The 140,981-nt window shown below is 41.1% G+C and overlaps 13 protein-coding genes and 1 non-coding gene across 16 annotated transcripts in view; 6 read left to right on the top strand and 8 right to left on the bottom strand.

Moving 5' to 3' along the window:
* The window catches only part of gpa33a (glycoprotein A33 (transmembrane), paralog a), a 3,165-nt gene extending 2,531 nt beyond the window's left edge, over positions 1 to 634 (top strand). The window contains exons 7-8 of the mRNA XM_030778984.1: positions 1 to 77; positions 172 to 634. The exon at positions 1 to 77 is cut by the window's left edge and continues 56 nt beyond it. Of these exons, the coding sequence (XP_030634844.1) occupies positions 1 to 77; positions 172 to 634 (540 nt within the window). The remainder of the gene's footprint in view (positions 78 to 171) is intronic.
* A 4,448-nt stretch (positions 635 to 5,082) lies between these two features.
* ildr2 (immunoglobulin like domain containing receptor 2) lies at positions 5,083 to 20,215 on the top strand. Its single transcript, XM_030778983.1, has 9 exons — positions 5,083 to 5,422; positions 8,048 to 8,167; positions 12,396 to 12,452; positions 14,613 to 14,759; positions 15,475 to 15,639; positions 16,470 to 16,586; positions 17,567 to 17,774; positions 17,961 to 18,699; positions 20,180 to 20,215. Exons 1-9 carry the CDS (start codon positions 5,083 to 5,085, stop codon positions 20,213 to 20,215), a joined length of 1,929 nt encoding a protein of 642 aa, XP_030634843.1.
* A 5,512-nt stretch (positions 20,216 to 25,727) lies between these two features.
* Positions 25,728 to 31,753, top strand: ildr1a (immunoglobulin-like domain containing receptor 1a). The gene is made up of 8 exons (XM_030778981.1): positions 25,728 to 25,795; positions 27,147 to 27,322; positions 28,245 to 28,394; positions 28,716 to 28,835; positions 29,540 to 29,686; positions 29,942 to 30,070; positions 30,590 to 31,293; positions 31,715 to 31,753. Exons 1-8 carry the CDS (start codon positions 25,728 to 25,730, stop codon positions 31,751 to 31,753), a joined length of 1,533 nt encoding a protein of 510 aa, XP_030634841.1.
* Positions 31,754 to 33,830: 2,077 nt separating this feature from the next.
* tmem39a (transmembrane protein 39A) lies at positions 33,831 to 42,061 on the top strand. The gene is made up of 9 exons (XM_030779906.1): positions 33,831 to 34,093; positions 35,711 to 35,903; positions 37,798 to 38,020; positions 38,279 to 38,362; positions 39,087 to 39,241; positions 39,719 to 40,046; positions 40,473 to 40,660; positions 41,158 to 41,278; positions 41,610 to 42,061. The coding sequence occupies exons 2-9, from the start codon at positions 35,791 to 35,793 to the stop codon at positions 41,847 to 41,849; spliced, it is 1,452 nt and encodes a 483-aa protein (XP_030635766.1). The 5' UTR covers positions 33,831 to 34,093; positions 35,711 to 35,790; the 3' UTR covers positions 41,850 to 42,061.
* Positions 42,062 to 43,044: 983 nt separating this feature from the next.
* LOC115816831 (serine protease 23-like) lies at positions 43,045 to 47,274 on the bottom strand. Its single transcript, XM_030779975.1, has 2 exons — positions 46,900 to 47,274; positions 43,045 to 45,453 (listed from the first exon to the last, which is right to left on the bottom strand). The coding sequence occupies exon 2, from the start codon at positions 45,438 to 45,440 to the stop codon at positions 44,304 to 44,306; it is 1,137 nt and encodes a 378-aa protein (XP_030635835.1). The 5' UTR covers positions 45,441 to 45,453; positions 46,900 to 47,274; the 3' UTR covers positions 43,045 to 44,303.
* An 18,360-nt stretch (positions 47,275 to 65,634) lies between these two features.
* LOC115816010 (coiled-coil domain-containing protein 81-like) lies at positions 65,635 to 73,219 on the bottom strand. Its single transcript, XM_030778980.1, is given in 14 exon segments — positions 65,635 to 65,773; positions 66,106 to 66,231; positions 67,129 to 67,355; positions 68,114 to 68,192; positions 68,402 to 68,571; positions 68,755 to 68,862; positions 69,109 to 69,255; positions 69,642 to 69,744; positions 71,042 to 71,180; positions 71,503 to 71,677; positions 71,790 to 72,049; positions 72,491 to 72,694; positions 72,864 to 72,950; positions 73,141 to 73,219. Coding segments are annotated over 14 exon segments (2,043 nt in total).
* Positions 73,220 to 74,554: 1,335 nt separating this feature from the next.
* hikeshi (heat shock protein nuclear import factor hikeshi) lies at positions 74,555 to 77,344 on the bottom strand. Of its 2 annotated transcripts, none has more exons than XM_030780519.1 (5): positions 77,129 to 77,344; positions 76,377 to 76,614; positions 76,118 to 76,269; positions 75,902 to 76,020; positions 74,555 to 74,764 (listed from the first exon to the last, which is right to left on the bottom strand). In XM_030780519.1, the coding sequence occupies exons 1-5, from the start codon at positions 77,156 to 77,158 to the stop codon at positions 74,710 to 74,712; spliced, it is 594 nt and encodes a 197-aa protein (XP_030636379.1). In that variant the 5' UTR covers positions 77,159 to 77,344; the 3' UTR covers positions 74,555 to 74,709. The 2 variants fall into 2 exon arrangements, with proteins under 2 accessions (XP_030636379.1, XP_030636381.1); XM_030780521.1 differs by having other exon boundaries at positions 75,902 to 75,960.
* Positions 77,345 to 78,016: 672 nt separating this feature from the next.
* Positions 78,017 to 82,742, bottom strand: eed (embryonic ectoderm development). Of its 2 annotated transcripts, XM_030780217.1 has the most exons (12): positions 82,629 to 82,742; positions 81,682 to 81,834; positions 81,437 to 81,529; positions 81,272 to 81,337; positions 80,919 to 81,044; positions 80,504 to 80,585; positions 80,323 to 80,414; positions 79,781 to 79,914; positions 79,313 to 79,418; positions 79,022 to 79,180; positions 78,800 to 78,873; positions 78,017 to 78,276 (listed from the first exon to the last, which is right to left on the bottom strand). In XM_030780217.1, the coding sequence occupies exons 1-12, from the start codon at positions 82,740 to 82,742 to the stop codon at positions 78,150 to 78,152; spliced, it is 1,326 nt and encodes a 441-aa protein (XP_030636077.1). In that variant the 3' UTR covers positions 78,017 to 78,149. The 2 variants fall into 2 exon arrangements, with proteins under 2 accessions (XP_030636077.1, XP_030636078.1); XM_030780218.1 differs by lacking the exons at positions 79,313 to 79,418; positions 79,781 to 79,914 and having other exon boundaries at positions 82,629 to 82,730.
* Positions 82,743 to 96,176: 13,434 nt separating this feature from the next.
* nfkbiz (nuclear factor of kappa light polypeptide gene enhancer in B-cells inhibitor, zeta) lies at positions 96,177 to 103,303 on the bottom strand. Its single transcript, XM_030780018.1, has 12 exons — positions 103,009 to 103,303; positions 102,592 to 102,704; positions 102,235 to 102,268; positions 101,994 to 102,091; positions 101,441 to 101,844; positions 100,978 to 101,083; positions 100,369 to 100,515; positions 98,275 to 98,338; positions 97,763 to 97,932; positions 97,536 to 97,646; positions 97,056 to 97,223; positions 96,177 to 96,868 (listed from the first exon to the last, which is right to left on the bottom strand). Exons 1-12 carry the CDS (start codon positions 103,238 to 103,240, stop codon positions 96,815 to 96,817), a joined length of 1,701 nt encoding a protein of 566 aa, XP_030635878.1. The 5' UTR covers positions 103,241 to 103,303; the 3' UTR covers positions 96,177 to 96,814.
* A 2,044-nt stretch (positions 103,304 to 105,347) lies between these two features.
* On the bottom strand, positions 105,348 to 111,656 carry cep97 (centrosomal protein 97). The gene is made up of 12 exons (XM_030778979.1): positions 111,596 to 111,656; positions 110,848 to 110,990; positions 110,429 to 110,587; positions 109,973 to 110,074; positions 109,608 to 109,721; positions 109,319 to 109,485; positions 107,816 to 107,980; positions 107,454 to 107,602; positions 106,847 to 107,184; positions 106,488 to 106,792; positions 106,212 to 106,287; positions 105,348 to 105,854 (listed from the first exon to the last, which is right to left on the bottom strand). Exons 1-12 carry the CDS (start codon positions 111,654 to 111,656, stop codon positions 105,348 to 105,350), a joined length of 2,286 nt encoding a protein of 761 aa, XP_030634839.1.
* A 189-nt stretch (positions 111,657 to 111,845) lies between these two features.
* rpl24 (ribosomal protein L24) lies at positions 111,846 to 114,714 on the top strand. The gene is made up of 6 exons (XM_030779611.1): positions 111,846 to 111,883; positions 112,010 to 112,085; positions 112,611 to 112,721; positions 113,095 to 113,231; positions 114,075 to 114,138; positions 114,591 to 114,714. Exons 1-6 carry the CDS (start codon positions 111,879 to 111,881, stop codon positions 114,669 to 114,671), a joined length of 474 nt encoding a protein of 157 aa, XP_030635471.1. The 5' UTR covers positions 111,846 to 111,878; the 3' UTR covers positions 114,672 to 114,714.
* Positions 114,294 to 114,428, top strand: LOC115817696 (small nucleolar RNA SNORA17). The gene has a single exon (XR_004025487.1). It is a non-coding gene; the product is annotated as a small nucleolar RNA SNORA17 (small nucleolar RNA).
* A 4,098-nt stretch (positions 114,715 to 118,812) lies between the features above and the next one.
* LOC115816007 (interferon-induced GTP-binding protein Mx2-like) lies at positions 118,813 to 127,341 on the bottom strand. Its single transcript, XM_030778978.1, has 15 exons — positions 127,264 to 127,341; positions 126,920 to 127,154; positions 126,235 to 126,295; positions 123,779 to 123,972; positions 123,258 to 123,395; positions 122,285 to 122,439; positions 122,009 to 122,147; positions 121,557 to 121,755; positions 121,364 to 121,442; positions 120,762 to 120,884; positions 120,418 to 120,550; positions 120,110 to 120,268; positions 119,821 to 119,897; positions 119,481 to 119,711; positions 118,813 to 119,037 (listed from the first exon to the last, which is right to left on the bottom strand). Exons 1-15 carry the CDS (start codon positions 127,339 to 127,341, stop codon positions 118,813 to 118,815), a joined length of 2,226 nt encoding a protein of 741 aa, XP_030634838.1.
* A 6,468-nt stretch (positions 127,342 to 133,809) lies between these two features.
* On the bottom strand, positions 133,810 to 138,450 carry LOC115817494 (interferon-induced GTP-binding protein Mx2-like). Its single transcript, XM_030780805.1, has 12 exons — positions 138,261 to 138,450; positions 137,664 to 137,801; positions 137,115 to 137,269; positions 136,822 to 136,960; positions 136,391 to 136,589; positions 136,211 to 136,289; positions 135,814 to 135,936; positions 135,479 to 135,611; positions 135,214 to 135,372; positions 135,014 to 135,090; positions 134,679 to 134,900; positions 133,810 to 134,034 (listed from the first exon to the last, which is right to left on the bottom strand). Exons 1-12 carry the CDS (start codon positions 138,448 to 138,450, stop codon positions 133,810 to 133,812), a joined length of 1,839 nt encoding a protein of 612 aa, XP_030636665.1.
* Positions 138,451 to 140,981: the final 2,531 nt, after the last annotated feature.

Here is a 140,981-nt window from a genome sequence, read left to right as displayed (position 1 = left end):
GTTTTGATTCTTGCCGTCATTATTTACTGCTGCTGCTGCAGGAAAAAGAAGAATAAGGGCGAGGAGTATGCTATGGGGTATGCAAATTCAGAAGTTTCAAATTCAAAATGCTCAAAGTTACATTTACAGTTTGAAGGTTATACATAATTTCATTTCTCTCTGTTGCTCCAGAGAACAAGAGGATGTTGAGTACACTGATAAAGAACACCACGAGAATGGTGACGGTTATGTCGACAGGCACGACCGCCAAGATGAGCGCAGTGAGAAAGAGAGAGACTACAGTGACCGCCGCAGTGACTACCATGATCAGCGAAGCGATTATGATGATCGACGCAGTGACTACAACGATCGGCGAAGTGATTACGATGACAGACGCAGTGACCATGATGACCGGCGGGATCGCTACCCTGATCGACGGGACGATTATGACGACAGGCGAGAGAGGTACGACGACCGCCGAGATCACTATGATGATCGCTACGATGACCGCCGCGACAGATACGATGACCGTCGCGACAACCGCCGTGATCGCCATGACAACCGTCGCGATCGCTATGATGATCGCTATGACGATCCTGACAGGCCGCCAAGTGTTCCACCCAACAAACCCTCTCCAGGAGAGTACAGAGACTAGAGGCGCTAGTAGCTAGTTAGAGTACTACTACTAAGGTCTGCACAAATCTTTGGTTCAAAACCTACAGTTACTTGGATATAGCAGCCAGCTGTTTTAGAGAGGACAACAGTGTCTTAGATTACCTGGTCCATTTAGTTACTAACACTTTGTGTGCTTTCTGGAATCCCTGAATCACTGTAAAGGTTGTGTTACTGAGGGAGGACAGAATACGTTTGCTGAGATAGCATTGTCGATAATTATAGTTATATTGTCCGGATGTTCCTGTTTTAACTGAGTCAGAAAGTGAATCATGACTCTGTTTCTTAAACTTCCCCATCTGATGGTTAAATTCAATCTCAGCATAAATTATCTGTAACTCACCACACCGTTTTGAAAAACATATTAAATCCATACAAAACACGATACGATTCAAAGATTGCTTTTCTTAGATTAGTCCCACCACTAACCTGAACCTCAGGGGTTTGTTATGTAGAAACAAATTATCTTTTTTTTAAAATCTCCATTTCATTTCCTTTTTAAAATGTATATAACTGTGGTTATGGGTGACCTGCTTTAGATTTTAAACATCTTATGTATATGCACTATGATTATGTATGGTGTTCAAGATATCAGTTGCTGTTGTTTTCCATGTTGCTTAGATTTAGAAACCACTGATATATTTGGTTTTATGAACTATGGTTTTTATGATGTTTTTATGGGGTTTTTTTGTATGATAAACTATGATTTAACTAAATTCATTTTATTGAACAGCATTTTAAATGTTTGCGATAAACTATGATTTTAACTAAATTCATTTTAATGAACAATATTTTAAATGTTATAACGGCTAAAAAGTAGAATATGAAATGCTAAGTTGTTAATTTTTTTCCTGCTGTTGTCAGTGAGATAATGGGAATTGCTGTTAGAAATAGGGGTTTTGTTGTTGAGTAGTTCAGTTGAATGGCTTTACAGTAGAGGTATAGTAGAGTAACTTGCTAGACTGTAACTCAGGTGTTTCAGTTAGTCATGGCTGAGAACACAGTGTTTCAGCTTCCAATGTCAGGGATTAATCAGTGCTTCAATTTTACATTGGGCAGGTTGGGATTCAGAGTCTTAATTTAATATGTAAATGGAGAAATTTAATGTGTTTTTAAGATTCTGTTGGCCTGGCAGATTTAATTAGCTAATTTAATCAGATTAATTAGCAGATTTTGAAAGGATATGGGAAAAAGCAGATATTCATTAACCTATTTTTGTATTTAAAATTTAGTTTTGAACATTGACAATGATAAACTAAAGTCATATAAACTGTGACCTTCTACTGCCTTTTCTGTTGCTGAATATGTAAGTATGACCATAAAACTGTAGAAGCTGAGACATCACTTGAGCCAGCATTACATTTTTTTTTGGAAAATTGGTGAATTCTACACTTATACACTTTTTACGTAACGACTGTAAAATTCACGAAATTAGGCTACTGTTTTGCTCTAGCCTCTTTTACATTGTTCATGTGATAGAGCTGAAAAACTGTAAATAAAGCAACGTCTGGTATAAAACAATTTCATTCTATTTGTCTTGAGCAAAATCTTCGAATAATTAAACACTAGGGGGACCACGCTGGTCAGTATAAACTGGAATAGCCTATTTACCAACGGGAATGTCGTGGAGAAGCACTGCTGATCTGTTATCACTAACGATTTTTTCTTGCATTCGTACCATTACGATTCAGGTGGCGTTTTATCACAAGACGTGCTGTTTTATCGAAGGGTATTTCATCTGAACGACGTAAGACTCAATTCCACAAATAATGAAGAAGTGTTTAACATAAGATGAGAAGAAGAAAAAAAAGACCCCACCGAACTTTTTGTTTACTGAACATTAGATTAAGGATGATAAATTCCATAAATAGAAATATTTAGTTCCCTTACAAAATAAAAACTACAAAAGTTTATTTGAAAATAGCCTTATGTGCGGAAACTGAAGAGCTTACTCTCCTTACAAATGTGTCATGTGTAGGCTTTCACTATTTTAAAACATTCCAGCAATTTTACATTTTTTTAACTATTTGGTTTTGGGAGCGTTTTTGGATCACTCACTTTTAAGACTATTACAGATTAGTTACTCTGAGTAATACGTGTCATCCTCTTGTGAATACACTATTGTTTACAATGAGAGAGAGGGCAACTCACACCCCTTCCTGAGGTGGTACGGTCCCGTTACTCACAGCCTCCTCGATGGTATTCATAAGTAGCGGTCCGAAGAATGTATCGAAAAATGAAAGGAAAATGCACGCCTTCTTAACTTGGATTCGAAGTTTCTAAGTGGTTTTAAAATGACTTCTCTTCAAAAATTGTGGATTTCTTTGATATGTTTTTCAGGTAAGACACTTTTTGATAGGAGTAAAATAAAGACTCAGCCCAACTTTTATGTAAATGTAACAGGTTGCTGCGCGCCGAAGGCTACCTATCTGGTTAGACTTGTTATTGTTCGTCATTTATAGATTTTGCGTTAAAGTATAAAATGTCTCTATTGGATGTCAAGATGCTTGAAATACAGTTCACGCTACTTTCTACACCGATTTATTTTAAAACTGATTTGGAAGCGTTTTTTCGTAACTTTGAATTCAGAAGTTACGTTTTTCAAGACTCCCTACACGAGCATTTTTGGTCAATGTTTTGTTCAAAGAATTTTGTCCCACGAAGGTGTCAAAATGATTTGCCGACGACTACCATTCTACTGCAACAGTAGACTTGTGTAAATTATATTTAAGCAAATACCTGTTCAAGAAAACAGTTTGGAGGAGCGGAGATGATTTTCTTTCATTTAAGCTCCTGTAGCCGAGAAGAATTGGAAATATGCTTTCGGCCAGTCTTTTCTGATGATCGTACGCTACAGTGTTACATTCAGTTGAGACTATTCCTATTTGGGACAGATCCATGGGCACATGAAGAATAATACATTTTATGTCAAAAAGTTAACACCTGCCTGACCTGTCACAAAAAAAAATACTGTCAAATGCCAGTAGGGCACCATGACAACTGAGTATATATCCTTCCCTTCCACAGTGGGCAGACATAGCTGACCGAGCTAGCCTGGTCAGGTCTGATATGTAACAATGTCCTCAGACAAGACCTATTTAATTTATTTTTGCTGTATTTAACAAAATATAATATCGTAGACACAGGATAATGCCTTACCAAGGCCCAAAAAATAGTAGCGGGGCACATTAAGCCCTCCAGTCATGTGAGGAATGTGGAGCTCGAGTCTAGTGCCTGTCCTACCTATTTCAGCCTCCCATGAAGTGTGCTTGCTACCTACACCCTTTCAAAACTAATGAAAACCCCTGTACCCAGCTCGTGAACACGACTCACGTTGTGTTCACAGAACTTTAATGAAAACCTTTCCATTGGCTTCCCTGAAAAAGCAATAAAACATGGATCAGCCGCTCAGGCAGGTTCAGCTCCGTAAGCTCGCTGACTGTTTTTCCTAAAAATTGGTAGCAGAGTGTTTTCAAGGAAAGATTCTCCTGACACAGCCCTAAGTAGGAGGCCCCACATGATGCTCTCTCTCTTGCTCTCTCTCTATGTCTTTCTCTCTCTCTCTCTCTCTCTCTCTCTCTCTCGCTCTCTCCATTTCTCTGTCTGCCTCTTTCTTTCCAGGAATAGAGTTCAGACTAGATCAGACTTGCCTTTCTTCCTTTGATCTGATGGCATACTGATTCCCTCTGTATCTTATATCCCATAGAAGAAAGACAGTCATGTTAGTCCTATCACCACATACTATATATACTATGAGTTTTGTTCACTAGAGTGGTTTACGGATTCCTCCTGACATATGTTCAGTCACATGCGTGCACACACACACACACACATGCTCTCTCTCTCCCTGACACACACGCAGGGATAGAAAGAGTGTTTTCAGGAAAGACACAGATGTTTTAAGGCGTGTATGTTTTCACGAATCTCCAGCTACAATAATAACAGATCCTCTGTTTGCCGCTAGGATTCTCAGCAGTTCAACAGAAGTTCAAAAGCCTCTGCTTGTCTGTGTTTCAGAGATAGAGAGAGGTTAGAAGGGGTCACTCACTCATGTTATTCATTGGTATGACTTAATGATCAGAGACTAGCTATTGTGTCAATCCAAGACTGTCCTGACTGTTTTGGTAATGATTACTTCTTCACAGAGAGCAATTTTCAGCTCCACCATCTCTAGTTATAATGACACAGGGGAGGCCGTTTTCTTAATAGAATTTTGAAATAGGTGCTTTTTAATGAACGGTTCTAAGAGAATTTTCTAGAAAGTGGGAGAGAGAGGAGGGTTTTTAAGGGAAAAAAAGGAACTTGAATCATTCATACTGTAATGTTTTCCTCTCATTGCTCAACTCTCTCTCTTTCTCTCTCTCTGTCTCTCTCTCTTTCTCTCTCTCTTTCTCTCTCTCTCTCTCTCTCTCTCTCTCTCTCTCTCTCTCCATGTTAGGTGTGTCGTGGTGTGAAGGGGTGCAGGTGACGGTGAGAGATGACAGGCGGTTTGCCATGCTTTTCCAGTCTGTGATATTACCGTGTCAGTACTCCAGTGTGTCCACTCAGACCCCTGTGGTTCAGTGGTGGTACAAGTCTTACTGTCGGGACCGTACGCGAGATGCCTTCAGCTTCCCAGAGACACTGGGCGTCCGGGGCTCCGAGCTGGGCGCCTCGTCCCACCTGGACTGCGGAGACAGCAGCCGGACAGTTCGCATCGTGGCCTCCGGACACGGATCCTCCATCACCCTACCTGAATACTACAAGGGCCGAGACATCTCTATCATTAATAGTAATGCCCACTTACTCACATTTTCATTACTTCTGACTTAAGTCACACTCATAGCACTCGTAACACTCATCGCTGTAACAATGTGTAGTTTTAGATGTGATATAATAGTTACAGCAATGAGAGATGTTAATTTGAACAATACAGAAGAAAAGCTGTAGCTATAATGTAAGTGTTTTAGTAACTGCAAGTCTGTTGTAGAATGACAAAGGACACAATAATGTAATCATAGCACTGTAGTTATAGCATTACTACCAATAGTTAACTCATACTGCTCTAGTGTTAAATAGTGCAAAAGTGAACACTGTAAAAGAATGTAGGATGGTGTAATTTACAGTGCAGTTACAATGATTTTTATGTCACTTTTGGTAAGGTTTAGTTGTATATATATATGTGTGTGTGTGTGTGTATACTGGTAGGCTTTCTTGAGACATCATAAGGAATAAAGGGATAAAAGCTGTTGTAAGGGTAGCTAATTAGGTTTTCATTAACATAAGTATTAACACAAGAAAGAGACACGTGCCTGAAGTTCACTTTGTGCTTGGAGTTTTAGTTACACCCTGTGAAACACACACACACACACACACTCATGCATGCACACGCACATGCACATGCACATGCACACACACAGACACGCGCATGCGTGCGCACACACACACACACATTTTAAACTGTGAGAAAGAGGCACTCAGGACAGCCTTGTGAAGTGAGGCATGATGGAGAGGTAGTCTAGTAAATGGATTTGACTGCGACGGGTCTGTGACCTGAATAGGAACGACACTGTAAAAATGTGCTCTGGATTTAGAGCCGTCTTTCAGATTAACCAAACAGTAAATTCATGGCATAACATGAGTGTGTGAGTGGCAAAGGGATTTTTTTTTTCTCCTCTTTGCTGTTAGTTGTTTATTAACGTGGCACCCAGTTCCATCCTTCTTTCTCTAGCTCTTTTTTCTGAGACCACTCAGAGCTCCCCTCTCTCTCTTTCTCTCTCTTTCTATCTTTCTCTCTCTCTCTCTCTCTCTCTTTCTCTCTTTCTCTCTTTCTCTTTTTCTCTCTCTCCCGCTCTCTCTCTATCACTCTCTCACCCTCTCTCTTCCGCTCTCTATCACTCTGTCTCTCTCTCTCTCTCTCTCTCTCTTTCACTCTCTCTCTTACTCCCACTCTCTCTCTCCCTCTCCCCTCTCTTTCTCTCTTTCTCTGTCTTTATCCACTTTTCTCTGGAATGCAGCCACTAAAAGAGAGTGCAGTATTTTTTTTGTGTGTTGGCTACATTAACGGATGTTGGCTCCTTTGATAAAAAATGTGTGCTAAACTCAAACACTTAGAGACAAATTCCTCCTGTCTCAAACACCCAAATACCACCAATGTCGTAACCAGCCAGGACTTCACTGGGGATGAGTGTAAATCTTTCATAGACCTGGAGTGTCTGCCAGTCTGTCAGTCTTAAAAGGGCACGGTTTCCCATGTTGTACAAGAAGATGCTCAAAGGGTCTGTTTTACTGAGATCTTTTGTAATAGATGCCAAGTTTTTTAGCTTAGGAATAATCAGTTGCACTGCTAAAGAAAATCAGGGTATTTGCTCTTTGAGTCTAGTGGTCTACACTATAAAAACAAATTCCAGGCATTACCAATAAGTCACTTTTGGTTCAGCTGGTCAAAATCAGTTGCCGTATATGCACAAATTTGCTAATTGTTGAGTAGTGGCTCTAAAAGACATTTGCCCTTGATTTTTCTTTCTTTTTTTTTTACAAAAAGTTTGCAGCTAGGTCATTACTTTCAGTTCTAAAGTGTTGTGGTCCTTAACTGTTTGATGCACTCTGAGCCCTGTGGTCATAGCAAGGTCTCTCTCCTTACAGGAAACGCTATCCATTGTTTGGGGCTTTTCCTGTTCCTGAAATAAGCCTGTTTATGCTTTAGTGGTCCGTGGGCTGGAGGGAGGATCTGGTCCCTCCTCCACAGACCTTGTTACATTTGAAACTTGCTCACGTCAACTCCCACTCTCAGTCCTGTTTCCAAACCTCTCCGTCATCATGCTGTGAAACACACCTCCTTCACGTTCCCTGGCCTGTCCCCTCCGCCTGACTAGAATATTTCAGAGATTTTTAAAGATTGTGACTCCTCGACGTCCTGCCATACCCTCTTCTTTGCTCAAGGAGAGCAGTTAGAAGGCAATGATATCTGTGTATTCCATGGAGTGTGTCTGAACAGTTGAGTATTTCAGCGTAGGTGTACAGTACTTCAAAGAGATAATTATTTTTCCAGATGTCCCATTTCATTGGTTGCAAAGATGGAATAGGCATAAAATTAGAAAAAAACATTTGTCATCTGCAGCTCAGTGAAAAAGGGAGAAGCCGCTATCTGGAGAACTTGGAATTACAAGCTTCTGCCACTAAAGGAAATTATGCTCTTCCACTGTTAGCGCCTTATAGAGCTCAAACACGAAATTATTTAAATTCTCTACGCAAATTTTAGAAACTCCCTCCTTTAATTTCCAGTATATGCATTCTCTAGTTTCTACTGTGTACGTTCCCACGTTCTGCAGCCCAGACAAACAGAGTGTGTATTGTATAAGTTGTTTTAAATCATGTTAATAAAATGTATGCCGTTATCTCCCCCCCCTCCCCCTAGAAGCTGACCTGCGCATTGGAGAGCTTCAGTGGGGAGACAGCGGGGTGTACTACTGTAAAGTGGTGATCTCAGACGACCTGGAGGGACAGAATGAGGCCAAAGTGGAGCTACTCGTACTGGGTGAGCAAGCACAGGAAAAAAAGAGTCACCGTCCATAACTGATGTGCGGCAAACATCCAGGCAAGACAGGAAACGAGCACTCTTACACACAGGAAGACGGTCCATTCCAAACATTTGGTAAGGATATGAGACTGGGTAGAATCAGCAGGATCTTACCGGCCGTCTTTCACTGAAAGGATGGAAAGGTTTCAGCGAAAACAGTTGCGCTCAGGACAGTAACAATATTTTGCCGGGGAAGTGCGGAGATTCTTGTACGATCTCGGCCCTTTATGTTAGTTCCAAGAGACATAAATAACGGTGAATGAACACATTCTAAAGGGACTGTATTGAAACCCACTCAGATGGCGGTAGCTTAGGGCCACATGTGTTTTAATAAAAATCTTAAAACCTGAGCTTGTATTTGGACAGCCAAGCATCAGAAATCGACATTTAATCCTCCACAGGCTGTAAGAAACGATAAGCAGCCGTGTGAGCAGTACTAGTAAATGAAGCTGCCAATTTTTTGCAAATTCTTAGTTTGTGCCACTCCCATTTAACACGCACAACCTTTCAGTCACACCATAATATGTCCATTTCAGCAGATAAAAGATAGATCTGAAGAGCTTTCAAAAAGCCGTCACAAACTCTGTCCAATTTGTTCTCCCTCAGATGTCCTGGCTAAACAAAGCTTCTATTATCAGGTTGTAGGCCTCAGACGCACCCATGTTCTGGCCTGTTACACAATGTCTGGGGGGGAGGGGGGTGTTATTTGGCACCCCTTTCTTTTATAAAGGGACTCTTGAATTATGATTCTGGCTCAACAAAGATCTCACAGGGAAACCACAGAGCTACTGATCATCTGGACAATGGGCCCCACGCTTGAATGGGGTGATTTATACCTGCTGTGGTTATGGCCGACTCTGTGGCTACGTGTTCTCAGACATTCGATTGGACGACTACTATAATATTGCCTCCTTGAGATATATTGTGTGTTACTCTGCAGAGCGTAAGTAGAGTATAATGTCTTGGCACACCGATCTGAACTACTGTAGACTAACATGAGGATATGTGAAACTCTTGCAAGTAAAATGTTCACCAGGGAGCCTTGTGCTCTTGACAGGCCTTAGAGTGTTTCTTACAAGATAGTTTATCTGCAGCGTTGTATCTCTTATTGAAGTCGAGTTACTCATGCCAGCATAATGCTAGTAGAAAGGTTTTCTTCAGATGTTTCTCCAGTAATGATAGACCTTTTTTTCTTTGACTGTTCTTCAGACGATGATGTCCCATGTCTGTGTGACCTGTGTGTAATTTGACTCCAAGCTCAATGTACATATTTGATGAACACGCCAGAGACGACACATACAGAAGGACTGGGAAAATGGCGAGGACATTTTAAAGATTCGCTGTGTGAAAATAACATTGCCAAGTGTTGTCTTACAAAGCTTTGTTAAACCGTTTTAGACAACACACAAACTTTGTCAAAAACACACAGCAAAACCTTTGCCCATAGGATATTTTCATTATCCAAGTTAGACTGAAGTTTTAAGAGGATGTTAGTAAAACTAAAAGTGTGTACAAATATCCATATATGAAATGTTGTCTCAGTAATTATTCCCATAAGGTGACATAGCATAGACTTCACTGCAGCTGTGTATTCAGAGAGGTGTCAGAGAAGCTTATACAGACAGAGGTGAATACATTAGCATTTAGAGTTTGATATCTTTAGAAAAGTGTTGTTTTCCACTATCAGGCCTGTGGTCCCAGACATATCAGAGTGTTGTTTTTGAGAACTGATGAGGGGAAATCAGAGACACAACAAAGCCAAAGCTTCTTCCATAACAACGTTGTAGTATTTCAGCTGTCTTATCCCCCACAGGCTGAGAGATGGGAGTGTGTTGGGTTGGGTTTATAATGAGTAAGAAAGCAAACGCTGTTTTTAACCTGCTGATGATGAGAAATCTCTCCTCCCATCTGAGTAATCTTTGGATGATTAAGCATTGGAGAGATGACAGGTGGACAGATACACAGGCTCTTTATTACTCAGTAATTATCGGAGTTGTGTTCATGTACAGTGAGCAGTGTGGAATGCTAGGAGAGTGTAGGCTTTGATTGGGACAAAAGGTTTGAAGTAATGGCATCTTTGAGTTTATTAGTATTAATACTACTACATGTAAAATTGTAACCTTGCAGTAGCACTGTCATGTTCCCATTCAGAGCCACTTATGATAAAGATCTACCATTACAAGTTATTAGTCTCTACTTAGCATTTGTTAGTATTTCAAAGACAATCAACAATCAAGCAATTAATTATGACTCAAAGCCGGAGAGAAGATCTTGTTAAAGCTCAGTGGTTTGGCTTCTACACTTCTTGCCAGACTCACCATGGTGCCTTGAGAGAGAGAAGGAATTCTCAGACCAGACTGAGCCAGGACCCTCTGGCTCCAGGCATAAGACACATCACCTCAGGAGGTGTACCTCTAAGCCTGTCTTTCCTGTCTGTCCGTTACAGCTTTGTTAAGAGATGTTTTATTTGGAACTGCCAGACTGTCTGTTCTGAACAATACCTATCCATGTTTAAGATCAAAGATTTGACATTTTAAAGCAATGAAAGCGTTTGTAGCGCTTCAAATGCGTGTGTGGACAAGACAGTTTTTTTTTTCTATCCTAAAAAAGCATCTCATAGAATGTGGGTTTTTTTTAGTTTTGTCTTTGGCCAGTCTGTCACAATGCCAGTGGAACCTTGGTGGATGTGTTTAAGCATTTTCTGCATTCAAAGACTTCAGTGTAGAACTTGTAGCACATTACTGGAGATAATATTTGCCAAACCAGCCGTTAGACTTCCTGCTCCTGTCTCTGTATCAATCAGATCAGTATCAAATAGCCCGTCTGATCATGTACCTTGGTTACGTCTGCGATAAATACTTGTTTGTCTATTTAAGGCATATTGTCTAGTCTCTTGCTCATTTTACCTAACTACTCTTTATGTTTAGGTGATTCTGTCACAACACCAGTGGAATCTTAGTAGATGTGTTTAAGCGTTTTCTTCAGTATAGAACCTGTAGCACATTACTGGAGAAAATATTTGCCGAACCAGCCGTCAGACTTCCTGCCCCTGTCTCTGGCACACTTCGGCAATGATAACGCCAGAACGAGATCAGTATCAAATAGCCCGTTTGATCATGTACCTTGGTTATGTCTGCGATAAATACTTGTTTGTTTATTTAAGGCATATTGTCTAGTCTCTTGCTCATTTTACCTAACTACTCTTTAGGTTTAGGTGATTCAGAGAAAAGAATGCTCTCACATCCTTGCTCTTTACCTCCTCCTGCTGTTTTTGTTGAGGGAATGTTTGCTGCTCTGTGGACATCATTGATCAAAAAGAGAGGGAGACACCTATTGATAGACACAAAGTGAAATTTCAGAGACAGACTATATCAAGCGAGAAAGCAAAACAACTTCTACTTGAAGCTATGATGCAACTCACTGCGTAACCTTTTCGGAGATTTACATGAATACTCAAATTTTATCCCTCTTAACTGGGTGGGCAGGATTCCATTTTTAAAAACTTCTTTGACTTACAAGTTGTGGAAACTGAAACGGATCTGGAAAGGGTTGTCTCACAAGTTTAAATTGAAGTTTCCTGTTCACTAATTATTGTTAGACTGGTTAAGTCTGTCCCTCAGCGAAGCATGTTTATCAGGAGTTTATGCTGTGACTTGTTCGAGTTCTGTGCACCGCGAGTCTGCAATGACCGTGTGAGATCACTGCTGGATATGCTTTTTACCGCTTGGCTCATGTTCAGCCACAAGCAGACAAACAGAGCACTGAAAGAAGTCTTCTTTCTTTTCTTTTTTGACTTGATTTTGACTTTATTTAACTTTATCTGAATGTTAGGTACATATATAACATGCTTCAGGGATCAGCAGAAGTCATTTGGAATCTGTGTTCCTTATAATCACACTTTGAACGATTTATAGAAACAGGGTACGCAGTTTAGAGATGTGGCTATACGAACCTGAAATAACCTCACTCATGCAGTTAATAAATCTGTTATAACATATGCCTGCTCTACCTTCCAAGGCGATGTCCATCTGATTCCTTCTCTCTTTTCTCTTCCTTTTACTGCATGCAACTTGTCACTTCTCTCTGTCCTGAACAAATACTCCTTTTTTTTCTGTACATCTGTCTCCTCTTCGTCTGTCCTTCACACCTGTTCTTTTTTCTTCTGTCTCCCTCTCTCTTTCTCCAGGTAAGACAGGTGTGACTGATGATCTCCTGCCTGAGTTTGAGGTGCAGTTTATGCCAGGTAGGGTTGTGCCCTCACCTGTCTGTATTTGCTCACTGAAATTTCCTCTCTTCTAACACTTCCTGCCACGCTCTTGCCGGCTGGTCATTTCCGGTATAATTTATCTTTGTCCAATAATCAAAGGCAGCTCCACTGTCTTCTAAGGAGCCATCTTCATGTTGAAAATTTCTTGGTTTATCATTAAGGCATAAACTAAACAGTATCATATACCGTCATAAGGGAGTCAGAGTTTTCCAAAGTTAGTTTTTAAAGATTTTTTAAATTTTTTTATTTTTACATGAACTTTTTGGTGTTAGCTCAGAACTTGCGTCATAATTCAGTTATTCAAAGATTTCAAATTCAGCCCCGGGGAGTTACTGATAAAAAAAAAAAAAAAAAAAAAAAAATGACTTGCTCTAGCTCATTGAATCTGGTATGACTTCTCAATCAACATGCTCAGGATAAATGTAACGAGATTTGCCAGCACAGGGCTGGTTTGACAGTATGCTGTCCAAATGGTTTTCGAGTTTTTGGGAATGAAACAGTGTTCTAAATTAAACCAGTATCTTACTGGGTCAGTCTGTGGCAGAAACCATGACACTATTAACGTAATCTGATCTTCGTTTGGTTTAATGTCTGAGAACGTGTTTACAGTTCAAACGGAATCAGATTATTTGTATTATGGGTTTGTTTCCACCCGAAGGAAGTCCATAATTAGGGTTGCCATGTGGACTAATGAGGAAATGAATGTTTAAGATTAAGCCTTGTAAGTGAAGGGACTGTTAACCGACTATAGACTGCATCTCCTTTGTGTTTTTGAACAGTGACAGTGTGAAAGTTATCTCTAATACACAATGTGTTAGAGCTCAGTCTATGAGTCAGTGCAGGTTTGAAAAGCTTAGTTATTTAATAGGACTTTTATTAAGGATCAGTCACTTGAGAAGAAAAGTAACTGAGATATGTAGCTCCCACTGCGTCAGAATCACACGGACGCACAAGTTGTGTGTTATCTCCGGTGACTGTACTGTGGGTTGTGAACTCCTGCACATTCTCTGCATGTTTTCCTCTGTGCTGCTTGTCTTGCTGATATGAAAGTGCTGATCAGCAAGTCAAACCTTTTTCAGTAAGGGCTGAATAGTTTATTCATTATGTAAAAACACAATCTATCAGAGAACAAGCCCCAGTCTCCTTAACATTGTGTTTAAATGCTAATGCATGCGAAATCTTGTTTTTGATGCCTCCTAACTGGCTTGTTCCAAGGATAACTGGACAATTAAGGAAACTTTCTGTCTCTCATATGTGGGTCACTAAATCTTTGAAAGTGCTGACTTTAATATTTTCGCTGATTTTGTCATTTGGTCATGTTGAAGTGAGGCCCCCCCTTGACCTCTTTGTGTAAACTCCAGAACAGAACACACCCAGTCAGAATGCGCACAGAGGTCAAATCAGTAGATTCTGTGACCCTGATACTACATGGTCTCTGTCTTAATGAGTTTGTTTGTGCATGTATGTGTGTGAATGCATGTTTTTGTGTGTGGAGAGCTAGGGTGTGCTGCCCAGACAAACATAAATAATTACTCTGCTTCCGGAGCTATTTGACTGTCTCCCCCCCATCTTCCTCTCCTAAACGTCTGTCCTCAGTGGATGGGATGTGGGACAACTATAAAAGTTTTCAAGGCTGTCATCCCTAATTTATAACCTTTGGCAGGGTGCTTCATTTTTTTTCACTCTCTCATTGTCAGAATGAATACTTGCTGAAGACTGCGGATTGAATTGGTGGCATCTTGCCCTTATTCTTTAAATGATATTTGTTAAGAGTAATTAAGATTAGATATTGAGGGTATGGTAGATTTTTTTTTTTTTTTTTTAATATCTGGCTCCACAGTGGCTGTTTGTGTTAAATGTCGTTTAGCGAAATTGCAATTCATTCCTGATTGGCTTGGCAAAACAATTCTGTTCAGGAATGTTTATGAGAGATGCGGTTCTTGGGTTCCTGGTAACGTTAAACCAGAAGTTTGTTGATGAGACGTTTCGCTGGAAGGCTGACAAAATACATTTTTTTCTCTTTGATTGATGGTTATCTGTGGAGCTTGTTTTCTTCCTTTATTCATAGGTGTTTACGGAGGAGGTGATTGCTTACGAAATAATCCATACATTGCTCCATTATTTTTGTGTTTTTAGAGTGGGTGTTTGTGGGAGCTGTAGTCCTTGGTAGCATCCTGTTTATCCTGTTGGTGGGTATCTGCTGGTGCCAGTGTTGCCCTCACTCCTGCTGTTGCTACGTGCGATGCTGTTGTTGCCCGGATACGTGCTGTTGTCCACGTCACTGTGAGTACCACATATTTACGTAGTACTGCAAAATCTATAAACACCTGAAGGGTGTTGCCTGAGAGAAGTCTGCCAAATTGTTTTTATATGTTATTTATTCATTAGCTGGGTGGCTATGACGTTTCTAGATGCCAGGCCTTGATACATAGTGCATTAAAGTAACACTGAATAATTTGTTGTCCTGTTTGAAGCACTTATGAGGACAGTGTAACTCGTGAATAAATTAACAACTCCAAAACCAACTTTTATTTCTTGAGTGCATAGCCACAAGTTTTCAAACAACTGCTTGTCGCTGATTAATTCAGTCGCTGATTAATTATGTTCTTGGGTTAAAAGGATGGGCCACAAGATTTAGATTTACATGATTATTTCACATACTTCAAATGCAATAGATCAATCCTGATTGTTTTAAAGGGCAGGGGTTAAATTTTAAGATATTTTCACTTGCTGAAAAATGAATAGAATGTCCATATACATAACGGAGATGACACACTCTACATATTAATCTCAAAATCTCAATCTATCTATATTTCAGTTTTTAAGAACAGCACTTTTAAACACCCAAGGAAATCATTGACAAAAAGAATTCAATGCACTGAAATATTATCTAAATTTTTTTTTGGTGGGAGATATGAAGCAGTGCCATTTTGCTGTCCTCAATAAAGTGACCCACTTCTTGTTCTAATCCACTTATCCACTTACCTTCTCCCTCCAGTGTATGAGGCAGGGAAGGGGATTAAGACCACCCCGTCCACATCTATAGCCATGTACCCTCCTTTCTATGTCCCCGGAGTGCCCACCATGGTGCCCATCGCCCCGCCCTCGCTCATCGACTCCAAAATGTCCGCAGCTCCTTCTCTGGAGAGCAACGCTGCCGCAGGTGAGTGCGCGGAGTCATAGGATGAAGGCAAACCGAGATGCAAAAACGCTGCCCTGAGCCGTAGAATTACGTATCGGTTAAGAACCCCACAGAATATGAACCTGTCTGATTCAGGGGTAAACTGAAAAAAAAGTCAGAGTGGGAAGTTAATGTGCAATAGTAATGTAGTAGTCAGTGTAAAAAAGGTAAATACAAGAAACATGTTATTATGCATTATAATATAGTAACTACATGGTTTTCCTACAGATGTATCAAATGAATTTTTTTGAGTGAAATGTGTGAATTCTCAGGTTTCATGGCTCTTATAAATATTCCGTGGTGCTGATATTGAGCAGCTCTCATGTGGAGACTGAAAGCTGTTGTGTGTTTTTTCATGTTGTATGTTATCTGTGGAGCTTATCAGTTCATTTGTGTATAAAAGCTGATAATGGAAAGATTACACCAGATTGGAGAGTAAAGACATTGTTACCAAAATTGACTTGATATAAAGTCCTCTTGATATCTGATGTTTACCTTTTCACAGTTTAAACGCTCAAATAGCTTTTTTTAATAGATTACGCTGTTTAAATGTTGTTGGATCATAAACATATAAGGCACACAGATCAGAACGACCAAAGGCAAACACCATGCCAAGTCAGTTTAATCCTTATGTGTTTTCATAGAAGACTGATTTAGCTATCTTTCATATAGAAATAAATCATTTTTAGCAAATCCACGATAGAATTTTTAGACTTTATTGATTTTGTCTGTACGCAAAAGCTTAAACTCATCGTAGAACCATACACACACACACACACACACACACACAAACACACAATCTGTCCCCATAGTGCATAGTGCGTATCGTGTCCAGACCACGCCGGATCAGAACTCCCTGAAGATGCTCCAGTATGTGGAGAGGGAGCTGGCTCAGTTCAACCCCTCCAAGACCCTCAGCAGCCACAACTGTAAGCCCTGGCATGGCACCTGTGTACTGACTGCATGTTCCACACTAGTCTTCAATCTACAGGGATCTATTCACTATTTGCCCTCTCTCTCCTTCTCTCTCTCTCTCTGTCTCTCCTTTTCATCTCTCTCTGAGTGCTCCTGCTCTCTACGGTTTAGTGCTTCAACTAGCTGACACCATCAATGCCTCTTTGTGTCTCCCAACGCGGCGATTCTGCCTCATTGCTATCAAATGAAAGTGTTGTGATTGGGCAAAAAAGGGGACGAGGTTCCAGATGAGCTGTAGATGGTGTTACGCCAATGGAAGTAGAAAAGCACCACTTTTCCCCGACAACTGAAAATGTCTTGAGTTATTTTCGACTCTGCGTAAATGGTACAAGTAGTTTTTATCCTATCAAAAGGTTACTTTTAAAAGTTTTTCCTTCCACTGTTTGCTTATAAGTTTCCACTTTCTTTTGCCATTTCTAAAGTTGATGCTACCCAGTCATTTTTTCAGAAAGTGGAAACTACTTTTTAGAAATTATTTACTGCCAAACTCCTTATCCGCGGGGCTACAGACAATCCTCGGACAGGCCTTTGCACTGAACAGACATTCAGTTATTATATGTAATTGCGGACATCTTTTTAACAGCTGTCTTTTTCTCTTCGTCATATGGAGAATGTTAATGGATATTTAACAACAGGCGTCAATCACCGCATACTGCAGAGTAGCCTGTGTGAACCAGCGTATACTGCAGCGCTGAGACGAGGAGACACAATCACGTTTCACCCATTGATTTTCTTTTCACTTTTCCATTACTGGTTTGCTTAATGCTTTACATGTGTACAGCTGTATTTGTGGTCACATTTGGACCCACCTATGAGACTAAGATAATCTACTGTCAAAGGAATTGTTTATCGATTGTTAAGTGAAGAAAGTCAAAACGTTCAAGGTGATCCTACCCAATCTCCATGGAACATCCATTTTTTTTTGTTTTGGCAGCCTGCAGCCAATCAGAACTCAGTTCCCTCCACGAGGCAGACACAGACTTCCGCCAGACCTACCGGCAGGTCCAGAGAAAGGCGCTTCCTGCCATTCCTGACCATGACGATCCACCAGATCTCCAAAGAGATCTGTCCCCTGTCCATGGGAGAAGTGCCGCTCGGCACCATCACCGAGGTAACCGGTTAGAGGAGGACCAGCCTGGCAGGTAAGGAAGGAGGATTCTCTTTTGGAAGGTGTAATTTGTTTGAGTATGTATATTTTAGGCTCTGTTGATCACTGAAAAACAACAGAACTAATTTTGAGGATGCCACCATTAGTTACGTGTACGGTCTGAACCTCTTTTGGTGAAGATGTGCGTATAATTTTTCTCCACCTTTGGGATGTATTTCAGGTGGAACCCTCGTTCAGAGCATTTGCAAAGGAAGGCGTTTCTTATGGGCGGACGCACAGGCTCCCTGGACGAGCTGGAGGAGTTTGCCATGACTTATATGCAACGGGGTCGCCATGGTGAATTTGACCGGGAAGAGGACTACAGGGCAAAGGACCGTGAGCGAGATCGAGATCGAGATCGAGATCAGGATCACGATCGTTACCCACAGTACAGGGAAAGGACCCAGCGTTATCGTGCCAAGGACAGCCCAGCTGAGATCAAAAGGGGTCGCCCACTCCCCCCGAGCCCCCCTCCCTTACCTGGGAAGCGACGGGGCACATGGGACAGTGACCGGTTGTTCTCGCGCCGTGACGGAAGTGACCGGAGCCATAGCGGAGGGGACTCGAGCGGTCGGGAGAACGGGAGTGGGCGGGACTATGACGACTCTCTCCTTAACAGACTACTGGAGCGCAAAGCCAGGTCAGGAGGGAGCAGCAACAGGAGCAGGAGGCGCGAGGACGGTTCGGACACGCCCTCCAAGAGCAGTTCGAAAAAAAGCAGCGAACGGCTTCGTAGCCGGTCGCCTAGCAACCGCCCCAGGGAGGAGGATGACTCTCTGCCACCATACTCGGAGAGGGAGTTGGAGCGTTACCGTGACAACGAGTCACCCCAACGACCTCTCGCCTACACGCGGTCTGCTCAGGGCTCCTCGCAGACAGGACAAGAGGGCAGAGAGGAGCAGAGCAAACCTCGTAAAGTGGTGAGTTACCTGTAGAGCCATGAATATCATGACCTCTTCATATGGGCAGGTAGAGGCACCTAAAGGAAATGCTAACATTTTTCTTAATCTGAGAGAATAATCATCTTTGCCTAGACTCTTTTAAGGTGGGACAGAAGGTCTATGATCACTATTATCACTGTACGCTATTTTCTCATTATGGCATTCTTGAAGAATACAATATGTTCTTCACAAAGGACATTTTCTGTCACAGATGCACTCTGTAAGATTTTCTAATACTAGCAATCATCACTGTAGTTCACAACTATATCTATCTTTTTATCTTATATCTATCTTGTAGGGATTTATTGATGAACTCCCTCCACAGTTTGATTCAAACCTAGGTTTTACAGTCACGGTTCGCTTTGTACCTCGGTTCAACAACAGAAAATAACCTGTACACAGGTAACAAGAGAGCCTCAAAAAATATTGTGCAAAAAAGACAAAAAAAAAACAAAACAAAAACAAATTTGCTGGCATCTCTATTTTATTTTCAAATATCTTTAGCACACAGCGCAAATTCTAACGAGACTAACAGAAGCTGAACGTCTTTTAATGGAGGGGAATCAGACATATTCTTATTTGGGAGATTTAAAAGGTAACACAGAGTCTTTGATCAGGACTTTACGCAACAGGCGTTGAACTGCCTGGTCTGTGGGGGCCATTTTAATCAAACGCTTAAGCTCTCACAGTCCAAAGCACTTCTTTTAATCTTACCTCATATAGATCAGTCTAAAGAACGTCAAAGGACCCCCCCCCCCCCCCCCCCAAGACCGGTGTGTACTGCCTGGGATTTTCTAATATACAGACAGAACCACTTTTTTTTCTTAATGTGTTTATCACAACACATGAAATCAGACGCATTTCTGAGAGTGTTTGGCAAGGATTACAGCCAGCTGAAGCACACTGTATAAGCTTTAGTTGCAGTGAGTTTCATGGGAAACCAAAAAACAGCAAAAACAACCAGCAATGCAAGATGCCTCACTGATTAGGCCTGATATTAAAGAATCCTATACTACGAAATGATAAACTTAGAAAATCTTATGGAGTGCACCTTTAAAGGTTTGTTGAGCAGGTGAGAGGGATAATCTGAGACAAGGGTCTGCCAAGCTAACTGACCTATCTCATCTTCACGATTATTTGTAAGTTTCTACTAAACTAATGCTTTTGGTTGCTATTGGCAACTTCATTACGTTCATTAGGATTCAGTTCAAGCTTTTTTTTTCTCCTATTTTGTTGTTTTAACCAGTTTGTTTGAGTTGCATTTCTTATATAAACTAGATTGTGTGACATGGCATTAAGAGACTTAATGTAAAGAGCATGACTTCCCTGTTCTCTGAAGCTCCTCCCCATTCTCACCGCCAGACTTGACTAATCAAGCATGAGCTGAATTGTTCTCCCTGCGGCACTGCTTTTGGGCAGGTCATTCACGCTTCACTCTCAATCTTTTCTGTCTTAACAGAACACTCTTCTAAGCAGAGATTCACTTATAGTCTGACGCCTTGTGACACGTCGAGATCCATCAAAGTGCTCACAAGCAGGCTTTGCAGAACATCAAGCGTCTCATGCCTACCAGTCTCATCTGGCGTCGGCTTAAGGGACTTAAAAACATGCTGATGTGAAAATCAGTGGGACAAACCTTAGGAAGACAGAGCAAGTGGAATAATAAGTGGAGAACTCTAACAAAGAAGAAATGGTTGGTGATTTAAAAAAAAAAAAAAGCGTTATCTACTTCACAGCTGCATTGAAAAGTTGTATTTGCACTGCTTATGGATCACAAAGCACTTAACAGTCAAAGTCCAGAGAGCAAATTTAGAGAGAGCAGACAAGAAATATTAATTGGACCAAACAGAATTGTTAAGCAAGGATTTTGTCTTCTTCTTTTTTTTTTTTTTTTTAAACAATTACACAAACATCATCTCAAAGCGAGAACAAGCTCGCGTGATTGTGTCAGTATCGGCACGTGGGTGAAGTCCTTGCTATAACGTATAACTGCCTCCATTACAAGCAGACATGTCAATGTACTGACATCCCACACACCATATCCCTCAAGCTAGGCAACTAATGTAGCAAGAGCAAGCGAAACAAAACTCGATGTGACATCACCGGGGGATGATGTCACCCGATGTTACTCGGAGTCAAACATCTGTCCCTGTGGAGTCACATTTGTGTTTCTGTGTCGTCTGGTTCCATTGGAGAGCAGGATGGGAATGACATCACTTCAGAATCCATCTATCCTCCAACCTCAGAATTACTTTGTGCCATGTTTTGGTGCCTTACATTGACCTTGACACCACGTGGCACTTAAAAAGGGTCACGTTCAAAACAGTATGTGTGTGTCCTTACATTCTGTGTCGTTGGTTATGTTTAAATATGTTTCAACTCCAGAGCTATGAGCTCAGAGTGTTTGTAAAACTTGACAATGATATTTGATATTTTGCCTATGAAGAGATGAGTTATTTTGTAATTTTTTTTTTTTAAGATTTTTGCTTCATACAACAATTTTGTGTGTCAGGAGACAATGTTCAGTATTACAGACCTGTTTTTTTTTCCCTTTCTTTTTTACTTTTATTGTATTGACTTTTTCTAACATATAATATTTTGTACATGATTTTTTAAAAAATTTTATACAAAAACCAAAACATCTACCAGAATCTATTGTGCGTTTGTATACATCTGCATTAATGGCCAAATGACTAACTCAAAAACACCAACACACTCATGTAAATGCAAGCTTGCTGACATTAATAATATGTTGTGTTTTTGGATGTGTCACAGTTGCACCATGATGTGTAAGTTGTCCTGTGGTATTTCTGTGTGATATGTGTGTCAGGGTGAAAGTTGTTCAGTTCTCTCTGAATGACAGAGTATCATCACTGAGGATGAGTCATTGGCTCTTTGTCTATTGTAAACCCATAATAACACTGTTTCTCCAATAGGCCTGCCTATCAAACCACACTCAAATACAGCAATGGGGTCACTCATAGTTTCTCTATGCACTACTCATTCTCTCTCTCTCTCTGTCTCTCTCTCTCTCTCCGTCCCTCCCTCTCTCTCCTTCTCTTTTTCTCTCTCTCTCTCTCACACACTCACACACGCATTTCCATGTACACAAATGCTCACAGTAATAGATGTATAGAAGCATATAGATAGTGACACATGTGGACATTAAAATCCATGTACATGAGTCAGACACTTACATAAATTTGTGATAAATGTGATTGTACAATCACTGCTTACATGAATTACCGACATGATGGTGCCTTCACTCTACGACATCTGTTCTGTTATTTTTTAAGCTGTTGTTCGCATTTCTTATTGTAAAATAGCTACACAGCGTGACTAAAATGATCCTCTCTAAGAACTCACAGGCAGCCCTATTAAGAACTGCCTCCTTGCCAAATTGAGCTATTTATTGCCTCAGGTACATTCAGTCTTAATGCGTTTATTTGCAGGTACCCTGCACTTTACCAGAGCATCCAATGGAGTGGACTCAGTCCATTCATTTAACATGTGCTTGCGGCAGCGCTGATGGGCTTTGTAGTTCAGCTTGTCTTTCACCATTGTTTATGGGTTTGCCATGTTTAGATTGAAAGATTAATTTTAGATGATAAAAAAAAACTATCCACACATCCCTTATTCCAACACTGAATAGTAGTGTAATTATACTTCTTTGAAAGTGTTTTTCTAGTTGGAATTATGTGAAACATGTTATGCACCCCTGAGATTGTTGTTTTGTCTAGTTTGATCATCCATGGACTCCCATATTATCAGAGAAATTAAAAAAAAAGAAAAAACATCTGACTCTTACAAAACGAGAAAACATTACAAACAACTTGATACACTTCCAGCAGAAATTTTCAATGGCCAGACACATTGTCAAGAAACAGAACTTAGGGTAAAGTCTGTAAATAAAATATCTTTAACACACTTGTCTTAAAATTGGTCTGATCTGCAAAACAAATCTCGTTGGCTCATTGGACTCTGCACAACATGTACAGAACAGGTAAAGTAACACTGAGGTTCTTTCATTCATTGGTCTACAATATGTGCCCAACAATGATCAACATGTCCTAGTTGCCTAAAGTTTCTGGAAGAAAACTTTGATAAGGGTGATGTTTTTCAGAACGAACCGCTTTGAAATAAAGCAACAAAAACTATACTGTTTGGCCGCAATCACAGCAGATAGTGTTTGGGAAAGAAACTTTCCCAGCTGTCATCGCACAAGACCTTAGGCTCGTGAAGGTTAAAGAGGCTCGGATATTTCAGAAAGACAATAATCAAAAATGTATTTCAAAGCATGAAGTACAGAAAAGAAAAATAGTCATCTCAGTTGAGATACAGGGAAAAGAGGGAAAAACTCCTGGTTACACAAAGGACATAGATACTCTTATAACTGCCAAAGGAGGTATTGATCATTGGTATTTTATTTAGCACTAACTGACAAGTTGCCCAAATCTTTGTATGTACCATACACGTTTTTTTATTTTTAATATTATTTAATATTATTATTCTCAAACAAACCTTTAAAAAATATTAATTACATTCTGACACATTCAGGAAGTTGTTTCAGTTTGAACCGCAAAGAGATAGAGTCAGCTCCTGCTCATAAAGACATTTTTTTTTAAACATACGGTTTGACCAGGGGAACCTCAGCTTTTACACACGACTGTAGTAACGCAGACACTCTGGAACTTGTCCACTCATGTCGAGACCTGCTCAGAGAGCGCGCTGAGGGGGTAAGGGGAGGAGGATCACGAATTGAGTCTCAGCTACGTGGTGCCTGAGAGTACCAGTCCAGTCCCTCACCCCTCCTCCAAAATCACTATTGAGACGGTCTGACATTAGAGGAAGTCCTTGTGTCGGCCCGAGGTGAAGAGAAATGTATGTGAGGTATGTGGTTCAGCAACTCGGCCTCAGTTTTTCTTACACGCACGCTTGAGCTGACAGACACCATCGCTATGTCACGCTGAATATAATGGATTCACTATAATAAGCATTACTGCGTGAACAAAAAAAAAAAAAAAAAAAAGAAGAAGAAGATGTCTGCCTATCAGCCGGCCAATCTGAGTCAACAGTGTATGCAAAGAATTGGATTCCTGAAACTCCTTGCGCCCTGACTCATTTGTTTCTTTCTGTCAGTTGGTTTTTCCCAATTAGACTCGAATGAGTCAGAGTAAAACAACCGAAACTTCAGTGATGGGCTTGTAGTGATTACATCAGAATGCTGTCTCCCCAGGTTAAAAATGGACATGGAAATTTACGAGGAAGGAAAGCACGCGTGGAGAGGATACAGTCTATTAACAGTTCTTCCATTTGGATGTGATCCAGCTCTGCTGGCAGCATGAGAGGAGCAGAATACGCATGTTGTTATAATCTGGCCAGGTGCTATATCGCTCGCCAAAAACGTCAAAAATGCCAAAAACAATTCCTTCTGGAACTGGGAAACTCACAGAATGACCTGTATGTTCCATTGTTGATTTGAGTGGAACACTAATGGAACCCCAGTTCCTTTACTTATAATAATAGACAATTAGATTCCACGTGGCATTCCAACTGTGCTCTCTAGCAATGGAACTGATGCTACAAGCCAAGTGACAGGATACAGATGAACACCAAGAGAAGAAAAATCATTGCTTCTTGGCATCTGATATATGAAGGCAGCCCAATACCAGGACACAACCTGTCTCTGGCCCTTTAGTCTCAGCTTAACTCTCATAAAACAGTCTATGCCAGGTCAAGCATCTATGTTGATACACACTGACGCTATTCACATTGGGAGAGAAAAAGGCCATTGTACGACTACCCCCCGCAGCATGTCGATGGTGAAAATCTTGCATGTACCAATGCCTTCCGACTTTCCCTCTTGCTCAACACAAGATTACGCAGCTCTAAGATGAAGCTGTATCGGATCTGCTGTTTTGTGGGGTTTTTTGCAGCTGCACTGTGCCTTCTGATTCAAATGCTAATATAAGGGGCCTCCCACTTTGTTTCACAGGTTTGTGTTTACTAGGAATGCCAAAGATGGTAAGAGGCCAGGGACAAGTGTTTGGAAACACTGAAAACAAACACACACACACACTGTTAATACTTGTACATAGTTCCCCCTCATTGATAGCATCAACACCACCAAATGCTTTGTCAAAATTTAAGATAAGTGACCTATTTTGTACTCTTCACTGCATGATGATGGTAAATAGATGCCCCCCCCCCCTCCAGAAACTCTTATTTTTACCTCTTTTGGGGGGATCCAAGCCTTAATTGGGGGGGGTCAGATTGGGACCCTGCTTTTATGGCTTGGATTGCATTTCGGCCATTCAGCATCTGAACACCTAAAATTTGCTCTTCACAAAGTTCCAAACAGTAGACAGCTGAGGTGCTTCTCAATAGACTTTGTCTGTACGTGTGCAGCATCACTGTAGGTCCAATCAGGTATATTCAACAGAATCGCTTCAGAAATATGCGGCCTTCGTTCTCTACAGGTAAATTAAGCTGACCGTTTTGTTTTCTGCTCTACTTCATTATTTGTCTGACCATTCATCGTTTATGGAATTCAGCGACCGTTAGGGGAATGTACAGACAACTTTATTTGTCATCGGCCTGCTCTCCTTTACCAAAGCTCCAGAACCGACAAAGGCTACAGAGGCGAAAGGGACCATTTAAGTCTAAGAAGTTGCTATACTGCCATCTGTTGGTTACTTGGATTAATTCTTTTAGAATTTTACATTACATAGGATTTTACATTCATATGATTATTACCACTAATAATGATCGTAACTAATTAATTATTTAATAGTATCATAAATGGACATCACAGGCTCAACACGCTATAAGCTTTTAGGGTTAAGTCACTGGTTCCAAAGATACATCAAATACCGTCCGCTGGACACTACAAAAGGAAATAAATTAGTGTTAGTAAACAGCATGTGCGAGCAATCCAGTGAATAATAGTTTCTGTCTTTGTACCGGATATTCAGCGATCAAGTTACCTGCCACCAAGCTCTCACCAAATGGTCGCACTGCGTCATATGATGCGCTTTCTGGGTGGGGACGAGGATGCCTCTGTGAGCGAACCAAGGTGAGAGAAGGAGTTTTTCAGCACCTGTACAAGACGAAGCGTACTTAGCAGAAAAGACCACGGACCTTACTTTTTTGGAGGATAACAAGAAATTCGGGCTTTTTCTCTATATTTTTGTTTTACCCCTCCCTTCTTAATACCTGGATTTCTTCCCCCCGCCTTGTTTTTCGCAAATTAAGTTCACCTGTTTCATTGGAATTAGAGAGAGACAATGGGAAGGCCGATACTCACTGCACTGATCCTCGTTTTGTTGTCTGCAGGTAAGATTCAAGTTTTAGTTGGATTATATAAGGTTTAAGAACACCACATATCGGTTGTTTCAGACACTGACATTTCCATGAACGTAATTATTACATTAATAAACCATGTTCGAGAAACGTAAGCGAAACCTCAGCCTACGGTAAAGGTAGGCGCAATTTTACAAACCGGTATCGGTCACGTGACGGAAAGTTGTTTACAGATGAGTCGAAGCTATCCAAAATGAGTTACCATTATAATGCATCTTATTCCTTGTCGCACGTTTAAGCACTTGAAAAGTTTGATTTCTCCCTCTCCTTTGACTCTTTTATTTATGGTTCATGAACTTCGTTTGCCGGAAACATAAGTTAAAAGTATACGGAATGATCTGAGGCGTTTTTGGGTCAAGGCCCTTCGACTGTAGCCTAGTTATTTCTAACATGAGGAAATCGTGTGGAGTGTAAGCTTATCAGCGTTTTCTGTCTCGTAAAAATTTTATTACACTTTTTTCAGGCCTTCCGTAATTTACAAAAGACGCGTAAGGACTAAGATGTTGTTGTTGTTGTTATAATAATAATAATGATAATTAGTAGTAGTATTAAGTGCTGTCAACATTTTCTGAAAAAAATATCGCAGGGGCGATATTTCATTTCTAAGGTCGATTTCAGGGTTACTGCTAGTGTAACAGGAGGCTACTCAGTGAGACATTTTACCTATTACTGCTTTGCAGCTTAAGAGCCAAAATGAAGACAGTGGAAAGTTACCCTGCCATGTTACCCAATTGGGTATCACAGAATTACAAGAAAAGTATACTCCAGATATTTTATTTCCAAAGAAACAACATCTTGACCAGTTTTAGTTTCAGTTGTGATGTTTATTTTATTCATTAACTTTTGCCGAACAAAGATCAGAGTTATGGGACTTTTCACTGAAAGCCAAGCGTGTGTATATGGCAACACTGTGTGCATTGCAGGGAAATGGCTGTGTAGTGAAAGAATTTCCTGGTCTTTGTGTTTTCCAGTTCTGCAGGTTTAGCAGCTTACTCTGTCCTCTTCCTTCTCCCCCATTCTGTCTCTCTTTCTTTCTCTCTCTCTCTGTTTCTCACATGTACACATACAGGTGTGCTGCCCATTCAGGTCATCGTGCCTCAGACAGAGAGGAGCACAACTCTTTTTGCCTCAGTCATCTTGCGCTGTGATTACACCACCTCGGCCAGTAGTCAAGATGTACTCGTCACCTGGCGTTATAAGTCTTTCTGCATGGACCCTGTGCTAGAGTACTACTCCACAGGTAAATCACTAGCACCTAGATGTTGATTTCTCAGGGAGACGCTCTGTCGGAACATGAATGGTCCCACTGTCCTGTTGTGCTAGCCATATGTCTTGTCGCCTGAATCTACAGATTAACCCCTACTGTTCATTGTATTTGTGTGGGCCATTTTCACAGTGTGGGTGCAATTTAACACCCACAGTTGTTTTTATTATGGGTTTACTTTGGGACAGAAGATTTGCAGGCACATCTTAAACAATGATTCCTTGGTTTGTATTTTTTTCAATATAATGAAGTCCATTCTTAAATCAAAACATTTAATTTATTGCATTTTCAACATGTAATAGGACATAATTTTGTCACAGTTCATTCAGATGCTTGGTATAGGATTGTGTTGCTGTCAGTGCTGTTTGCCAGTTTCTGGTTAACAGGTTCTCTGCTTTTGTTGTATGGTACTTGCACCCAAATGATGACACTCATAACTACAACACTCACATATCAGGATTATCTGTTGTCTCATTAGCCTAGTTATCCACATGTTCTATGTATTCATTATCTAAGTCAATTTGGCAAAAAGGGTCTGCCAAATGAATAGATGTCATGTAAACATGTATAAAACCAATAATATAAACAAAAACTGATGCATGACAAACACTGTTCTTGGATCAGTCACTGCTCACATGCATGCTTTACAGATTTGGGAACTGCAAACCATTTGTTTTTGTTTTCTCTCAGGTTTTACACTAATTATACTAAATCATTTTGAATTAGTATAAATGGACTTGATGATGGTGTGGATGGAGATGTGCCAATTGGTCACAAGCTTTAGCTGAATTATAACTTGAGTTCGGCTCTAGATGAGTTGATACCCTGATTGGTGCTGTATATATTTACACACACACTCGCATATATATGAAATGGATTCTGTTCCTTCTGTCCTCAGCATACCAGTCTGCCCTGCAGCTGGGCCAAGATCCTGCCAATGACTGTCCAGACCGCCAGAGGACCGTACGTACGGTCATCCAGAAGAGGGGGACCAATGAACCCACACTGGGCTCAGACTACAGAGAGCGCAAGATCACCATCCAGAACAGTCAGTTTAGGCTTGTGCTTTGCTTTATTTTAATATTTTATTAAGATAACAACAGCATATACTACATCACAGGATTACATTTTTGTTTTACAATATCTAACTAATTATATAACTAACACTTGTGCTACTTCATATACGGATGCTTGTGTAGGTGACATGCAAAAACAAAACAAAACAAAAAAAACACTCGGATAGGACTCTCACATTCATGCATTAGTTTTAGTCTATGAGATGACTGAGTCTACCGTCATTGGTTTTGTATGTCCCATTAGTCAAGCATATGAGTGTGCTGATGGCTGCTGTATTTTGTGTGAACTTCAGAGGCTGACCTGGTCATCAATGAGGTTATGTGGTGGGACAATGGGGTTTACTTCTGCTCTGTCGACGCTGCGGGGGACACCACCGGGGACTCTGACAAAGAAATCAAGCTCATCGTTTACCGTAAGCATCTTGTGTTGCTATCTTGGGAGCATCAGGTCTGATTTCAAAACCACACTCCAGTAGCCTTTTTGAAGTGCTGTGTAAAAGTGGAAATGATCAGGTTTAATACATGACAGAATGATTTCTCTGAAGCCCCTTCTAATCCAGTTTCTCAAGTTTTCCATTGGTTGTCATGAAGGCTCATCCCATTTGAATTTAAGGTGATTGTTTCCTCCTCTTCTGTTCCACAAATGAAGCATTCTACATGAATTCCCTATTGGTATTGTGGATACTGGATCCACAGCTAGACCAGTCAAAGCGAAATATAATTATTAAAATGTTTTAATAGTGTTTTAATCTGAGATTTCCGAGAAGGCTTTGGATCACTTATGAGCCTTGTTTTCTTAGGGAGAAAACATGCATTGTAAAGAAGTCTTGAAACCAAAACAATCTATAATAATAGGGGTCTTCACGATTTATTAAAAGTCATAATAATGAAAAATTGAAAGTGATTCCTTTGAATGGTTTTAATACCAATGTTTCACCCCTTCGTGTTTGGTTTTCTGCATATGGCTTTCGTAACACTGTTTGGAAATCTGTGTCTTGGCCTCCATGCAGTCAACTACACGAATGCTCCAAACCCATTACAGTCCCATAGACCTGTGCTCTTGTGCGAGATTTGGTGGGAAAAAAACCCCCTTTTTTTCCCCCTCCCCTTGTTTCAGATTGGCTGACAGTGCTGCTCATCATTCTTGGGGGCATACTCCTCATCATTCTCCTTGGTGTGTGCTGCTGCCAGTGCTGCCCTCAGAAATGCTGTTGTTATGTACGCTGTCCTTGCTGTCCACAGACCTGCTGTTGTCCCGAGAAAGGTGACACACACACACACACACACACACACACACAAACAATAGGGCCTTTTCTTCTATGATTCCATTCTCTCTCTCTCTCTCTCTCTCTCTCTCTGTGTATTTAGTAACATTCCTTTGTTTACACACCCTGTGATGGACATTGTCATGACTTTTCCGGTACCTTGTTGCATGTTTAAAAGCTCCATGTTAAAAAGCCTGTAACTTTCTTCAGTTTCAATGCACTGACATCCATCGTTTGTCTTTCTGTGTGTCCAGCGGTAATGCAGCACAGGCTGATGAAGGAGGCCCAGAAAGCCATGACGCCCTGGCTGAATGGTCAGCCTGTCTACGCTCCTATGAGCAACCACAGCTCCTCTTATCAAATGAACCCAATGCTGTATGCAGGTAGGTCTCCTCTCATTAGGTAAAGCCAGATACCATTTACAGGTGAGATATCCTGACATAGAATTAAACAGTTTAGAGGGGGTACTTTTCTGAGGTGAGTGTCGTGCTTCTTCTCACATGGAGAAAAATGGAATTAGTCATGGGTCTGAGAACATGTTTTCCACTGAAAAGGAGCATGTGGAATTTGTTGACTCAGCATGTTAAACAAAGCTTGAGCTGAGAATATGTGTTATTGTAGCCTCATATACTTTGTGCCACAGAGGCTATCATGTGAAAAGTGCTCCCTCTAGTGGTATATCTTCCTGACACACTGAGAACAGAAGTGGTCCCAAGGGTTGAGAATAGAATGTTTCCCCTTTTAGCTGTGCACTAACTAGTAACCCATAAACCTGAATCTCCGGCCAGTCAGTTAATTACTAAAGTCAACAACTAGAAAGCACTAACTTAAATTCTTGAGTTACATCCTTAAGCCTTCCAATATTTATTATCTCTAAATCCCGCCTTTATCAATTCCAACAGGCTCTGCATCAGGCAAGATTCCAATGACCCCCATGCCACTCCCCCCTCCACAGCCTGTTGCCATGCCGCCTCCCAGTATGCACGGTAACGGCAGTGCATATGGTAGTGCAAAGGGCACTAACCACATGCTGGACTACTTGGAGAGTCAGGTGAGGGGCATGGACGTCGCCAGCCCTCTAGTCCCTCAGCATGGCATTCCTCTACAGGACATGCCCCCTCCTCCCAAGCACATGCCAAAGAACGTGCCCTTCTCCGCCGGCCCGCCCAGCATGCTCTCCGCGTTGGACGACCGCCCTGTCAATCGCCGACCTCCTCCCGGATCCGGCGGCCGGCCCCCGACCCGCTCCAGCGGCTCTTCCGGTTACGTCCCGCGCCGCGACGACCGGCGACCGCCGTCGCCCACGAGGCGCGGAATGGTGCGCAGCTACAGCCAGGAGGACATGCTGGACGACAGGAGCAGGTACGGAGCGGCCGGCGGCAGGGACGGGTATCGGCCCCGTTCCCGTTCCCGCGACGACCTCCTGGGAGACATTCGGAGGGAAGAAGGCAGAGGACACAGAGGCTACTCTCCCCAGCGTCGGGGGTCCTGGAGCGATGACGACAGCAGGAGAGGAGCACGAGGTGGGAGAGGGGGAGACTGGTCGGACACTCCGCCCAGCTATAGAGAGTATGAGCCAGACTACAAGCCAGGAAAACGCTCCACCGTAAGGATCTGATGCACGCACACCACCATACCAAAAAACTTCCACCCAGTCTAAAACCCACTTCGCTCCTCTTGTATAACAGTGTTGGTTAACAGAACCTTAGAAATAACAGTATTTTTAAAATTCCATTCCTGGAGTCCCATATGATGACATTTTTGTTTGGTTGGTTGATTCTAGTCACAATCTAATTGTTAATCTAGTTCTAGTCATGTTTCCACAAAGCTGAGAAACCTGAGTACACATCATAAATCACGTACATTAGTGCTAAATGGGTGGGTCCCACAGGATATAACTGACAAACTACGTTTAGCCATTTCATTTTGACGTTTCATTTTCAGTGTTTACACCCGCGCTCTTTGACACTCGTTTCATTCAGTATGACTGTAGCTTGGAGTTCACACAATTTTCACTTTCATTTCAGGACAAGAGCTCACGCAGCGGCAACAGCATAGTGATCTGAGGGTTCCTGTCTCCGTCCTTCCATAGCTGGATGCCAGCTAGGTACCTACGGTCAGGCTGCAGACTCCAGACATAGTGTACAATGGCCTTTCAGTGTATGTTGCACAATTGATTTTATGGAATGTTTTTAAAAGTCCAGTAAATTTGACCTTAAATCCCCCTTTTGTTTAACTGGAATCAGAAAGACTTTTTTTTACTGTTCTTTTTATGCAAAACTGAATTGAGGACTCATCTCAGAAAGAAGCCCTGAGAAAAGTGTGTGTTTTGGTTTGATGTTATTCATGAATGAAACAGCATCTCAGAGGTTTACGCCCCTCCCTCCCCTCTGTTCGTGTATGAGGGGTGGAAGAGGAGTAGCTAAAATCTGTTTATACAGACACGATCACCTCATCTATTGGGTCGACAATTCATTCTTAAAGAGCTTTTGGTACTTTCGTACAGACATCTGAAGGACTTTTTTTTTTTTTAATCTTATTGCGCCCCCCCCCCCCCCCCTTTCCGCCACAAACAACAACACTTTTTCCCACAACCTGGAACAAACACTCCAAAGTGCCTTATAACGAGAGTTCTAATGTAAATAAACAGACATATGTTAAGATGTGAACATCTAAATGAAAATGAAGTACAGAATGAGAGGAACTGTGTGAGAACCTGTATAAGTCTTCATATTGTTATTTAAATATAAGGGGGTTATCTGCTCAGGTCAATGTGTTTTTTGTTTTTTTTTTGGATTTCTATTAAGGTCCAAAAGACCATTTGCTTCTGCATTATACATGTAGATATCTCTTTGTAAATAATGCGCTTGCTTTTTTTTTGTACAACATTGTTTGAGGATTAACTGCTCTCCAGATTGGTTGTTGCAATTAAAGTCTTATCCAAATGGATGTGAATTTTACTTTAAATTAGTTTATCTTTTTTATCTTTCCAGAAAAAGTTGTTTTATTTGTATTATCTGTCCAGGCCTCTCTACTTATGTGGTAAATGTACAGTTTTTGCATAAGCTCAGATAAAGTTTCTATTCAAATCCCTAATCTGATATTGTGAAGCTTTTCAGTTTTTTTTTTGGAAGTCTCTTCTATGTGTATGACTCACAGACACAGTGCCACTAGATCTCCATTGAGAGATGCACCAAAACTTATGACAGGAAAGTTCTGTGCACACGTTTTGCCCGTGTGAACCAAGGTTGAGTTTGGTTCATACGAACAAAACGTGCTCCCTTGAGCTTCATGGAGAATTATGCTTCCTCATCCTCATTTTTGTATACTGTATTTTATACGGTGGGGGTATAAGTTATTAAAATTCTGTGCTGTTTAGAGATATAATATGAATTTGAAATTTCTTGAATAAAGACCTAAACATCAAATATCACGAGTGCCTTTTTTAAACCAAAAATTTCATGTTACTACATCAACTCATCTCACTGAGGATATTATATTATAAAATTTTTCAGCAAGAACCTTTTGATATGTTATAAAAATGAAACGCGCGAGTACTGATGCACGGACGTTTACTTGACACATTAAATGAACTTGTTTAAATCCAGCAGTTAATGTGTGGTGAAGCTCCGCCGTCCAAAGATCACCTTTATCTCACCACGAGAATCAGGATGTAACCTATACGACAAAGACTGAAGTCAGTTTATTTTATTTCTCCATATCATGCCAACTTTGTCAACCCTATAGCCTTCATGTCGTAAATTGAGAGTGCATGTCGGATACTGCATTTTTTGCAGAGGACTCTTGGCGCCCTAACATTACACTGAGATAAATCATTCCAGGCCCTGCATTACATCCTCTCCAAAACCAACAAATTTGACAGTAAATTATTTTAAATCTAAAATACTCGGCTGGTAATTGCTTACTGGCAGATTTTGACAGACTACGTTAAAAACACATGCGAGTCGGACGTTTATCTGCATGATGCTGCCATTCCACTACTGATGATCACATTTGGCCTTGGCTGTACAGTGGCTAAAACGTGTTTATATCCAAACCGCAGTGCGTCTGCGCGCCAGAAGTAACACGTCGCGGAACAGATGACGTAGGGGTGAAGGAGGCATTGCTTTGCCACGTCGGTCTCTTTGAGGAAAGGACCGCACTGTTGCAATGCACTCAGATAACTTTTAAACTTTATGTTCTACTTCGTCGAGAAATTACTAGCATTGCTCCAGTAAGTGTTCTAGACAGCACGCGACTTTAAATCGAACTACGTCTTAAGAACTCTGGACCATATCCGCTTTTCAAGACGAGAGATAAATGTTCGCTCCAGACTCAGTTTACCAGTCAGCCCGAGATTGACTGATGTCTCCGAGTCCAAACCTTCCGTTCCTAATCGATGTTGTGTGAGTATTGTGTTTCACTTTTACAAGATTGCACACGTATAGTTTATCTTCACTTCAGCCCATGCCCTTTACCAAACTACGGAGCTAAAAGTTCCCTTCGTAAACTAACTGCTGCAGTTAGCTTTTAAGCTAGCAACGTTAGCCACCTTCGTCACTACAATTTTCTCTTCCTGCGTCTAGTTGCTTTTACTGAAACATACCTCAAAACAAGTCGTTTTTAAACGTAAAACCGTAAATGCACTTTGCGCAGTTAATTAAATTGAAATAGCTGTAGGTTGGCCACCCGTCTGTGACTTAAAAGATTGCGATGATGGAGTAAGACTGGGCATGCATCAACTTTTACCTGTTGAAATAACATTCATTGATTTAAACTGGAGCGTGTGAAAATATACGTGTGTGATGGGTGAGCTACCTTACAAAGGACAACACTGTATTTTCTTTGATAATGGTATATTGACGTCAGATCTTTGTCTTAAGGGGTCGATGTTTCTCCATATGCTTATAGCAGACTGTCTATTTAGTTGAATCCATACGAGACGTTAAACAAAATTGCGCGTGGTTTCGCTAAGTTCCGCATTTACACAACAGTTTCACTTTTTGGACTGTAAAGGGTTCTCAGTTGGCGGCGACAACAACGACAAAACCGTTTCCTACTGTCCTGACCAAATGGTACGAATTGCACGTTGATACAGACTGTGATACAGTTTGTTTGCCTTGGTACTAGTTAAAATACTCTTCATTGAAATGAATGACTCGAGCTTTAATCTGCAGAAATCATATCTTATGACACAGCAAAAGGCTAAACTGTGGTTCTTTTACTGTTTGAGGTGAAAGCGTATCCAGGACGCCAATGGGGTAGGTAAAGAGGTTTTACAGAAAACTTTCCCCAGGCACTTGCTCTGTCTTTGCTTTTATGTAGGATGGGTGACAAGGAATTAAGAGTTCTCTGTCTACGGATTGCTTAGAAGGGGCGTTGACAGTGTTTCAAGTGTGTGTGTGTGTCTGTGTGTTTGAGAGAAAATTGGAAAGAGAACGCTTGGGCGTCCTTTTCTGACACTGGGTTTGTAAATGTGGGATTTACCGACTTATCTTCTGCCCTCCATTGGAGTTGTACCCTATGGCTGTGGATCTTTTGGCTCTTGTGAAACTTGTACTTACCTTGACTTAACATCCTATGACATGATAAGACAATTGTGTCATCAAGCACATGGTAGCATCCACTTCTGCCTCAGCACTGTTGACTTACTGTACACAAGATCTCTGCTGAAGCTCCTCCCATGTTAAACCAGTCAACTGAGAACGGTACCCGTGCCCACACTGGTTTCAGTTTCGACCATCTGAACATACTGATTGGCTATTCCAGACCATAAGCAGGCTGTTCAGCAAACATTTCCTTTGAGATTTATTATAATTATCATTGTTCCACTGAAGTGATCCAGGTTCAACTCCTCCTCCTCTCCTCAAACATACCTTTTATATTTTCTTAAATGTGTGTTATGTGACGCAGGTCTTGTGAATAAGTCTGATCAGAGGTCCCTCAGGTTCATGGGATCGTTTGATGTATGTTGTTTGGAGTGTATAATGAGGGGTGTTTTTTTTGTTTCACTCTTTTTCCAGTGGCCAGGCTGCACAGGGCTGGGCTGTGAGGACGTCACAGGGAGCTGCAGGGGTCGTGGTGGTCGCCGTGGTAGCCGGACATGCCCGGGGGCCGCAGGGGTCCAAGTAGACAGCAGCTGAGCCGCTCGGCTCTGCCCTCCCTGCAGACGCTGGTGGGCGGCGGCCTCAGCAACGGCACAGGCCTCCGCAGTAGGTGAGTTTCACCCAATCACAGTCACGGCTCCTTACCTGGCCTGTGATTGATGGGAAGGACAGATATCTTCACCGAGTTGTTTCTGGTCAGAGGTGAATAGTGAGAGTTAATGCGCCTTGATAGGGTTGAAAGAATGTGCCATGTGTTTTGAAAGAAGGGTGTGCTGTGCGAATTGTAGCTCATGCGTTACTTCCACTGTTATTTGCATATCTACACTAGTTGGCAGATGCAGATTTTTTTTGTTTTTTCTCTTCTTTTCTGTATTTTTTTTTTTCTTCGCAAATCTTTTAATGAATAAACAGCAAAGCCTATAGTCAAAACAGGTTCATGATACCAGTGAACTGTCCTAGTACCGCTCCTGTTGCTGAGTGTTTTGAATACAATGCTTTCACTATCTTATTCCTAGATCAGCATTTCCCCCCAATAACTAAGCTAATGCAATATCGAAGCTCATTTATTTAAACTGGTTTACTCACAGCAGATGGTCACCCTCTATTCACACAAGCACATGTGCCCATGCTCAATCCTACTTGTGTTTATGAGGATATTACTAAAGTAGGCCACTAAGCCTGATTCATTCACGCATGCCCATATACAACTCTTCAAGTTTTGAATTATAACTGTTTTACGCAATAGTAGTTAACTTTGGTGCCACTGATGCCAGTCAGTTCCCCCTTTGCAAAGAAGATTGTCACTACATGATGATTTTTGAGAGAAATGATTTGTTATTGATAGAGTACTGTCCTTTATTGTATTAATGACACTCTTGAGGATATGCATTCAGACTTTTTTTTTTTTAAATATATTCATACTGCCCTGTTTACCGTAGTGTCATGTTTGACAAAGGGTGCAGCGAAGTATACGCCTACAAGCTTTTGCAGCGAGTTCAGGGTTTGTTTGCTTTGAGTGAAATATTTCCCTAAGGGAATAAGAGTGCAAGCCCAGATGGGTGAAGAGAGAGAGAGAGAGAGAGAGAGAGAGAGAGACACACACACACACACACACAGACAGACAGAGACAGAGAGAAGGAAAAAAAACTTTTCCACTGTTCTCCACTCGCTGGAGCACGTTTAACTGTGTGACATACCTGAACACAGGGAAGTCACGTGCTATTGTGGTCAGGCCTTGATGTGATTTGGCATAATATAGAATGTTTACACATCCACAGTTAGGAATGTTCACAGTCACTGAAGTTCAGTAATCAGTCATAGATATTTAACAGCTCTAGAATTCAGTGACATGATACCATTAAGCGACACCAAGCAGTATATTCGTAGTGCTTGGTGTCACACTCCCTCTGCATCAAAATGGTTATTTTACAGGGTGTGGTGATCAAGGGTTTCTTTTTAATTACAAAGAGATATCTGACCACAAAGTCACTGCCGCGTCAATTTACATGTCAAAGGCATTTTTTTTTAATGTAATTTCATCAGTAAACTCCAGTGTACACTTATCTGCTAACTGAACCAGGAGCAATAAAATTCCTTCATTGTCTGCAGGTGGAAAGGCGTGTTTTCGTTGTTTTTCCGTCTCCTTCAAGAAAAAAGTGGTGAACGCTCTTTCTCACCGCCTGCTGCAACATTTAATACACTTCATTGCTCTGACAGATGACGTTCTACAGCTGTAGATTTGGGAGAGCCTGAAAATGCTAAGCTCTCATTCAGCCATTTCAGCCCGGCTGTTTCGCATCACATAACCCTCCTTATGTCAGTTTATGGCTCGGATCGAGACGTACCTTATCTCTCATCTCGCAAATCCTGGAGAGGGCCCAAAAAAGCTGACCCCGAAGCCGAGGGTGAAGGACACAGTCAAAGTCCACGCGAACCGCGTCTGTGGTCGTTTCCTTCTACCTCACAGAAGCAGTGATTCTCTCTTTCATCTCCCTCCCCAACAGGAGCAGTAACTCTGTGGGTCTCTCGGCTCCGCCCCTCACAGCCCTCATCACGCCAGAGCCTGTCCGTCACTCTCGAATCCCCGACCTCCCATTGGACAGCAGTCTGCTTTTCGAGTTCCTCCTCTTCCTTTACCTGCTGGTGGCATTGTTTGTGCAGTACATCAACATATACAGGACTGTATGGTGGTACCCTTATAGCCACCCTGCTGCCTCTACCTCTCTGGTATATAATCGCAAAACACACAGACATGCACAGATGTTACAAATCCACAGAGCCTTATTCCTTTTGCCTGTTATGCTTCACTTCTTTGGTTGATTGATTTACTTGCTACCACAAGCTGTCGTTTCAGAATTGTCCGAACATTTTAAAGTCAGTGTACACTCACACTCTACACATTTAGTGTTCCACCATGTAAACTACACACACACACACACACACACACACTCTGATCATTTGTTTCCCCTTTTTTTTTTTATGAAGAACTTCCATCTGATGGACTACCACCTGGCCATTTTTATCACCGTGATGTTGGCCAGGAGACTTGTGTGGACCATCATTTCAGAGGTACCAGCTTTCCAGCACCCTGTCTCATTTTGATCACTAATCTTCCTCAGTATCAGTTTGTGAAAGTTTCGCTTCCTTCATTTTTACGGTAGTTTTCTGCAGACCTGCTTTGTAATGGTATCCGATGGCCCTTCATTCTTCCTTTTCCCTTCTGTATCAGGGAGATTCTGTAAAATGACACGCTTCCTCCCTCACAAAAGCCTACTGACTTTACTAAATCTTCCATGATGATTCCATTATTCTGACTGTGGTTTTCAGAAGGAAGTAAGAGCAGAGTAAATGTAGAGCATTGCTGCATCACGCAGCTTTTATGAAAACCAAAGCCGACTTTCATGAAACCTCATAAAATTTAGGTACTTTCCTGTGACCTATAAGAACCTTGCTTCAGTGTAATCTTGCAACTAGATTAAGTCTTCGGTTGTTCATCTTTACTCCGTGTTTGTACGTGCTCTAAAAATATTTGGCGGTTAGATGGCCTTTATGTCTCCTTTGTTTATTTTTCTGTTCATATCTCGAGTTCCTTACATTGATGTAAACAAACCTCTAAGTGTTGAGTGACAGTAGTTGCATCACTAATCCCCACAATATACAAGAGTGTCACAACTTTACTTGCTCCAACCCACAGTGTCACAAAAACCAAAACTAGAATGTGATGCGGAGATGATGTAAATCATTGTGAATGTGATGTCAGTGAAACTGACCTGTCGCAATGCCACTGTCACAGGCGTCTCAGGCAAGCCCCTCCTCTCTAGTGCACTACGTGGTTCTGATAGCGGCCCGGCTCAGCCTGCTAACCCTGTGCGGCTGGGTTCTGTGCTGGACACTCGTCAACCTTTTCAAGAACCACTCGGTGCTCAACCTGCTCTTCCTGGGCTACCCGTGAGTCACCTCGCCTTTGTCTCTGTTGCTCCCGTTTTTGTTTGTTTGTTTGTTTGCTTGCTTTTTAATCTAAGTGAAGGGGTACACTACTCCCTGAATTAGGATTTAAACTGTTTTTTTTTTGTCATTCTTTTAACCGTAGTGTGTTTTTTTTTACAGGGAGCATATCTTAAATCTGTATTTAGAAATGACGCTCCTTTTCATAGAAGTATAACTATAATATAGTTTGGTTTATACTCACGCATGGCTGCTTGCAATGCATGAGCAATGGTGTCATTTGGCTGTAACCATGTGAATACAGAAAAAACATGTAACAAGACAGGGTTAAGTCGCTTATTTTGATTAAACATTAAAGGTCATGTGAGTGAAAAGTAGTAATCCATTATACAGTATGCTTAAATGTGTGTTTAAAAGCCTCGGTTTTGAGTCCTGTCTGTAGGAGAATTCAGACGTGGTCTGTCTTGCTGTTTCTTTCAGGTTTGGAGTGTATGTGCCACTGTGCTGCTTCCATCAGGAGGGTCGCTCCCAGCCAGCCCCTACCGAGTGCGGATACTCGGAGCAGGAGTCGTCCGACGGACCGCTTCTTCGGCCCAAAGACTTCCTGACGCTTCTGCGGGAAAACCTGCGCGAACAGTTTTCCAGTCCCGCCCATGTCCCCGCCCACACCTGCCCCCCGTCGCCCGAACTCATCCGTAGCGAGGTAGAGGAGCTCAAGAGCGACTTCAACCGGCGTATTAAGGAGGTGCTCTTCAACTCCCTCTTCAGCGCCTACTATGTGGCCTTTCTCCCTCTCTGTTTTGTTAAGGTTGGTATCCTACCCAGTTTGGCCGATTTGTGTTGCAGGAGGGGGGACTTTTTACACTGGTTTTTACACTGGTGTCTCAGTGCAGCATTGGCCCATCTGAGATGTGTCATTTTTCATGTTGGACTGTCAGTTTTGTTGCAGTGTCAAGTGGCGGAAACACTGAATCACACTGAGTTCTGTTGTATTTATGTATGCTACATATATAAGCTACATATTTAGCTACATATATATACATGCTGCATATATGACATGGAATCACACTGAGTTCTGTTGTATTTCTGTGTGCTACTCATATAAGCTACATATTTAGTTGCATATATAACACAGAATCGCTCTTAGTTCTGTTGTGTATACGTATGCTACATATATAAGCCTGATATAAGCCTATATATGTTTGTGTGTGTGTGTATGTGCGTCTTTTCCCAGAGTACACAGTACTACGACATGCGCTGGTCGTGTGAGCACCTGATCATGGTGTGGATCAATGCCTTTGTCATGCTGATGAGTCAGCTGCTGCCGCCCAGCTACTGCGACCTGCTGCACCGCTCCGCCTCACACCTGGGCCGCTGGCAGAGGCTGGAGCACGGCTCCTACAGCAACGCTCCTCAACACATGTGAGTGCTTCACCGCCATCAAATCCCCATCCCCCCCCCCCCCCCCACACACCCTCAACACCTCCCATAGCTTCAACATGCCATATAGTAGCGCTACTCACTGGTTCAGTTAAAAGTTAATAAAAAACTCAGATTTTGTGAATGTCAGCATTTGTGGAAGTTATGGGAGATCTTTGGAGGTGACGGGTAATGCACTGATTTTTACACTACAAGTCTGCACGCTACAGCTGTACGACAGAGACGCACGTTCAGATAATAAACTCAGCAGAGATCGATGTGGAGAATCTCCTCACCTGGGCCCCCCCCCCTCCCCTCCCCTCCCCTCCCCAAAAAGAAAAAAATGGCTTATCAGATATGAAGGAGAGAGTGTCCACAAAAAAGGGGTCTGTTGGTCGCAGAAACATGATTCTTTGTTATCTGTGATTTGACATCTGCTGGTTTTTGCAGCAAGTGACAGTCTAATAATAGAAATGTTCTCTTCTGACCTTTGCTTTTAGGTGGTCAGAGAGTACTATCTGGCCTCAGGGCGTGTTGGTGCGACACAGCCGCTGTTTATACAAAGCCGTGGGGCCTTACAATGTGGCGTTGCCTTCTGATGTGTCTCACGCCAGGTTTTATGTGAGTATCCTTCCCATGTGCCTCCAGTCCTCTCAGCGGTCCAGAGTCACTGACGCGTTCGGTAGTATTAACAGAGCCAGTGTTTGGTCCAAAACACACACCTCAATCAAATCACTGGCACCGGCATTCAGTACTGTGCAAAATACATGTCCTGGTAGTTATTGTGTAATGTGCATATCCCAAACTTTTTTTTTTTTTTTATTTTGCTTTTATTTCATTGTGACGGAATATCTCTGTACATGAACTTTTCATGATTGCGTTGATGTTCTTATTGAGTTCATGAGTTTAGTTTTATGTGTTTTATTTCTCTCTCTCTCTCCTTATGTTACAGTTCCTGTTTCATAAACCCTTGCGGATCCTGAACCTCCTGATAGGGATAGAGTTGAGCGTGGTCCTGTATCAGCTTTACTCACTGCTACGCTCAGAGCGTTGGAACCATACCCTGTCTCTGGGCCTCATCCTCTTCTGCAACTATTACGTGCTATTCAAACTGCTGAGGGACCGTATCGTCCTAGGCAAGGCCTACTCTTACCCCCTCAGCAGCAACAGCCTGGGCCTGAAGTCTCAGTGAAGCCCCGGCAAAGGGTGGTAGGGCTTGGCCTTCAAACTACCATCCCTCCCCCTACCCCTGCTTGCCTGGGGACCTAGAGATTGGTGCAGGAGCCAGGGATGAAATGACTGTGAACTCACACTGTTTTGTTTTTTTTTTTTTGATACGGTTCTATTTTTCATGCGATGTTTATATCTATTTAAGAAAATATTTTTATTTTGTATACTGTTACAAAAAAAAAAAACATGGGCGAGGGATGGGGGGGGACCAGTGACGTTTGCATTTATGACATGATGCTGTGTGTGCCCCTCTTCCTCCTCCTCCTTTGCGAGCAGCGGGAGGTTAAGTGTCGTTGCCTTGGTAACCTGTGTCTCATGCAACACTCTGTCTTCTGCCAAAGATGCCCTTAAGACAAGAAGCCAGTAGACAGAGTCTTTGGCTTAGTTGACCAATCAGATAGCCTGTCCTGTCCATGGCCTGTATAGTGAATGCTGTATCCACTTGTCCATTTATTGCAGCCCTTTTTATGAGTTATTATTCATTCATAGCTTGGCATTCTGGCCTTCAATGAGTCTCAGCCTTTCTAGAACAGTCTTTGGGTATCATCCACTTTCAGGTCAATACACTGCAGCCATCTTTTGAAAGAATGAAGCATAAGCGAGTCATTTGTCTTTGTTCATCTTAACCTGGTGCCAAAACCCAGTGGACTTCCTTGGTCGTCTTGTTCGCATTCACAGTGGGCGTGGCCACATGGGTGTTGGGCAGGGCCCATGGACTGTCAGCTTGCAGTATTTTTTTTTTGACACGACACAGCATTGAAAATGATATTATGAATAAATGAAAACAGCTGAACTGCATTCTGTGTTTTGACACAGTGTGTGTGTGTGTGTGTGTGTGTTACTGCAAAAATTCTCAAGCTGCACTCCAAACTGTTGCTCAGGACAAGTATTAGCTGCCATCACGGTGCATCCAGAGCTAGTTTCCTTGATGAGTCAACACTGGAGTCGTCAAGAAAGCTAGCTCTGGATGAGGACAATGAAGGAAAAAAAAAGTTATGACAACTGTATCACAAGTCTTGTAATAGGACTTTAAATAATGAAGTTCAATTCATGAAAGATAAAGAGAAAAAAGGTTCATTGTTTATACAAAAAAGAGCCCAAACTAATGCCGGATGCAAATAAATTCAACGTTTTATTCTGTATCAAAGATCCTTAAACAAAGCTTTGGTATAAGGGAAACTACTTCATGCCACTTAATGTGTTTACATTGGTTTCGATAAACACATATTTAGGGAACCGAAAGTGCCCAACCAACTCTCTCTGCAAGTCGCTATAAAGCACCAACAAAGTTAAATAAAACAGTGCAGGGTGGTCCTCAAATGTTTTCTCGGGCCACAGGGGGGAGCAAAGCGACAAGAAACACTCCATGTCAGCACCACTCCCATACACACATGCCAAAATTGCTTTAGAATATTGTTTCTTTTACTATTATTGTTTTTCTGGGATCTCTTCTCACTACAAGTAGCATAAAAGCACCTTTGGTCATTGAACAGTTGTTCATTATTACATAAAAAGTTAAGAAAAATCTTGTGCCCACGGAAATACATCAGTGCCAGCTCTCGTACATGTCCACAGGTATAGATAGCTCGCGGTCATTAAAGTGAGTTATTCATGGTAGGATTGTATGGGTTAAGAGCTACACTAAGCAGGGTAAAAGCCACGGTCTACCCAGGGCACTGGGACTCGCCCTCAGTGGTTTGTTATGTACGCTGAGAAAAAAACACAGAACAGTCTCTTGTGTCTGCCAGATTACTATGTGCCTGAATGTACAAGTCATTTTCTGTTACAAGAGCAAAACAGTAGAATTTACCCATTGGGGGCCCATGGAATCCTATAGGCTGAGTTGACTGATAGACATTTCTTTGATAGCCGAGTACAACGGAGCAAAACTTGTTTCAGCGTGCTAAAGCATAGTGCGGATGTTTAACTATGAATATAGCAGGACAAATATCTACATTATGTTTGTGACATTGCATTTGTGCAAACGTTAATAGAATATATATGAGTGCATGATTGCAGGAATTCTGAAAGTGTTTCGGGGCACCCAGTGTTTGAGTGAAATAAGCATGAATGTAATCTAACCATAGATCCTAATTCATATCAAATGTCCATTGTGACCTTTGTTTTTACTTTATCTCTAGCCAAGATGCATAAGCACAAGATGCATTCCTGCATAAATTTGCATGGCTGGATAGCATTCTCCCATATTGCACCTCTTAGCAAATTAGCATTGAAATCAGTGCCATATTATCTTCATAGTGGTTAAATTTTCCTCCCCTGTTATTGTATAATTAACCGATTATTACTAACAACCCACATACAGTGCCTTTTTTTTTACTATTTAATGGATGTAAATTGAAAATTCATTGCCTCATGTATGACAACCAAGAACGACCATCTATATTCAAAAAATGCCTTATCCTTCCCTACAGTCCACATAATTGCCTTTGATCCAGTAGCAGATCTGGGCGTATTTGAGAGGAGTGACACGTACTGCCACGTTAAACTCCTGAGGGATACCGTTTCGGTCCACCCACTGGTGCCCAGAGAAGACGCCGATCACTTTGCGTTCCCAGCGTCGACGCCGGCGGTCCCACATGCGGACGTAGACCCCTGAGCCGCTGGCACCTGGTTGAGCATCACAGTGCTGGTAGAGCAGGTCATACGTCTCGTCGTTGGCTTTACAGAAACGGTAGACCAACTGGCCTGGGCGGTCATTGTCGAAGCCTGAGAACTGGACGCGGCGGCCCGGCAACTTGGTGGATGAAGGGCTGACCCCTAGCTTCATGTGCTTCCGCTTGTGGGGCTTCTTCAGCTCCAGCAAGGCGTAGTCGTAATCCATGCCGATGTCGTTAGTTGTGCCCTTGATCCAACCTTTAGGGACGTGGGTACGCTTCACTCGGATCCACTGGAACTTCATCTTGTCAGCTGGGACGCCTTTAGTACTATTGGTGGTGGTTGGTGCATCTCGTTGCTGTGGCTTCAAGAAGCCTACTCTCAGCCTCTGGGAGCCCTTAACATAATTCTTGCCGTCGTGTACGCAGTGGGCAGCCGTCAGCACGTGTTTGTCGCCCACCAAAGTTCCGGAACAGCCGGTGGAGAGCTTTACTGCTGTTGAAAAGGGGTAGTTCAGCAAAAAGTCTCGTCCCACGATGCTGAAGCGGCCATCGTGGCCGAAGATCTGTCGTTTGGCTCTGGAGCGACCGGTGGGCTGTGAAACGGAAGTATGGAGGCTTGCCGGGTTAAAGCCGTAGATCCCAACCGAGGTCTCGGTGAGCCGGCCGTCGGAATAGAGTGTCTCGTAGGACAGGAAACTTCGTAGGTCCCAGTAGCTGGGCACAGGAGCTTGCTTGTGGCACTCGGGGCCACAATTAGACAGCACCTCTAGCTGGGCTGGGGACAGAAAATGGGGGGGTGGGCGATCCTCCGTCTGCTGAGGCAGGACCACCGGCACACGTTGCATAGGCCATAGAGGCTTCTGGGGTGAGCTGGGTGTGGCGGAGAGCAGGAGGAATAGGAGGTGGAGGAGAAGTAGAGGGTGTGACTGTGCCATGAGTGATGAACACCTGGAACAAGCAAAAGAGTGTGAACCATGATGGGTTTTAAAGATTGAACTGAAAGGCTGTTGACATAGAGATAATTCGCTCAGTAAGGCTAGGTTTACTACAGATCAGAGAACGCACACCTTCACATTTCCTGAACATGCGTCAGGTTGATATTAACTGATATTTACTAAACTTTCTTTGCACTTCTTGGCCAGTGAATCCATGTCCTGTCCTCATTAGCATAACATTAGCATGACAACTAATGCACGACTCGAACCAGTAATCAAAACTACTACCAGCTGACTCTGAGATTTATGCATGAACCCTAATCCCAACACCACTCCATTAATTATCATATATGACTACTGATGATTTACTATAAACCTGAGAGTACTGTTGCACTGCTGAGAGATCATGCACGGTGTATGATGAGTGTATGATCAGCTGCTATCTAACTATCAACAAACCCTAACTTTGATAATTTAGAGATACCAATGGTGGTAAAGAAATACCAGACATTTCCTGAAGGGATGGGGCTGCTTTTGAGGCTGAGAAACGTCTTTAGACAGAGCCTAGTGGTATTTTTAGTCACCCGTCTGGGAGTACTCAGGGGACTAAAATGAGTCCTTTGGAATTTTGATCTCTGGAGGAATTTGGACAGTTATACATTTCAACTTCATACAAGCAACAGCAGCAGCAAAAAAATAAATAATTCCATGCCAAAAGCCAAAGGTCGGGGGTCAAGTGCTATACGTGGTTGTTCAGTGCTCCATGAGCCATTCCCTGGGGACGTTTTAGAGGCTGGAGAGGCCCTGCTGACGTTGGCTACATTGGGGGCTTAAAACTAGGACGTCATGTTATTAAATTTAGAGCAATGGATGCTCCTCGCCACAGAGAATTTTTTTTTTTTTTGCGTATGGCCTCGGAAACTATGAATGTATTATTGACAATGAGTCGTTTTTGTAGACTTATTTTAGACGTACTGAGTGTGTTAAAAATATTAATACTGTGAGGGCACATAAAGAAATTACATGCGATGGAACACGGAGATTCAAAATTCCACAAGATGTATTACAAAAGCTTGATACTAGGAGAGTCGCCTATCTGTGGCCTGTTTGTGTTGAATAGTTCAATATTTGCATCACAAAAGCACTGACAAAGTTGCAAAAACTGTAGCTTACGCCTGTATTAAAGTTGTTTGTACGCTCCGGCAATTTTTACTCTCAAAGTGGTATTGGAGTCCTGAGGATTAATCACCTATAAAGAGAACAATTTTCTTTGTCATACACGACTCTGAGTCTCAGCAGAAGACACAATTTTAAAGTAATTGGATTATTTTCGTGATGTCCCTGAATTAACCAGTTATTTTAAAAACCTTGACGTTCTGCGTAAAAGCCACTTGGTCGTATGCGATCACCTACGCACAGACAAGACATTTGTTAATTGAAAGGTTTTGAGGACCATTACCTTGCGTGTCAGTGAGTCCTTCGCTTTCTTTCCTGGTCCTTTGCGACTGATATTTGTTCTAGTTCATTCAAATCTAAATATTAAAAGTTTCCTTAAGTTAGCAAAGAGCCTCGGCTGGCCTTAAGATAGTCAGGTAATGAGGCGGTTCACTACACGACCCGTTTTTGCGGGCAGGTGTCACTACCCCAGTAACTTAAGTCTGTTATTGCCTGGGCATTAGAAGGAGCAACTCCTGTAAGGAGAGAGCATTCCGTTAAAAAATATCCACAAGTAGAGTAATGGAACGGATAAAACGCCTTAGAAGTTTTGCGCTCTCCCTCCTTTTTTCGGAATCATTTCATAGAATTTTCCCACAAAGCACTCCTTGGCGTCCGAAGACAGTTTATCCTCACTACATGTTTTCCAATGGAAGTGACACTGTCCACAGGACGGACCAGCGCTATCGAGCGTTCTAAAGAGGAGTGCTGTTACCCGACACGTGACTGGGAATCTATTCCTTTCTCTCGAATATCATGCATATGAGCAAGCCAAGCACTCACGCGCGCTGTGGAAAAGAGTGTCAAACGGATGTATGCGATCAGACTTTTATACCCATGTCGATGTAAAAAGCAGCAAGTACCGATCGGAGAGTTAGAACTTTGTATATTCTGGACAAATTATTACCACACTGATAACATAAAAACATTCAAAGCTTATTATAAAACATTTATATGAACACAGAATTGTAATTTTTGCGGGCTGGTTGGCATTGTTACAATCATGTTGCTAAATTAAGTTATTCGATATAGTTATATTTCATTGGCTGGTGAGTTTTTGGATCCAAGGGTACTTGTGATCACCCCTTTTGGTGTAGGGCCTACGTATACAGCTCCTCAATCTTTTAATAAAGTAAGAGCACAAGGATCGTCTCTGAATGTTAAGAGAATGCAAATTCTTTCAAGTTTTCAGTGTGTTAGTATCTGCATGCACAGCACACAGTTCTGGGTTTCCTTGCAGCAGCTCCTTGCTTGGTGCACAAAAATAAATCATTAACATAAATGACATGAGTACAATAAAGGCGCAATAAGAGTGTGTTGTTCCAGTAAGATGAATTGGAATGTACAGCACTATTCAAAATGGTACATTTAGAATCTAAATATAAAATTACTATGCATAAAAAAAAAAACACTACCCTTGGCCCATTTGGAGAGCATACAAAAAAAAAAAAAAAAACAAGAGAATGCAAATTTAGCAAAGGGACAGAGAGGTAGTCAACGTTTTCAGTTGAGCCAGACAAACAAGGAAGAGAGAACAAAAAGGAAGAGGAGAGGGAAGCGCCAAAGATTCTTGTGCGTGGATCATGACTTTAACCCCAGTCTAGTGGTGGGTGGAACCATGAGGAGATGAAAAGCCTGTCTGTCTGAGGCTGTCGGTCTGGTTGCTATGGCTGCGCTGAAGACTGCAAGATTCCATTGCCGCCCACCTATGCCCAGAAACCCCATCATCTGGCCACGTTCTCTCAATCTGTCTGATATTGTGTCCCTATATTAATAAGAGAGATCACTGTTTTTGCTTCACCATCTCCAGATAAAGACCGACATCATATTAGAGTCTTGAAAGTTACAAGCTATGGATAATTAATAATGAATTATACAGTGTAGACTCCAGTATACCAGCGGTAATGTGTCTCTAGCTGTATCATAGTTAAATTGTGCTTTTAACAGCTGGTTGTCTCTTAATGTAATATCTTAAAGATCTTTCTTCGAAAGCAAAAATTATTCTGCTAATTTTTTTTTAGCATTTTTGGTATTTTTTTTAACATGACAAATATTATTGGTGTTAACTCACTAGATTACTAGATTATATTTTCAGGCTTGTAATGTATCCTGAAATCTGGTTACATTTGCGTGGGACAAAACTTTCAGTTTTTTTGAGTTTTTTAAATTGTAATATTGATGGCAGTTGATGAATGACATGAAGTTGAAAGCCACTAACATGGCAGTTTCGTCTTTGCATTCTTTGCACTGTGAGAAACATGCCTATGGAATGAGTCAAGTATCAGTTAAAATCTCAAATACCTCTGAACTAAAACCTAAGCTAAACCTAGAGTAAACTTAAGCTTCCTTAAAACCATTTGCTAGAAGGATTGTGCAAGAAAGAAAAACTACTGTGAATTTGGAAACTTTTTCACATGACTGCCATAAACACGCTCTGTGCAGTCAAGCAAGGTATCTATGCCAGGACAAAAACCACATTATTCTCTGTAAGGGTGTGACATCTCTTTACATATTGATCATCAGCTTCCTCTCTGCTTAACAGATGTGCATGAAGAGAAACCAGCCCTCCAAGGTGTGTGTGTGCATGTGGGGGTGGGGGTGGGGGTGGGGGGTTCCCTTGAGGACAGAGGGGACCAAAATTCCCCTTTCCTGTTTTTCCCATGATTCATGAATGAGTCAGAGAGAGAGAGAGAGCGACCCTGGCGTTTGTGGCATTTTATAAGTTCACTCATCAACAGTATATATTCAGGCTGGCTTCAAGAATGTCTACATTTATGTCTCTTGTGGTTCTGTTTGCTGGACAGAAAAATGACAGTTATTAGGAGTCAAGGTCATTGTCCAGGTGGTTGTGTTTAGCAAAAGTGGAAGGGGCATTTCTTATTGAAGTGAGTTCTCCAACTCCCAGTTAATTTAAATTTGAAAATGGGTCAGACATATCTGCCAACAGAACCTCACGCCATCCCGGGCTGGGCCATTAAGTTTTGAGAGGGACAACACCTCTTGAGGACATGTTTTCTTGAGAGCGAATGAGGCATGGATGTGATTAATTGAGGTAGACACTGCTCCCCTAGGGCTAGTCAAAGGATTTTGGTTGCTTGTGCAGAGTTTTTGGATGGCAACCAAATTTTTTTTTTTTTTTCAATCCTACTTCATCTGTCTTCTTGTGACCATCTGCTGGGTGGCTTGCAGTGTTGAGTGCTTTGTAATGAAAAACATGATTGATAGGTGCTGTGAGTAAGAAAACTGATGTGAAATGACCAGTGTTTTGACATAGGTGGAGACTCACACTTCTGCAAGTGCTGCCCCGAGAGAGCAATTTGTGTACATGTTTGTCAGATCACATGTGCTGAATTTTAGCTGTATTTTGGGTTTGTATGAGAAAAGACATCTGACGGAGATAATGTGAGAGGTTCCCTTTTAATGTGTTAGTCTGAGAGATCCTGTTTGTTTGGACCTTTTATGAAAGAGACTGTTTGTTTTGAAGTCATGTTTGGTGTTGCCAAGAAGAGATATTCTCCAAAGTGTTGGCCCCGTTTTTTCCCTTAGATCTTGCACACTTGAAACCATACAGCCAGTCTCTCTCTCTCTCTCTCTCTCTCTCTCTCTCTCTCTCTCTCTCTCTCTCTCTCTCTCACTCTCTCTCTCACACACACACACACATACACATAGACACACACACAGTGACAGAAATCTTTGTCTTTTGCCTTTGTAGTTCAGTCCATGACAAAACAGCTGTTTTGCTCAGAACCATAAGGAACCGCAGAGCCAGAAAAAAGGCCGTGAAGTTATTTGGGATGTGACCAAAACATTCAGTAATATTTCTGTGCCAGATTAATATCCACAATCTGTGCTAAACAGTAGGCAGGATAAGAAACAGACTCTTCCCACCATCTGAGAGTTGTTTCTGGGGAATCAGATGTTGTGAGAGACCAGAGAGCGGACCCTCTGACAGTGACTTGTGTGACATGAACCCTGTCTATTCTGTTTTGACTAAGTAATGCCATATTCCCTGCAGTATAATATAATACACCCCCACACACACACACACATAGACACATAATTAGCATGCACTAATGTATACATAGGACTTGTGTGTCCGTGCATTTCTAGGGAATCTAGTTTCATTATCTCTCATAACATATGTCTATGTTTTAGCTTGGTTGTTTATAGTAAGCTTTGGAATGAACTCACAGTTATGGTGTGCGTAATTAGCAATTTGGCTTCATACCTCATGTTTTTCAGTATCTGCTGAAATATGATTGTGGAAAAAAAGAACCCCAGTATACCCACTCTTTTTTTTTTTTTTTTTTCTTCCTCGTGGTCATGGACACAATAATGGAAGGGATTATGCATGAAATCAAATTGAAACATAATTTGGTTAAAAAAAAAAAAAAAAAAAAAAAACATGAACAGAGTGCTGGTCCACTCATCTCTCTGGTATCTGACCTTCAGGATCTGGACATCCTAAGCCGCGCATTTTATAAACAACATTTATCCAGAGTGGCTTGGCTATGCTGCCCAGGACTTTGGCTGTGTACACAGCTGACGCACTCAGAGTGGATAGAAAAGCACAATAACAATCTCCCAGTAAACCACTCCATAACAGTCACCTTCCGGGACTTGCTTTTTCTGTCAATAAATATTCGGTCTTATCTCTCCCAACGTGTTGGTCCCCACGATATTGTTGAAATCTGTCGGCTGGATGCCTGGCACGTTCAGTATGACTCAGTTTTGATGGTTGGCGCTAATGTGTGCTGACTTCAACTGCTAGAATAAATCTATATGTCAAAGGATCTAAAAGTTAGCGAGTTATTGTATATTTTAGATAACTGGATGCGTTGTTTTACCGAGGACCTCGCCATTGTTCTCAGCTGTATCACTCAACCAGAGTTCAGAAGTCACCTTGAATCACACCTTTATTCAATATGTACCTTTCATATCTTCACATTTTTGATAATCAAAACCTGACATGGTAGAAATATATCAAAGTGATTACAGTTATATTATTACTATTCTGTTGACAGGACATGTGGTGATTTGAGAAGGACTTAGGTTTGAGAGCTGCACTGATAGGTAGGTTGTTTGATTAACTGTAAATCCATTCCGGACATGGTTGTTTTGGTGGTCTGGCTCCATTACTTATTGGAACTAACTCTACACTGCCTTCTACTTTAAAAGGGACGTCCAGGGGAAATTAGAATTCATTCAGTGGTGTTGTTGCTGTTGTTACTATTAATATTATTACTGTTATTATTATATTTATTACTAGTATCACTAGTAGTAGTAGCAGAGTAATAGTAGTACTCATAACTGTATTAGCTACAACGGCATCAGACGTATTATTATACAGATGTCATTGTTGGAGTTTACAAACGGGTATCACTAATTATGTATGTATGCATTTATATGTGTGTGCATACTTTTGCTTACGGTAGATCAAGTATATGAAATCCCAGTCGGTTTTGAAATAAGTCTCCCTCAGTTTTCATGATCGCCTCAACATTCCCATGTCAGAAATGACACAGAAAGACACACGTCACCTGCTGCCACAGCAGGACAACCAATATCAATAAACAATAGGCCTACTGATCTAACAATATCTAACAACAACAGTGGCAGAGAGACGATGTTTGAAAAAGAAAAGAACATCAGATCCTGTATAGAGGGAAAAGAACATCTTTTGTAGAAAGAAGGTTCACAATGTTCACAGTGTTAATGTCTGAGACACATGAGGATAAGAGCGTGAGTCTCTCACACACACACTGAAGAGAAAAACACAGGGGTTTAAATCAAGTCACAATGTCATGATGCCTCATCTGTACCTCTGCCCAGACTGCACAGAGAACAACTTGAGCAAGACACTGTAGCATGTGCACATTTGAACAAATTAGGGACGTTTCCTTGGACACAGTTTAACAACAGATTACAAAAGCCAAGTTGGTGCATGTGTTCTGAGACCTGATACAGACTTGCTGTACGGTGTAATCACTGTAGCTTAGTCATGCTTCATTACTGCTCCATCACTGATCTCTGTTGCCCTTAGTTTCAGGTAACCTATTGTTTTTGGTTACAAACGCGCCGGGGTTCCTTTCCTGGTCGTGTAGGTAATTGTAGTTCATGTCATGTGCTTTCATGGCTACTATAACATAGTTTCGTGGTAGCTATTGTTGCGAATTGCTCTGGTTTCATGTTTTTACTGCATTTGACCTTTTTTAATGTGTTCCAGTTTAGCCTAGGTGATTTTTTCACTTACTGACACACTTTCTTTCCAGAGGAAAAAAAAAGAGACAGGATGCACACTTGGATTAATTGTTCCTTTGTAGGTGTATTTATGGGAATTTATCACATCATCTGTTGCTGATTCCATAATATTTATATATCCAATAGTGGTCCAAAGTGAGTTATTCTGCCATAAGGGGAAACCTGCTCTCCAGGTCACGTTTCTATAGGTCTCTACTGTGGCGTGTGAATTGAAGGCTGTGTTTCATTGTTTCACAAACTCTGCCTAGGTCATGTACCTTGTGTTCTCTGCAGTGATACTGCAAACAGATTTGTGTGTGTGCGTGCGTGTGTGTGTGTGTGTGTGTGTGTGTGTGTGTGTGTGCGTGTGTGTGCATGCGTGCATGTGTGTGTGTGTGTAGTATCCAGCTCTTGAGCAGGATGTCTGTTCACACAGGTTCATTAGGATGACATGGCTTTTAAAGGAATGATGGGATAGAAGGGTGCTGAGTGATGACCCCACCTGCATGCAGTCAAGGTCTTTGGTCATGACACAAGACAGCTGCAAATGCCCCAGCGACTTTGCCATCTGCAAGAGAAGTCAATTATTGCATCGTGTGTTTATTTTACTGGTCATTACAACATAATGATAGATGAGTTACATTTTGCCCCAAGACTAAATCTGCACAAATAGTCCAGTGCCAGACAAGAGATTAAGAGCAAAAGAGAATAAATGACATAAATTGTGCCCTGCGGCCAAGTACCCAGTGCCGTGTGTCGGTAGACCTTCATGCGTTGGTAGACCTTCATGCGTTGGTAGACCTTCATGCGTTGGTAGACCTTCATGCATCGGTAGACCTTCATGTGTCAGTAGACCTTCATGTGTCGGTAGACCTTCATGTGTCGGTAGACCTTCATGCGTTGGTAGACCTTCATGTGTTGGTAGACCTTCATGTGTCGGTAGACCTTCATGCATCAGTAGACCTTCATGTGTCGGTAGACCTTCATGTGTCGGTAGACCTTCATGAGTCGATAGACCTTCATGACCTTCAGCTCTGTTGAGTTTGTTTTTGAAGAGGCTAGCACTTTTTGATCTCTGCACTAACACACCTTAATTCCACTCATGGAGGACTCAGTGATTAATAGACAAGTTAAATCAAGCAGAATAAATGTGGGCTCAACCAAGAAAAGCCTGCGAGGTTGGTCCTGAGGACTGGGGTTGAGAAACACTGGTGTTCAAGTGGTTAGCGGTTTCTCATCGTCCTTGTAATGCAATTCCTTATTTTACCCTCAATCTTTACTGTACTGCGCACTTATGAACTAAGTTTAATAATATTTTATTTGTGTCATCAACCATTAAGAAATAGCAGCTAAATCACTGTGGGCGCAAAGTTACGCCTAGAGCACATAATTCAAATATTATAGAGATTATAAAATGATCATGACTCAGAAAGAGCTTTAAAATAACAGGCCCACGGGGAGTGTTGTGAAAAAGAAAAGATGAATATGCTTTAATTGTTCCGTGACAGAAAAAAAAAACAGTTCCTTGCAGCTGCAAGAGAAACAACGAAACATCCACTTGTTCTAATTCTTGAATGATTGAGTTGGCAATTCACAAACAGTGGCAGTACCATCTTAACATGTCACCTGGAAACTCTCTGTATTATTGTCGCTAGATTCTTCCTGTGCTCTCTTTACAGTATCTAGAACTGGCATCACGTACGGCACGGTTTTCATCAATTCTCTCCAATTGACTCGTTTTCAATATCTTACAAGATATTTTTAATTATTTTGTATTTGTATTAGTATTACATCATAACAGCATCATCTAAGTCTGTAAAGGTCCTCTGTAGCTTTCCACATCATTGTGAGTTTACCAAGGGTGGTGATGATACTTATTTTTTTTATTATAAGATATTTTCTTACATGTGACCAAAAGGAAAAAGTCAAAAACCAGATATATCAGTAACTCAGCTGTTCTGAGTCAGTCCGTATGGACACCTGTTCCCATATTACTCATATGATATGAGAACTTTTTTCAGACGGAATAACATTACGGGTCAGCTCCCAGCCTTGCCACAAACAGCATGGACAGGAGATTCTACAATCTGTAGTCTACCCCCAGTTTGTGTTGGACTGGAGACTTCTCTTTTGCTTTAAGCCAAGAGGTTTCGGTTGTCAGAGGGGGTGTGGGACAGGAGGTTAGCCCAGGGATGAATGAGTCAGGGTTGGAGTGATGATGAGAACTTTATCCCCAGGATTTCCTGAGAGAATCCAGAAGGAACATGGCCATTAATTTCTGTGGGCTGTTTTTTTTTTTTGTTATGGCAGTTAAAGGCTCAGATTGTTGTGAACATTGGACTTCAGTCATTGTCTGTGAGATTAGGGGGAGAGGAATGAAGACGTATTGTGGGTCTGGAGTTGGGAATTGATGAGTGAGTTTTGGACCCACCTGCCATCTGCCTCTTTATAATTAATTTATCAAAAAGAGAGCAAACAACAAGACCAAACAAGGAATAATAAACATTTAAACACACACACACACTCACACAGACACACACAGACACACACACACACACACACACACACACACACACACACACAGAGAGAGACACACAGACACACACACACAGAAACAAGATGGAATTCTCCCTCCTTTGGCCTTATGAATTTACAGGCTCCGGTGATGTGGGTGGTAGTAAAAGCATCGGCGTCAGTAGGAAGCCTCATCAAAACCACAGAGAGCTGGACAGAGTCTCACATTCAGCTTTCTAAAACTTCTGTCAGTCAGCAATGATCACACTGTTTCATCAGCCTCCATGTTCTCTCCTCATCCCCCCCCCCCCCCCCCCCCCCCCCACCACCACACACACACAGACAGACATGCACACACACAATGACTGTGTTCTGCCAAACATTCAAATTCAGTATTGGTCATGCTTTCTGTATTTTCCCTCTTAAACTGTGCCCAAAGACATGTGGAATAGCTAATCAGTAACATTGCTACCACAAATGAAGATTTTCTCGCGCTATTTATTTAGCTAGCTTTGGGTTTCTAATGATATGTCTCATCTACAGTAGCATAGTCAGCCAAACCATACAGATTTCACCATATACATATTTCACCATATCCTCACACCATCATCTCCCTCCTACTCACATTCTACCCGTCAGCGTTCAGCGTTGCTGGACTACTGATCACCAATTCAGACCATCTGTTATTCAATCATTAGTTTCACCTGTTTTCTGTTTGTTATCTCATCAGCCTGTGTATATTTTCACCCCTTGTGTTTCTCAGTTTAGTTTGTGGAGTCTACTCATTCTCAGAGTGTCTAAGCCACTCTTCATGTTCGATTCCTCACTGCTACTTTCATAGCCTTCACGTTTGTGGTAAGATTTGCCTTTGTTTTTGTGTCCACCTTTGTTCTTAAGCGTAGGCAATAAAATGACCATATACTGCTCATACATCCTGTTACTTGGAGCCTCAGTGACAGGTATGCCCTGGTCATAAGGCCGGCCTACACGAAGTCTTAGAGCAATTCTACACAGATGCCATGGCCCAAAGTTACCATGGTAACCTCTAATCAACAGGAATCACCATTAACTGGAGGTTAATGAGACCTTTGGAGTTTCTTATGGGAAAGACTCTTTGTTGTGCTGCGTCACGTCCTCCCCCGGTTGCCCCGGGGTTTTCCATCTATTTTCACACTTGGAATAATGTTATTCCCACACTGCTTCCACATCAGAACAGCATTTTATATAGTTATTATTTTTCCGCTACACGAGACGGTAGGGTTACTGTTTTTTCCTTTCATTGTGTTTGCTTCGTAGGGTGGAACGCCGTGATGTCATAAACGTGTGTTTTCATTTCCACAAACGTACACATAGGGGGTACACACAGATACACAGTTACACACTCACACACACACACACACACACATTCATATCCTGTGCTTCATGAATGTTCATCATGGTCAATACAACCGTTAAATTCAGACTGACAGTGCTGTGTGTCTGTGCGTGTGTGTGCCTGCGTGTGTCTGTGTGTGTGTGTGTCTGCATGTGTTGTGTTGTGTGTGTGTGTGTGTGTGTGTGTGTGTGTGTGTGTGTGTGAATGTGGTGTGTATGTGCTAGACTAAGCGTTAAACTGAAAATGTATTGAAGACAAATGTGCTATATTTACTTTGTATGAGTCCATTACCATCTGCCAACATAAGCAATGTAGATCATGGGTGTAAGCTTAAAGCTTATCTGCCAAATTTGATATAATTTCCTCAATGTCACTTGAGTATTCATTGGCATCAGATACATTTTATGACATAATGACTAGCTCAGAGTTGGCTTCTGAATTATCCACTATCCTACTGTCAATCTCTCCATTATACCAGTCACCAACACTCTTAGTGATGATTATATTATCAGTAATACTTTGAGCCCAGTAATGACTTCATAAGCATATGTATTTATGTTTAATGTATGGGGAATTATTTGAACTACCATTGCACAGAGGTGGTGTAGGATAGCCTGTACTAGATCCCATTGTATATGTCTCATTGACATCACATTAGACTCTGACTCAGGCCTCTTTTGTATCGGGTCATATCCTGCACTACCTGTAGGCACCGCTGCATGTGCTGTAGCTGAACTGTGATAGTAACGCAGTGATGATGATAAATGAGGTGTATTATCAGTGTGGGGCAGACAGTATTAGGAACCAGGAGGGGATTGGGAAAGAGGAATTTGGAAGGGAGAACTGTGGAAGCCATCTGCTTTGTCTGCCCGACTACGTCTGTTTCCTTTACTGCAGATGACCGTTCCTCTGTGCCCTCGGTTGAACGGGTGCCCATATCGAGAGTTTACTGTATATCCTAAAGGCAGGGGCCATGTGCTTCACAGTGCATAACAGTTCATCTGCTACACAGAGCAGGGTTTTGTTATAGTGGTCCTGAGATCAGTATAAAAGAACAGGTCTTTGTGGATCTGATTTGGTCCTTTTCACATCTCTCTGCGGTCTCATTTGGTGACCATGGTTACCATTGGCATATTTACCAGTGAGGTTTAATGCTGTCGTTTTTTGAATTATGAATTTGTGTATAACAATCCTAATTCTTTTCTGACCTCTCGCATCTGTGATCAGTAACCAGAGGGATGGCCAAAGGAACGAGATAGCATTGTAGTTCTGGTTCAGGTCAATGACTTCATGACCATTACAAAACAGTGCTTTTAGGACACAGTGACACACAGTTCTGAATGGTAGCTTTCAAGAGAAAAATATTTGTCTAAAAAAAAAAAAACCTAGACAGAAATCCCCTTTGTTTTTATTTATTTATTGACTTATCTATTCATTTATTTATTCTCTTTTCCCTCTGGTGTACAGTGGGTTTAAACGTTGCTGGTTAGGTGATTGCTACTTTTGAATGGGAATGTAAGGAGTCTGCCAGAGGTGGCCGACCTAACATTGGCTGACAGTGTACAGACCTTGTGCAGCCTGCTACCTCTTTTGCTTTGTTGATATACAGACTATTTCTCAAGAACTAATCCACAGAACTGACAGATACCCTGTTGTTTGTTTTGGCATGTTGTCGAGATTCTTGACGTTCTCTTTCTTCGCTGGAGCCTTGGTGTACGTATCATGTCTCAGCATCTCCAGAAGTCAAGTTACTGACTCTGGAATACACGCTGAAATAGTATTAGCATTGACAAATGAACATACATGCATTCACAAATGTACACACACACACACACACACACACACATACACACATACACAAACACTCTCTCTCATACACACACACATTCACACACACACACTCTCATACACATATTAGGTGCAGTCCTCCTTTTACAGTCCTGTTTGGAAAAACTGAATCCACTAAAACCATGTCATAAATGGAGTTAAGATTCTGTACGCACAGATTTACAAACATGTGGTCGTTATGTTTAAGCTACACAGCATCTCGGTTCCTGTGAGGTTTTCTGAATAACTTGGCTTAATTTGAATGCATGTACTGCTGGAAAAACATGAGCGTAGCACCACCCAGTGATTATGAGGTATTGACATGGAGACCACTCTGTTTGTGATTAACCTTAGCCTCTTATCTCAATAAAAGTGAACTGAATACTCACAGCTGCAGAGCCATCACAGCCATGCAGCGCATTGATCACAGTTACCTTTCCACTGTGGGTCTTAGATGATCACATATGGACAAAAGCTGAGGCTTGTTTGTTTAATAAGCGAACCCATTGAATTATAACCGAACCAGAGCTGTCAAGAGCAATTCTGTTTATTTAGTGCCGAAGCAGACCTCCTTCATTCATTCTGTGGAGAAACTAAATTAGCGTTTGGTAATAATCAGAGCCCTGTCGTGTAACAGTGAAGGCCACAAATGACGACTGTATTGTTACTTTTCTACTCCTCATGAAAAAGTAATTATGAGTCACTGTGGTTATTCTGTTAGGACATAATTGCAATTTATTTGTACTGGGTGAATGTTTGAAGATGACAATAGTTTATCCATACGTAGAAATAAAACACTGCAAGAACTTGGTAGCCCGTCACGAGTGGCAGCAGAACCCAGAGTGAACTCTTTGATTTGTGGTGTGGTTCACAGACCTCTGAGAAAGGCCATGAATGAGGGAGGGGTCACGACTGAAAACTTCAAAGACTAATTTTAGGGTTGAGGGGGGGCATTAGAGGCTTGTGAAACAACAACAGGAACAATGACTGTGAAGAAAGGAGCAAAAAATAAAATAAAATAAACAAGATTGAGAACTGAGAACTGAGTTCAGTATAGTACTTGTTAATTAATACCGTGTCATGTGGTGTGACTGGTACAATAGGATCACAGTTTGTAAAATGAGATGAATATAATCGTAGTCGGAGATGGTGGAGAGGCGGAAGTTTCGGGGGTTCGCACTAAACGATCCGAACGGGAGAACGAGATGCAAAGAGATCGATCTGGCCAGGTCAGAGGGGTGGGACGTCGAAGGCATTGGGAACAGAACATGAGGAGAAAAGCAGCAACACGTTGGCTGTACTGACAAAGCCTTGACATGCAACCAGTGATGCTGAAATGTTTTGGAAGCAAAACACATGATATATGACTCTGCCAATAAGATCCACTGGGATAAGTTTTCAATGGTTCTCTTAAATGAGTGCTTATGGGACATAATTTTATTAGGAAACACTCCCACTTACATCAGAAGTGGTGGGAGAGAGAAGTAAGGTCCTCGAAGGACACAGCGTGGGGTGAAAGGGTACAGGACAGAGCGGTAAATGTATTAAACTCCATGTGGCAAATACATTCGGCACTGGATAAAAGAGTACAGTGCCAGATGGTGAGTATAATATTGTGCAAAGGCCTTTTTTTTTTGATGTTGTTGGAAACGTGTCCAGGACACTGTTAATGATAGGTGGTGTCTCTGTTGGACACCGACCAGAGATTCCTGTCTTTTACCGTTAAAATCATGCTTAATTCTTAGAGGAGTATCAATGGAATAGTTTCAAATGACCTCCAAGGAGCACGTGGTCGAGTGTGACCTACGGCCTAATCTTCACCCTAGCATGTGCCAAAGCCAGCGAGAACGCAAATAAATTCATCATTAAGTGAGGAATTGTGAAATGTTAAAACGACAGGCCACATATTTGAAACTGAATATATTACCAAGTTTAAACTCGGTACGTTCGTGTAGCTGTAAGCACATGATAAAAGTGCAGTGGGCTTTGACCTTCTACCGTGGTTCAGTAATTTCCCCTTTTCCTTCAGACTACCCATGTGTTCAAGAAATGTAAAAATCCGTTTGACAAGTGAAAACGTGACTTGAAATAACGCACTGTAGCCACACATGCATCGTGATTCACCATGTTCAAAAGTACACCAGGGATCCCCGAGTGTTGATATATGGGTGGCACGTCCACAAAAGAATAGCACCAGACAGTGGAGGTAAGAGATTAGCGTTAATATATATAAAAAAACGAGGATCTAAACAAACAGAAATGATTGTGCCAAAAACGATGTGTCAACACAGCGTTTCTCCACCCTGTTGTCAAGGACTCCCCTAATCTGTGTTTTTTTGTTTCTGTCTTGCACTAGCCTGCCTGACTCCAGTGATCCACAGCCTGATACCTCATGAATCAGCTCAACTGGATTTTTTTATTTTTTTTTAATTTTTGCATTTGCGTTCAGGCTTGCGCGGGCCTGAACGCAAACGTGCAGGGCAGAAGGTGTTCAGCACTTAGACATGAAGCCAGAGAGACATGACAACACATCCTGTCATTGATTCACGTTGCTATATGAACATACATGGTATATTCCACCAGATGTCTGAAAACAACCATTCCAACTTTTTGGTAATAAAAATAACAATTTCTCGATTTATTGTTCTCACTTGTGCACGAGACGCTCTTTACATTTCAGTCCTGTGTGACTTGATAACCAGCTCTTTGCTCGTAGTGGGAGTGGATTTTTATAACAGTAAATTCGGAGAGCTATAAAAGTCTGATGTCTTAAGGCTGCTCTAACAGTCAGGGCCTCTGCAATCTCACTTTCTTCCATTAATTATGGTTTTTACAAGTTATCAAAATACGTTCAGGATTTGCCTTTGCCTGCTCTAGATTCATACTAAAAATAATATAGACCCCTGTATAGAGGAATACTCTGCACAAAGGGCAGTGCCAGTAATCACCTCAGACATTTATTTTGTCTCAGATAAACGTATAAATACTCTTAAACTGCAATCCGCTATTAAAAGGCTCTGCTAAAAGGTTATGACAGCATCAAACATGAATTTCACTTTATACTTCCCTAGGCTTGTGAAAAGATTTAGCATCATATTGTTTTATTGTTTGGCACTTTTAAATGACTCACATTAGACAGTTATGACTGAATGAAGATTTACGAGGTCCTCGTTTATGAACCTGCAGGTGGAAAGTGAAACATGCATATCCAATGCTCTAATCACCTCCCTCCCTCCCCGCTGACTGTCCTCTGTGTCTGCTTTCTGTTTGTTTCTGTGTATCTGTCAAAGAAATATGTGTCTCTGCCTCTGCCTAACTCTGCAATAGAGAGCAGGCTGGAAGCTTTGTATTCCTCACGGCTCATGTGTTGGTTGCAGATTTACGGGCTGGGATGCAAAGATAACTAAGAATGTGTGAAGTGGGCTGGGTGTTCGCTGACAAGAGAACGACTCCTCGTACTCCATACTGTCTCTTTACATTTGGTTCAAGATGTCAAAACGGGAATGGTGTCAGTATTTTTACATTGCTTTTTGCTGTACGTAACTGAACATCCCCTGCACATTGTGATTACTGAAACAACACAGGATATGTAAAACAGTTAAAAAACAAAAAAATGGCATAAGCATTGTAGTATGAAAGTATGAGATCTTGACTATGCCTGAGGTCTTTGTGGTCAGTGGTATGTAACAAGTTTTATTGTGTAGTGGGATGCGTTATGTTTATTTTACTGTGAGTGGTTCTAAAGTCAGGGCTTTGGCGGCAGGATTTCAGCGTGGAAAGAGCGTCCTTGGGCTGAGGTAAAACATCTGGACTAGGAAAAGGCCCGAAGCCAGAAACTGTCAGCCAGTAAATTTGGTTTATCAATTTGATCTGGTACCCTGGGAAAGAGGAACAGCACGCCACCTTTTCAATTCGACTCTATATTATTTTCTGTCTCTCTCTCTCTCTCTCTCTCTCTCTCTCTCTTTTTCTCTCTCTGCCTCTCTTCTTCTGTCAATACACGTTAAAATATAGTATTTATAACATGCACATTTGTACATGCTTGTGCGACAGCGTGAATTCTCGCGTTTGCCCGTTGGTCAGTTTTAGGTGTGTGTTGTCATGTAATTGTCTGGGAATAACTTAAAATCCTCAGAGGATTAGCATTCGCATTTGACCCAGATACTTTCCCTGGATTTTAATGTTCTTGTAGAAATTATCTGTAGCATTTGGGCCTCATATTTCTGCTTCTTTTACAAGAGGAGGAACCAAAAGAGAAATCCTACAGGGACAGATATTGTGTAGTAAAAAAAAGAGACAAGGCGACTCTCTAAAAACAGACCCATCACCCAAAGCGCCCGAGACTTTATAGGGTCGTTTTCATTTTCATAAGAATGTCTGTAAGTTGACCGTATAATGAAACCTACGTTCAGAAAATATTTTGCCATCTGTTTGTAATTTTGTTATGTATGAGATCCCAGTGTACTGTGTCTATTGTAGCGACTGTTAACCAATCAAATGGAAAAGCGGTCTGAAAATAACAGTTATAGCAATTATTCATGAGACAAACATCACCCGAGTTAAAAGCAGCTACAGAAGGTCACGTCAAAAAAAAAAGAAAGAGGATATGACTCTTTCCTGTGATTATGATGCTCTATCTACTTTGAAGACTTTGCTGAGAGCAATGACCCCAAATGTTGTAATGACAGGGACAAAGACAGAGAAGGAAAAAAAGCAGAACTGCAGAGAGAGAGAGAGAGAGAGAGAGAGAGAGAGAGAGAGAGAAACGCTTTTTTTAATGTACACGTCGAACAGGTTTTTGCTGAGTTTTTTAAATGATAATCCCTTTTCCTTTCGCCATCCAGTATTAAATTGATGCAGTTGTCTTGTCTCTTGGGCTTGAAGGGATATTAAGGGCTGACTATCTGAGCTGTCAGAGCACAGAGCGGCTTGGAAACCATACACACGTGTTTGAGGGTGTGGCTGCATATGGTCCACATTTCTCCAAGCTGCACTGTTATTCCCAAGCCAAAGATGATAGAACCCACAAACACACAGAGACACACACACACACACACACACACACACGCACATCCACACGTACATGTACTAGTACACGTATGCGCACTCACATACAGACAAAACTGTTTAAAAAAATTAGGTTACATAAACTGTTATATGCAAGCATGGTGGGCCCATCTAATGTTTGTAATGGGAGTTATGGGGGAAAAACAGACATGATAAAGCTTCCACTAAATTAACCAAAGGAATTTAAACATCTTCTGTGTAAACTCCAAAATACACAAGCATTATTCTCCCTCTCCTCTGTGCTGTGTAATACTCCACCCCCCCCCCCCCCCCCCCCCCAACCCTAACCCCCCCCCCGGTCTCATACACTCCCTTTCTTCCTTTTATATACAGCTACTCCCCCCCCCTTCCCTCTCTTCTCTCTTTCTCTCTGTTTATATCCCATTACATGTAACCTCTAAACATCTCTTTCTTATCAAGGCCTCTCTCTAGCTTTCTCCTTACACACCCTTCCTTTGAGTCTATCTCACTGAAGCTTTCTCTCAGGATCCTCTGTAATTATACTGTTGTATTACAAAGCCGTTTGAACGGGGGTCACGTTCTCTAAAGGTCAAACCATAACACCGCTCACCCTCGTGGCCCTGTCTTCCTCTCGTCCTCAACCCCTTTCCTTTCACACGTTATAGCGCTCTCCCCACCTTTCCTTTTCTAAGACGCTGTCGTGGTTATTGTGGTTTCTAACTGTTTTTTGAGAAGTTGTCTGTCGGAGTCTGAGGGGTTAGACGCCGATTCCCAATTTCTTTGTGCATCTGAGCTGGCAAACACTCTTGAGAACTTTTCCTTCTCTCTTACTTCACGTCATAAATAACGGGTTCGAGAACTCGTAACCCTTAAAAAAGTGAGAGACAAAGCGATCTGTGTGATACACCCTTCACTGTTTTCCGAGCTATGGCTACAAGGGTAAGCTGGAACTGGCACGAACATTGATTTCCATACGTGCTTTAGTCACAGAAATTCAAGCCATTCTTAGGGTCCCAATGATGCAGTCTTCTCCAGCTGAGTATTTACTGAGAACAGCTGGGTATAATTAGCTTTATCAGTCTGCTAAAGCCAGGAGAAGACAGGGAGAGAGAGAGAGAGAGAGAGAGAGAGAGAGAGAGAGAGAAGCACCAAACTGGATTTGAAAAACACGTCTCTGTAATATTTCTTGTTTTTGAAAAAAAAAATGTTCAGTAAGGTTTCTGTCATTCTCATGATGGCATCAGTTGCCAAGATCATTTAAAACACACAAAAAGAAAACATACTCCATCTGTTCAGATCCATCTGCTTTTACTACAATGCCTGCACTCGCAACCCGTGGAACAAATGTGGACTTCACCACTCTGAGGAAGGTGTTGTCCTCCACAAATAAAAGCAACATGAGTCCTATTATGAGGTGAATCATCCTCTGAATGATAAACAGCAACGGAATGCTTCTATCTCTCATTGCCATCGACAGCAATAAAATAAAATTGCTTTGAACGTGTATGCGCTATGCTGGGTGTGGATTTTAAAGCAGTTAAAAGTGTGTCTCTGAGTGGGTCTGCGCTGTTGTTCTGCAAAAGCGTCTTTGCAGAAACAGTGATGTTGCAGAGTTATGTATGCATTAATGTTTAAGCAAAATGTTTAGCATCTTTTTTTTTTTTTTTTCTCGTTAGCTGGTGTAGATCAATACGGACTACTATGAACAAGACACAGCTCTAGCCTCCCCACCCCCCCCAACCTCCCCCCCCCCACACACACACACAGACACAGACACACACACACACACACATACACATACACACACACACACACACACACACACATTAAACACGCAACTCATGCTTCGGTGTTTTAGATCTTCAAACCATTACATTGAACACTGGGTTAGTCAGTGCCATATACATTGTCTCACAGTTGTAGTCAGTTAGCAGTATGGGGTTAAGCTAGCATTCTGGATCATTGTGCATTCACTTGGATGCTAGCGCGAGGAGACTACACTATCAGACGGAAACCAGAGATGTAGCGCGACTCCTTCCAGATGTTGGATTCTCCACAGTTTTCGGGTCGTCTCTTACACTGGTAGCAGCGACGGTACTGCTGACACTGGTCTATTAGTAGCTGACTGCCGGCCCTGCGGGTCAGAACACACAAAGCTGTGGGGTGCTGTTTTGGAAAATTTTGGAAAAGCAAAATAATGGTAACATTTTGAAAAAAAAAAACAAAAAACAGCAATAACACAGAATCTCTGAGAATCAAAACTTCTTAATCCACTTCCTCTTCAGCTAGTACTCGGGTGTGTGAATAAGATCCTTCCTGTGACGTTTATGTAAGTGAACAATCCATAGCTTCCATCTACACCCAACAATTCTTCTTCTCCATCACGCTCCCTCCCTCCCCCCTCCGTCCCTCCCTCTCTCTATCTCTCTCTCTCTCTCTCCCTCTCTCTCTCTCTGTCTCTCTAACCTGATGAAATCTTTCTCCTCCTGGTCTCGGTGGTGTTTCAGGTTTGCGCTGTGGCTCCATGTGTTCTCTAAAGACGTTCTTAAATTATGCAGCTTGTCATACTGATCGATCCTGTCCTCCATCAGCCTGCCGAAAAGAGGGAGAAACGACACAGAAGAGGAGGATGAAGTGGAGAAGACGGAGAATTAGGATATGAGCAGAGGGTGATTTGTAGGGGGATGAGAGGGGGTGCCATCCCCCTTGGTAACCTGCCATCCCCCTATATTCTTCATAGAGCAATGTCAAAGACCACTGGGCCATCCCTCCTGTTAAAAAATAACAAATCGCCTACTGGATATGAGCATCCTTCCATTATTAATAATGCTACTCTTTAAACAAAAAGGGACTCACATAAATCTCTAATCAGCACAGGACCTCTGTCATTTGTGACCATATCTCTATTTAAAGGTGGGATATTTCAAGAGTGTCACAAATTCCTGTTTGGACTGAACTCATTAGATCAGGACAGACAACATAGTGAGAGTGATACGGCATCATACTGCAATGTCTTTGTATTTACAAACTTTAGACATGTTTGTTTGAGGGCAGCTCAAACAAATCCAAAAGCCATTCCTCTGACACCATGAGACCATTATGTGTTCTCTGTTTCACGTGGTGAGAGAGAGAGTCATTTGGTATGACGCTAACAGCTTTGACTTATCAACACATTTCATTTTTTTTTTTTTGATCCAATTTCTCTTTAAGCCAAACGGTCTAGTTTTAATAATCTACATGCTTTGTGCAAAATGAACATGTATCCCTATGTTTTCCCTTCTGTTTCTGCTTGCTTCAGTCCCAAACACACATACACACACACACACGTACACATATACACATAAACTCTTACACACACGCACACACACACGCGCACGCACGCACACACACACACACACACACACACACACATAAACACACACACACACACACACACATAAACACACGCACACACACACACACACACAAACACACATACACCACACTCACTCCTTGCGGTTTCTTTGCAGCATTTCTCCCTCTCTCTTGAGTTCGTCCAGACGGTTCAGGAGCGCTTCCCTCCTCTTCTGGTTGGCCGTGTCCACCTGCTCTTTAAACACGATCTCAGCTCTTTGCCGCTGCTCAGCCATCATGACTGGGTTACAGTCCATCGCCCCAAAAATGGGCCCGTCAGAATCTGGCTGGCGAGCGGGGATCCCCTCCTCTCTGTGCTCCATCTGGGACAGACAAACAGACACACACACACACACGCACACACACACACACACACACACACACACACACAAACACACACTGGTCAATAGTAACCAAACTGAGTTAAGTAACCACCTTGTGCTAACAGTCCAAGTCTCCCCTTTTGTCTTTTTTTGTCCTCTTTCGATCCCAAGATCTCGTTCCACTTTTGCGGTTTGGAAACATTCTTTTCGATTTTTCTGTACATTTCTCATGATGAGCTTTCTCTTTCTCTCTCTCTCTTTCTCTTTCTCTTTCTCTCTCTCTCTCTCTCTCTTTCTCTCTCTCTCTCTTCCTCTCTCTCTCTCTCTTTCTCTCTCTCTCTTTCTCTCTCTCTCTCTCTGACCTTAAAAAGTTCCCAGTCTTGTTTGGTTTCAGCGTGTGAGTGGATGTTTTCATGATTGGCTGGAACACAAACCCTTCTCCACCCCCCCCACTTTCCTTTCCCAGCCTGTTTTAAACACATGTCAGTCAACTCTAAGATTCCTCTTTGAACTGCTTTCTCCACACATATATCAATTAACCTTACACCCAGCATTTTTAAGCCATCTACACCCGAGTAAAGAACGAACATAAAGGTATCAGTCAACGGTAGGTTGACCTGACCGTGGCCACTGAAGCAGTTCATGGTTTGATTGGTGTGATTTATTCTCTTTCCAGTGGAGTGGAAACATTCATTCGGGTGGGTATGTGAAATGTAGTGAAATTATATTGGCTTGTTACAATTATATTGGCTCCTTACCTGTTCATCTAGAGCATCCTGATACTCCTTGACCTTTTGAAGCTTCTGGTGAAACCGTTTGGCTTTCTGTGAAGCAATCCTGATGAAAACATTATTAATTAATAGTATATTTCATTAGACTATATAAAAATACAAGTAACACACACACACACACACGCATATTCAGTCAGTCCCATCGGACTGTAAGGAACAATGAAAAAGACAGAGAAATGGAGCCATGTATTGGATCAAACATTACACACACACACTCACATACGCATGCACGCACGCACACACTCACTCACTCACTCGTTGGCAAGTTGGACCTGGTGCTGACGGTCTACAGTAGCCTGATCTTGTTGGCTCTGGAAATGCTGATTTCTGCGCAAGGTCGCCTGCTCCATCAGCTCCTGCATGTAGCGCTGCTGTTTAGGCAGTCGTGGAGGGGTACACGGGCGGCTTCTGAATATGTAGGAGCTCTAAATGTGTGTTTTGTATAAGAAAGTAGATCAAAATTAAATTCAAATTCACATTTATTTCTGAGAGTTGATGTTGTGTAGATTGTTCTTGGCCGATTCTGGGTATGTAAAAACAACACGACACATGAAAAATAAACTTACTATGCGTGTGTGTGTGTGTGTGTGTTTGTGTGTTTCACTCACGTGGAAATCGGAGGGACGGGCACCCCTCTTCCCCCTCAGAGCCTCTGCCACTCCCAGGTTGAATGCTGCCACTTTCTGGGTCTCTACACGCATTTGAACTCTGTCTGCCTGTTGGTCACAACACTATGATCTTTCCTGAACTTTTAAAATTCTCATTATGTTTTGTTAATTGCCTCTCTGTCTGTATGAATAATTCAAAGGAGGCATTTCTGGTCCTATTTGATTTGCATAGTCATTAGTTTGTTCATTTTGTTGTCTCATTCTGTGTACATGTCTGTCTTGGCACAGTATCGATTTTTGTCCTGTCCTTTTTTTTTTGTATAAGCGTGTTTGTTAGTATGTTCAAGGGCACACCCGCTCTTTCTGTAGGTACTGCTGTTCTTTCTGAAGCTGATAGTAGAGTAGCACCCTCTCCTCTTCCAGGTCCTGTCTCCGTCTCTCCTCAGCCAGGTAAACAGGGATGTTACGCTGGGCACGCTGCATGCACAGATAACACAGCTCCTACAAATAGAGAACACATACATATACACACACAAATACACACACACACACACACACCCAAAAGAAATGATAAATAGATAAGTTTTTTCCAGACAATCTGCCAAAGAAAAAGCACTCTCTTCAACTTAGCACATATGCACTTTTTTATTTAACAACTATACTTTAATTAACAAACATTTCCCCTCTTTACGAATGCAATTTTCAAAAAGGGAAGTCAAAAATGAAATCATGTGAACAACAGACAAAACAATAACTGAAGTAAGTTCCTAAACACAAAACCGACAACACGCCTCTAACAACAAAGACTCTACGTTCTGTACATTTCAGGGAAGAAGGTAAAGTGTGAGCTCTGTTCTTTCTCTTCCTGTTATCAAAGACAAACTCACCTGCCCGGCACGCGTATGGTCAGGGCAAGCTCGGCTTGGGGAAGCGTCTGCCCTCTTAACTTCTTTAAGGGCGCCCTCTAATGGCTGTGAGGTTGTAGCACAGCTATTTATGAGACAGAGGAGTGGGTGTGTGTCATGTGAAATTCCTCAATGATCAGTTCAGTTTTCACTGCTTTGCTAACAGTCAATAGCAATAAATGAGGGAAGCTAACATTGTTGCACTGATCAAAAGTCACTAGAATTTCAGTAAAGCAATCAATCAGCCTTTCAAGATCAATGACAGAGCTGGAACATCAAAATGTGGTTAATGACATTAATAAATGAAAGAAAATAAGTATCTTAATTCCTTCTTAACTTTGTCATTTTAAATATCACATCAATATCCCTATTAGCATACATGCCAAGTTTAGAAATGAACAAAAATGAGAGTAATGAAATATTTACAGAACTGGAAACTGGTTTACATGGAACTTTGTGACTTAATCTAAACGCAGCACATAAAACGTTTTTAATTCTAACTTTCACAGTCTCATATATATTTTCTTAGTCTAATGCTGTAGTGAACCTGGGCACTGTCAGGCTGGAGAAGGTGAGACTGAATGGTAATCTCATACCATTCAATGACTGTGCTGTCAGGGTTAGCCCTGCATGCTAGATGTGAGGATGAGTATGTGTCAGTGGGGCTTTAGCATTTTTAATGCAGTCTGGAGCTCTGGCCGTCTCTCTGTCTGATATGGAAGGCTGCTGACACCCACGTTAATAAACATCCCTGTCCTAACTGTAACTCAGGTTTCAGTGGCCTAATACGGCTATGGCCAACCCGGGGGTGGAAGTGCTTTCTGTGTGTTTGTGTGTGTGTGTGTGTGTGTGTGTGTGTCTGTGTGTGAGTGTGTGTGTGTGTGTGCGTGTGTGTTTGCATGTGTGCGTGTGTGTGTGTGTGTGTGCGTGCGCGTGCACAGGGCAGTGACAAACAGACAGTCTGTTTGTTTGACGATCTTCTGCTGACAGATGAGCACTTGCAGAGACTTTGCATGATTGATGCAGTACCCAGGGGGCCGTAACACAAGCCCCCCAGCTGAGATGCTAGCTCTCTGGTGGAGCGTTCAAACAGAATGGGTGTTTCTGAATTACTCTGAATACCAAATGTATGGAAATGCAATAGGAGAAAAATTCCAGCTCATACCATACAGGTCTAAATACTATTAGTGTTTAAAAGCCAAACACCAATGAACCATGCCCTCTGTATGTTGTGGCTTGTCTTGCACAATTTGATGACAGTTGATTGTTATAAAGTTGATGACAATGGGCATGTATTAGATATACAACCCAACACGTAGCATAGAGCACCTGCTGGAGCTGTGGCTGACCACTTCTTATCACACAGACCAGTGGTTCCATACCTCTCCACACCTTCGGCTGGAGCCTTTCCTTCCAGGTCCTCGATGGAGCTGATCCCATTCACTTTGGCTAAAGGTAAAGTCTGACGCGTCTTGGCTCGTGACTTGGGTCGTGACTTGGGTCGTGTGGAGCGTTCCATTTCTGAGGCGCATAGGCAAATGTCAAGCATCAACTCAAACTCAAGTTTCAAATCAACCTTTGACAAATCAGCCGGAGTAATTATGAGCTACACTCCTTCATTTTGTTATTATAATCCATATTATATTCTTAGTCAAAGTAATGTATGAAGGATTTAACCAGATTTTGAATTTTTTCAAACATAATGTTAGACTAAGTTTATAAAGTGCTTCTACACAGAATAAGCCATAACCTTAAGTAGGTACAGACCATTAATCAAACCGGTTGTCAATAGCACGTGGTTTACAGAACGTGTATCTGACATGAGAATCTCTTGTCGAATTACCTCCTTCATTCTCTTCCCCTCCTCCAGGCTCAGAGGGCAAAAAGCATGTCTCCTCCTCTTTCTCGTTTTCAGGCCTCTTTGTGGAGATTTTGGGAAGAGCAATGGTATTACCTGTTCTCGGTCTATGCGGGCTGGAAACTCTCCCTGATACAAGAGAGCTGCTAGTTCCCGGTCGCTAACAAACAAATGAACAAAGAAAGATCCATGACATCACACACAGTGACTGACCGCAAATGTACTGCAAACCGGCCATAAACCCATTCCCTGACAGAACTACGGTGACCCACGTTGATTAGGGCCATGAGGAGCCGGCCGGTGCCATCCATGGCCGAGATGAAGTCCCGGTAGAACTTCATTTTGACCTTGCTATGGCGGAAAGATAGGATCCCGATGTTTGTGAAGGTGAAGAGGACGGAGCGTCCAGAGGCCACAGCGCGTCGCAGCAGGAGCAGAGTCTCTCGAACGCAGCCCTCCACTGTGTCTCGGTCAAAGGGACTATCCACAGCCAAGGTGGTGAAGTTCAGCATCACCACTGGCACGTCCCCTGCTACGACACCAAATACCTCCACCGTTACAGCTCTCCATCAGGCTCTTACTTATATACAGTGTCTTTTAGTCTCACATGACTGGAACCATTCACTGTCTGTATGTTAATCTAAAAAAAATATAACTGTCTGCATCTGCATAACAGATCACTACTTATTAATTATTGCTCATTATTACTGCTTTGTTAACCTCCACTATCCTCTAGATACTGTGCATCAGTTACAAAAGAATGACTAGACAAATTTAACTTAAATTAATTTTTAAAGGGAGCCATACACAGAACTAATACAGAGTGGGAGAGGAGTTTTTCATGGACTAGGTTGAGAGATCGATTGGATTACTTCTACATACTACATCAAGAGCTCTTCATATGGTATAGTGTGAAACTGCCATTTAGTTAAACCCCCTAATCTGTGTCTAAGTGCACTTAAGTGTAAGTCACCTGCAGCTAAAGGTTTGACCTGTTTTAGGCCACAAGACCGAGAGAATTTCTCAGACAACAGGAAGATTGGTCTCTGGATGAGAATATGCTTGTTTCCCACATCCAGCTTTTGTTGAGAGAATGTGAAAGTTCCCAGTCCAACGATGTGTACCCCCTGAGGAGCAAGTTTCACCAGTAAAATAAATTGTTGTTAGATGACAAGATCTCTGACGACCATTTCAGTGTTTCATTATAACGTCATGTTGAAAAGGCCCACGATAAACTGATCTTGATTTACTTAAACTGTGTTTTCACTTTTCTTTTCTCTGTTTGAAACAGGTTGACGCAAGCTGTTGATTGGGATGCTACGTGAATACAGCTATATGAAATTTACTATTGCGTAAATCATTTGGTCTCACCTTTTGCACGGACATCTGTCGCTCAATAAAAGACGACACATTTAACCAAATGCTATCCACATCTGCGAAAAAGTAAAGCAAATTCGAGTGCGTTAAAGAATATAGCACATTTTCACTTTTGTCACTTTCTGCGTTTGATTACAGAATAAGAATTCTCTCAATTTTCACCGTAACATATACTCGCTCTACTCGCTGATATTTCGTTACAACTAAATACGAGAAAGCTCTGAAAATTAGAGAAATAGACTTTACCGTTCTCAGAAAGCTTGGCGAGAGATGGAAAGGCATTCCGTTCAGCCTCTGACACCACCGAGAGCAGAACGCCGGTCATGGCGTGAGTTGACACAGTTATGGAAAATACAGAATCTGCAATTAACAGAAACCAGAGGCTTCATAAGAGCCTAAGTTCTGTCCACTACTCTTCACTTTCGTGTACTTAACTCCATTGTGTCCTCTCGTCGGTAGGCTGATAAATCTCGATGGAGGAATGCGCCCCCTAAATCGAGTTTGTTAGGACACTTGACCTTGTTGCTATGGGAAAATATGTCACAATAGACGCACATTCTCTGCGCTGTGACAACATTTCTAACCTACCACAAGTTAAACTGGTTGAAAACTGAATAGTTACAACACGTGGATTCTAAATGGATGACATCTGCTTTCATATACTGTTTTTAAAGAGACCCCTCATGACAAAGCATATACAGGTCACTAGATTCTCCCCTCTAAGTCATATTCATTTTATTTCCTCTATGCAAATATGGAAATGTATATAATTTCTTCATAATCTTAGCACTCACCTGAAACAAACTGTGGACATGCACAGATCCAATGCAAATCAAATTTCTGATGCCTCCCAACTCTCGCAAGAACACATTCTACTCATGTGGAGTCCTCAGGGGTTGTTAGAGACCCCATGATCAAACCAACTGGCAAGAGTATGCAAACATTTAATTCACTGTCTGCATGCACAATAAATGACCTGAAACAATACACCGGGATTAAAGATTAGATTAAATCACTGTGATTACACACTCACACACAGAGTGAACTTGGCATCTAACCCATCCATACACACCAGTAGTGAGCACACACAACCACTAGACACAGGGGCAATAAGTGCCTTATCCAAGTGCACTACAGCCGTGGATGTTTGCCTGCAAGTCCTGGGAATCAAACCAGTGACCGTTTAGTCACAAGCCTGCTTCTCTAACCATTAGGCCACTGGCTGAGATCCGAAGTTATGCATCAGTGATGCCTCTCAAAGTCTGATGCCGCTCACTTGTAAACCACACACATTGGACATTCATTGTGTGCATCAGCGGAAGCCAAACTCACGCAAAACAGATGGCAAGTCCTGGACCCATCACTATCCTCTTTCCCTTCATCTTTGATAAGAGTATTATGTATGGATACACTATGGTGGCACACAAAGAGTATCTGGCACATACATCAGATGACAAATCCCAATTAGGGTCAAAGCACACTGACAATGTCTCACATGGAGCTTTGATTTCATATCAAGACTATGCATAAAGATGCTTAGATGAATGACAGATCAATATAAATAATATGACATCACAGAAAATGCTACTGGTGGAAAAAGGAGACATACAGGGCAATCTTATTTACCTGCTGGTAGAACAGGACTACAAAAAAATTTATTGATCATTTTGTCAGGATGACTTTCGTGTAACAACTGACACTGTAAAACAAAGGTATGTCTTCATTCTTTTTTTTTTCTGTGAATTTGTACATTTTTCCTTTTTGGTTGTGGTAACTCTCAGCCATTTTGTTGTTTCCGTCACACAAAAAGCAGTTTCATGTCTTCCAGAAATTTGGATTCTGTGCCATTCGTCTCTGGAAGTTCTCATACCTGGTATGGGAGGAAAAGAGCACAAAAATTCAAACTTATCATTGGTACAAGAACAGTTTCTGAATGTATACTATCCTGTGTGCCTATGTGTGTTTTATTGACTCTCAGAATTTAATAATTCAGGTCACACGTCAAAAAATGTATAGTCTGCAGCCCTCCGTATCCGCGGGGATTGGTTCCAGGATTTCCCGCGGATGCTCAATTCCCTTATATAAAATAGCGTAGCATTTGCATATAACCTACGCACATCCTCCCGTATACTTTAAATCATCTATCGATTACTTATAATACCTAATACAATGTTAATGCAATGTAAATAGTCAGACGCAACCATCGTAGGCATAACTACATAGTACATGCACGTCAGCAACAACGTAACATTTTCTTTCTTTCAACACTTACAGATTGCTTTCGCTTAATGACGTGAAAGAGAAATGCGTAGAATAAAAGACAGAATGTTTGAAATACAAGTACATGCGGAAAATATGATTATAAACAGAGAAAACATAAATGATTTAAGACCAATTAGCGAACAAACGAGACGAACAAATGCTGAAACATTGCTGGAGAGACACTAAGGATCTTTGAAACTGCAGTAGTCTACAGCAGGGTATGCCTACAACTGCTTTATTCGTGTGGATTCAGCGTAGTGCTCGGCGCGCGGCAAATTCAAGTTTTCCTTTCTGGAACTGTCTGGATTTTTCCCCCGAATATTTTCGATCCGCGGTTGGTTACATCCGCGCATGCGGAACCCGCTGATAAGGAGGGCCGGCTGTACTCCTTTCCTGGTGACCCTTAACTGGTCACGTTTTGTTCCGGCGAAGTAATAACTTAAAACAGGTTGACATAACGGATCTAAACAGATTAATACTGTTGGGAAAAATATATGTAGAGAGGTAAAACGGATTGAAAAGCAGTAGGGCAGACCTGTGTCCAGGAATAAATATGCTTGTGTAGAGGATTATGATTTCACTCCAATCAGAATAACAACATGGCATTGTAAATATGTAATAAAACTCATATTAAACACAAGAGGCAGAAAAACGGACCGAGCCATCTGTGAGCATGACAATCTATTTCAGTACAGCATTAAGATGCAATATTAGAATAAGTGTGAGTTAAAGGTAGGTTGTTCACCATTTGAGGATAGAACTAGCAGGGACAAACATCTCTGAAGGGTTTGGCGTCATTTGTGCCTGGGAAAGTGCAAAGGAGGAGGTGAAGTTATACAAGCTCTCCAGCATCTTCTGCGTGAACTGTAAAAAGATACATTCAAGGACATGTCAGTTTCAACCACCGGATCTTAAAAACATTTTCCTTTCCTTTCTCTCTAACTTTCTTTCTTTTTTTTACCTGTGTGAAGGAGTCCATTGTAGAGACAGCTGCGCTGGATACAGGCGTCTGTTGTGCTAGCTGATCTAAAGACTCCACGGACACGCCCACCTGTGCAACTGATGGAGCCTGGGGGGCAGCCATCATACCAAAGGGGTGAGCCCCACCCTCACCTGGGGGAGGGGACCATTGGGATTCACCAGTCATTATAAATAAAAAACAAACAAACAAATAAACAAAGTATTTCACCAATACCTGCTGTTACTACGAAAAAACGCACCGGCTTTCAAGCCCGAGATTTTGAATATGGCACTTGGCTTTTCATTGGTTATAAAGCCCAAGAGCTGCCACACTTGGCCAACGTTGGGGTCTGGGAAAGAGAAATAGACAGCGCCGCCCATGCCCGCGGGAAAAGGCACGGTTCCCAACATGAAGACCACCACGTGATTGACGTTTTCATAGTCTGGCAGGTTAAAAACAAATTTGTCGTTGGCGACCTGCTGAGCGTCTGTCTGCACCTGAAGTCGGCGAGAGGGGGGCACAGGTAAATTGACGAGGCAGTGTGTGTATGTGTATACATACATATAAAGTTTGGCGTTTGAACAAAAGGGCACATTATGCATATCCGTCAGGTCAATGTAGTGTCAATCAAGACCGTACCTAATATACACTAATTTGGGTTTTTGAAGGTGGTGAAAGCTAATGTCAATTAAACAATGGTTTAACAGGTTTAGTAATAAAGATCTAGAATTCAGATATCAATGGCTCCTTTTGAGTGATAAGAATATCGCAGTTAATAACGTTAATTTAGCGAGCCAGAAACACATACTGTTCACGTTATTTGACCGAAAAATGATCTATTATGATGCATCAGTAAAAGAAACTCCCGTTGCATATCTTAAATACAAATCGAAACACAAATTTCACGGACAAGCGTAGCTAGAATTCACGTTAAACTATTATAAATATACTTAATTACACAGTGATCAACGACAAGCGATCAACGACAAGTCAGTTAGCTGGGTTTCTTACCAATCTACCTGCGACTATACATCCGAACATGACCACTTATTAACTGTGTTTGCTCGCTAATGTTAGCAAGCAAGAGACCTTATCTCGCACTGGAAAAATGAAAGCTAAAATATTCAAAGCACTTCAGCATAGTTCACGACATTCAACCAGTCTGGCTCAGACATTCAGCAGATTTCAGCTGCTTGGGTCTATCACATGTCCCCATCGACAATGCATATTTTGATGCTGCTAGAAACTTCTAGGGCTGGTTAGCCAGAGCAATTCGCTGATAGGATAAAGCGTTGGCTCAACCCATTTGACCCGGAAAGAAAATACTACAGTTTACATTTCAGTACATTTAAACTTGCTCCAATCATAGGTGCATTCATGGGTATGCCATTGATGATCAACAGTAATAATAACAACAATAACCTCTTAGTTTCCGGAGGGTACATATGCGATGTCTGTTCAAACGATCGCTCCACAACAAGCTGAAGTGTAAGAGCTGCTGTCTGCTCCAAACGTCATATAGAGGCGTGTTTTCTCATACCACGCCCTTACTGCTAAAGCGCACCCAAGTTATTTTCAGCCTTTCTTTTTCTCCAACAGGTGTTATTTCTAAGATTCATAGCTTCCCATTTATTTGGAACATTTACATGTGCAATATGTAGTCACTTCCTTGCATTTCAAATGGAAAAAATGCTATTAAATCAAACGCTGATCACAAGTACTTTTACTAGTCGTATCATCTTAGTCTTGTGTATGTGATGCAGGACAGATAAATATTATCTGTGTATGAAAAAGAGAGAGAGAGTTTGGTTAGAAAAATAGTTTTTATTAAAGCCAGAAAGAAAAAGGGAAAAAAAAAAAAAAAAACGCACGACAAAAAGAGAAGACACACAAAAGCAGAGGGCAGACAAATTCATGGTAAGAGGCCTCGGTGGCCTAAGATTTCTGGATCCGTGCATCCAAAAAATAGGTCCCTCAGTCACAAGGACTTTCAACCACCAGTCAGTTATAATCTGCCAGGTTCATTAACCAATCAGCGTAGACGGTCCCAACGCCATATCGAGGCATCGTCACAAACGGCAATTAATATACTGCTGTCCCGACTGAAGCTGGTCTGTCTAATTGCTGAGGTGCATTTGGGGACGGTGAGGGTAGTACACCTTATGGAAAAGAGAGAAAACATTCAAATAAATGTTTTGTCATGAATTTCGCTCAGTTAAGAAGAACACAAAAAACAGGCACAACTGCACAGATTTGTCTTAATACGATTTGAACCTTGTAGAAATTGTATTTTACCGCTGCGTTTTAGTTTAGGAAAGATCAGGCGTGGGACAAGTCAGATTTCAGTTCTGAATGAGTTTAAGAAAACAGCCTTATAGGTGAACTTCAGTGAACAGAGGGAGACATTTTATAAAAAATCAAATTCCATAAACAAAAATCGCATTGGGTGGAAAGTTCTGTGTATACACTGACTGTGAATACTTTTACTTAAATGTCTGTGTTGGTCTTCAGGGTAATGTGTCTAATGTGTCTCAAGCTGCCAAAGGGAGAGAGAGGGACAACGAGAAGAGGCTTTGATATACACAGCTGTGTGTGTCTTTGAGTGAATCAGGAGAGAGTGGAGTGTGAACGTTAGAACAGGCAGAGATACGGAGCAATAAAATGAATCGGGCAGAATCTTACTTGGCTTTGTGAGGATCTTCAACCTCTAAGTCCCAAACGTAAAGCTTACCCACTTGGTTCCCTAAAGCTAGCATCTGTAAGAGGAAGAACACGTAATCACACACACAATCTACTGACAACCATCCACAGCATAAAGTGAGTCGAGACCTTAAACATACTCATGAATGCTTTTTTTCCCCCCTCCCCCTTGGATGTAAAGATATGCCAACACTACGGAAATACCTTCTGCCAGAAGTCCATGGAAAAGCGCATGTACCAGATGTCACACTGGCTGTAGTCAAAACGACCGAGGATGGTCACGTTTGACTCGTTGGGTTTGATGTGGTCAATGTCATCCTCCATCTTTCCTGGTTTCCAGCAAACGATAGCATTTTCACATGACTGAGAAAAAGAAAAAGATACAAGATAGAAGGGGATGTTAAATCATCCAAAAAAAAAAAAAAAAAAAAATAGTCATTGTAAGCCAATGGGGTGACACATATTGGAGGGTCTTTGGCTTGACCCTCACTTTACCTTGGAAAGAATTAGATCACCAAGCCAACGCACACAGTCCACATAGTTTCGGTGGATGTCTCTTGTTGAGAAATCAGGGAAATGGATCTTCTGAGACACAAAAGCCCTGAAAAATGAACAACGTGTGGGGTTTTTTTTTCTTTTTTTTTTTTTTTAAGTTTCAACATGTATTTTGTTATTTACAACATTATATGAATAGATGAAGATCTGCATTCTAAACAAGCCATTTTCAGCAATTAAAATATTTATTCCTGTTTACTTTTTTGGTGCATCACCACCAATGTCTTTCATACACATTCACTCATTTACACACACACACACGAATCTCTCCTTAGGACAAAGTCTACCTTGTCCTCAGATACTCCTATGACATCATATTCCTTTTGACATTTTTGATATTATCTACCAACTATTTAGAAATTTTTTAACAGAATTGGAAAGAACTACTTGGAGATGTTCTTGGCTGACCTGTTGGTCTTACTGGGGTTGTATTCGTAAGAGGCTCGGATGGCTTTCTGCATTCTCTCTGAGTTGATCCTCCACAGTTTCAGAGAGTGGTCCATACCACAGGACATGATCTTCTCCCCGAGAAGATCAAAATCCTGCAGAGAACAAAAACCATGACCACTTAGTCGCCCACGTCACATGACTCCATCTACAAACCCTTATCCATCTCCATTCTTACTAACGCAATCACAAGAATAAACTCTCAACAGATGGCAGAGGTGAACTATATTTCTGACTGAATAATTCACACAGTATAACTGAACACACACTTTCTGGCGCATCAGTATATTTGCATAGAGTGTTCTTTATATTTCAAATACATCTAAGGGCCAGACCAGATCAACACAAGCTCACAGAGTCTACGCAAAAAAAAACCCCCACAGGGTTTCAAAATGTTGCAGTGATCAGAAGATACTAATGGCTTTTCTTACTTCTGAGTCGTTTTTTTTTTTTTTAACACGTTCCAAAACCTCTCTTCACAGCCGACACATCTCTGCACTCACCGCGCTCAACACCTCGTCCCTGTGCCCCTCCACACCTCCGAATATCGCCACCAGCGTGTCGGTCTGAATATTCCACAGACGCAGGGCGTGATCTGAGGAAATCACGACAGTTAGCTCTCTTCGAGGTCGAATGTGAACGTGAACGTGAACAGTAACTCCTGTTTAAGTGACTGTGCCTTACCTTTACTGACTGACAGCAGTAGGTTGGGATCGCGAGGGTGAAACTTGAGTTCGTTGATGGCGTTACCATGTCCTACGTAATGCTGTGGACAAAAGAAATCACGGTAAAAGCGTAAAATCCACCAAAAAAAAAAAAACCCTTTATGGCATAGCACGTTTTCTGATATCAGCCCAATACAAATCAAAAGATACTACTGATACTGCTCTCTATACATAATACAAGGTAAAGAATAAAAATGGTCAGATATATTATCATAGGGCAGTGGGGCAGTGCTTCATTTTTAAATTTTATAAATTTATATTTAAGTTTATATGATGACACGATTGAACTTCTATGAGCTGGATATGTATAAGCAATGTGTACTATAAGAGATGTTATCTTACAGCCAAGTTATTCTTAGTGACAGAAGGCCCACCTTGATGCACTGCATAGTGATGTGATTGATGATGCGAATGATGCCACGAGATCCAGCCACGGCCAGGAGAGGGTGACTAGTGCTTGTGTCGAAGGTCCACGCACAGGTATAAAAGTTCTCATCTGCCTGGTCAAGTCTGTGGTCAGGGAAAACGCTGTCCATTTAACCACAAGGCACAACTCCTAATTATGTCATAAAACCAAATATGGTCAAAATCTACAGCTAAAATATTCTGATTCCCCAAACCTTTGCCCTGTTGCCCATCTTATTCCAAAAGTTTTACTTAAAGGAGAATATTTAGGCTACTTGCATCATAATAATAATATATTAATGATATATATTTAGGAGGATACATCTGCATCCACGTATGACTGCAACAGCCGGATTTCACCCTGGGAGTGACACTCATACAGGGTAACCTAAGGAGACAAGGAACATGCATCAGCAACAACAACATGACAGTCAGTGGTATGACTAACAGTTTTGTTTCTGTTGTATCAGAGGTTGCAGTTACTCACTCTGTTGCTCCCTACTGTGGCAAACACCAGCGGGTCACCTTCCTTACTGTGCCAGTTAAACTGGACTCCAAACAAAGGCTGCCCATGATCCTCCTTACAGTCGAAATACACACAGATATAAACCTAAATCATTTCCGCTGGACCTCATAACATCTCACAGATAGTGGTCATACAACTATTAGTACTGAGGATTGGTTAAGGAGTCATTTTAAAGATAATAGTATCTATTAATAATGCTCTCTCACCCTCAAGCTATTGACACATTTGAAAGAGTATTTGCACTTCTTAGACTTCCACTTGCCCTTGCCCCAGCTTTTTCTGCCCGGGACATTAGCTGTGTTGGTCGGGGTATCTGGACGCTCTGCGTTTGTGCCGCTCTCAATGCTGACGGCGTCGTCCTGACAACGCAAAAGATCACGTCAGATTAATTTAGTTTTTGATTTGTATTACTATTCAGATTTCTGGTGCTGGAGAATTCTAGGACTTGTAAACTGGTGTTAGTTTCCAAAAAAAAAGGAAACTGATGACAATGACAATAAAACTTGATACACGCAAAAATACTGGAAAGGCTTATTTATTTATTTATTCATTTACCAAACAAAACAAAGGTTTGGTAATCTCTACATTGTGCCTTTTACAGTTTCTCATTATAAATCACTTTAAGTTATGGTTTTGTTTAACCAAGGCTTCGGCATCACCTCCGTACCATGCAGACGTGACAATGCTGACACAACCTTGCGCCTGGGCATTTTCGAAATCGGTTGCACTTAATGGCTAACAAACTACCCAAAACATAACCAGTTAGCGTTTTGACCTTTCGGTTTATATTGACAACTATTTAGTGCCGTGTAGATAGTGTAACAGCGAATACAGCACACCGGAAACTTGACCCAACTGTTAACAGGCCAGCCAATAAAACATACCGACTCTGCACAATCCAAATAAAGCACACGGGCTGTCAATACATATATGACTTGCATGATTAAGGCCTAATGAATAATATTCTACTAGGAGCTGTTTAGAGGCAAACAGGTAATATAATGCAGCCTTCATCGAATACAATGAGCCACGTTCGCCCGATGACAACTTTCAATACTCAAACAGCAACAATGGATGGAGCAACATCAGCACAGCAGTCCGACATTCTGGTGCGTGATAACGGGCAAAATTATTACCCCGGTGGTTTACCTACATTTTCGTCTCCAGAAAGATCGGGGTTACTATTCTCATCGCTGCTCAGTTTTTGTTTTTTGGCCGGCATCTCGTTTCCCGCCTCAACATGCGACTCAGACATCTTCCCCCTCATCTTCCTCCACTGGTTGTAAAGCAGCCCGACTGCCGGAAACCGATTCGTGTCCTTCACTGCTGCCACACTGCTGCAAAGCAGAGATTAATGAGTTTCTGATTGGGTACACAAGGGGGAGACATTCCACAACAACAACAACACCAAAAAACTACGCTTAACTAATAAGTAAGGCCCCACGACTGGATGGACAGGTATTACACCAGCAACCAAACTGTATGAAACATACCAGTTCACGGTACATTTTATTCGTAAGATATAATCGGTGTACGTTCTTAATCACATCTTTAATTTGTCTGACGCATGAAAGGTACAGGTGTGGAAACAGCTTGTACATAAGCATTCCTAAACAGTGATAGGGCAAATAGGTACAAAGCAACTTCAATAGTGGGATTTCACCTTGGGAAGGATACTCATACAAGTTAACCTGAGGAGAAAAGGAGCATGTAAAAGCTGTCGTAGCACAGCTTCTACGCGTTTTTCGGGCGTATTTCTTATTAAGAACAATTGACAAAATGTTTGTCAAAGTCTGCTTAAACGAATCGTTCTTCTCTCTTAAGTTTGAACACATCAGTACGTCATCACTCCAGTTCAGTCATCGGATATTTCAGCCTACGTAGTCTTGTGCTGACCCTAAAGACAAAACAGGCTTTCCAGCAAACGAGCTGAAACAATTTTATACATGAGATGTAACTACTACTTCAGACATGAATAAGCAAAATGATGTCAGCCCTAGCAATGGTTTTGGCATGATGCGTTCGATTTTCATTGAAAGGCCTTTCTGGTTGTAGTTTCTATATTGGCGAGCTGCTTGACCGGCCTCTTGTGTTTTATTTTTAGTTGTGAATACATACTTTTGTGGCAATTCTTTTCCTAACTAAGAAATTTTACTTGCTGATAGATATGTTTTGAGAGTGAGTGAGTCATTACTTAACTCATGAATGGTTACTTACTGTGTGGTAAAAAACCATTAATAAAGTACTGAAAGGACTATTGGATGTCATCTATGTACTATACATTTTGTAAATTTGAAGAGAGTAACTGAAAAATAAAGTACAAAGTAATGTGATTACTTTTTTCCGGGAAGGGATGAGTAAAGCAATCGCATTACAATTATAGAGAAGATATTAGTAATCTGTAATAATGGTTTAGTTTCTTTGAGTAACTACCGACACTGTTCCTGAGCAATTATTTTGAGATGTTTAAGACTGATATCACCGATTTGACAATATTTTTTTAATCAACAGGGGGCACTTTAGACCAGTTTGACCATATTTGGGATCAGAGATCAGGAAGTTGGCACTACTGTTCACTCAACAAAGACAAGAGCTCTCTGGAGTTCCTTTTGTCTATTATAGGCATACGGAAGTGTGTAGACTGAGGGTGGGCCGAAACTGCTTATAAACCCGTTTGACTGTAATAGTGACATGAAGATTGAAGTGTTTCTGATGAATGCGGATGAATACATGTGTTAAGTGACACCTTTTGCGGGGCACTCACATGACTCTCAGCAGTAAGATACATCTACCACATAGTACCTCTGATCACTCCACACCATGTAACTTCTTTAGTCTCATCTAATTTTAAAACACAAATATCTGTAGTGGTCGGCAGTGGCTTGGCTTCCCACAAAGAAAGCACTGCAAACCCAAAGATCTTTTTTTTTTTTCAGTTCTCAAATTTCAGTGTTTTGTGCAATTTCTTTTATATGCTTTGTGGACAGTCTTTAACATGTCTGTCAAAGCTTGCTGGATTATGTATTTTAAGGTGCTGACTGACAAGGTCAGTCTCTGCATTGTCAAATACGGTCTCCCTTGGTAACGTCCCTGGCCTGAATATGAACGTGTCGGATCCGGGTGACGGCATTCCATCGGCCTTTATAATCAGACAGAGGAGCCTCCTTGAAGTTGTTTTGCCTCTAGAAGTTTCTGACCTGCCCAGAGGATTCTGTATTTTTCTTACCCCATTCTGAACTTGTGATTCAGGGATTCACAATCTAACCTAAATCAGATACAGACGTACGTTTTTCTCTGGTCATACCTTCAAGAATGTAAGAATTACTTGAAAAGTAATCATTTTAGTATTATTTTTGTGTGTAAAAGTGAAACAGTTTAGTGTTAATTCTGAGTTATTTGTATCTTGGTGCCCATCTCACTGTCGATGACGTACCCTGTTATGTTTATGTAACTCTTTGGCACACATCCTTTAGGTGAATAGCGACGGGTTACGCAATCAACCTGGTTTTCTTTCAGATGAGTTTCTTAATTTCACAAGACTGCCAGTAAGTTGAACCCCCTTCACATTCTCCTCCAACAAAGCGGTCCCATTTATTCCTTCTCATAAATCGTGCTCTTGTTGCACGTTTGGGTGTGTAAAGGTGCGTGTGAATCTGAGATGTTTAGACGGTTGGTTCCATACTGGCAGGTTTCCGAGACTGATTGCAAAGCCAGACACGTTGAGACACATTTGACATAACAGAAAAGATAACTGATATTTTGTGTATTCTGATCTTTCAACAATCATTTCTATGTAACTGACAGAAATGATTGATGTTTAATACCAAGATATCTGACTTAAATAAAGAAGAAGAAAGAGAAAATGTGATACATATAAATCCCAAAAATATCATACAGTACAAAAGCAGAAGACAGATTACCACAGAAGTACAGCACTGCAAAATTAAAATAAGGAATAGACTAGCGGTCCAACATTCAACCACAGGCCACGAGTGCGTCAATCTGCGTACAGGTTTCCCAAAAACCAGGTCTAAATTTGTCTCAGGACCACTTCACTAAAACATAATATACAATAAGGTCCTAGTCCTGTGGAAAGAGCAATATTTTCACCGAAATTGCCCTGGTTTTATTCTCAGTCATACGCTGATGCAAAAGCTTTGTTCTGTCCCTTGCATTCAATTCAAACTGAAACAGAACTGTGCGGAAAAGATTCCCTCAAAGCTCTCGCTGCATGTTAACAAAATGATCACCAGAGCGAATCTCTACGACTACTCACGCACTCTCACCATTCCTCACTTATAGCTTTGGACATGCAGTTTGTCTGTTTTAACAAATTAATGTCACATTCTCTCACACTGAAGCCTGCAGCTGGTCGATCATTAAGGAGGAAGTGAAAGCTTCTAGCCCATAGTTAGAGATGTTTATTTTATGCAAGTTCTTCCAGTCTAACAGACTTTTTTTTTCTTCAAGCAAATGGTGTGCCTTAATGTTATTGCAAATCTAATATATATAAGTATTTATATATTTAAAATATATATATAAAATCTATAGACATACATACATGTGTTGGATTCAATGGTGAAATGAAACTAGTAATACATCAAACATTTGTGGCAAGTATCATGTTTGTGGGGCTAAAACGACTGTGTAAATGATGAATGACAAAAATAATATGAAAATATTTTTACTTTCAAGTGCCTTTTTGAATGCGTCCAAAGGAATGAGGAAACATCAGACCAGTTTTCAACCCGAGAGAACTCGCCCTAACATTAATCCAAAGGCTTCACTTCTCCCTAAACATGTTCACTTAAAAATGGGTTTCCTCCTGTTATCACCCTGGGCATATGGGTGTTGCCACTGACTCCGATCTTTCACTTCATGCTCACGTTCCTAAAGCAGCTTTTTTTGGGGGTTTTTTTCGCTTAAGGGACATCTGCTATGGTAGCTCTTTGTCCATGAGATAAGACATCTACCAAATATGTGGTTGGCAGGCGTGCTCTGAATCCTCTCGATTTTACAGACTTACATAAACCAGTAATTTTAATGAATGGAAATTAATTACATAGGGCCCTCAGGGGAGCACTCGGCTCTGCTGTCACATGTAATCATACTTGTTCGTTAACTGTGTGATGGTGAAGCGCACGTGTGTCAAGGATTGCTCACGTCTTGGAAAGTTGCCTTACTCATCATGCCAGACCCCTGCTAATGTATCTTATTGTCTGTGCAAGAGCCATCTGTAGCACTGATGTCTTTGTCAGTAGAATTTTCATTCATGCTCCCTTGTCCGTGAGAGGAGTACCTCTTTACTGGCTCCTTTCACCCTTAGGCTTAAGCATTTGACGTTCATAATCGCTGGCTAAATACTACAAACCCCTCAGCCTCCAGCCCCAAATCCTCTGAGACCTGGATCCCTTCTGATCTTTTGCTAAGAATCTCAAGATCTCGTTAGTCCAGCTCTGACACATTTAGTGTCCTTTGATAAATCTTGTGTCTTTTTTTTTTTTTTTTTGCTCTTTCTGTCTTTTTGCCCCTGAAAGAAACTGATTCTATATTAAGAGACTGCTCTCGAAATGTCTCAGCCAGTGGAAGTTTTCTTCACTACCACCATATCAGACAGGCTCCGAACACGTTTCTGCTTTTAGATTCTGTGAGGCTGCTTTGAGATAATGTCTGTTGTGAGAGGTGCTGTTAAAATAAAACTGAACTGATTTGGTTTGGGACTTTTCATGTTCTCCCCGTGTCTGCATTGGTTTCCTCCGGGAGCTCCAGTCACAGTCCAAAGACATGCAGGTTAGGTGAATTGGAGACACTCAATTAAGTATGAGTGTATGTGTGAGTGTGTTTTATCTGTGTGTCTGCCCTGCAATGGACTGGTGACCTGTACAGGGTGTTTCCCCAATGAACGCTGGGATAGGCTCCAACACCCCCCCTGCCACCCAAATTGAGATAAGCGGCTTTGAAAGTGAGTGAGTGAGTGATTTGGTTTGAACTGAGTTGAAGTCTATCCAAATCATGGGGGGAAAAAAACAGTCTACACTCTTCATTCTTCTGACGTAAGCGACACACACCTGCATGATTTATGGCTTAAGTTATGAGGTACTCCATTCAATGAAAAAAAAATGGTTGAGTGCCGAGTAGAAAGAGTCAACATGCCTGCCTTTTCCAAACAGAAGCCTCTGGAACTGGAATAAGAGCTTTTTTTTGTGTGTGTCAGATAAATCTGATAAATCTTTTGCTCGGCAACCAGCAGACACTTTCGATATCGATGTTAACCAAATGCTGTTTTATGTGATGAAATATATCTCAAGAACGTGGTTTTTTTTTTTTTTTTTTTTTTTTTTGGGGTGGGCGATGTACACACCATGTCAGAAAGAAGTCCGTGAAATACATGTACATTCACATGCTCAAGGACAGATGGGAAAATGAGTCAAGAGGAAATCAAGGGCTAGTATGGCCTTAATTGGGCTTCTTCCTCTTTTTTATGGGAATGTCTCCAAAACACCACACAAGCAATCTCTCTCACTTTCACAACTTTCAATTGCCCTGTTGAATAATCTCTTTCTTGTCCTCTCACTGACCTTGCAATGCTGGGGATTCTGGATCCAGACTGACCAAGAATGAATCTGAGGAATGCTGTTTTTTGGTTGTTGTTGTTGTTGTTGTTGTTGTTGTTGTTGTTGTTGTTGTTCTTCTTCTTCTTCTTCTTCTTCTTCTTCTTCTTCTTCTTCTTCTTCTTTTTCTTCTTCTTCTTCTTTTTCTTCTTCTTCTTCTTCTTCTTCTTCTTCTTCTTCTTCTTCTTCTCATTGTTGTTGTCTTTAACCAGCAGTCATAGTTGGCTGCCAGATCTTGAAACGTGCATTTGTGTACCAGAAACTTGAAAGCACTGAAGCAAAGTCTCAGGTTAGGTAATATGGCCAAATAAGGAATGAACAAGTTTCCTCTTTTTCTTTTTTTTTAATTTGATTGTTTCAAGTTTGCTGAGCTGACTAGACCAGTTTCTGTAAGTTAGCAGTAGCTGTTAAAATAAACACAATATTCCCGAACAGACTTTCCTTTTGTGGCACCGCTCCTGTGTTGGAGCAGGGCCATTCAGAACACTATGTACATGTATTTTTTTCCTAATATGTCTTTATTTAAATGCACTACACACTATTATTCTCCAGACAAAAGAGGAAATAGTAAAAAATAGGGGGAATGGAATGTGCATAATGACAAAGATTTGATGAATCAACATCCTTCCTCCCTACTATACTATATGTGCCCTCTTTGCTACTTGAGAGAAACTAACAATTTGATTTATGTTTTTTGCCACTGACTAATCTCTCTCTCTCTCTCTCTCTCTCTCTCCATCTTCTGTAAACACACACACACACACACACACACATATATATGTATGTATGCATGTATGTATGTGTGTGTGTATATATATCAATCAGGGTTTCCGCTAGGATTTTTTTTTGCCGGTCCGGTGCGAGAATTTATTTTACCGGACAAATTTGAAACTTACTGGTTATGCTTCAATAACAGTTTATGTTACAAACGCAAATATAATGTACACTATAATGACAACGACCTCAAATCAGTCTGGTTATTCAATGAACAGTAACAACTGAGCAAAACCTCAACATTACCTGCTAAAATGAAACATCTATAACCTCTAACATCTGTAGAATGTTGAAAAAAAAGGCTAGGGGCTACAAATGTATGAAATGTAGCCTATAGACTACCGGGTAACATTTTATTTTCTCCTCTTTTTCATTGCAGAAAAGTCTTCTGCTGCTGACTTGAAATCAAATGTGTCCAATGTACATACATACATACAATACACACACACACACACACACATATATAGAGATATATACAGATACATAGAGATATAGAAATAGAATTATAGATAGATAGATAGATAGAATGAGAGAGAGGGAGGGAGAGAGAGAGAGAGAGAGAGAGATAGATAAGAACTTCTGACTCAGTTTCACCCATTAAACTTATATGGTTTCACACTGTCGTCAGGGTTCTTAGAATCAGAAAGTCAATAAAGTGTGACTTCCATGCAAAATTCACACACACACACACATACACACGAATACACATACATGGGTCAGAAGTTCATATACAGCAGTGAGTGTGTGTGTGTCTGTGTACGTGTGTGTGTGTGTGTGTGTGTGTGTGTATGTGCGTGCAGGGGTGTGGAGTGTGTGTGTGTGTGTGTGTGTGTAAGAGAAACAGTAGGGGCTGCAGTCTCCAGAGTGATGGATACCTATAAAAAGAGCTCAGTTCCGGGAGGCTGTCGCATCACTGACGGGAACCTCCTCTCAGACAGGAAGCGCTAGAACGTACATGAGGAAGCGGGGGTTCCCACACCGAGCGACCACAAATGCTGACCGACTGCAACCGCAGACGCGTTCAGGGAGTGAAGGTCACTCTCTGTAGGGAGGCCACAGAGACTGTTGTGGCTATTGGTCAAAACTGCCCCACATGCTGAGCTACTGACAAGTTCTCAGTCCTAAATTTTCATTATGGTTCCCATGCTAAGATCTATATACACCATATCAGGAGTATTTAATATATAATTATATACTGCTGTGTATATATAATTACACTACGTGCAATTCTTTATTTTCTGATTTTGTGTGTGTGTGTGTGTGTGTATGTTTACACTAACCATTATAAATGAATTATTTTGGACTGTGTAAAAACTGTCATATGCTCTCTTATTTCTCTCTCTCACACACATAGTTTTGCTGGATTTGAAATGTTGGGATAGAGGGAAGAGGTTTTGGATCTGTGTTTGCAGATGACTGTGCCTCGGAACAACCTGCTTATTTATTAGTTTGAGAGATGACTGCCGCACCATCGCACATTACTGGACACATATCAACCTGACAGAACTGAGAGGGTGTCAGGCTGGTGGTGTGGTGCAGGACCCAGGTGCAGAGACACAATGATGAAGGTGACAAAACAGAGGACTTTACTTAAAATGAAGATCAAAATATAAGTACAAACTGGAACAAAACCAATATGATTGGATAAAATTAACAAGGGGGGAACGAGGTCAATAATGAGACAAACAGGAACAGGTGAGGGGCGGAGACAGACACAGAACAGGCGCACAAAGACATGTTCAACTAAAAGTCAAAAATGGAGGTGCAGGCTGTGACAGAGGGTCTTTACAATAAACCCCCTTGTCTACTTTTCCAGTGTCTGAGTCATCCCTGTAATGCATGGTCCCTCACAGGGCATGATTTAAATATTCAGATAGGAAGGAAAATATATGTGTTCATCTCTTCTCCTGTTTGTCATATTCAAGTTACTTTATATGTAAACCACTACTTTCCTAGGGCTCAGACTGTAACAGTCAGCCTACTGCAGTGTTCATGACATGGTCAAGGAAAACAACAATCAACATACTTTATGCAGTCAAAACCATATAAAATTGTAATTTATAATTCCTGGCACTGTATTTGATAAGACAGGGTATTTGTTTGGAGGAGTGTAATCGTTTTCACATTCATGGTCGGAGCTCTTGGAACGATAAACTATAGATTAACAGACTATACACTATAGACTGACAGACTGAAAAATGTTTGAGGCCAGTACTCCAAATAAAAATGAAGATCATGGGAAAGCTCAGGCTACATTTAGGCATTTTAAAGAGACATGCAGTGCAACTAAACACATGAAATTTGTATTGTAGGTGTCATTGTCTTGTTGGGGTATGTTGTGTGGGGGTATGTCATATCCTCAAATGGAACAACACATCAGGACATTTGACAACTTTTTGTCAAGGAAGAAAGCATATGACTCATAAGTACATGACTCACAAATCCATTGTACTGATCTGAATCCATTTAACTCCTTTGAAGAGTGAAGAGGACAGAGAGAGAGAGAGAGAGAGAGAAAAAAAAAGAAAAACAGGATAAACTAAAAATAAGTTATTATTCCTACATTGTTTTTTTTTTTTCCATGAAAACAGCACACATTCAATGTGCATTCATCTGAGGGCCACTGACAGTTCAGTCTCCCTCCTGGCAATAAAACAAATAAATAAATACATTTAGAAAATGAAAAAATAAACAACAAACAAACTATATCTAAATACCTCAGATATGTATCTGCTGTCCTTTTTTTTTGGCTGGAGTTCAGTTTGTGTGTTCAGTTTGTTCAGTTTGTTATTTGATGACAGCCATATCTAAGGACTTTTGTGACAAGAACAGGGCTCAAAATTCTTGAACAAAGAAGCACTTACAAGTCAGTCTGTTTTTCTTTGTCTCTCTCTCACTCTCTCTTTCTCTTTTTTTAATCTGTGTAATCAAACAAAGGGAAGCATGTAACCGTCTATAGGTACTGGCTTTTTAAATGAGACGAGCCTAACGTTTTTCACGCACCGTGTTCGTCACTCTTTGACTGTCTCTTTCAAAGACAATTCACAACATTTGTGTTTCAGTTATGTGTATTTGCTGTGGAAGTTTTGCGTATTTGTGTCGGAAGCTTCAAAATCTGAAGGTCTAACAACTTTTTCATGTTCAAGAGTGCCCAGTAAGAAAAAAAATACCAAGAAAATACCAGACTTCACTTTGGAAACTTGAGGAATTATGAAATTGCCCCCTGTCACCCTAGACAATATTCTCGACTCTGCCCTGTCATTTCACCCTTGACTCAAAAAGGCTGCTAAATCGAATTAAAAACAACAACAACAACAACAACAACAACTTCTCATTTCTGTAATGTTATGAGACTTACACCATCACTCCTCAGCTGAATCCTCATACAAAACCACATCTAAACTGCACCAAAGACATTCTGTTTGCATTACCAGGTTCTTCTGTTACTCTCTACTATTTGTAACTTCTACTTTTTCACCACTGGGCTTACTCTTAGGCTATGCTTGTTTAGTGTCTCGGTTCCAGTAGGGTCCTCCAGCACTCTGCATTCTTGATCAAACTGATTAAAATCTGATCCAAATTTGGATTAGTAACTTGTTTGAGGAATGATATGGTTTTGGTACTGGGCCAGAGCGAAAGGGTGCAGTAAAATAAATCCCCAGGACTGGAACGTGTTTTAGCAGGTCACGTTACAAGTCACAGGCCGAGACCTGGATTACTGCGGTATACTGAGAACAAAACATTTATTTATTTTGGGTACCTCACTACAGTTTTGATATACTGAGAAGTGATGTTTGCTTACAAGAATGGAGTTTCTACAATGGAAACAGAGTGTCAGATATGCTTTGTGCAGTCAGGGGAGAAACTCCAGTCAAGAGAGCATAGGGGTTTTTTTTTTTTTTTACTCATGCTCCTCTATGTATTTAAGTCAGGTTGTAAACAAAGCAAAGTATCTTCACAATCCAGTGCTTCTCCTATGCTTTTTGACAGAACTTCTGCATTGTTTTACAAACCACACTGTCTTTATCACACTCTCTGTTTCAGTGTGGGCCAAAAACACATAGCTGAGCATTTCCTCTTGTATTTACGCCATGACTGTGCCACGGACGTCATTCTTTGTGACACTTCCAAGATTTTTCACGATCGGTCCACTTTCATTATAGTGTCGTTCTCACGACTTACGTGCTTTGCCGTATAATTACCTGGATTGTTATGTTGCATTCCAATGATTTTGTTTTAGTTTAAAATGTTGGGTTGGAACCATCACATGAACTTCACAGTCTTCCCTTTCACAGCTAATCATTTGAACTCGACAATGATTAGCTTTCCTCACCAGCGTCCATAAACGTATTAAACTAAACGGCGGAGAGGCCATGTTAAGAAACTGAAGAGCAGATGTTGGCTATGAATGTGAGCCTTCATTAGCATCTGTCGCAAAACCATAAAATGACTTACATAGATATTCTTTCATTTTAAATTCAGTAAAAATATGGTGGACATAGTGAATATTATTTATGGAGTTTTAAATCTTTCTCGGTAACATATGCTATGGTACAAGTACATGAATCCGACTAATGTCCGGAGTTTCGCAAAAGTTAACTGAGTGTCTTTTTTTCTTGTTTGTTTCTGCCATGCAAATACCTACGTGAGAAGATGCCGCTTTTCCCCCAAAATAAAAAAAGGGTTGAAACTAACATGAACACAAAGCTCCTCTAACATTAAGTAAGCATAATTTACATACAGCGGTTAAGGCAAATGATTTGCTGCATTCGTAGCGTGAAAGAAGTTCACTGTGTGTTGGGGTGCACATATACAGATATCGGACTGCATGTGTTTATAGTGTGATACGAGGGATAAAGAACCATTCATTGATATCTGGACACTGAACACCTTTACTGTTTGGTTAACTGACATTTGACTAGATAAACCGTATTTGTATAATGGCATTTGCGGTACTTTGCAGTTTCATAGCTAGGCTTTCAATACGATACTCATAAAGTGCAAAACTATTGAACCGACAGCACTGGTCTGGGCTATGGCCAAATGTATACATAATACAAACCCACATACACAGGCAGATGATCAAAATATTTTTGAAAGTGATCAACTGCACGGGATGTATGCTTTAACACGGGTTACTCGGGGGATTATTATGAATAAAATACCTACAGGAACAGGGGGAATTTGTAGACGACTGCATCAGTTCTTGTGACTTTTTTCTTTGTGTCACTGAACTCCAAGGGACTCGTATCAGGAGAGAGAGAGAGAGCGAGAGAGACTGTTTGTGCGTGTGTGCGTGTATACACAAGACGGGGAGAGAGAAAGAGACAGATAGCGAGATATTTGGCATTAGTCTGTCTCTGCATCCGTGCGAGTAGGGAGGTTAGGGAGAACCCCTCAACACCCACACACACGCACAAACATGCAGGCACACACACACACACTCACACACAAGCGTCGCAGATCGCAAACAGCTGATGAAACGACACATGAGCTGATCCATGAGTTCACACATCAGTAAACACATTTGTTTTTCCTATGTATGTCACACACTGAAAAAAACTCCAGAAAATTGATGACGATGGAAAATTTGTCCAAAATATTTTGTTTTGTTTTTTTCTGAAAAAAAAAAGAGTCTAATGAAAATGGCATGAGAATAAAGCATGATGACATCGATTTTTAAACGTAGAGCGAGACAGAGAGATAAAAGAGGGGCACGATCTTGGGAAAAGCAGAAGTTGATGTCAGTTTTCATATTGAAAAAAACTCTCTCTCTCTCTCTCTCTCTCTCTCTCTCTTTTTCACCCCCTTTCTCTCTTGGGTAAAATTCATTTCTGTAAAAATAACCACCGAAATACTTGGGGGGATCTTCTTTTCATTTTTACACAAAATTGGTCAAGCCCCAGTGACAAATTATTTAAAAACAAACACACGCACACGCACACACACACACACACGCACGCACAAACAAGGTTAATCTTACATAAGTCACATACATCTGTCATCAGGTGATTTTTGTTGTTGTTTTTGAAGACGGAAGAAATTACAAATATTTTAAGTGTTTGTGTTGGCAGATAGTTATCATGTGGTGTCAAATTGACATTCACTATGCACAAGAACTCAGTATATGAGTTCTTGTGCATATTTCTGAAAGGCTCTCGCAAAAGTTCACTGAAATGAATGAAAAGGGTACTTTAAAACAAGTTGCTACATAACTCAGTATATGTATAGTGCAGAAATACCATTGCCAAATGCAGATTTACAGGCTACAACGCAAATTGTATGCCAATTTTGATGGGCAAAGTTGGGAATGGGCATAAACTAAAGTAACTGAAGTATCTAATGACACAACAGAGGATGGGTATATTGCATTCTGCACCTACAAGCTGAATTAAAGAGGAAGATTTTTAACACTATGCAACTGAAGGTGTTACTCACACAGATAATATGGTTGAAACTACAGGTGCTGTGTATTACAGATTATATAATACTTTTGGCAAATTGCTGTTTCACGTGACAGACATTAACTTGTTAAGGCAAACAGCCTCTGTGTAATAGATGTGGACTTGTCTTTTTCTGTTTTGCTTAACCAGACCAACATCAGGGTTAGATAAAAACCCTGATGACAATTTAGTGTTTGCCTTTCACATGTAACAATTAACATCTCAAATTACAACAGTCTCCAACAAATGATGCGACACAGGAAATCCCTATAGTTTTAACTTTATTTCAAAATCCAATGAATTTTCAACACATTTACATAATTGTTTTGAAAACAGAAAGTAAAAAAAGCCCAAACACCAGTACTTGTCTATGAGACATACTCCACACGTTCAGAAGTACCTTTATCATTAAGAGACTGGCTATAGTTACAATATAAAATATACATACAACAAATACACCATCATCGCATAAAAAGGTTCGATCTTATCGTTTTTTTAATCAGCAACAAATCTTATTTACTTGATAATCCACTAAAAAAAAGTCCCTGTCCAACATGCAAAGAAAGGCCCTACAATACTCCAAACCCGCATAGGAAGATACGCTCCACCTCCTTTGAAGTCATGCGGATATGAAATCCGGCTCCGTGGAAGCAAGGATGGAGTGAAAGAGTAGGAAAAAAAAGTATCATTAAATATACTTAGGACTTGAAAAGACCGTATCTGATTAACACGCCAACACAAAGTTGTTATTCTTATTATTTTCTTGTCCTCTCTGTCCAGGTTCTTCAAGGAAATAGACTTTGAAGGAACAAACCAAAGCCAAAAACAACAACAACAACAATAATAATAATAATAATAATAAAAAAAGGCAATACAAATCAAATGCAAATCAAATCAGAATATCACATTAATTCCCCACACATTTGTCAAACGAGCAGTTTCACCACACCCTAGGTTAACATTTAGAGTAACTTATGTTTACAGCAACCATTACAAAACGTTCAAAAAAAGAACACCAGAGCTCACTGCATGAACTCTCCAAAGACGTTCTAAGAGTTACAGTAGAATATAAAGCACGCGAATTCCTCGTTAAGGCGCCAACACCATTTTCTCCGTAACATCTTCTCCAGCCTTAATTACCCACAACGCAGTTATTCAGTCACTCTTGCTGGTGACCTCTTTTACTTTTGTCACATGGACCTCAGTTGACGTTACACGCCTATCTAAAGATAAGCTCTATTTATCTGCAGTGCCTCTTTGGAAAAACGGCAAAAACAGCTTGAACACATCCGTCCTTTGTATTACCAATAAGGAACGTTTTCCTTTGAAGTGTGACATAACAGTGTGCTTTCTCTCTCTTCCCTTTTGCCTTCTACTACACAGTAGCGAACAATGGTAACTTGTTTCATGGAAACAACTGACATCTGCCTCATAGTGGCAAATGGATATTTACACAAACCGGACTGCCTAACTGACAGTGTTTCTGACAAGAGCTACAGGACCAGGGAACGCTAGACCGCGTAAACCCGAACGTGAGCCCCACGACCCTTCAGGATCCGACGCACCTACGGAACAACAGAACACGGAGAGAAATTTTCTGTTAGAACTGAACAAGAAATACTGGAAACCACTCCCAAAAATATGTGTCGCAATGTATATATGTGAACGTGTATGTGTATGTGTGTGTGTGTGTGTGTGTGTGTGTGTGTGTGTGTGTGTGTAAGGGTATCGGGACCTGCTGTCTAATATTACCTGGTCTCCCACTGGTCCCTCAGGCACTAGTTGGGCAGGCTGCTCATTCTCAAGGTTTTTGGAGCTGGGGTCAGCTCCACGCCTCATCAGCAGCTTCACGGCGTCCACCTGGGCCATTCGACCCTGCAGGGCGCTGGCCACGTGGAGAGCCGTGTTCCCGTTATACGCCTGTAACACGCAAGGCAGAGAGGGCAGACAGTTACAGCCTGTGGAGTACAGCTTACACCTTTTCAGCGCAGGTAGAATAGCTCTCGGACAATGGTGTTGGTGGCTCTGGTTTTATGTGATCGTAAGACTCGAGTCTTCTCACTAACACACTAGAGTGTTGATCAGTTTGTGCTCGTAAAACGGGACTGCCACTGACTTTCTCTTTTCTGTTATCTGTTATCATAGAAGAGGCTGATTTATTAAATCCCCAGGATTTTATCCTGCGAGTCTTAATCTGGCCTTAATTTATTTTTGTCAACACCAAAGGCTCACCTTGACATTGATCACGGAGAGAGAGTTCGGCTGGTCGAGGAAAAGACGCAGAAGCTCAACGTTAGCTTCCTCAGCGGCCATGTGCAGCGCCGTGCGCCCACTTTTACGATCCTGAGGCGAAAGACGAAGAGACAGAATTGTTGAGTTGCTCTTTTCTTGAAATAACGTGAAAAGATTATTCATTTTTTCTGGTGAGTCATTACTGTGGCTGAGGGCAACGTCATCACCTTTGCCCCGTATGAGGCACCAATCACCAGGAGGGTGCTGATACAATCTCCCAGCAGCTTCCTCCTCTGTACCAGAGCCACCATCTGAGGGGAGCGGGGTTCGCCCACACGACTCAGCTCCTGGACCACAGCGTTGTGGGACAAGACAGCCACGTGTAGCGCCGTCAAACCTGAAGTGGGGGGGAACGAGGGTGATTAATAACAGAGTCTAAAAAAAAACTCTTACCTCCCGGTCCTTTTGCTTTTTTGTCTCTCGCTTCTTTGAAAGTCTGGATAGGTGAAAGTGATTAGGGCTCTCGCTAAAAGACTTTTCCCAACCTGAGTTTTGTTATTTCGATGAGTAATATGTGGAAAAATTTCTACACTTAGCCATCTACGAATGTGTCATACGCCAACTGAAACGCTGCTCATCGATTAATGACGACGAAGCTTGAATTCAACGAAAGTGCTTTTTGTTTCCCTTTGAAGAAAGAAAGAGAGAGAGAGAGAGAGAGAGAGAGACCGCTACTCACCCTCGTAATTGATTGCCTCCACATTGACATGTCCCCCGTCGCACTGTATGTATTTCTGGATGGCCTAAACAGACAAATGGTGTGGTTCTTTAAACGTTATACAAGTCACACACAAACTACTTCTACAAAGTAAAAAAAAAAAAAAAAAAAAGAAAGAAAAAAAAAGAGCATTTGGTGACTGTTAGGATGTCTGCGAGGGACAAAATACATGTGAAAGAGAAGGGAACATTGAGAGTGGCACAATGACGCAATGCTGCTGCGCTCTGTAAATTTCCCGTAATTTTCCACATACTGATCCAGTCCCAAATTAAAATGGTTTTGACACTCAGGGCATAGTTAACCGTTGGACACAGAATAAATAATGGAGTTAATTATTGAAAAGCTTGCGTGCAGAGTTCTGAAAACAGTTAAGGGTTGACATATTGCCAGCGTGCTTATCTCAAAGGGGACGTGTGTTATAAAACCAGTTGTGCTGGAGAAAGGGGATTTTGGTTTGTGCTGTTTTCAGGAAATGGAGCACTCACGGGGAGCCAGGTCTGTTATGAGGAAGTGATTTTTGGGATGTACAAAAGTAAGTCAAGCAAAACACTGACTTACACACAAAAGAAGAGAAATATGACAACGTGATATTTGAGATAGAGAAGGAGAGGTTTGGTGATAAAAATAAACATAATGGACATGAGCATAACAAGAGATCATAAATAAATAAAACAGTGTGCGTATGTGAGAGAGAGAGAGAGAGAGAGAGAGAGAGAGAGAGAGAGAGAGAGAAACAGACATAGAAAACCAGTAAAGATACTGAAACATGAAACCTTACAAGAGGACACAGAGAATGAAAGGGCTGATGAAAGAACATGGAGAGACTCATGGGTCATTGTACATTAGAGGAGAGCACAGACATAGAAGACAATCAGATGATATGATAGAAGATTTAACAATATATGAAAATTTTACACTGTACTATAAACACTATTTACCATTTTTGTTTAAGTTCAACAAAATTCTTTTATTTTTATTCTTTCAGCTATGTCTCTTTACTATCATATTCTCTGATTTCCCTTCAGTCAGACTCAAGACCTCGGTCATGTTTGAATGTTAATGACAGAACCACTTTTTGCAAATACTTTTTATTTTGGTTGTTTGTTTCATAATTACCACGTACTCGATATGGTATGAATAACCCCAGAAAATTCATTACTTCCTCTTGGTTGCTGTGCTATTGTGATGTGTAGGGTTTCCATTTTAATTGTGAAAATGTTGGATAAATGGGTTCTATGTTGTGTACTGATGCAGTCAACCACTAAAGTTTATGACAGGGCCTCTATTTGCCATAGCAGTAGTCAGCACTGAATAAATATTTGTTTGACTGAAATTCAATATTTATGTTTGTTAAGAAGTAACTTCTATTGTTGACAGAAAACAGACCATGCTGAAATCATTTAAACAAATAAACAGATTATGATTTCATTTCAAAAGAATAGTACGCGTGATTCAAGAAAAACAGACATGCAGGACTTTGCACTGAAATCTTTGGGTAAAAGGTTCACCTTTGTAAATGGACAACTACATTCAACCAGGAAGTTTATTAAACGTGTATTTAGTTGTTTCTCACTGGTGACTATGGAAACACACGCTTTCAAATTTGATTTTAAACACAAACGTATATATGTGTCCACTGTCACAGACACACGCACAAATACATGAAAATATGTGTGTGTGTGTGTGTGTGTGTGTGTGGAGACACATACATAAGTGGGATATATGCTTATGTTCTAAAATATTCAGAACACAGCATTATCATGTCATTATTACTGTTGTTTCTATTTGTGAATATTTTAGATTTGACGACGTACCTCTCAACCCGCGATTCATTTCAAACATTTACGTGTATTTCTCGAGAACAGAATTTGGATGGAATAAAGGCACAGATGTGATATATACACTGCAAACTCTCACTCGAAAAAAAAAAAAAAAAATCTGACATTTCAACACTGTGACATGATTTATCCACACACTCATTAATTCTATATCCCACATTGACATGATATTACCAATTGGGACTTAAAATGGTAAGAGGGCAAGTGGGAAACTGACCTGTAGTGTAAGGCTGTGACCTTTCTCAGCGCAGACGTGCAGTGGGGTGCGGCCCCAACAGTCGGCCGTGTTCACCTGGGCCCCCAGCGACAGCAGGTCTTGCGCAATCAGGTGCTGGTTGGCAGCCACACTTACTTGGAATGCGCTCTGGGCGGAAAGGCAAAAAATACGTTTGTTCAGTTCATGCTCCTCACGCCCTTGCATATTACATTGTGCCTCTACTTGTTTTTACTTGCTACCACAGGTACGGAGGATGTGGTAAAGCGTGTGTGTGTGTGTGTGTGTGTGTGTTTGATGTTTGAGGTCAATAAACTAGAGACAACAGATAGAGTTATTTTGGTTCCAAGAGCCAATGTGTAACCTCCTTAAATCCTTTTGTATAATTCTCTGGTTTCCCCTGGCTTTGTTGAGAAACTGTACTCCTTTGTTCAATGACATTCCTTAAGATCGTTTGGCACAGGTAATCATTTGTTACTGAGCAATGTACACACAAAAATATAACAAAACTGTGATTAATATCTGATAAAAATCTCCTCCTTTGATTACTCCGTCTTTGCTCTAAGCTGTTGTGTTGATAGGTTCTTCAGTGATTTATGGATCTGCCCTCACCTGGTGATTATGCTCTTTGATGTCCAGCATGTTCACTTCAGCCATTTTCTTAGCCAGCACATAAGCCAGGGCCCTTCGTCCCTGCGCCACGGCTATGTGCAAATACCTGGCAAACACAGTCACATGGTCACTTAGAGAGGTTAATAGACCCATTATTTAGATAGCACTCCAATCCCACGTGTACTAACCACTGTTTCCAGGAACTTATTCAGTTCACTTTATCTTAATCTACATCGTGTTTAGATAGTAAAAAGGCATGAGTGGCAAGCTCAAACACACTGAATATCTCTCTATCTATGAGGATCCTACCCCCCCCCCTCCTCCTCCTCCTCCATCCCTCTTGGCTTCTTTATTGGGTGATATTAGTTACTGAAGTTACCTCTGTCCTTCTCTGTGTTAAACATACACTGTGCTATCCTGCAAAGTGCCATTACACTAAAGCTAGAAACCACCCCATACTCACGTGTCACCGTCGGCATCCCGTGAAGTGAGCTCCACCTGGGTCAGTCCAGCCAGTTTCTCCTCCTCTTGCTGAATTTGCCATTGGAAGAAAGAAACTGGTAGAGATGGTGTGTTGGTGGACAAAGAGACTGGCTGAGAGGTCATGCTCTGTAAGGGGGCTTCGTAAGGGCGCTCCACGGTTTGGAGCAGCGGGCAGTTTGTTTGGAAGGGACTGGGAGCTGCTTTGGCACACAGTGACAGCAGGTCTTGTTCTGGTGGTGGGGTGCAGATCTCAAAGCTGCTGCCGCGCACTGTCACAGACTCGATGGACAGAGACCCGGTGGCATTCTCCACTGTGTTGGGCATGATGCTGTTAGTGTAGATGTCTCGGTCTAGCGGGAGACTGGTGTCCTGTGTGTACTGAGACTAGAAAAGAAAATATACCGTGCGTTTCAATGGCTGTGCTCAATATTACTCAGTATTCTTCTCGTTTGAATATGGAACACGTGTTATGGCTAGGCTGCAGAACATCATGAAGAGACATAAGTGTTCGGTAAAGAAGTGGAGATAACTACCAGAACATTGTTGTGTGCGGCTGCTGGTGGTTTTTTATGAAAACAGTGGGGCATATGGACAGCAGTGCGCTTTGTCGCTTGTAGGATTGAAGTCAAGGCTAAAAAAATAAAATAAAATAAAATTTTATTAATATTCTGAAAAATAACTCTGAAGAGAATAAATAAAACTACTATCATTTTTTTGTATTTAAATACAGCTGAATGTAATGCAAAGGCTGAGGAAATATTGATGCTGTGTTACCTGGACATTCATTTTCCACTGGCTGCTTCTGTACCTGAAAAGAGGCAAAAATACAACTCGCATTAAACAAAATAGTAGAAATTTATTGTACAAGCTCTTATCCCACATCTGCCTTAATTTTGAGGTAGGACCCTATGGCTCAAAATATATTTATAATTCTACAAGACAAGCATGAATATGATCCAAAGCTTAGATATTTAAAGCGCAGTTCATCAATGGGGACAGAAGAGTTGTTTGTAGCAGAATATCAGGGTTTAATTGAAGACACTTCCACAATTCTATTTATAGACAAACTAATTTGTTTTACTAGATGTGTAACGGTCTGTAATACGCATGCTGGGTTTTTGTATAGGTTACCTGACTTTCTTTTCCGAGTCGTTTCATCATTATCAGCTCCTTTACCGTGTTCTTCACGCGCACACCTTGGTACCTGCTCGACGACCGAGGGCTACCCACTGAGGCCTCGGAGACTGTTCGGAGAAATAAATAAATCTAAGCACATCTTGAAAAATTCTAATAATCAATAGGCATAACAATAAAGTATTATAAATAAATAAATAATTCAGTTATATTTGTCGTGACTGCGTCTTTAATTTCCATTAATATTCCTAAAATTCTTCCTTTTAATTTACTATTTTGAATTACTTTTGAATTACTTTAGTTCAAAGATCTGGCTTACATTACCGGTTTATGTTCACTACAGCGTGTTGCACTAAATTTAACAATTTAGCGAAGGAGGTCATTCGTATAAATGCCGAAACACCAGAGTCCTACCGTTAAAACCGGCAAGTTGACTGCCAGAATGTGGTGGGCTACCGGCATTGCTCCAGCTATTGTCTGAGTCGGAATTCGACGACCAGGGAGACTGATAACCGGCGGAAATAATGTGTTCGCTCGGCGGAGAGGGGCACCCATAGAAGGACATGAGATGCACTGGACTCGTCATAACATCAGCGTCCACTTCCATAAAATCCGCATAGCCATCGGGAGCTCTGTCAATCACCATCGTGTCCGTTTTGCTTGTGGCTACTCTGTACCGAAATGAAGAGAAGTGCTAAATACGAGTTTCGTTATGACGTGACGCAAGACAAACAAATGCACTCCCGACGTCCTGCCCCAGGGTTTATAGGCTACTGACGTCCGTGAACGCCTCGGAATTTCACACCAATGGCTGAAGAAAACAGGATGATTATCATCGATAATTGGACAGTTTTCACAAGGGTGTTTCGGTTACATTTCAGGAAATGATAGGGGTGCGACAAAGTGCAACAAAGACAAGTCCAGTGACAACTTCAATAAAGATTTTTCCAAGGTCTCGATTTATGGATTCATTATAATATCTCCTCAGAGACTAAATCGCTTTCACAATCGAATGTACCCGATTTAGACTACGATGCGGCTTAAACAGGGAAAAAACATTTAGACTTTCAAAGTAACACTTAGACTGACCAAATATGACCGTGAGTACGTTTAATGATCTCTTACTCTTAATTACCGCCACCCGCCCCAGCTATTAAAATGAATTACCTGGATACATGTTTCATTTCAGCATCCCGTCATGAACAAAACCAAAGAAAACAGAACAATCCTATAAACAACAAATTGCTCAAGTCCTGATAGGGTATCAATATCTAAAGAACAACGACACGAAGAGCTCGGTGACCAAGCATCAGAGCAGGATCCGAAAATGTAAGTTCTAGCGGACTGTACAATATTTTAGGCTGTTTAGGAGTTCTGGAATTTTTCTCGGGGATTTTCCAAGACTGCAAGAAAGGAAGGAGAGCTTGATGTCATATCTATATCCTAGATTTATGTAATAGAAAAGTCACTCTGGAATCGACAGATTAGGCACGTTACATCCTCTCAACATAAATAGGCTACCGACAGACTAAAATTCTCTTCAGTGATCATTTGAAATATTCATATTATTACAATATGCTTGTAATAAGTTATAGTACTGTAAAAAGATTGCTTTTAGAATCACATCGCATGTGTAGCCCTGTTCACGTCCCACGGTATTCAGATTTCTATCGCCATCCAGTGTTTCTTATGTGTCGCGCACTGTTCTGGAGTGACGTAGCCTGCATATGCCAGTCAATGAGACACGGATCCTAGAGGCAAAGTGAGCGTTAAGAACATGGCTTGAGGTAAATACCACACTGTAATGTCTAATGGCTGGAGTAGCTTGTGAGTTAAGCAGCAGGCTTGCAACTCGTTTATTTGCTGAGATAAATCAACATTTTTTATTATTTTCAAAAAGATGCAATCATGAAACGAAAAAAAAACCGATAAAAAGTACAAACAATAAATAAATAAAACAAATATTCATATATGACACACAGCACTTGGTTCATACAACACAGGGCTTATTATACAAACTCAAATATTAACAAAGAAGGCATTTATAATATGGTTCGGTAAGTTTAAACAGTCCACCAAACTGCTGAAGAATACCCAAGTTACATTCCTACACCCTCCTCTTGCAGACTTGGAGGTTGCATAAGACATTGATCTAAATGTGAGATTGTTTGCAAGTAAATGTACTCTGTGAGTGCTTTGCGTTGTGGGGGTGTTACCTCAGCACATGTAAAAGTAAGAAACCTGTCTGCAGAGTGTCTGTGTTTCACATTCTTGATATGTGTGATAAGGGTTCACAGACACGTGTATGGGAGAAAGACACATCTGTAGTCTCCAGAAGGGATTTCAAAGCGCGTGTCTATGACGGTTCATTGTATTTTTCATCTGAACATTTTAAAAAATCAAGTTCAGTTGAAACATAAATCCCATCAAGTCACATTTTTTTTAGTGCATCACATTGTGTACAAGAAATCTCTTGTAATACTGTTCATTCAGCGGGTCCTAAAAGGAAAATTCTGTTGACTAGAACAACTAACAGTAAAAACCTACAGGAAGAACTGACCAGAATATCTTTTCAACATGCTCCACACTAACCTTCTACCATGAAGACAGAGGATTATGGATCCTTTCTTTGTTAACCAGTCACAGAGAAAAGGCAAAGCCCTCAGTGCTTTCAAAAAGATATTTATATCGTATTTGTCAACCAGCCAATGATAAAAGTACACAACCAAGAGAGTCTATGGAGTTAGCAAACTTTAAACTTTACTCTCCAGAAGGGGGCACTGTTTCCCAGCTTCCTCCATCTTCTCTACAACAACAGAGGAAGAATCTGAGTTTTTGAGCGGCGACAACGAGGGTGGCCGCAGTTTTGCTCCTGTTCTATCCCCAGCCCCTTCTTCCTCATCTTCCTCCTCCTCGTCCTGTCGCTGTACAGAGGACAAATACTGCTCCAGCAGGCTGGCATCTTGGCTGTCGCCTGCTGCACCCGGCGACAGGACCGTCATCCCTAGCGACCGCACTGTTTCGGGCGATCCGGCTGTGGCTGTGCTACTCAGGCTGTCCTCCTGCAACCCCTGTCTCTCTCCAGGAGAATGGAAGCCAGACTCAGGCAGGGAGAGCTCACTGCGTATCGGGGGTATGGTGTCCTCAGTGGCAGACACAGGTGCAGCAGGGAAGGAGGCACCTACAGTGGAGTTGGGCACAGGGGACAAAGAACTCAGCTGGTCCTTAACTGTGCCCTGCCACTCCACCATGGCCTGGAACTGTGGAAAGAAAAAAAGGGTGGGATGGGGGGATAGAGACGGAGAAAGAGAAAGCATGAAAAAGAAATGTGAAACACTGATGTGTCATCACCATTCCAGGCAAACAGCTTTGCGTTATGGCCGCAGTGGAAACTTAGCTATATCCATACGTACCGTTACCGGAATGGTAATTTTCCAGTTCCGCAGCACTGTTTGCACTGAATGGTCTAAATATACAAGTGATGGTGGGTTTACCACATTTGCAAGGAAATGCTTTACTGGTGCTTGTGTGGGTAGAGTAATCATTTTATACTCTAGAGGAGTTGTCAGCTGCTGTTGAAAACCCCTCACTTTAAAGGTAATGGAAGATTCCCTGACCTGTTTCCAAAGGAACTTGACGGCTTCCTCCTGCACCAGTCTTTGTAGCCTATCCTCCTCTTGTTGTTTACGCACCCTATACACAAACACACATGCACAAGGTTACAATAAGGTCACAGACAATATTTTTCACCTTAAATTTTAAACGGCCTCTTTATTATTTTTTTTTTTATGCCTTCCCAGTCCTGATGTGAGCAACCGTAAACAGGAGCAATTTATCTCCTCTGCTGAAGTCCGTCATAACGCGAGCATACCGTTTTTTTTTCTTTTTTTTACCTGTCAAGCTCTGCAGTCAGGAAAACGATGTGTTCCTGCATCCTGCGCAGGCGGATCTCAGAGCGCACCTCCTTGGCCTGGGGGTGATGGTGCCGCGTCCAGTGACCCCGCCACCATGCCTGGATCCTCACCGCTGCCTCGTGGGGTCGGCATTGTGCCACCCTCTGTTCCCCTCTCACCTCGCTCTCCACCTCCGAAATGCCTTGTCCGCTCCTCGACGCGAGATGTGTATCTAGTGGCAGATTTTGGTCTGCATTGATCTTGGAAAGCTTGCTTCCATCTGTCTGGGCGCGTTTGTCCCCATTCTGGATTGAAGTGTTCTCATTTATTCCATTCAGCTGAGAAGACTCTACAATGACCGGGGATTGACCAGGGGGAGGGCAAATGAGAGTGTGCGATGCTGCGTCTCTTCCGGGCGCTGTTTGGGGTCGGGAACGGGCGGGTCCCTCGGGGGCCAACGAATCAGGCTCATCCACGTCCTCCTCTTCACTGTCAGAACATGAAGGAGATTGGACATCAGAGCTCACGGGCAAAAAAGCTGATTCGGAAGACAGAAGGCTGCCGTGGAGCTTCTCCTCGTCCGTTTGCACATCTTCCAAGATCAGCGGCTCCTCTCTAGAGAGGGGAGCGTGCAGGGCAGGGACAGAGCCCAAGGAGGAGCCTAGCCAGGAATTCACCTGGAGAACTGGCTCTGGACCTAAGGGAATTACCAGTTGGATGATTAAGGAACAGATGAGCATGAAAGAAAGAGAACTTAAGAATCATCAGAACTATAAATAACCAAGCGTATGGAGACGCAACTGAAAAAGACTGAATCAAGTCTTTAACAAATGTAAGATGGTTGTGTCAGACAGTGATTCCCTGGTTTAACTTATTCAGACTTTTAAGACTCGAGCAACAGAGGCTCCAAGTTCAATGCAACAAAGTTACATAAGAGACTGGAACTGGAGTGGAGGGAACTCAGACCTGTCTGTGGGCTGAGGTTAGAAGGCTCAGGTTGTGTGACTCCATTTCTGGGTGAATTGTGCCAGTTCTGCTCCACATCCAGCTGAGTGGGACGAGATGGGCTCAGAGAGCTTCTGTGGCTTGTTTGGAGAAGTTGTCTCTGGTGCTGCCTGCCAACCCACAACATGGAGAAGGTTCACAGGAGAAAAATCTTACAAGTGTTTTGCTAACTGTGATCACAAGAAGTACTGCACTAAAAGCTAGCATGTGGTTAACGACGAAACCTTGAGTATTACTGGTAGCATGTCTGAATGGTTGAGACATGTTTCATTTTAACAAGTTATGAAATGAAAAGTTCCATCTCCTTGATAAATCAGCAGTACCTCTGTTTGCTGAGAATCCTCTCAAGCTTAGCATCCTCAGCAGACTGCAGAGCAGATGTAGCGGTCAGAGGGCACACAGTAGCAAGGTACTGGACCAACTGCACATGTTGGCCTGGACGATATGTGCGACCTTTGCCTTGGCTGTAAAGCCACTCTGCTTTCAATCTAGACAAACAAAAAGGCAATAAAACATACATAGAGTTAGCATGAGCAAAGGTACCCACAGATTGCGGACATTTTGTCTTCCTGGAAGGGTATAAACACATTCTAGCTTGTAGCTGTCAGCATTCTTGCCCGATTAGTTCCAGCATATCAAAGCTTATACTGCAGCATGTGCCTCTCAATCATGTTATTGTTGCATAGTTGTGTGCCATTACTCTACAGAACACATAACCTGTCTTGCGATACTTCTTCCTTTTAACGAGACAATTCTGATAACAGAGTGACCCGGGGAAGGCTTAAACCACAGACTTACTTGGAGAAGTGTAAGAATTCACACTATTCACAGTTTGGTTTGTACCTAAATTGTTTGGGTCAGGGGTAAGTTTGTATCACTGTTTGGCTTGAAAAGGAACTGAACCAACTCAGACGTGAAGATTTTCTCTCTGTCTCACTGAAACATGTACATTTATCACAAGGAAATTAAATATAACATGAAAAGCGTGAAAGCTCTTAAAAGATGAGAATCAAAGAAAACTATTCTTTGGTACCTCCTATTTTGAGGTTCTTCTTTTAGAAAAATGAGTCTAACAAAACCAAATCTGAGTAACATTTATTTTAAGGCTCTCTGTTATGTCAAAGAGTGGAAGAAATATAAACATTAGAATCTTCTAAGGTTCTTCATCAAGAAAATGACTGTAAACACATGACAACCGCAAAATGACAACCAGACGCTCTGACCTTCTTAAGATCAATGCACGGGCTCTTCAGTATAAGAATAACAAGCTACTACTTCAAGAAACCTAAAGATTAGATCTGCTCCTTTATGGTGATTCATATACTGCAATATAACTTATATTGCTCATGGTCTGAGTAATGACACTGTGTGTTTTGTTGCTATTTCAAATGGTTACTCAGTCAATGTTGTCATTAAAGCTGTTATTGCCTGTTCAGTTAATGATGACATGCACTGCATGCTAAGCACGGAGCATATCATTTCTCGCTATGAAAAATGAAAAGAAAAAGAAAAAAAAGTGCGCTGGCTTCAAATTATTTTTATTCTTAATGATACAAAAAAACACAAACAGTGTGGAATGCTCTATGATAAGAATATATATATATTCGCTTTGATTTGGGATCAAGTTCTTAAAAACAAAATAAAACAAAACAAGAGCTGGGGTGAGAAAAATAATCCACAGTTCACTACACACGTACCATGAAATGAACCGAAGTCTTAAGAACTATGGTACAAAACTGTCACACTCCTATATATTTGTAATAGTCTAGCATGTTCCACACAACATACAGCAGTCAGTGAAGCAGGTCTAACCACGCTGTACTCACCCCTCTTTCTGTGACACCACGTATCCATCGAGCACCTTCAGGTTCAGACACCAGCTGACTACATATGGACGGTAATCACACCCAGGCAGGGAGGGTGTCGCCATGACACAAGGGTTATTCATAATGGACAACTGCTCAAGGTCATGGAGAGGCGCAAGGTAGGACACCTGAGGAAGACAGAGAGAAACACCAAAGAGACATTCACCAAACATAAAGTCATATCTAGTGACACAAATACACGGTAAAATAGACTTTGAAAAACAATGAAGGCTGTTGACTTTGTGAATACCTCATTGAGATCCCTGATCTCGTTTTCCGCAAGAGAAAGGACAGTGAGGTTTGGTGGGAGGTGTGCGGGGACGGTACGCAGGGTTGTGATGATGTTGCCATGGAGAAGGAGTGTCTGTGAATCACAGAGCATCACGAATGAATATCAACAGCTTTCTGTCATGTAGATCATGTGATTAGAAAAGAGTCTAAAACATACTGATAACATGATAACTTTGAAATGTTGCTGTCTTGAGTGAAATCACAAAGGGAAACCAGAGAACATGCTATTACACTGCTGCATGCGAAGCAAAATTAAATCAGTCAAAACCCAGAACCTTTGAACTGACTTGTTTTTGTATATTTATATTATAAATATTCAAATACCTTTAAAGTAGAGAGTTTTGTGAGATCACCCATGTGAGAAATATTGTTGTCAGATAGGTCCAAATGTTGGAGGGCTATACAGCTGTTCAGCTGGTCAATGACCTGGTGGGACACAGAGTCACATAATGAGAGAGAATGCACTATCAGTAACTACCACTAGCCATTAACAAAGAGGCATTGATGCTCAGTTAAGAAGCACAATGGGTCACACCACACCTTATCTAGTCTTCAAGCGACCCGAAAAAGCCATAATTCCAACGTGCGGCAAAACCAACCTTCAAAAATCTAAACAATTTTGCCTATGTTTTTGACTTATGTGTCAGATGTGTATTAAATCACAACAGATATCACATACAGACATAACAAATAGGACTACAAGCAATGATGTTCAATGTTTGGCAGGCTATATACAGGCACTAGGCAGATATATGTTAAGAGAAGTAGAAGTAATCAGACCTTTATGTTATTGCCAGCTAGGTTCAGCCATTCAAGATGTGTCAGCTCCTTAAGTCCCTCAATGTAGCCAATGCTATTGTTAGGGAGGTTCAAAACCTTCAGGTTTGTGAGCCTGGACACGCCCATCATGCGTACAAGTCGGTTACAGGCAACGGACAACTTTTGAGAAGAGGAAAAGTAGAAAAAATACTGAGTAAACATGTCACAAGGATAACGGGTAGTATTCATGCTCCTAACAAGGACAGCTGAAAGAAGTCACTATACCACTATAAATTATCCAAGGATTTTGCCCTGTGTAACAGTGTAACAGATGCTTTCCCTATAGGGTCTAATTAAGGCTGTACAACAGTTTCTGCAGTTTCAGCGTTCAGTTGTCACTGTTCCCTGACAACTTAGCAAACTTAATATAGGCACGATACCTGCTGAAGTGCTGCATTTTTCTCGAGATGTTCAAGTTTAATGATGTGGTTCTGGTCGAGGATGAGAGTGTGAGTGTCGGCGGCGCACGAGAAATTTGCATCCAGTTTATGAAGACCCCGATTCGACAGATCAACCACCGGACCTTTGCAATAATAATAATATCAATAATAATGATAAAAATAATATCTCAGTGTGCAAATAAACAAAAATAATACAAGACTACAGTTTAATGGATCAGTTGGATATCAAGATCGCATTTAGCGCAGAGACATTAGGAATTTCCGACACTCAGAAGAGTTTAAGGATTAAATTGAAATACAGCTGCCCATCGTCGCCATTCAAAATGCAATTACTTAAAGAAAAGTTCGCAATAAGGTGGAAGAAGAAGCTTAACTAAGGTGTAGAGTGAAGCTAGCTGTGTAGATCTATATTACGACAACCGGCTTTGTCATTTAAATCAACTTTTAAAAACAAAGTAATCTCAAGATTTGTATATCCTTGCAGTGTAAGCAGAGTAATTCGAGGGTAAAGCTGTTTGTGCTATTACAGATGTGAGAGGAAAAACTGGCTTGCTGGTAATGTTGACGTTTGTTCTGTTATCACGTTAGCTATAGCTAACGTTGATTAAAAGCAGTTCCTTCTGTTTTTGATGAGAGATCCAAACTGTACAATTCCACGTCTTGAAAACAATGTCCACGTTCTAGAGCACACACAAATAAACGGACTGCACGAAATAAATTGACTTACCATCATAACTTGACATCTGCATAGTGGAATCAGGTTTGATACCTTTTTCTGTCGCCGCCATACTTCCCGCTTGTGTCACCGCCAGGCAACCGATCTTTTAATTGATTGGCTGAATTAAATTCAAGATAAAAATAATTTTATATAGTTTTTATATGGTTACATTTCATAGATATCCCTTAAAACTTGCTATTTTTTTAAAAAAAAAATTATTTTGCTGAACTCGATTATTTCATAAACCAAGTACCCACAATTCCTCTTCCTCTTCCCCGTCTGACTCGCCGCCATGAAGTAAGTGTACACCTATTCAATCCCCAAACATCTTAAATAAAATCGTTCAAAATCCATGTTGATTTGTATCCTTTGAATAAATGCAGTGAATTGTTTTAATAATCTGTTGTTATTTCTGACACACAGGGTCGAACTGTGTAGTTTCAGTGGGTATAAAATTTACCCCGGCCATGGCCGGAGGTACGCCAGAATCGACGGAAAGGTAACCAAAACGTTAGTCACATACTATGATGTGTGTTGCCTTTTTGGGCCTCAACTGCCAAAATGACATTTAATATGTAACTTACAATCAGTATTACATCGTGAAATGTTAAGTGTGGTTTGTAGCGTAGTGAAGTGTAGTTATTGACATCGCATTGGCCTGTCGCTAGCAGACTGCCTGGGCTAACGTGAATTTATGCATTGCCGGCGGCCTGTTGCATCTGTATGCTACTATGAGCAAATGCCACTTTAAGCCTATGTCAGGACTGTTCACTAAGCTTTTTGGTCACAGAACATGGAACTAATTGTTGTGCAGGAGCTTTGAAAATGCTGAAGAATCGCTTAAACTAGTTGGCTGTATCTTGTCTGCTTTGCAATCTCGACCGTGCGCGTTCTTGCCACGGAGATGTATGTATTATCAGGAGGGCATGATGCTAGTGATTACTCTCCTGATTAAGTTGTATATAACAGTCCTTTTCAACCAGAATGTATCCACTTTAAATATACTTGTCTTTCTGGGTTTAAGGTGTTCCAGTTCTTGAACGCCAAGTGCGAGTCTGCTTTCCTGGCCAAGAGGAACCCCAGGCAGATCAACTGGACTGTACTGTACAGGCGCAAGCACAAGAAGGGCCAGTCTGTAAGTCCCATACCTTTATAAAGTCTTTATATGTAAATGCATGTGTGTGAAACAGTTTGACAAAATGTGTGATCTTAGCAGCTCTGTTACTGGGGCAAATTTTCTGCCTTTCCATCATCTAAACCCTGTGTGAACATGTGTGTTATAGTGTTAATGCAAATCATGTAATTGGAAACTGACTCAAACTTCATCCGTGTGTTCCTTCTACAAATCAATAAATTTGTTAAAAGGTTCAAACATATATACTGATGTTACTGGCTACTCACGTACAGGTCTATCTCGGATTATCGCAATGTCGTTTTTCACAAGGGTTGGGGTGGTTTATCCTAACTGTCTTTAATTTTCACCCCATGTGATATTGTGGCCCTAACAGGAAGAGGTGACGAAAAAGCGCACCCGCCGTGCGGTTAAGTTCCAGAGGGCCATCACTGGGGCTTCCCTGGCTGAGATCTTGGCCAAGAGAAACCAGAAACCAGAGGTGCGCAAGGCTCAGAGAGAGCAGGCCATCAGGTGAGCATTCTCCTCAGTCTGCAAACCCAGAGGATCCGTGTTCGGCAGAATTTTTTTTTTTGTTTACGCTTTGCAAAAGGTCTTCAGTTTGATGAGTTGTGAGAAAGTCTGGCTGCGTCGGCACTAGAATCTTCTTTCCAGTCAGATCCCAGTTGTGAAGCTGGGCTGGAAGGCTGATTAGGCTGGGTTGTCCAATGATGTTTTCCGACATCCTGTTACTCGTGCTACGTTTGTATTAGCCGCGGTTTGTATCAGTCGTATAGATTAGATTTGTGCCAGGAGGTCTAGGACCCTTTTGTACAGGGCGCTTTCAAAAAAGAACAATGTTTGTCATTGAGGTGAACTGTTCATGTACTCGGTCTGCACAAATCATGTCATAAAATTAATTTTGTTATTGTATGTTGCTGACCCTTCATATCTGAACTGGGTTGTATTTTTCCCTGATATTTATGGTGAGATATATATTGTGATAATATGCTTTGTGTGCTGTCCTTGTGCATTGCATCTTAAAGCGCAACAAGCTAATTAGCACTGCTAGTCTTGGAAGCTATTTTCACTTAACATTTGTATGTCTGTGTTTTTCTGGTGTAGTTATTCACTGGGCCCAGTATGGCATCTATAAACGGTTTTGAGTGTTCTCAATTCATCTCAAATGCGTCTGACGACAACGTCCTTGTTGCACTGTGAGCATAATGAAAGTGATGAGGTTAGCATCAGCAGTTCTCGTTGGCAGACTTTAGAAGTTTGGCGGTTTTGTATTGAGCGTCTTTCAGTTGTCGACTGTGTGAACTGAATTTGAACGATGTGCTTCACTGTGATTAACAATAACCATCATCTAACCAGGGCTGCCAAAGAGGCCAAGAAGGCTAAGCAGGCAACCAAGAAGGCAGCTGTCCAGACCACCAAGGTAAGGCATTTACAGTATTCTACATCTCTTAAATTTACGCCAGAGCTGCGCTCAGATTGTTTTGGATGGGAAAGGTTGACTTTTATTGTGCATGAGCAAAGAAGAAAAACAGAGAGATTTTTCAAAAACATGGCGTGATAATGACGCGTCCTTCCATTGCCCCTTGAGGCGTTGCAGTGCGACTGCTTCCCGTCGTTGCTGTGTCATAAGGTGGCATAGACTAATGGGCTATGTCTACGCTCAGTACCCCCAGAAACAGTGGGTGCTCAGTTTGATTTATAGTCCCTACAAAAGAACCTGATTGGCTCAGGACTAACTTGGGTTCTTTGAACAGATAGAATGGAACTCGAGTCCTCGTCTGTCCTGTGTCTCGAACCTTTAACGAGTGAGAAATTCCTTTTGTTTTTGTTTGTATTTATTTATTTTATTCCAAACGTCGTCTCTCTCTGCAGGCTCCTGCCAAAACTGCACCCAAACAGAAGATCGCCAAGCCCATGAAGGCCAGCGCACCACGCGTTGGTGGAAAGCGTTAAAAGCCATGACTTGGAATTTTTGTTAATAAATCATCCAACTGTCTCCTTGTCACGAGTTGTGCTTATTGATGTTATGTAGGAAGTTTGAATAAGTGGATTTTGTAGCTCTTGTTTCGTCTGTATCATAAAGGATATTCTTAGATTAATTGGTCATAGAGAAAGTTACCTTCATCCAAATCTAATGCCAAAGTATTAAGTGGGTAATAAGTGTGTGCAGAGGGTTAATAGACATCACAGTGCAAGAATGTCTGACAGTAAAGGGTGAGGCTTGTAGTCACAAGCAGCGTGTAGCTAATGTGCTACACATTAAATAGTAATTCTGTAGGATCACTGTACTGTCTAAATCGTTCAACGGTGTGTCTGAGGACAGAATTTAGAAACCATGTTGGAGGAACATTTGAGATGTTAAAAACTACTGTTCGGTTACTTCTCCCTTTCCTAAAATGCCCAAAAGTGGTGATCGAAAAAAAAAGCTGTGCTATAAATGTTGAGTTTTTAGAATGATTGCAAAATATATATGAACATGTTTATTTACATTCATGGCACGCTAAGTTTCTTGTACAGTTATACATATCTGCAGGAGTGAGTTTTAACAGAGCTGGAACATGGCTAAGCCTAATTGTCCTCTAAATTGAAGTTCCAGTTGATGCTCAGTTATTAGCGTCAATTTAAGCAAGTAGTTGTAGTGAGACCTGGAGAAGAGCGAGATCAGAGTCAGTTAAACAGGCTTTATTATAAGCACAGGCAGGAGAGCCAGCCAGAGCAAAGACCACCATCTAAGTTTGCACAAGGAAGTTCACAACCCCCACCCATCACACACACAGATTTTGTAAACACTGATGTTCCCAGGAATAACGCAATCATGTAAGAGTTCATAAAGTGTTCTTAACAAATGAGTCTTGCTTTGATATCCAGTGCCATACCGTAGGCTATTCATAAAATGCTCAGGTTTTATTTTATGGGCCTCCACACACGTTTTAGTAACGTATAACTATTACAACTCACAAATCCCTGTTATCCCATTTAAAGGGCCCTGAATCAGCAGAGAGAAAACAGTTAACGCTTATGTGGGGGAATAATTGCTTTATGTGCACAAACACAGGGATACATTTAACTCTGAGATGAATTTCTAGTGTGTCACTTTATTACTTAGTTTAGCAGGTCAGTACCTGTACCATGACATCCAGACAGTATATGGTCTCTTAGATGATTGAGCTTTTTCCAAGCTATGGACAGTGGCTCTACACTATGCAGTGAATACCTTTTCTGGACTGGGCTTTCCTTACAGTGTGCCGTTTGGACCTGACTTTGATGCTAGTCTCAAAGACAAAAAGGATCCTGTCCTTATGAGGGCTAATGAGTAAAACATGTCTTGTAGTTTTATAAAGAATAGACATGGCCTCAGACTCCCATTTAGTGACATTATCCTATTATTGTACTAGCCTATATATCAGACACTTTTCATCGTGGCAACTGTACATTAAAAAAAAAAAAAAAGTATTTTGGAATATAAATGCTATTCTGAAATATCCATAGTAATGGAACTTACAGCTCATGGAAAGAACCTTTTTAAACATTTTAACAGACATCAGATTGACAGATTTTAGGGATGAGGGAGGAACTTTTTGTCGTTAAAAATTCCACTTCAAAAATAAAATATAAGTGTTTACAAATTTACAGTTTGCATCATAAAACATCAAATTCTCATATCTGAATTTAACTGGTGTAATTCGAATAATTGTGAATGGCCGAGTGTCACACAGAGAGTGTCCAGAATCATTCATCTCAAATTCATTTCAAGAGTGATGACAGCCATAAAATGATGGGAAGAACTGTCATAGGCATATGGCTTTTGAGGCACACGTTTGCCCTAGATTTTTTTTTTTCTGCACAAGGCCGTGATTGTGTGAACTGTCACTGAAAAGGGGCAAATGCCAGGAAATTAAAGAAAGAAAGAAACAAACAAACAACAACAACAAAAAAAAACCCACAAACCAACCACCGCACTGACACAGTAACAATAAATGTACGTTTGCTAAAACCAGCTTGGAAAAAATTAAAATCTCATGGGCAAACTACAGTATATGGCCACCAGGGGGCAACAAATATCATCAGAAAATGTAAGAAACAGAAATCTTTGTTTGCATAATGCGCTGACTGATGATGTTAAGACATATTACATGTTGGTCTACAGCCACGCAGGCAGGTTTTCTCTCACTGTCTAGTAGTAACCAGTGACCAACTCAAATAGTTTGAAAAGTCATATATTTCAGTTTGTGGTAGTGTCATTACAGTTAAGATAGTTGTGTTTAAATGTTCTCCACTAAACAGACTGCACAATAATGAAACTTCACTGTTCTCACTACTTCCTGACACTATTTTCATGAATGATCAACATGCACAAATTTATGAGTCACTTGAAGTGCTTGTCTGATCTATGCAAACCAGGACCAGCAAAGGTGCAAAACAGGAACTGAGCTATATCTGCTGAACATACAGACAGATTACAATAAAACCCTAGGGCCTTATTACTCATCAGTCTGGTCATACAGGGGGCACTTTCCCCCCTCTGTGGTGCCACCAGTTGGCAGTGTTGCACGTTTTTTTTATTTCAGTCACCATAGGACCTAGAGATGGCACTTATAATCCACCTGGACATCAGTTTCTGGCTATGCCAGCCCCAAATGTCCATTACTTCAAAACACAACCCCTTTTCAAGAGTTTTATTGTCATGTGCACAGCAAAACAGGCAGTTGCACTGTACAATGAAATTCTTACTTTGCTCATCCTCCGTTACCAGACGAGTGTGAATAGACAATGTATAAAGAAGTAGGAAAAAAAAAATCTTTTTGGGTTGTGCTTCCATTGTGTTGTCTACCCTCTGCGTTTATAAGGTGTCATGTTTGATATTCCTCATTTTTCATGCTTGACAAACTTTTCTGAAAAACTTCAATGGTTACTGTTAGTTGTTCTCGTAACAGAGAACATTGCTCAAATACTTGGAATAGTTCTGATTAATTTTATGTTTGGTATCTGTGCTGGAATGTTCACAGAACAAAAACCCTGTTCTTTCCTTTTTTTTTTTTTAAACGTTCTTGAAAACTATGAGGGAACAAAATGAAGCTAGACCTTTTTGTTTATACTGTATCATTTTATGGAATTGTTTGGTCTATTATTCTTCTTCTTCTTCTTCTTATTATTATTATTAACAACAACAACAATATTAATTTACTTTTCTTCTTCTTCTTTTTCTTCTTCTTCTTACTTTTGCTGTTGTTTTATTTGTTTGTTTGTTTGAATTGGGCTATACGGGGTCTTCTGACTGTTCCCAACTACACTTCAACAGATAAAATCTGCGTGGGATATTTAGCCCATGTAATGAATTTGCAGTGAGAATCTCTATGCGGATATGAATACAGTGAGACAATTGTCTCTTAGGTCAAAAGTTATGAAAATGTCAAAAGAATATTCTGATATTAAATAACAGCCATTGTGAGAGTTTTTTGTTTGTTGTTCTTTGAAAAATAAAAAATGTTAGAGATGTGTGCTTTGCTTCGGAAAAATGTCTTGCATATATCCTGAAGAAAGGCCAGATTTGTAGGAGCCTGGTCATTAATTTGTTCATTTTTTAATAAACCTCTTAATTTTTTTCTTTTGCTAGGACACACTGACAGTAGGGGGCATGTTCCAATTTATCTGGCACAAATTATTATGCTAGCTAATACACATGTTAGCTAATGCACATGGAAACTTGAACAAAAGTGACTAACAGTGTAAAAAATTGAAGAAGGGTCTGAGGAACAGTCATGTATCTGTGATACTGTCAAGTCAGTTTAATGAAAATTTAAAGGAAATGAAAAGTGTTCTGGTGGCAGCTCAATAAATAGCAGTTTAAATGTATGTATTAGCCTTGACATAGGAAACACATTTCAAAACTGAGAAATTCCTACAGAGGCATGAAGCAAAACCATCTTGATTGTCAGTAGCTTCTCTGTTCATAAATTGCTGGCAGACTACAGCCTTTAGTTCTTGACGCGAGGTCAGTAACAACATTTTTATTGTAATGATGAAGTTTGAGAAAGTGGACCCTTTCTTATATTTGCTCTTACGGGCAGACAGTTGCACTCCTCTCAACATTCTCTCAGATGAAGTTGCTGAGCTTCTCCTGAGCCATGCTCAGGCGGTTCACGCGGTTCTGCATGTCTACGCGCCGTCTTTTGACATCAGACTCTTCCCGAAGGATCTCGCACACGTCAGCACCATCCACCAAACCCAGCATCTCACTGCGGAGAAGTCGAGCTGACTCCTTCAGCATGAAGAAACGAATCAGCATGGGCACCTGGTCTGCCAGCCGCTGGACCACAATCTGAGAATGAATGAGAAATACTTTGAGATAGGCATAACAGTGCCATTCACAGCTACAGAGATTCACAGAGGGATTTTCAAAGGAGAATGTGACATATGTGAATAGCTATCGCCAACGGTCATATATGCCAGTTTCTTACCTGGGCATATCAGCAGATTTTGATGCCCAAGAGTAAAATACACTCTGGAGTACACAACATGGTCATGTTCACTAAACACCAAGTGAGTTTTTTAAAAATCTAATGAACAAGTGTGAGAAACATTATCTGAGAAAAAAAGTAAAATATTCATTAGAAGCTCGTTTTTGAACTCTGTAAGGACAACCATGAAAGTTCCTAAAACTAAAATAAACGCTTGAAGAAGTGGTCCCAAGACTTCATGTACGTTGAAGTAGAAAATAAAGCACCATGTTTGTCCATAGATAAAGTACAGTGGTCCTTATACCTCATAATAGGCCTTTAGCATCTCAGGATATTTGGTCCTGCCGTCAAGGCCTGGTGTCATACCCTTGTCCCTTGTGGCCTTTTCACCTTTCACCACAGTGGGAGTCTCCTCCTTCAAGATTTTGAAGTAGATGCCATCTTGTGTGTAGACAAGTTGTTCCATATCAAACTGCTCCCTGATCCTCTCCTCCACTTTAGCTTCCTGCTTTGACTGAATGTTGTCAATCTTGTTCTGAACATTTTTTGTGAAGAGGCAAAAATAGAAAATCATATCAACATATAGTACTTGTCCAAATGTTTCCAGGAATAATGTATTTTGATTCACATTTTTAGGTAATTACCATAGTGACACACTGAAGGAAAGGGTAGTTTGGGAAACAGGCTTTGGATACATCAGTAAACTGTTTCCGGATGGCGTCTGTAGATTGATTACACACACACACACACACACACACACACACACACACAGACACACACACACACACACACACACACACACACACACACGCACACACACGTAAGAAATCAAGCTCTCAAACCAAAGACCATTTCAAGCAATCTGCTTTGTGTGATTTATGTAAAAAGAGAGAAAAATTAATGAATGTGTTAGCTGAGATTATGAGCAATTACTTCTTATGATCCTCAGTGTGTCAACAGCTGGGCCTTTGAGTTGGATCACCAGTCTTTGCACCACCATCTCAAACACATTATAGTTGCAGAACCCTGGCAACTCCTTTCCTCTGTGTTTTTGGTCATACTCACGTACCACATCCTGCATAGTCTTGTGAACTGGTTGGAAAAGTTGATAAACAAAAATATAATGAACATTCAATAAATGTGTTTGCCAAATGAATAAATGTAAATGTAAAAAAAAAAATCAGTTTTGTCCAATCTTAGAAAAAATCCATTTCTTTTAGTATAGGTCTAAGTGTCCTTACATGATGCCTTGGTTCCATCAAGAAGATCCTTCCACTTTTTAAACTCAGACCGCATGACAGTAAATAGGTTCTCCTCAGTCACCACCTCTCCTGATGCTAGACGGTCAATCTTGTCATTGAATCTGGTTAAGGTCTAAGTAAAAAGGGTTGAACCCCCCCCCAAAAAATGAAGTTTTTTAAACTGCTGAAGATCTTCAACTGAACAAGCAGACTCAGATGACAGACTGTTGTGAGGCAAAGCCCAAGCATCATACACCAGTATAGATGTCTTATGATGAGGGAGAACACAGCAGTGAACAGAGAAAAGAATTTTGTGGGTTTAAGATAAGGTGCAGATCACTTACTTCAATGAGGAAGATTTTCCTCCCATGAGGGTCCAGAGGTGGACCCGTCTCACACTCAGTAAGGTCCTTCCTCACATCCCAGAGCTGCTTCGTAATCTGCTCTGACAGCAGTGGCAGTGATTTCTAACCAGAGAACCAAATTCACATTGTTACAGCTGCAGAATCAAATCTTATGAATCCAGAGGAACTAGTGTATTCATTTTAAATGACAGTACCAAATCATTCTGTGTTTTATGTTCAAATATTTCACTGACATTTTTATGCATTTATGGAATTACACTGAAAGTGCATGGTGTTCTTACTGTAGTACTCATTGTAATAGTCATGTTTTCCACAGTTAGAATCCATAGGGCATATGCAGAGTAAAACTGCTTGGTTTTCCTACTGCAAGTGTTGGTAAGATGTAGATACATGTTTCTCATGAGACATTTTCTGATTATTATAAATGATTTAATATGGCTTGGATATAGTTTTCAGTTTCTATTCAAATGTCATGTTTCAAGTCTCCTTACTGATCTCATTGTAGAACCAGGTGATGAAAGAAAGAGAAAGTTGCTTTAGAGTTATATGATGACAATGACTTGTAGCAGTGTTGCACTCACTTTAATGTGGTCTAGCAGCTCTTGAGTTAGTTTCTTGGAAAGACATTGAGTAGTGGCTTTCTCTTCATGCAACAGACTTCTGTCAGAAATAAATATTCACAGACATCTCATTACTAAAACAAGTACAATGTGTCTAAGTCTTTTTAATATCCAAAATAGCACATGACAGGGAAATTTGTCCTCTTGGAGTTACCTGAAGTAATCATGTTGCTCGAAGAATTGTCTCTCAAGTCGCATGGCGTCTGTTAAAGATATTTTGTCATCAATCTGCTTCTGACCACGACATTTAACAATGATATAACCCTTACTCAGAGGGACAACCTGATTGTGAACTATGTTCAAGATGTTCTTCTCTGTTCCCTTGTCTACCAGGTCTGGCTTGGTCAGAATAGCTGTTTGGACAAAACAAAAACCAAAAGTTAAGTCATACGAAACAAAGTTTTGATTAAGATTATATGAAAAAGAAAGAAATTTAGTAGATACATATGATCTTCATGTTCCGGCATGTAGCAAGGTTTTATTCATTTCATGATGCCAATTATGCACTGTTTGTAAAATTTCTCATCATTTCCAAGCACTGTAAAAATACAGATGGTATTTTATTCTCTCCTAAGCTCCCTTAAAAATGGATAAAAGACCTTTTACCAAGAGTACGTCTTCCTTCAGGATCCACTTCTTGTGCCATTTTCAGTGCTTCTGTTGTTGCTATGTCAACATTGCATGGAACAACTACCAAGTTGATGGTTTCATTCTTCTCAATGAATGACAGGATCAGTTTTTTTATCTAAAATGACAGCATAAGCGGATAAGCAAATTAGACGCTCCACTTTCCTTTAATGACTGAACAAGTGAAGAGAATAAAAAGCTCAAAAAATACATAAATAAATGAGCAAGCTAATAAATGCATTATCTGAAACTCACTTGGTCGCCAATATCATTTGGTTGACCTTTGACAGGCACCCTGGCAATTCCAGGCAGATCAATGAGTGTGAGGTCACACACTTCTGGTGACATGATTTCCAAACTGATCAGTTCATTACAGATTCCAACACCTTTTCCTGCAAGCTCATTCTGGGCTGTTGAATCAAAGAAGAAAGCTACAGGTCAGCTGAGATACAGACATTATTTTTGAGAAAAGTGTGTTTTTTATGATGAGGGAGACCTATGCTTTGGTAGACACAGGTGCCTTCTCAGAGGAACTACTGAAGGTGTGTTTGGTGCTCTGCAGTTTTTTACATGTCTAGTAAGAACTGCTGGCAGGCAGTAGTCTCTGAAGTTCCCAGAGTGTGTTGCCTGTTCTTATTGTTGCGTTGTAAATAAAGAGGATAGCAAGAGATTAAGAGTGTCATGACTCTGGGGAGTGTCGTTCCTTTTCTGGCCATGTGGGGTCCTCAGTTTCCTCATTTAGTGCCCAACACATGTTTAGTTCACCTGTTTCTCATTATGGATGTATTGTTTTCACCTCAGTCTTGTTTGTCTGTCTATTCAAGCCTCCTGTTTTCCTTTGGTCTTTGCTCAGTCTTGAGTTGTCACCCTTGCGCAATTCCTTTGATCAAGCCTTGTTCCAAGTCTATGCTCTGTAATTTTCTTGGATATATACCTGTTGTTTACCTCCTGTTTGCCTGCTTTTGGATTACGATTCTGCCTGCTGTACTTTGGACTTGTTTGCGAGATATTACTGCCTACTGGACTTTGACCTCTTTCCCTGGATTGTTTTCTGTTTTTGCTTGCTTCACTTTTGGATACTTCTGCCCTGATTTCCCAAGTAAAAGAAAGTTTTAGTAAACTCCTCTTGCCTCTGCATCTGAATCTAACACTAGGGTAAGGCTCTGGGTATTCAAACTGGTCAGCCGGGTCCAATTCCCGGGTCAACCTGACAAAGAGTTTAACTTACCAGCTTTCACTTTTCCCTCAATCAAAGATGGGTCACAAAACTCAATAACATTGTCTTTGTAAGCTATGACAGCCCTCCAATGGATTTGCCCCTTCACTTTGCGTAGTTTGAGTTCCAGTGGACACCTGGTGACAATACCTGAGGATGGCAGAGTGCATAATACAGTTATTAAAATTCACTGACTGTTATTAGAATTCTTACTGCTGTGACAGCAGAAGTGTATTTGATTGCAATGTAACAGTGACTGCATACATATATAATTGTACTATGCCTACCAATTACGCAAATGTACAAAGTCTTATTATGTAGGATTTTGATGTAATCTGGGACCCAATTCTCTATTATTATTAGATATTATCACGCAAAAGTTCAACTAATAAAAGTACAATGTTTTGTTTTTTTTTTAGATTTGTCCGACTTAAATTTGATCTTTGCGTTATACATTTGCTTAGGACAGGTGAGGAGATTGTCCATAATCTGTTTGACATACATGAGAAGAGAAATGAGACAAAGCACCCTACCACTTCCCCTGGGCAGTGCCACTCCAGAAAGAGCTTCCAACACAGAACTCTTCCCAGAACTCTGGTCTCCAACCACAGCTATAGTTGGTAGAGGCAAATCCTTCTCAATGCCGATCAGCCTCAGTGAATCAATCAAATCAATGCATGGACGCACTCTCTCATCCAAGTGACTATGGAACACTCCCTCCATTTTTCTTTTAACAGCAAAAACAGTCAATAGGAAATCACAATTCTGAGTTTCTCAGTTTAACGTGACAAATTTGTGTAAATAACACGTTCTACATTGAGCCTTACACCAATTTTTTATGAGTATATTCACCTTTCCTCATTGTTTTCAGGTTTGTCTTTGTGGCTGCTTTGCGCACTTTCCATAGTTGCTAGGAGACTGAAACACAACTTGCTTGTTTTATCTGTCTCATTTAACAATTTCACCTGTTTTTTTCCCCAATTTTGTGTAATACTCAAAATTCTCTAGTAAACAGTTGATTTGACCTACCTGATTGCAGATCCTGCGGTTGCTTGATCTTTTCAGAGGGACTTTCTAAATAAGAATGACTGGGGATATCTCTCCCAAGTTTTGCACGACGTAAAGGGAAACTGAAAATAGAAAACCCGTGAGTCACGCAGATTTCCTCAGACTTTATTGCTCTTTTGGTTTCATTTTTAAAAACAATGACATAAAACTAAATAATACATTGAAATAACTGCATGATGTGTTAACCCAAATTATTGCAATAAAAAGATCCAGGGTATTTTTTTTTATATAGGTGGCAGCTAAGAAGAGGCAGTTGGCGTGCGTTCCGGATTAAAGAGACTCTGAAGTCCAATGATTCTGTCCTCTGCTTATTAAAGTCATCACACATATCCAATATGGAAATGTGATATTCTGAGACATACATTTCAGTTTCAGTTCAGTTTCAGTTTCAGTTTTATTAGTCATATGTAGATTAACACAGGGTGAACGGTGCAATGAGATGTGTTGGACGAGAAAAAAGGTCCGCTAAGCAATAACAGCACTAGTCGCATAAAATATAGAATATAAGATAAAAAAAAATGGAATAAAAATGGGATGATGAGACTGATCTACTCTCCGTCACGCATGGACTGTTTGTACGCATGAACTGTTCATATACATACGGACGGGTTAAGACGCAGAAGCATACACATTCATACCGTAACATGGACTAAGTACAAACTCTTATCAGATTACAAGCCAAATCTTTATTGAGCATTGTCATTGTGATTTTGTCATGTGTGTGATGTCCGATGTCTTCGTTTATCGATCTGAAAAGAATCAGAGAGAGCGATTAACGTTAGCAGTCATAATATTCCATAACACTATCGGTTAAACGATTCAATTTGTCATATTTCACTATCCTCATATTACTGTTAAACTACTACGATGTGTTATGTTTACACAGATGTTGAATGTAGTGTGATTGTCAAATGTAAGATCGGTAGCTTACCTATTTGATGTTTCCCGGGTGTATTGCCGCTGTTACACCCAATTCTGTGACTACTGAATTCTAAGACCGTGGTGGGCGTTGTTGCCACTGGGCAGCTTGAAGGTGAATGGAGTGCGGAGCGTTTTGTTTACAAATGCTGGTTAATCACATCTTAAAGTACGGAAGTCCTGAGATGCCATGGATTTATATTACATTTGGATTCCGTTTTGTCGTGATAACGTGTTATTTTTCTTTGTTTTCTTGAGATGTCGACTTATTTATGTCATTATCACGAAATAACGAAACTTAATAAACAATGTATAGTTTTACCGATGTATCGAATTAATTATGCCATTATCACGGGAAGGCAAAATTTCGTTATTTTGTGATAATGACATAGATAACACGAGATTTCGAGAAAACAAAGAAAAATAACGCGTTATCATGAGAAAACGGAATCAAAATGAAAATGTAAACCGACTGCACCTTAAGGCTTCCATAATGAAGGCTTAATCGCTTGTCACATTAGATTAAACACAGTGCTGTCGATTGTAAAGTATCCAATTTGTGTATTTGAAACGGAACCAACTACTGATTAAGCTGACCTCACACTGACAACTTTAGGCTACTAGTCTATTTAAATGGGCTATCAGAATATGTGACCCCACTGTAACTTGGGAGAAAATGTCTGACACACTACCCAAACCATTTCAGGTAACTTATCTGCCTTTCTCATGTATAACCAAAACATTTTTACCTCAGATTTAAAATAAATGTACCAGTATTAGCCTGTATATACTGGTACATTTTACCAGGACAGGTATAGGTACTTCATGGGGTCAGGCTTATATAGTGGATCTGTATACAGTATATAGATCACAGCTTTATGCTGTGCTTTATCTCAGATATTCACCCTGAGAATGTTGCTGTATTGTTATGACCTCTGACGTAGTGTAAACAAAACGCTCCACACTGCATTCACCTTCATTTGTTTACAGTCTATAAGCTTACGTTGTCTGCGTAATGAACTCATCTGTGTGAGCGATTGCAAGCTGCCCAGTAGCAACAACGCCTACCAGAGTCACAGAATTCAATGGTCACAGAATTGGGTGTGACACCGCCATGATGAAAAGGAAAACCATATGTCACATTTTAACTGCCTAGCCACGAACTGCACAGGAAGTCCACTTACATCGTATCCTGTTTTAAACTATAAAAGCCTTCCTTTTATATTTAGATGTAATTTTTGTGAGTATGTGTGCGAATTCTGTACTTGAATGAGGCAAAAATGGAAAAGCAATTGCAGGATTTATGTCTTGTTTTCTCCTTGCAAGACTTCTGTAAATAGTGTATATACATTATTATTTTGCTTTGTTTTTGTTTTCCCTCCCCCCTGTTTATTTGTTGACTCGTAAATAAATTTGGGTGATCAGTCACTAACCACCAACTCGACTCCTGCTGCCTCTTTGCCTAAGACACCTCTATCACAGATGAGATATAAATAAAATATAACACTATAAACATGCAATGAAAATGAGGATTAATATGTAAAAGTGAAAATGACGAGTGTACACAACAGTATTGTACATTGGGTATGTAGCAGTCCTGGTTCAATAGCAGCAGTCATGGTTGACAGTGCATTTTTATGTAAACAGTGCAGTGATGTTGAGAGAGAGGTTGTTGTCTTGGCACCAGCTGATTAGTGTCTTCACCTCCTCTCTGTAGGCTGTGTCATCGCTGTCTGCATTGAGGCCCAGGACGGTCATGATGTCAGCAAACTTAACGATAACATTGGAGCTGTGCTTGGCAGCACAGTTGTCAGTGAACAAGGAGAACAGGAGCAGGCTGAGCACACAACCCTGTGGTGCGCCCGTGTTGAAGATCAGCGAGGAGAAGGTGTAGCTGCCGATTCTCGACCACCTGGGACCTGCCTGTCAGAATAGTTGAATATCCAGCTGCAGATGGAGGTCTCCAGTGCAGGTTCAACATGTTCAGAGATGAGTTGAATGCCGAGCTGTAATCAATGAACAGCATTCTCACATATGTATTCCCTTTGTCCAGGTCGGTAAGCACAGTGTGGGTTGCCAAGGCAATGGTGTCATCTACTGATGAAGACATTTGCCCTGTGCAAAAACACAATCTATCATCCATGGCTCTGTTTGGTCTGTATGCAAACTGAACAGGGTCCAAGGTGCCAGGAAGGGAGGAACTGATGTGGCTTTTGACTAGTCACTCAAAGCACTGATGTCAGTGCAACAAGGCGGTAGTCGGTTGAACAGGAGGCCACTGGGTTCTTGGGGACAGGAGCAATGCCAGATTTCTTGAAGGGGGTGGGGACCACAGACTGGCTAAGGGAGACGTTGAAGATGTTGATGAACACCTCTGACAGTTAGTCAGTGCATGCCCTGAGACCCACTCCTCTGGGTCTTTTGTTTACTTGCACGTCATCTGAGGAAAACAAATAGATGGAAGTGCGCCGGGTCTCTGTGCAGAACCTGACAGAGAAACTGTGCCGTCATTCTGGAGAGTTTCTCCGTCTACCGACAAGACAGAACGAAGGACTCAGGCACGTTGAGGGGAGGGGGTGTGTGTTTTATGGTTAACTCTTCGTGGGCCATGGATGTCTGTGTTTTAACATCGGACTGCTCCCCAGTTCCTGAGCTGCTGACCATCAAAGTTAGACCTTTCTACCTCCCCAGAGAGTTCAGCTCAGTCCCCCTCACAGCCATTTACATCCCCCCGCAGGATGATAAATCCTTAGCCCTGGACGAGCTGTACAGGACTGTGAATGGACTGGAGAACTCACACTCTTTAACTGAGCCAACACGAAGAAGGTTCTCCCAAAATATTATCAACATATCACTTTTACTACCAGGGGAGAGCAGACCCTGGATCACTGTTACACCCCATTCAGAGACTGTTATGAACCCCTCTCCCATCCTGCTTTTGGAAAAGCAGAACGCTACTTCGTGCCTGCCTGCATATAGGCCAGTGGCGTGCCGTCAGGGCAAGTAAGGCAAGCACTGCTTACCTAAATTTCCTATGCGAAAATAAATGTCAAAAGATATCTCTTAAGAGTGATAATTTTCTACATATATGCACAATACACAATCTACTACTATCTATCTGAATCCATTTCTCCCACGACCCACCCACTACTCTCTTGTGCTGTTTTTGCCCTGTTTTGCTGTGCTTTTCTGTTGAGAATAGGCTGTGCTTGCCTATAGCTTGTTAAACTCAACAGCGGATCTGTTCAGCTGACATCATGGGTCCTGTTGAAAAGTGTTGGAGAAGGCAAGTGGTTTTACAATCGCTTGCCCTGTCCTGACATCAGCTTTTGCATTAAAGGTTTCAGACAAAAACTTTTTCCCTTTGGTTAGACAGGGTGCGGCAAGACACAAGACAGGCACTTTCAAGACAGGAAAGTCAGACAGTAGAAAACCATGAGACAGGCAGTTGTACCATATTGGGCAGACTACAAGTTCTAGAGAGCAGTATGGTTATGCTGTATGGCCATAAAACGGTATGTTTGATTTTATTTTCCAGCTCTTTTGACTGTTTCTGTAATGGACCACTTCAGGTACCATGTGTGTGGATATCTGGATATCTGTGTGTTGGCGGGTCCGGACTTCTGCTTGCCTAAGTGAAAAACCCATTGCACACCTCCGATATAGGCAGAAACTCAAACAGGAAAAAACGGTTTCCAGGGTCATTTACGAATGGAACAAAGAGGCTCAGGGGGTCTTACAGCACTGCTTTGAGACAACACATGGGCATATTTTTGAGGACGCAACCAATGGCAACATTAGTAAATTGTAGTGAATGCACAGACTCTGTCATAGGCTATATAAGTAAGTGCGTTGACGATGTTGTTCCAAAAGACACCGTCTGCACCTACCCCAATCAGAAACCTTGGGTCAGCAGGGAGACTCACGTGGACCACCACCTTCAACTCAGGGGACCCTGACACCTATGAAGCAGCCAGATATGACTTATGGAAGTCTGTCAGGGATGCCAAGAGGGACTACGGGGATGCCGAATCCCACTACTACAGCTCTGTCCCCAGATCCATGTGGAGTGGATTACGCTGCATCACAGACTACAAAGGGAAAGACAGGGACATTGTTCAGCCCATCGCATCGCTTCCAGAGAAGCTCAACACCTTTAATGATCGTGTCCACATGTGGACAGGAAGGCTAGCATGTTGAGCCTAGAAACGGCCGACATCCTTCAAAAGGGTCAGCCCCGGCAAAGCTCCAGGTCCGGAAGGTATCCCAAGCCAGGCTCCTAGGGTGTGCTCTGACCGACTGGCGGAGGTGTTCACCAACATCTTCAACCTCTCCCTGAGTCAGTCCGTGGTCCTCACCCCCTTCAAGGCATCCAGCATTGTTCCTGTCCCCAAGAGACCAGTGGCCCTCTGTTTAAACAACTACTGCCCTGTCGCACTGACATCAGTCATGATGAAGTGCTTTGAGTGACTAGTCAAAACCCACATCAGCTCCTCCCTTCCTCACACCTTGGACCCTCTTCAGTTTGCATACAGATCAAACAGGTCTATGGATGATGTCATTGCTTTGGTGACACACACTGCGCTTACTCACCTGGATAAAGGGAATTCATATGTGAGAAAGGTCTTCATTGATTACAGCTCGGCATTGAACTCCATCATTTCCTAAAAACTTGTCTCTGAGCTTGTTGATCTTGGGCTGGAAACCTCCATTTGCAGCTGGATATGCGACTTCCTGACCGCCAGACCTCAGGCGGTGAGAATCGGCAGCGACACCTTCTCCTCGCTGATCTTCAACATGGGCGCACCACAGGGTTGTGTGCTTATCCCCCTCCTGTACTTCCTGTTTATTGACAACAGCTCCAATTAAGTTTGCTGAGGACACGAGGATCCTGGGCCTCATCACAGAGAGCGATGAGACGGCCTACAGAGAGGAGGTGAAGACACTAATTAGCTGGTGCCAGGACAACAACCTCTCTCTCAATATCAGTAAAACTAAAGAGATGATTGTGGACTACAGGAGACAGCAGGAGGTGGACACCTCCCCATCCACACTGGTGATGCTGAGGTTGAAAGGGTCAGCAGCTTCAAGTTCCTCTGTGTACACATCACCAAGGACTGCTCCTGGGCACTACACACGGACACCATGGTTGAGAAAACTTGCCGGCGGCTCTATTTCCTGAGGAGACCGAGAAAGTTTGGCATTAACGCCAGCATCCTCACAAAATTGTACAGGTGTACCATCGAGAGCTTGTTGACAGGCTGCATCACAGTCTGGTACAGAGGCTGCTCAGCCCACAGCCGCAAATCACTACAGAGAGTGGTGGAGGCGGCGAAGCACATCACTGGCAACAGACTCCCAGCCATTCAGGATATCTTCCACCGGTGGTGCCTGCAGAAGGCACACAGCATCATCAAGGACCACAGCCACCCAGCATGAGACTGCTCTCCTTGTTACCGTCTGGCAGAGCTGCACGTATCACCAGACTTAAGGACATGACCAGAATTCTGGAATATTAACCACCGGGGGGGGGATTAGTAATTGCTTTTAATATGACAGGCTACATCAGCCCGTTTATTTAATTCTCTGGGTATGTTTAACCATTGCAGAAATGAATCTAGAAAACCCGGGAAAAATGCATATAGCCTAAAAGATTGATCCATAAATTTTACAGATCGATATCGAATCAGACGAATTTTAAAAAACGATTAATCGAAAACGATAATGATATTTTTGCACACCCCTACATTGCATGGTGATTAGATACTGACAGAGAACAGACGGAAATGATGACAGAATCTGTTAATTGATTCTGGTGATTTGTAGACCAGCAAAGTTTAGCACTGGTAGGCTCAGCCAGATGGGGGATGTAATGAAGGTGTGACAGTCGCATTCAAAATTGTAGCTCTGATGAGAAAGGCCTGTATACATACAATGGCCTTAACCTGAGCATTTGAGGAAATGCAAGATTCCTGTAGTGGAATTACTGTACTGGAATTCCTTTAGGAGTGATGTTCCTTTGTGTCCTGTGCATAGCCTCCCGACGGAAATGGTTAACTGCCTCCCGACGGAAATAGTTAACTGCATGCTTTGCGCATTAGTTTTGATTTCGATTAATAAATTCATTTAAAAAGGAACATTTAAAAAGAAAAGGACCTTTGTCATTTTGTTGTATCATTTTAGACATTTTTAAAATTTTATTTCATTTCATCACATACTTAGAGTATAGAAACCAAATGTCAATGTTTATTATAATGTTTATTGAATTCAAACGGGTAGAGACTGAATTTATTGTGGAATATAGCTGACTTTGGATGGAACTAAGGTACATTCGACACACACACACACACACACGCACGCACGCACGCACGCACGCACGCACGCACGCCACAAACAGAAGAGCAAAGAAAATAGCAATAGACAATGACAACTGCTTCACTACCCTCAGTATACCAGAACCTTATGCATGAATTAATCATTACTCAAGAAGAGGCACACTTAACCACAAGAAGCGATGTAAGTGGACTTACTTGGGGACTAATGGTAGAGAGGAAAAGGGGAGGAAGAAGAAAGGAGAGGCAAGGGGGCCCAGTACAGTCACAATCGGATTTGGGACTTATTGCAGGGTCGCTGACAAGAAAACTTTGATTTGGAAGCAGAGGACTTTTGCGACGTTTCGGTAAAAGTAAAAGGTGTAGCTGCATAGGCGTCTTTTACGCTGGGGACGCTGGGGACACTGGGGACACTGGGGACACTGGGGACAATGGGGACACTGGGGACATGTCCCCACCACTTTTTGTCGTGGCCCATTTTGTCTCCACCACTGAAAAGGGGTGTGAACATGTATATCCAGTCGTTGTCCCCAGCACTTCTCAAAACAAACTGACGCCCATGTGTAGATGTCTCTTGGAGAGCTTTATTTGATGTTCTTGGTTCAGCAGATAAAGTTCAACTCACTTTGACATGTCATATATCTCAGCATAGACATTTTCGGGGATTGTTTGTAGCAACAAAACCAATGCTGACTCTTGCCTCACACAACGACTGGTATTAACCATGTTATTTTCAGCTAGCCAGATGTCCTGACCACTAATGATCATCTAAAGTCTGACCATGATCATGGACCTTAAGGCACAGACACCATACCACAAATGGAATCCTTGTTAGTTTTCTGTACACAGAGTACAAGTTTGAGTATTTTGAAAAGTAGATATATATCTTCTTCCATGTGTGCTCACTGATAAGGATAGCAATGTGTTGGGCTTTAAACTGGATATGAAACCACAAGGTGTTGCCATCCCTTTTGAGATATCTCTATCTAGAGGGAGGTTAGTCTTCTCAAAGTTTAAGTATTTTTAAATAACTTTCTCATGTAATAACAGAGGACTAATTATTTCCACAATATTAAGGCTTGTCCTATGGGGACATTCTAAAGAAATCCATGAGATTCCAGTCACAAGCTATTTCATGAAATGCTTATATACTTATATAAAAATGATTGCATCATATAAGTGAACAACTGGACAATGATTTTTACCTGAGAGTTTAATAAGTGTGCAGAATGATATTAAGAAACTGGCTATGTGGGGTCTTCTGATTGTACTTGACTTCAGTTCAATAGATAAAATCTGCATGGGATATTTAGCCTATGTAATGAATTTGCAGTAGGAATCTCTATGCAGATATGAATTCCAGTGACAACTGAGGGGGTCAACTTTTCCTCCAGAGCTTTATGACATAGGAAATATAAATGTTTCGACCCCCCGAGCTGTTGTTTTTACTTCTTTTCGGGGAGTCCAAGTCTTAACTGGTGGTGGTATTCTTTTGAAAATGTCAAAAGAATATTTTGATATTAAATAGCAACCTTTGTGAGGGTTTTTGTTTGCTTTTCTTTGGAAAAAAAGGGTGAGAAATGTTTGTTTTGCTTCAGAAAAATGTCTTGCAAGAAAGAAAGGCCAGATTTGTATAAGCCTGGTCATAAATGCGAAATTCTAAAAAAAAATTGGTACGTATTTATTTATTCATTCAATCTTTATTAAACCTCTTATTTTTTTCCGTTACCTGGATACACTGAGGGAAGGGTGCATGTTCCAGTATATCACAGATTATTGTGTTAGGAGCAGTGACACAACTCTACAACAGAACTACACACCTGCAGCCCTATAGCTAATGCACATGGAAACCTAAAATGAACAAAATGTAAGTAACAATGTAAAAATGGAAGAAGGGTCTGAGGAACAGTCATGTATCTGTGAAACTGGCAAGTCAGTTTAATGAAAATTTAAATGAGGTCAAAAGCAGTATGGTGGCAGCTCAATGAATAGCAGTTTAAATGTATGTATTAGCACTGACATAGGAAACACATTTGAGAACTGAGAAATTCCTACAGAGACATGAAGCAAAACCATCTTGATTGTCAGTAGCTTCTCTGTTCATAAATTGCTGGCAGACTACAGCCTTTAGTTCTTGACGTGAGGTCAGTAACAACATTTTTATTGTAATGATGAAGTTTGAGAAAGTGGATCCTTTCTTATATTTGCTCTTACGGGCAGACAGTTGCACTCCTCTCAACATTCTCTCAGATGAAGTTGCTGAGCTTCTCCTGAGCCATGCTCAGTCGATCCACACGGTTCTGCATGTCTACGCGTTGTCTGCTGGTATCGGACTCTTCCCGAAGGATCTCACCCACATTGGCACCATCCATCAAACCCAGCATCTCGGTGCAGAGAAGTTGAGCTGACTCCTTCAGCATGAAGAAACGAATCAGCATGGGCACCTGGTCTGCCAGCCGCTGGACCACAATCTGAGAATGAATGAGAAATAAATCTTAGATTTGAGACTTTGTCATTCAAGTGCAAGTACAGTTTAAAGGACTACACCAAGACTGACAAGACAAACTTCAGCCTATGTTTCTTCCTCAGAATCTACACTTAAGTGTTTATAACAGTTTGTTACTTTAGAAGCGACATGCAATGTTTGCACAACACTGTTCTTAGAGACCATACTAAACAGGCCTTATCTAAGAAAGCCTTTGAGATATTCATTGGTGATTCTTTGTTGGACCATCTAAAGACAGACATGTAAGTATTATTTAGATGTAATCTCTCATAACCACATTGACCAGCAGTCAAAGGAGGTCATGTAAGTTGAAGTGGAAAATAAAGCACTGCGTTGCGCATAGATAAAGTACTGTAAATGAGGGCCCAAGTGAGTTACTCCAGTCTTTTTTAAATCTAATGAACATGTGTGAGAAAGCTTACCTAAGAAAAGTTACATAAGAAAATATTCATGAGAAGCTCATTTTTGAACTCTGTAAGGACAACCACGAAAGTTTCTTCCTACAACTAAAATGCATGCTTACAGAAACAGTCCAAAGATTTCATGTAAGTTGAAGTAGAAAATAAAGCACTGTGTTTGTCAATAGATAAAGTACAGTGGTCCTTATACCTCATAATAGGCCCTCAGCATCTCAGGGTAATTGGACCTGCTATCAAAGCCTGCACAGTTGTCTTCTGAGGCCTTTTCAACCCCTATTGCAGGGGCAGTCTCCTTTAAGGTTTTGAAGTAGATGCCGTCTTGGGTGTAGACAAGTTGCTCCATCTCAAACTGCTCCCTGATCCTTTCTGCCACTTTTGCTTCCTGCTTTGACTGGATATTGTCTATCTTGTTCTGAACATTTCAGTCAACATGCAATAATAACAAATTAGACATGCAAACAGAAGCTTTTATTCACAATTTTCCTCAAGAGGATGGTACTGTCTTTTCCGCTCTTCATTAATTACCAGAGTGACACACTGAAGATAAGGGTAGTTTGGGAAACAGGCTTTGGATATATCCGTAAACTGTGTCTGGATTGTGTCTGAAAATGAAACACACACACACACACACTCACATTTATTACAGACTGAACAGGTAAAAATTAAAGCATTTAAGTCAAACTCTCTCAGTTTAATGAAAAAGAAAAAGAAATTATTCAAGATACCTCTTATGATCCTCAGTGTGTCAACAGCTGGGCCTTTGAGCTGGATCACCAGTCTTTGCACCACCATCTCAAACACATTGTAGTCACTGAACCCTGGCAACTCCCTTCCTCTGTGTTTTTGGTCATACTCTCTAATCACCTCCTGCACTGTCTGGTGAACTGGTTTGGAGGAAATGTGTACTGTTTACTACACGATTCCAGAGATAGTTATGTACTAAAAACACACTCCTCTATTTCTCCTCAGCTGTGTCCACGGTATACGTACATGATGCCTTGGTTTCATCAAGATGACCCATCCACTTTTTGAACTCAGTCCGCAGGAGAACGAACAGGTTCTCCTCATTCACAACCTCCCCCGATGCCAGACGATTGATCTTGTCATTGAACCGAGTTAAGGTCTGAGAGAAAAAGTGTTGACCCATTAAATGTAATGTTTTCAAACTGCTAATATTTTCTATTGAACTAGCAGACTGACATGATAGACTTGTGTATGGTAATGCCCAAGTGTCACATGCCGGTAGAAAAGTTTTGTGATAAGAGAAAACACAGTAAATGCGGGACAGAGTTTTTTCGGTTTAAGATAAAGTACGGATGACTCACGTCAATGAGGAAGGCTTTCCTCTTTTGAGGGTCCAGAGGTGGACCAGGCTCACACTGACTAAGATCCTTCCTTAGGTCCCAGAGCTGCTTCTTAATCTGCTCTGAGAGCAGTGGCAGTGATTTCTAACCAGAGAACAAAATTCACGTTGTCAGAGCTGCAGAACAAGTCTTATGAATCCAGAAGAACTAGTGTTTTCACTTTTAATTGCCATTCCTAAATATGATGTTTTTCATGTTCCAGTATGTTCACTGGAGGTTTCATGCAAGTATGGAATTACTTTTAGAGGAGAATCTCATAATATCAAATAATAATAATATCAAAACGGAATGGTGTGAGATGGGAAAACTTTTGGTTGAATTACACAAAGACAATGATTTAAAGCATTGGGACTCTCACCTTAATATGTTCTACCAGATATTGAGTTAGCTTGTTTGAAAGGCATTGAATTGTGGCTTTCTCCTCATATAACAGAGAGCTGTCAAAAGAAGATATTTATGTATACCGAATTACTAAAACAAATCCAGTATGTCTATGACAAATGAAAAACACCATGGGGAGGTGTTACCATAAAGTTACCTAAAAAACTCATGGCGTCTGAAGAAATCTCTCTCTATTCGTGTGGCATCTGCCAAGGAAATCTTGTCATCTATCTGCTTCTGCCCACGACATTTCACAACGACATAACCCTTACTCAGAGGTATAACCTGATTGTGAACTATGTCCAAGATGTTCCTCTCTGTTCCCCGGTCTACCAGGTCTGGCTTGGTCAGAATAGCTGTTTGGAGAGAAACAAAACAAACGATAAGCTTAGTTATGAGAGATAATGTATAAAAAAGATGAAAATTTGTCTTGTAGAATAATGTTCTGTCACATGCATTGTAGCTTTTTATTCTACAATTCTCCTTCAATCATTCTAGTATTTCTGTGATTTAAATGCTGCATCACAATGCAAAGGTCATTTTATTTGCTCTTAAGCTAACAGAAAAATGCATCAGTAAAACTTTTACCGAGAGTACGTTTCCCTTCAGGGTCTACTTCTTGTGCCATTTTCAGTGCTTCTGTTGTTGCTATGTCAACGTTACATGGAACAACCACCAAGTTGATGGTTTCATTCTTCTCAATGAATGACAGGATCAGATTTTTTATCTAAAATGACAGCTTTAGAGGTTAAGCAAATCTAACATCCCATCTTCCTTTCAATAACTGTACAAATAAAGAATAAGAGGAGTGACAAAGAAAATAAATTTAGAAGATGCAGGAATAATGCGATTGAGCAAATAACACTCCCTCTGAAACTCACTTGTTCCCCAATATCATTTGGTTGACCTTTGACTGGCACCCTGGCAATTCCAGGAAGATCAATGAGTGTGAGGTCACACACTTCTGGTGACATGATTTCCAAACTGATCAGTTCATCACAGATTCCGACACCTTCTCCTGCAAGCTCATTCTGGGCTGTTGAATAAATAAATAAATAAATAAATAAATGAATAAGAGATGAAAGAAAGAAAGAAAGAAAGAAAGAAAGAAAGAAAGAAAGAAAGAAAGAAAACAAGGCAATTTGTTCTTTTTCAGGAACGATTTTTAAGTCTAATGTGTATTTGCGCCATTGTCGGCATTACTACATTACTTGCAGAATTAAAGTGAATGTCAAAAACAGCTTAATGATATGACTGATTTGCAGTAAACTTTGATGCAGTGATAGAGGAATTATAAGCAGATATGCTTGCTATTCCTCATTCTGGAGTTTGGCTCTGGATTTCCCAGAGTTTTTCTGGGATTTCTCTGTAAGCTGTTCCTATAATTATATATAAAAAGAGGGAAGTAAGAATTTGAAAAACCGACTAACCACTCTTAACATAACCCTCCACCAAAGATGGGTCGGAAAATTCAATATATTTGTCTTGGTAAGATATGATTGCCCTCCAGTGGATCCCACACTTCAGTCTCCGTAGTTTGAGTTCTAGTGGGCACCTGGTGACAATACCTGTGGAGGATGAAGCACACAATTACATCCATTAAATGTCACGAGAATAGTGATATCTGTGTTCTGTTTGATTATGATGTAACACCGTTTATATGCTTTGCTTCTGCACTGTATGTACCTTTTATGTGAATGTGTCTTTTTGTGTGGAGTGTTTAATATTCACCATGTGTCAAAATTCTGTGTGTAAGCAGTGTAATATTCTTGTGTAAGAATATTGTAAGCAGTGTATCATGTTGTATCATAAATTATGTTATGCTACAAAGTTAAAGTAAAACTGCCTTGCCATTCATTTGCAACACCAACCATGATAAAATCGATGTCTGATTAAAATCCGCACCTGGTTCTATATACATATATATATACATATATATATATATAAAACAAAGTAAGGTGTTGAGATTTTACAGAATCTATCTGCTTTACATACACAACAAGAGAAATGAGGAAGAAAGATCCTACCACTTCCTCTAGGCAGTGCAACCCCAGAAAGCGCTTCTAGCACAGAACTCTTCCCAGAACTTTGGTCTCCGATTACAGCTATCGTCGGCAGAGCCAAATCCTTCTCAATGCCAATCAGCCTCAATGAATCAATCAAGTCAATATATGGGCGCACTCTCTCATCCAAGTGACTATGGACGACACCCTCCATTTGTCTAGTTTCAGGAAAAGTACTGAAAAGAAAAATCACAATGGCATGACTTTCCTAGATGCAACATCTTACACCAAAATATACCTGTGATTATAAAATTCTATAACATGTTCACCTTTCCTCCTGCTGTTCTTGAAAGCTATCATAGCTGCTCTCTGGGCTCTCCATAATTTGGGGGGAAAAAACTACAAAATACAAAGGGAGAAAAATTGTGATTTTTTTTTTTTCAATTTACTTCATTTATTTATCTAGATCATCCTGATTTTTTGCTAGGTTCCTTATTACTTCATAATATCTAGAAATGTAGTTGGATGGCTTACCTAATTCCACACTGGGGCTAAATGGTCCTTGCAGATCGGATCTTAAAATGAGCGTAATTGGGTCTGGCTTCACAATTTATCCTGTTGCTCCCTGCCTATTGGAAAGTACAGATGACAACTTTTGCGTGTATAACTTCCTCTCCTTTCTGAGACAATACAGAAGCACTTGGTCATGAGTTTCAAGTTTCAGGTTTCAAGTTTATTGTCATACACTTGATAACAGTGCAAACATCATTACCAGTAATGGGATTCGTAGCCTCAGAGCCAACTAAACTTTACATAATAAATGAAATAAATAAGACGGACTAAAAATTCATAAATAAAATATTTAAAAAAATAAGTAAAAGAAGGGCGTAGGTTGTGGTTCAGATACAACAGGACTTGAGTAGTAATTATAAAAGTCTGAGGTACAAGGAAGCGGTGTAATGTAAATAATAGAAGAGTATTTACCTAAAGAAAAACAGAATATAATAACAAGAATAAAAATAGTGGTAGTGAACTCAAATAGTGGTATCTTAAATCGTAGAAAGTGAAAGTGAAAGTGAAAATGGAAAAATCTTCCGTCAAATAGGGTCTTTCCAGGCCTTGCAGATTTTAGGGTTTTCCAGGATACTGAAAGGAACTATGTTACATACACATTCACAGACACTGGTTCCCCTTGGTATTTATCTTTCAAAATATTGCAATAAAACAAACAAAAGAAGCAATGATCTTTCACTTATTAAGTGTGGTAACATTCTATTACCACACCACATAAACACAAATGCACAGTACATAACACATAACTTCAGAAACCATGGAAGTAAAAGTCCAGAAATTTTGGGTAGCTACTTTGGAAGTAGGAGAAGGACTAATTGGATAGAAGTTTTGCTGACTATTACATTCTCCAGATTGCTGTTTCCTTGCAAGTCAAGGGATCAGAAGTCCCAGTGACAATCAGGGATACCTGTCTAATAGTCACTGATTGGGTGAATGTGAATTGGCTGGATCTCATTGGGAACTCCCAGACCTTAAATTTTGACATGCCCCTTTCACCCACTTGTCTTAGAGCCTGAACTGTGAAGCCCAGGTCAAAACATTGGGGATTAACCACCATTACAGTATGGAAGAAGACATAGACTACCACGCTTGTATAGTGTGAACTCAGCATGTTAGCAACCACATTTCTGTTGCCCTGAAGATCACATGAGCTGATGAAGTATTCTGTGGTAAAAGCATGTTTGTTCTCAGTAAGGTCACATAAACATTTGTTGGGGTTCATTGCTCAGTAAGACTGAAGAAGTACTGTAGTCACCAAGCTATCATGAAACTCATGTAAGCTGGATGATAACTACTAGACTTCTTAAGTCTGAGTAATGAATATCAACAAAACGTTTACAACCAATAATGCAATCTATCAACATGGAACAATTTTCTACTGTCTGTTTGGCCGTGGTCATTCAAAGGTGCCTACAAAAAGAAAGAGTAAACCACTGCTTTCTAAGAGTCCTCACAAAAATGATGCCCCCTGTCACCAAAGTCTGGAACTATTTCATCTCCAACCAACATGGAACAAGTTTGTTTTCTGTTATTACTGATATGTCTTACTGGCTAGTCAGGTTTGTACTGTGGTCTGCTTCAGGCCTTTTTTACCCATTCCAAACTAAACAGGTTTTCACTGATCAGATCTCATAATTTCAACCAGTTTGGTAAACAATAGGCCAATTTTGCTCTTAAAGCTAAGCGACTTCTTAATTATTATGCTTGCTTATAAATACCACTTAGTACTCTTTGTGCTATTTCTAATAAAGTTGGTATGAGTAAGAAAAAATGGTTCTCCAAACGGTTTTCAGGCTAGTCACAAAAAACAGGATGTTGTGGTTTTAAGCTGCGGTTTAACTGAACACGAAGCAAAATTTCACTCCACTTTCCACCTGAAAAATGAACAACTGAATTTTGCGCTATGTCACAGCAAGCATTTTTGATTACACCAATCAGATTACATGCGGCCAAAGACGTTTCTGAGAGGGGAGTATGGCTTCTAGCCCTTACTGAGGATGATTGGCTTTCGCCAGGCGAACATTTTGCTCGGGTTTAACATTTTTTAACCAAGCGAACGCTCATTTCACGTTCGGTTTAAACGCAGCTTTACAATTATCTCAAACTTTTTCTTTTTGTTTTATTTTGGATTATCAACCATCTATCCATCTATCTATCTCCATCTCTGGAGGG

This window comes from Chanos chanos, chromosome 7, assembly GCF_902362185.1.
Source record: "Chanos chanos chromosome 7, fChaCha1.1, whole genome shotgun sequence".
NCBI classification, from domain to species: Eukaryota; Metazoa; Chordata; class Actinopteri; order Gonorynchiformes; family Chanidae; genus Chanos; species Chanos chanos.
Note: the sequence above shows the minus strand (reverse complement) of the source record. Positions and strands in the feature narration are given on the sequence as shown.

Excerpts from the sequence above, each read along its gene's own strand:
- ildr2 (XM_030778983.1), top strand. The coding sequence starts at position 5,083 with ATGTTAGGTGTGTCGTGGTGTGAAGGGGTGCAGGTGACGGTGAGAGAT. Across the intron at positions 8,168-12,395 it reads AGTGGAGCTACTCGTACTGG|GTAAGACAGGTGTGACTGAT; the intron begins GTGAGCAAGCAC and ends CTCTTTCTCCAG. Across the intron at positions 18,700-20,179 it reads AGAGCAAACCTCGTAAAGTG|AACACTCTTCTAAGCAGAGA; the intron begins GTGAGTTACCTG and ends CTGTCTTAACAG.
- ildr1a (XM_030778981.1), top strand. The coding sequence starts at position 25,728 with ATGGTCGCACTGCGTCATATGATGCGCTTTCTGGGTGGGGACGAGGAT. Across the intron at positions 27,323-28,244 it reads GCTAGAGTACTACTCCACAG|CATACCAGTCTGCCCTGCAG; the intron begins GTAAATCACTAG and ends TTCTGTCCTCAG. Across the intron at positions 28,836-29,539 it reads AATCAAGCTCATCGTTTACC|ATTGGCTGACAGTGCTGCTC; the intron begins GTAAGCATCTTG and ends CCCTTGTTTCAG.
- tmem39a (XM_030779906.1), top strand. The coding sequence starts at position 35,791 with ATGCCCGGGGGCCGCAGGGGTCCAAGTAGACAGCAGCTGAGCCGCTCG. Across the intron at positions 35,904-37,797 it reads GGCACAGGCCTCCGCAGTAG|GAGCAGTAACTCTGTGGGTC; the intron begins GTGAGTTTCACC and ends CCTCCCCAACAG. Across the intron at positions 38,021-38,278 it reads CTGCTGCCTCTACCTCTCTG|AACTTCCATCTGATGGACTA; the intron begins GTATATAATCGC and ends TTTTTTATGAAG.
- LOC115816831 (XM_030779975.1), bottom strand. The coding sequence starts at position 45,440 with ATGGCACAGTCACACCCTCTACTTCTCCTCCACCTCCTATTCCTCCTG.
- hikeshi (XM_030780519.1), bottom strand. The coding sequence starts at position 77,158 with ATGTTCGGATGTATAGTCGCAGGTAGATTG. Across the intron at positions 76,615-77,128 it reads GTATAGTCGCAGGTAGATTG|GTGCAGACAGACGCTCAGCA; the intron begins GTAAGAAACCCA and ends CGCCGACTTCAG. Across the intron at positions 74,765-75,901 it reads GCTAGTTCTATCCTCAAATG|GTATGAGAACTTCCAGAGAC; the intron begins GTGAACAACCTA and ends CTCCCATACCAG.
- eed (XM_030780217.1), bottom strand. The coding sequence starts at position 82,742 with ATGAGGGGGAAGATGTCTGAGTCGCATGTTGAGGCGGGAAACGAGATG. Across the intron at positions 81,530-81,681 it reads AATGTGTCAATAGCTTGAGG|GAGGATCATGGGCAGCCTTT; the intron begins GTGAGAGAGCAT and ends TTCGACTGTAAG. Across the intron at positions 78,874-79,021 it reads CCATGGACTTCTGGCAGAAG|ATGCTAGCTTTAGGGAACCA; the intron begins GTATTTCCGTAG and ends TTCCTCTTACAG.
- nfkbiz (XM_030780018.1), bottom strand. The coding sequence starts at position 103,240 with ATGGTGATTGACAGAGCTCCCGATGGCTATGCGGATTTTATGGAAGTG. Across the intron at positions 98,339-100,368 it reads GTCACAGCCTTACACTACAG|GCCATCCAGAAATACATACA; the intron begins GTCAGTTTCCCA and ends TTGTCTGTTTAG. Across the intron at positions 97,647-97,762 it reads GTGCCTCATACGGGGCAAAG|GATCGTAAAAGTGGGCGCAC; the intron begins GTGATGACGTTG and ends CTTTCGCCTCAG.
- cep97 (XM_030778979.1), bottom strand. The coding sequence starts at position 111,656 with ATGGCGGCGACAGAAAAAGGTATCAAACCTGATTCCACTATGCAGATG. Across the intron at positions 109,722-109,972 it reads CAAAACTCTCTACTTTAAAG|ACACTCCTTCTCCATGGCAA; the intron begins GTATTTGAATAT and ends TGTGATTCACAG. Across the intron at positions 109,486-109,607 it reads AGATCAGGGATCTCAATGAG|GTGTCCTACCTTGCGCCTCT; the intron begins GTATTCACAAAG and ends TGTCTTCCTCAG.
- rpl24 (XM_030779611.1), top strand. Across the intron at positions 113,232-114,074 it reads CAGAGAGAGCAGGCCATCAG|GGCTGCCAAAGAGGCCAAGA; the intron begins GTGAGCATTCTC and ends TCATCTAACCAG. Across the intron at positions 114,139-114,590 it reads CAGCTGTCCAGACCACCAAG|GCTCCTGCCAAAACTGCACC; the intron begins GTAAGGCATTTA and ends CTCTCTCTGCAG.
- LOC115816007 (XM_030778978.1), bottom strand. The coding sequence starts at position 127,341 with ATGTCTTCATCAGTAGATGACACCATTGCCTTGGCAACCCACACTGTG. Across the intron at positions 122,440-123,257 it reads TGAGGGAAAAGTGAAAGCTG|CCCAGAATGAGCTTGCAGGA; the intron begins GTAAGTTAAACT and ends TTGATTCAACAG. Across the intron at positions 121,756-122,008 it reads TGAAGGAAGACGTACTCTTG|CTATTCTGACCAAGCCAGAC; the intron begins GTAAAAGGTCTT and ends TTGTCCAAACAG.
- LOC115817494 (XM_030780805.1), bottom strand. The coding sequence starts at position 138,450 with ATGGAGGGTGTCGTCCATAGTCACTTGGATGAGAGAGTGCGCCCATAT. Across the intron at positions 135,091-135,213 it reads CACACTGAGGATCATAAGAG|ACACAATCCAGACACAGTTT; the intron begins GTATCTTGAATA and ends TTTCATTTTCAG. Across the intron at positions 134,035-134,678 it reads TGCTGAGGGCCTATTATGAG|ATTGTGGTCCAGCGGCTGGC; the intron begins GTATAAGGACCA and ends ATTCATTCTCAG.